The sequence below is a fragment of the Ziziphus jujuba genome, chromosome 11 (assembly GCF_031755915.1).
Source record: "Ziziphus jujuba cultivar Dongzao chromosome 11, ASM3175591v1".
NCBI lineage: Eukaryota > Viridiplantae > Streptophyta > Magnoliopsida > Rosales > Rhamnaceae > Ziziphus > Ziziphus jujuba.
In genome coordinates, this window is record NC_083389.1 from 28,239,547 (window position 1) to 28,375,665 (window position 136,119).

The following is a 136,119-nucleotide window of genomic DNA, read 5'->3' on the forward strand; positions in this document are numbered from 1 at the left end:
GGATACATATATTATCTTTTATGGTCCATGAGCTTCATTTTGGCAAAAAGAAAAATGGGGTGCAAGACACAACTAAAAATAATAATTCTATAGGATAATATAATATTTGTCACCATTTCCATTGAGGGAAAAAAGGAAAATATATTGATGCCTAAGGGATGAAGGCATCAAAATCATGGCTTATTATTATATTAACTTTTAGTTGGGACTACTTTTATGCAGCAGATTCTTTGTTCCAAATATCATTCTGCTATGCATTTTAGCAAATTATTTTCAACTTTTTTTCTGATTAAACAACTTTTACTATTCCAACTTTCTGAGCGAATTTGCTGCCCCCCGATATATATATATATATATATAAATGATAAAAGTTTTTCCAAAATTAGTTATACGGAATATAAGGGTACCAAACATAAAAATCCAAAAATTATCTGGACAGAATGCAAAACACCTTTATCTGTGAATAGATGTTTATTTTAAATGCATAAAAAAAAAGAAGGAAGATGACATGAGTGAAGCCAAAGCTCTTTTGAGTTTGAGTGCTGCACATAATGCAGCATATCATGAATAGTTCATTGATTTTGTACCTAAAAGTAAAAGGGTTAGCTAAGATCTGTTTGTCCTTGATGTTTGTAAAACGAGTCTCTCGAGCTGTGTCAGTGTGGAAGATAAATTGTTTATATATATATATATATATGTACATTAGAAAACTAGGGATTAATTTGACACGTATAAAATCCTGACATTCTTTTTCCATATATAAATTCTGTCAACCATGTAAATTAAGTCATGCTAAATGTCAAATTTGCTTTCTATCCCAAGGTCAAACACTTTGCTTCTTCTTCTACATTTTTCTTTATTTTCTTTTTCAAGTAATTAATCCAATTAGCATTTGCATATGCAATTAATGATCATTTTATAGGAAACATAGGGTCTGTACATATATTGAAAATGTATGGAGTATACTAGCTTATCTGCGTGTCAAGACAAGAGAGTTCGTGTGCACTAACTGCGTGAAGCATATATGACATCCTCGTATTATATAATGCTAATTGCCGATCAACAAGTAATAATAATCATATCTGATGAATGATTATTCTGATACTCATCAGATTATAGGGAAATAATAATAATCATAAATGGGATTTTAGTATTTTTACTTTAAAGGAAGAAGATTTCTATCTGACCAAATTGATGATTCTAATAAATCCATTATTAATGCCAAATAATTTATCTACTAATCTTCTTCTCTGCATGGCAGCCTATGGTAAACATCCCTATCTTATGTTACTTCCAGGTTGAATATGGTGTATCTCAGTTTTCATCATTAAAAAAATAAAAAATTGCCCATATATAGAAGAAGAAAATCGTGAACACAAGTGAGGGACACCTGATCAAGATTAATACGCCAACCAATCTATTGTTTATGTTATTATTAATTAAAACTAAACCAATTAAAATAATGTAGAAAAACTATATATGTACAACAAAAAAAAGCTGGATATTAAAGGCACATTGCAACACCGTGTCATAGTCATAGAAATAGGAATATAACAAGGAGAATGATGAAGAACAATTAGAAAACATATAATTGTGTACGTTTTGATCTCCATTATAATTTTATACATACATAAATACATACGGTCCCCTAGCAATGTGGAAGTACACAATTTAATTACACATCATGCCACACCACATTTATACAGTACCCTTATATATATAAATGTTTTACACCTATACAGTTCCCTTACATTCAAAAAAGAAAATCATAAATCTTTATAACACTTAGATAATTATATAAAAGAGTTATATATATATATATATATATATATAGTTAGACTTACATTAATTCACCGAAAAAAATAGTTAGACTTACATTAATTCACCGAAAAAAATAGTTAGACTTATATTAGGATAAGCTGGAGTTTTTAATATCCGATTTTTTTTTATTAATCATGAATCACATTAAAAATTAAAATTTTAAATTTAAAAATGATAAAATATAAATTTATGAATATACTAAATTTTTATATAAAAAAAATGAATCGTATCTGAACTTAATAATTAATATGTAATTTTAAATTTCAACTATAAATGAATATTAAATCTCCGCTATAAAGATCTAATTTTAATCCTCATATTAGTGTTAATATTAAAAATCTGATCTAATACTGCTTGTATATACTTGCCTTGAAAAACTGCATATCTTACATACGTTTGTCTTCATTATCACAAAACCTGCAACATATATTTTACAATATCACCTGTCTTGTTACTCAACATTACATTTTATTATAGAAGATGTATGTGAAATAAATCTAGAAAAAAGGAGGATATTCCATCCAAAAATGAATTAGAAGACACTGTGAGAATGTCAAAAAACAGGTATACTACTTTGCCAAAGTTATAATTATCTAGATAAAATTAAGTGATAAAACATGATTTATATAAAAATGTTGATTTTGACCTTATATCTCTGTACCTGTTTCTTTCATTCCATCAAAGGAAGTTATTCTATTTAAAAAATAAATTAAAAGATATTTACGATTGAAGAAACGTATTGAGACATTCATTGATGTTGATGATGAAGGTCATTTGATTGAATTAGGTAGATTATGTAAGTGTTATTATATTTTGCATGAGGATGTTATTATATTTTATATTGGATTTGGGAGAAGTTAAGTCTTAAGTGGTGATAATGTGCTTTTGGTGCGACGATTTTTCTATTTGGCATTGGATTTGGAAGAAGTTAAGTCTTAACGGGCAATTATGTACTTTTTGGGTGTTATCAATTTTTGCATTGGGTTTTGAAGAAGTTAGGTCTCATTGTACTTAGAAGAAATTAATAAGTCTCAATGGATTTTTTTTTTAATTTTTTTTTCCAAATATATATATATATATATATATATATATATATATATATATAATATATATATATTTTTTAATGTCATTCTTTTTATTTTGAGTTTTTTTTTTTTTCATTTCATTCTTTTTTTTTTTTTACTTTTTTTATTTCTTACTTTTTATTTCATTTTTTTTTTTTTTGGTTATGTGGTTCTATTTTTCTATTCTGTGAAGGAAAAGTTTATGTTAAAAATTATAAAGAAAAATAAATTAAATATAAAATTTCTTTTTAAGGCAAAATGAAATAATTTCAAAAATAAATACAATATAAATACTCATTAATTACAACTAAAACTAATTAAAATACTCTTCCAGCACACTATATCCATATTTCTTTATAATTAATTAACAAATGCAAATATAAGCTAGAAAATTAAAACCACATCGCAGCTCGGTTTGTTAAGTATGAGACAACCAATTAACAAGCACATAATTGTATTCTTATGATATCTATTCTTATTAGTGGTGAATATGATCTCTATTATTAGTATGTACATATATGCAATATAATGTATATGATATATTATACAAATATTGATTATATATTATATAATGCAGTTTAATAATGCTGCCTAAAAATCTAATAAACATATTAATTCAGGTATGAGTAAATATAATTTAAGAGAACATGTACCATGGAAACGTTTTCTGACCGTTCCTCTATCTTGATAAATAGTGTTGGGCCATTGACACTAATCTTTAATGAGACAAGATATATAGTGTTCAACAGCCAACATTGTTTTTGAAATCTGATAATATTCATTAAGCAGCACGCTGTGCACATATATATATATATATATATATATATATGTATATAGATGTTTTCGTCTTGGAGGAGGCTTTAGGAGTGGGTGTTATTACTCAACTACTCTACAACTCCAATATCCAATGCGTCCAACGTTGATGGCCAGGCCTCACAATTAGCTTAATCTTCATACAACATACAAAATATGAATTGGATTTCTATGCTGGGGCAGTTGCATGTAAAGCTGCCAAAGAAGCATAAATTCCATCTTTTATACTGATCAAACTTTGATGCTTTCCCTTCTCTGCAATTACTCCATTCTTCATCACTGCAATTAAATCTGCACTTTTGATTGTTGACAACCGATGGGCCACCACCACTGTGGTCCGTTCCACCATTACATGGTCCAATGCATCTTGAACCAGTCTTTCCGATTCAGCATCAAGAGCACTTGTTGCTTCATCCAATAGTAGTATTTTTGGTCCCTTCATTAATGCTCTTGCAATTGCCACCCTTTGCTTCTGCCCACCAGACAGTTGAATCCCTCTCTCTCCTACTGCTGTATCATAACCCTGCATGCATATCATTTTCCAAAATTAAAACTTGAATATAAGAAAGCATGAAGAAAATGAGTTTAGACGTTGTTTATTATTGTTGTTGGACCTGTTGTAAACTGCTGACAAACTTGTGGGCATTTGCCAATTCTGCTGCTGCTATGATTTCAGCTTCTGTTGCATCTCCTTCCTTTCCATATGCAATGTTAGCTCGGATGGTGTCATTGAACAACACAGGCTCTTGGCTCACTAGTCCCATCTGCTGCCTCAACCACTTCAGTTGGAGCTTTCTGATTTCTATTCCATCCAGCGTAATGTGGCCTGAATCCGGGTCATAAAATCTTTGCAACAACGATATTACTGTTGATTTTCCACTCCCACTTTCTCCAACAAGTGCAACTGTCTGGTTAACATAATTTTAAATTGTTAGGTTTCTAGGATGTGAAAAAAGTTCAAATGACCATATATAAACCAAAGCGATGATCCAAGGATTCCAAATTACCTCGCCAGCATGAATAGCTAAGCTAAGATCCTTGAATATTTGCACATCGGGTCTAATGGGATACTTGAAACTAACGTGGTGAAACTCAAGCTCTCCCTTTACCCTTTCTAATGTAGTTAAACTTGCAGAGTCATCACTAGAGTCTATTTTTGATTTCCTGTCAAGAATTGCAAATATAGAAGCAACAGCACTCTTTGCTTTACTTGTATCAGGAGCCAATGAGCTTGACTGAGAAATTCCAAATGCTGTCATAGTGAGTGCAAAGAAAACCTGCGAACCAAGAAAGCGGAATTATTTGCAATGGAGAAACCAAGGAAGATTGCTTGAATTCTTCCCCTTTACTAAGAATTTCCAACCAGAATTTGTTCAATCAGAAAACAATATACCAGGTGGACAAGGCTAAAGATGAACTTACTCTGAAAACATCGGCGAAATCTGTTTTTTCATCTTCAACGAGGCGGGCTCCAACATAAAAACTGCATGCATATGCAGAGTAAATCAAAAAGAATGATACTCCAAAACCTATCCCACTAATTAAACCTTGCCTTATCCCTGATTTTATAGGGCCTTCGCATTTCTTCTTGTACAATTCCATCACCTTTTCTTCAGCACAAAAAGAAGCAACTGTTCTAATACTCCCTACCGCATCATTTGCAACTTGACTTGCCTCCTCATACATTTTCTGCAACCAATTATAGTTTCATTAATGATAAAAATAAAAATAAAAAGAAAAAGGATGAGTTCTTTCAATTAAAAGTTTTCATATTGAACACGTTGTTAGACATACATTTTTTCACATTATGTTACTGTCTTATCTTTTCCTTCAATATTGGGTACTTTGAAGGTAGTCAAGTTCTTATCATTTGTTTAGTTTGTAGTTAAGTGAATAAAACCTTTGCATCCGCGCTGAATCCCGCCAAGAACTTGAATTGAACATATCCATTTAATCCTTGTAGAGGCAGCATTACAAGGATTACAAGTGCCAATTGCCAACATGCCTCAAAAGCAACAACCAAGCCAGCAATTGCAGTTGCAATATTCTGAACTACAAAAGCAAGAGTGTCTCCAACTAGACCTCTCACTGAAGCTGCATCAACAGAAAGCCTTGCAGATATTGCTCCACTTGAGTTCTCAGCTTCATCAAACCAACTTACTTCCATGTAAACTACTTTTTCAAAGCACATTGATCGAATTCGTTGTATTAACTTACACCCAGCCACGCCTAAAAGGTATGACTTTGATGATTCTGTCAATAAAGCCGCTACACCAACACCAACAAATACTAATGCCCAAAACTTTGAATCCTTACGGAGTTCATTTTCCGGCTCAAAGAAAGATTTTACCATACCTGATAGCAATACCCCATAAGCAGGTAATACCAACCCATTTGCTGCTGCAGCTATAGAACCCAAGAGTAGCACTGGCATCTCAGGTTTGTTAAGAAGTGCCAGGCGGAGAGGTGAGACTTCTTGTGGCACTTGAGATGGTGCTGAAACTGAAGTGTTGGACAACGTAGTTGATGTTTCAAGCCCATTGATTGCTGTGGGAACAGCAACTGAGACTGAAAATGAGTGACGATTACTGTTTCCAGTTCCAGATGATCCTCGACTTATGGATCGTGATAAGGAAATCCTCTGACTTGAATGCCTTCCGGAATCAATGGTAATTTCTTGTCTGGTTTGATCATTGAATGCACTTTGGTCTGATAATGATTTGATTTCTTGCAACTGTATAAGCTGGCTGTAAGCTCCCTCGGAATCCTTAACAAGTTCTATGTGCGGTCCTGCTTGGTTGAAAAGGAAAAGGAGGCATCAAAGAGGTCTAATTGGCACATAGATGAATTGAGAAATAAAACCGTCTTTTCCACAAACTGAGAAAATGTTTGAAGATGGCAAATATTTTACCTTTTTCAATAATTTTTCCTTCATGTAGGACAGCAATTGTATCAGCATTCCTTACTGTGCTCAAACGGTGGGCGACAATGACAGTAGTTCGGTTGATCATAACTCTATCCAGTGCTTCTTGTACAACTCTCTCAGATTCTGCATCAAGCGCACTTGTGGCTTCATCTAGGAGTAGAACTCTTGGGTCTTTTATAATTGCTCTAGCTAAGGCAACCCTCTGCTTCTGGCCCCCAGATAGTTGAGCTCCATGTTCTCCGACCATTGTGTCTGGTCCCTAAATGCATAAATACCAAACCACTTATGATGAATGTGAAATGAAGGGAGTCACTAAATGCCAAAAAAATTCATGCGCCAAACGCCATTAGTAAAGTATTAACCTGCGGCAGCTTATCTATAAATCTAGCAGCGTTGGCAAGCTCAATAGCAGTCCCTATTTCCTCAGCCGTTGCACCATCCTTCCCATAGGCAATATTGTCTCTAATGCTAGAAGAAAACAGCACAGGTTCTTGACTCACAAGGCTTATTTTCTGTCTGATCCATTTCAGCTGGAACTCTTTGAGATTGATGCCATCTATAAGGACTTCACCAGCCTGAGGGTCATAGAATCTCTCAATCAAACCGATCACTGTAGATTTGCCACTTCCACTCTGTCCAACCAAAGCAGCAGTGGTACCACAAGGAATTGAAAGAGAAAAACCACTAAAAATTTGTTCATCTGGTCTTGAAGGATAACTAAAGTGAATGTCTCTTAGTTCTATGTCTCCACGAATGTCATCCAATTGTTTCCCGTTATTGTCATAAGCATCTATCTCCGGCTTCCTGTTTATAGTCTCAAACATCTTAAATGCTGCAGCCTGTCCAGCAGCAAATGCACTCATACATGGAGATGCTTGCCCAAGAGACCTGAAAAAATTTGTCAAAGTAAGAATCCCGAGAAATCTTCTTTAAATAATCATCATTTACCAATATTTATTTCTCAAAATTTTTGGTTAGTAGGAAATTAAAGTTTTAGCGTTATTTGCAAAATGGATTAGAAGTGAATTAAACTAATATCATAGAATATGAAATGGAAGCGAAACTTACAAGGAGCCCATCACCACAGCTAAAATGACGTTAAGAACATCTCCTCCGGAGTATCCTTTCTCAATTATCATCTTTCCACCATACCATACTGACAAACCATAACTGCAGAATACAATAAAGTGAACAGCACCCATTCCCGACCCAGATGCCAACCCCTCTTTGACAGCAGACTTATAAGCCTTTGTTAGGGACGTGTTGTACTTATCTACTGCTTGCTTCTCCCCAGTGAATGATGCAACCTGTTTGTGGAGGAGAGTAGTCATCATGCATGGTTATAATTAAGACAGTTTCATAAAAATTAAGACAGTGAGAAAAGGGGAAACAAGCATGCATACTGTTCTGATTGAACCAATAATTTGCTCAACCAGTGTTGCAGCCGCTGAATAAGATGCTTGTCCATGGCTTGCCAGCTTGGATATAACAAGACTCATGATTGCACCAGAGATGACCACAGCAGGAATAGAAGATAGCATAACAAGAGTGAGAAGCCATCCTCTGGCAAATGCTATGGCAAAGCTTCCTAGAAATGTTGATACCAATTGAAGGAACTTTCCTACCTGAGATGGTAAAATTACAATTAATGAACAGCAGACATAGAAGTTTCAACTTGCAATGTTAGTGATAAACTGCTACTATTGAAGCTTGTATATTAGCAAAAACAATATATATTTTATATGTGTATATATATATATATATATACCTTCTCACCCATTGCACCTTGAATAAGCACAGTTTCACCTGACATTCGCTCAACAATTTCTCCCGTGTTAGTTTCCCCATCAAAGAAGCCAACTTCTTGCCTCAATATCGTTTTCAAGTAAAGAGTTCTTATTCTGGCAGCCTGTCTTTCTCCAGTGACCATCCAGCAGGCCACCTCTGTCATACAGTAAACAAGAGTTTCTAATTAGTTTCCCATCAGCCAAACTATTTAATTTCTTGGGCCACAGAAAATTTTCATACATAGTAATATATATTTGTTGTAAATTTAATCTTCATGGAGAACCTGATGTACTTACGTATAAATGAAGTGACCGAAGACCCCAGAGCCAAATATACAAACTGCAGAGATACCTGATGATATGGGGAATACCAAATAATTAATCACTAGAACTAATTAAACCCGGTTACTAATAGTACTTAAAAATGGAATATTGTAAAAGAGCACAAGTTAGTTCACTTGTGGGAATTTACTAAAAAGACTACACCTTAGAAACTTCATGAACCAGTTGTTTTGTGTTAGCAAAATGTCCAAAAGAATCAATTATATTTCCCATAATAACCGTCATGAGAGGCAAAGATATCCCGTTTCCAATAGCGCCAACTGTGCCAACAAAAATTAGAAGGCAATCCAAGGAGTCAGCAAAGGAGAAGAGTTTGTAGTAAGGCACTGTATTTATGCTGTCTTCCTTCCTCTTGCTTGTATGTTGCTCATTTTCAGAATCCATGACTGCTGAGTGGCTGGTTGTTGCTCTGTCCTCTTCTGTTTTCACACCTCCATCCAAAGTCTTACCCTCGGCCATGTAAGAAGTAAAGAGAACTTCAACTTGGTGTATTTTCAGAGGGCCGTCTTAGGGGACTAAGGTGAAAAGATAGCATGAAGTGAAGGCTTTTATTAAATATCTTATAAATAAACATATTTTATATAAGATCCAATTTTGTGCCCTTCTTTTTCTTTTTTTTTTTCCCTGACAAAGAAACTTTATAAAGAAGACACAAGAGAACAAACATCATCGTTCAGAAAAGGACTCAACCAAGATGCTCCATTCTCCATCCAGGCTTCATACTCAGATAAAGACAGACAGGCTCAAGCTAGCTACTACATGTGCAGCTCTATTATTATTAACCACTCTAGAAACATGCAAACAACTAAGAAAAAAAAACACATTATGAGATGCTAACAAGAGCTTAGTTTCTTCTAGCTATAAGAAAGAACTTCGATCCTAAAAAAGGTCCAGGATTATAAACTATAGCCGAATAGCCTCTTGGGAATTAGTCTCCACCACACCACTTCACCATTGAAACCAGATTGCAGACAAAAAAGAATGGCTTCTTTCAGAGCTAGCAATTCCGTAGCCAGAGGGGAATGTAAATGTGTAAATGGAAGAAGGGTTTAGCCATACCCTTGATCATTTCGAACCACTATCCCAACTCCCACTACGCCATTTGCATGATCCATCAATTTTGTGCTTTATAAGTTGCCAATTTGCTAATTAAAATTTTGTATTTAAGCTTTGATAACAAATATTTTCAATTACTAAAATTCTAAATTATTTATTCTTTCTTGTGACTTAAGTCTTTAATATTTTACCAAAGTAAAAATGGTTATAAAATACGAGGAATAATAAAATCTGATATATATATATATATATATATTTTTTTTTTCTTTGCAAGTAATAAAACAAAAATATATATATATATATATATATATGTAAATGAAGAATCATACATCAATATAATTGAAATTATAACATTTCTTTATATTTAATCATGAATTAGCATCTAGAAGAAGCGTTGGCCCAAATTAATTAAAAAACCATATGGAAGCCAAGGTCTAATAAATTCAACCAAATATATTTGTAAAAAATTTAAAAAACTCAAAGTAGAGAAATACAAATTGTTTAGTTTTATAATATGGACAGTACATATTATTAAATGACTGTAATCATGAATTCATGGAAAATAAAAAAATAATAATAATAATAATAATACGAGAATGAACAATATTATAGATTTATTAATAAATAGTAACTAGCAAGCTTATCATCTTTTGAGGCCTTTGAATTTGAAATTAAACTGTGTACCAAATGCAACAAATATGAAAGATTATAGAATAAGGAGTTAAGAAAAGTGAGAGAGCAAGCAAAGAAGGGCATTTGACATGTTTGCTCTATCTCTCTCCCGGTTTAAATTGAATCCAATTATAAAATACAAAGACTTGATTAGTGTTCTTTTACAAAAATAAAAAATAATTAAAAATAATTATAGCAATATATGATGAATTAAAGTTGATGTAAAGTCAAAATTCTTATATTTGTTAAAAATAAAAATAATTTGATCTATTTTATTAATTATATATAGGCCTATACGGGATATTTTTATTTTTATTTTTTAAATAATTGTAAGAAAGTCAAGATTGTTGTGTTTCTGAATATATATATATATATATATATATATATTATTTTTATTCAATAAATACATACAAAATATATATACAGACCTCATATATATATCATGGGATTTTTTGGCTGGCCCTAGGCATAAGGGCTTCGTGGTCTATGCCGTAAGCCGTACCTGCAAAAAAGAGAACTTGGTGCACGTATAACTGCATCAGAGAATTCTACAAGTGAAACATTTCTATTTTGAGTGAGAGAACCGCACCTGGAACAGCACAATATTTCCATTTTTTAACAGTTGGCCATACAGTCACAGATCGATAAATAATAGAATTCACCACCAAAAAATAATAATAATAATAATAAAATAATACAAGATTGACATAAATAATCAAGGATTCCATACTTGAATTTGTGGGATTGGGCCCCTTGATGTCATTCATTCTGCAGAAACAAGCAAAAAACAACGAAAATAAAAGGTTTAAACCCATATATATATATATATATATATAAAAGCATATGGAATGATTCTCCCTTGAAAAAAAACAAATGAAAATATTGTGAAAGGAAGAAACAAAGTTGGCATTTCGTACAGACTCAAAGAACACTAGCACACCAACAGAAAACTCGTCACCTAACGTTGTTTGGACTCTAAGAAAAATCAATTTTAATTTGCAGTTGTTTTGGAGATTCCCTTTCAATGGCGGTAAGCTCTTTAAAAAAAAAAAAAAAAGGAAAAAAAAGGTCAAGAGAAAAGTTTCTTTGCTTTTGTCATGGTATATATGTCTTTATGATGGAGCTTGCGAATTTGAATAATATGTGGTGTTAATGATACCGAACTAATAATTAGACAGCAAGTGTAGTACATGAATTTAATTGTTAACATCTTCATAAGCCAAAAATGAAGCCAACAATGATGCGCAAAGCGGCGACGTTCTCAAAATTTGATTATCATAATTAGGTTATTAATACTAATATTATTTGTGGAGGAATATGCTTCTACATAATTTTTTTAAAGATCTGGGAATTTTGTTTTCGTCCTTCACTACCACGTAAGTAAGATACATGCATATTTTAAAATGGATAAACATTATTGCAGACGAAAATTCATTTAGAATTTTCAAATTAAGAAAATAATGTGCTTATATATATATATATATATATATGCAGATCTCATGATCTATATCTTTCTCATATACAAATAATTACATTTAAGTGTGCTTTATTTTTATGTATATAATATGCATTTCATCATTTAGTATTTACACTAGTATATTTGAATAGTGTAAATGAATCCAGAGGACATGAATGAAGCCAAATTAAAGCAGTCCAATATAGTATATGTTATATCATCTTAGTTCGCCTGTTGCATACATACATGTATAGAATATACTATATTCTATATAGTATGATATGTGTACTATACATACATTATTACACCAGTAATATTTTTTTGGCCAAAAGTCTGTCTGCCATATGAAAAGAGTCATATATAATATATGGCTCTCATGACAGTGGAGGGACGTGTTCGCTAACATGCATGAATTACGTGGCAAGAGACTACGTCAGTGTTTATATTTATCACCCCTATATATTATAATATATTGTTGGAAATGGAATCTCAACTGATACTATTCATCAAACAAAATAACAAATTAATACAAGTTTCGTGCTCTCGTGCATTATAAGCAATTATTTAATTATTTCGAGAATATAAAAAAGAAAAAATTAAAGAAAAAGCTGCGCCCACTCCTGGATTACAGGCTTGGCTTCACATTGAGGATGATTTCATGTGATAGATATGGGCTAGGCCTTGCATGGTTCATTGACTTTACCCGATTGGGCCACGATTCCCAGCCCATCTTAGGTTCGTTGACTTGGAAGTCAAGTCCAAGTCAGCTCCATTCTCGTTTATATATATATATATATATATTAGGTCCATCTTATCCTTTTGCACACAAAAAAATATAAATTAACTTTGTTTAGAAAACAAAATTTGCACGAGGGGAAGTAATTATTACTAATTATTACTAATTACTATTTTTTTTTTTTTGAATTTTTCATAGGACATTTTGCTAATTAAAAGATCTCATTAGATTTGTAATTATTTTTTTATTTTATTTTTTTGGGTTGTAGGTAAAGTATTAGTTTTAAAACAACTGAAAAAAAAAAAAGAAAAAGAAAGGTAAAATTCGAAAGGGACTTGCAAGTGGCAAAGAGATGACAGTGAAGAGGGTAAACACCAAACAGGGATTGAATTGAATGGTAGTGTTAGTAAAACACAGGCAGACCCAGCCACCCAGATATTTCTCTTCTTCTTCTTCTTCTTCTTCTTCTTCTTCCAAACTTGGAGAGCTTCCAAGCACACAGAACAGAAAGACATGTATGGAACAGAGGCTTTGGCCAAAGACTACTGGGCAAACACCAACTCTCTCAGAAAACCCACCTCCCATTTTAAAAGTAATGTTTTTGTTCCTAAATTCACGGTTTCCTTTAATGTTAGACCTTCATTTTTAAACTGTGGCTGTACCAAACTCGACGACAAGGCTGTCGGAGTCGGAAACGATGCTTTTTCGGTAACGTCGTCCTCAAAGTATGATGTTGATTATCTGGGAGAGAGCACTAAAGGAGATTTGAACCTCAACCTGGAGCATCTGGAGTCTTTTGGTAATTTTTTTAATTCTTTTATATATATATATATATATATATATATATATTTCCAACTATGCATTGGTTTTCATCTTCCATTTTCGGTTATGCATTAACTTTTCAAAATGCGGTCTTTCTTTCCTTTCAATGTAATGTATTATATATAGAAATTGAGTAGTTACAGTATCAAGTTAAACACTCCAGCCTTCCTGCCCAATAGCTCTCTCTGTTCCTCCCCACATTCCCTTTTGGCGTACCCTGCTTTTTTGGCTCTATAAACTGGAACCAAAATCTCTGCTCTTGCTGGTTTTCTCATTTGTCTTAAAAAAATTATGTGTATTCTGCCCTAAATTTTTTTCTTTTTACCTTCCATTCCAAAAGATGCTCACCTTTTTGTCATTATTAATAAGCTTTTAATCTTCCTTAGGCTGTGCCACTGTACCCATTTGCTTATTTTTAAAAATTAAGGTCTGGCATTTGTTCTCCATATGTGACAGTTGATGGCCAATCAACCTTAGAAGGCCCTATAGAGGAAGTAGCCAGGATGGAGGCCGAAGAAGCTGATGATTTGCTCAGAGACTTGGGTATCTCGGTGCTGTAGACCAACTTTTTCCCTGCACTGTTATATCTATTTGCTTTTTATCTCTTTTGGTTGAGTAGACAAGTCTTTTACTTCCTGCTACAGTGTTTAGTAACCTTGATTGTTGAACTTGGTTATTCCAAGAGTTGGTCCACTTTTTGGGTCTTTCTGTGCTCATCCAAGTTATGTAGCTTAATTTGATGCCATTGGTCTCGCCTTTGTTAAGCGATTGATTCCTATTAGTTTTAGTGCATTTCCCACTGCTTATTTGTTTTAATTTGTGCTCCTTTCATTGTTGAAATGCAGAGTCCTTATTCATCAAGACATTCACCCCGTGGTATATTTTGTAGCCGTACTTTGAATCTCCGGTCAATTAGTGCAATTGGATATGACATGGATTACACCTTAATGCATTACAATGTGATGGTAAACATCAGCACAAATAAGTTCAAATAAAAACCTTTCTTGATTATCATTTCATCTTAGCAAATAGTTTATCATCTGTAAGTGTAATCATTACTGTTTCAGTTACATTTCTTATTGATTTATCATCAAACTTAGCTTCAATGTTGAATGTTGGAGTTCTTTGCATTTCTTTTTTCTTACAGCTGTGCATCATGATCTCTTATCTTTCTATGTATATATCATTAGATGCCAAGCTTTTAGATATTGGCTTTTGGTTTGTTAGCATGACAAAGTCATATGTATGCATACAGTAGTAGCAGTTACCCTTTTAAGTACTGGTGGAGGAGGGGATTTAATTGTATGACATATATTTCTTTTTTCTTCAGGCTTGGGAAGGACGGGCATATGACTACTGTATGGATAACTTAAGAAAAGTGGGTTTCCCTGTTGATGGACTTGCTTTTGACCCTGACTTGGTAGGTTTTTATTTGAGCAAGTTGAAGTGTTTACGAAGCATTCATTTATGCAGACTATTGGGTTGATATTCTTACACATTATATGTCATATTATCTTCTATCTTTTCACATAGGTCATTAGAGGCCTTGTCATAGACAAAGAGAAAGGCAACTTGGTTAAACCTGATCGATTTGGTTACGTAAAGAGGGCTATGCATGGCACAAACATGTTATCCACTCGAGCTGTAAGGTAGACTTTGGCATTTGTCATTTTGATGTGGTAATCATCTAGAGGATCTAGCATATCTCTCTGTTAAACCATAATGATCTAAGAGAACACAGGCAAAATATTATTCCATGATAGAAGTATAGAAACTAGATGTGCAAAATGAATTTTCTGCACATCTAAGGATGCCATGCTTAGGCTTTGTTTCAATGGAGTAGATCTTCTAGGAGCTATTATTCAATGCTATTAGTGCATACTGTCATGCAAACTGTTAGATTTACTGCCTTTGCTGTCTATGATATATGTCCTGTTTCTTCAACATGTATTACTTTGTGATCATTTGTGGAAAAATCTAGAGTAATATTTTTTATGGTGCTGCTTAACTTTCTATGCATGGAAGTGAGATGTATGGGAGGGAACTGGTGGATCTTCGTAATGAGAGTAGATGGGAGTTTCTTAATACACTGTTCTCTGTTTCTGAAGCTGTGGCTTACATGCAGGTAACTTCTGTCATTATTACTGTCTCCTTCTACTAAAATATTCAAATCTGTGTTGAAGTCATTTATGATGATTGAAGTTTTCAGTTTCCACTTCTTTCTAACGTTTCTGCCTTTTCTAATACACAAGGATGTTAAGCTTTGTATTTATATATATCAACAATATATTGACATTAAGTTATGTGATATGGTTTCTTTCAGATGGTTGACAGATTGGATGACGGAACTATAACAGCAGAACTTTGTCCGCTTGATTATAAAGGGCTTTATAAGGCAATATGTTGTTGACTATATACATGGAACACTAGTATTGATTATGTATGCTCCTTTTTTAACTCCTAACATTGTTTCCAGGCCGTTGGAAGAGCCCTATTCAGGGCACATGTAGAGGGTCAGCTTAAGGTAAATGTGTTAGTATATGCTTAATTTTATACTGTGTGGTTATTTTAATTTTGGTTAATGAGCACCGACTGATTATGGCTTCAATACAGAGTGAAATAATGTCTAAGCCTGAACTGTTTGTGGAGCCTGATCCAGAACTACCTTTAGCACTTTTGGATCAAAAGGAGGTATCTCTCATAAATTGTGATCTTTGTTTAGCATGTGAGATTAATTTACTCATGTACTTTTGATATTTTCATGAATCAGGCTGGTAAAAAGCTTCTTCTCATTACCAACTCAGATTATCATTACACGGACAAAATGATGCAGCATTCCTTTAACAGATTTCTTCCAAATGATATGGGTTGGCGGGATCTGTTTGACATTGTGAGTGAATGTCATTTCTCTACTTTGCCTCATGCCACTTTCAATACTTATTATTTAATGATTCTGCCATATTAGAGCATCAAGAGCACTGCGTTTCTTTTCTGTCTGTTCATTTCTAGGTAATAGTCTCAGCAAGGAAGCCAGAGTTCTTCCAAATGTCACACCCAATGTATGAGGTGGTGACAGGTGAGGGTCTTATGCGTCCATGCTTCAAGGCTCAAACAGGTGATAACAGTTTGGCTTTATGCTTGTTTAGTCCTTATTTATAAATGATACTAGAAGAAGTTTTTTCCCCTGTCAAACTTGTTAAATGAAATCTCTGATGCTACTGTATTCTTGATTGATTGAAAACAAGTAGCTCGCCTTATACATAAAAATATTTAGGGTTTATGTAGTAAGTTCCATAAGCAAGCAATTTCATTCAGTTAAATTTGTTAATTTGCTATTTCTGTTTTCACACAAGTCATTAGGATTGCCTGTAAATATTTTAACCCTAGCTTTAGATGTCTTGGTCTTTTTCGTATTATAATCTGCTTTTTTTTGTGGAAATTTTATTCAGCCATTTTTATGTAATTCAACTGTTTTGTTCTGTAGGAGGCTTATACTCGGGAGGAAGTGCTCAAATGGTTGAGAATTCCTTAAACGTCCATGGGGATGAGATACTGTATGTTGGTGACCATATATATACTGACGTAAGTGTATCCAAAGTCCATCAGCGATGGCGAACAGCTTTGATTTGTCGAGAGTTGGAAGAAGAGGTCAGTGTATAAATTTCCATTTTAACAATTACTGGTATGGATTGAGATGTGACCGTCTTCTGGAACCTATCAAGATGCTAATACCGTTGACTTATTAAATGCTGAAAAAGGTCTCACTTGTTTGATCTAAAACTGCAGTATAATGCCCTGATACAAAGCCGGGGTCATAGAGCATCACTGGTAGAGCTTATAAATCAAAAGGAGGATGTAGGAGATCTTTTTAACCAACTTCGGCTTGCTTTGCAAAGGCGAACTAAAGGAAGGCCTGCTCAAGTAAGCTTTTCTTCTGAGATGATGTTAGTGCCAATATTTCTGATTAGCTAATACTCTTGAGTAGTCTTGTTTTCAATTTCATCGAAGAACATTAAACACCTCATCTAAAAGTGGGGGCAAAGAGATAAGAAAATTGAAAAGATTAATGTTGTTGTCCATATATCTAAAGTTATTGTGGATTTTCAGACCCGTGCTGCAACTAATATGAATGATCAAGACTTGACAGAAAGCATGCAGAAGCTACTTATTGTTATGCAAAGACTGGACGAAAAAATTGCTCCAATGTTAGAAGCTGATGGAGAACTCTTCAACAAGAGGTAAGACAAGATTATAGAACTTTTGAGGTTAACTCATAGACTGACTTCATCGAAGCTGTATATCTAGTAAGGGTTATACTAATAGAATCTCTGTATTAGACATAATTAAATGTGTTATGTTACTTCATTGAACAATCTGTTGATCTCCCGCTGTTCCTGTCCTCTAATAGGTGGGGCTTTCTTTCACGGGCCGGTTTATGGGATAAAAGTCATTTGATGAGACAAATTGAAAAGTAAGTTTCTCACTCTTTAAAATACTTCATATTTCTGCAATTGGAATCTTATCTGGTCATGGATGTGAGCCTGTGACAGCAATTAAAAATGGGATAAATTTTGATCACTTTGGTTGGAATTGGCACTTTGGTTTCTTTTTATCCCGCAGATATGCTGATATATACACATCTAGGGTCTCAAACTTCCTAAATTACACACCCTTTATGTATTTCCGGTCACAAGAACAGGTATATTAGAGTGTGATAAATTTCTTAACGGTTCACAACCTGAATAGCATTTGGTTTTTTATTGGCATGGCATTGGAACCTTTGACTGACTATTTGTTCCTGCCTTTTTATTGTGCAGACTCTTGCTCATGATTCGTATTCATATTACCATTCCAATTTTAATGGGTGTGCCATTGACAGCCAGGACAACTTTTCATAATAATTCTTGATGGTGATTTATTGTGTATTATAGGTTTTTGAAATGGTCTGTATATTTCTGATGGACTAAGTTGCAAAAAAGGATGGATAATGAATGTTGGAAAGGATCTGTGACTGTGTTTGGCTGTTTTGCTTCTGACTATTACTGTTAGTAATATCCCAAGTTAATCCTCAGAAGCAACTTTATCAGATATCTATCCACATGTAAACATATGAAAATTCAAAGACCAGCAAATCAGAATTGATCCCATGAGTTTCAAGTGATATGCTCAAACAATAATTAAAAGTTCTGGAAATGTATTTATTGGACATAAGACATAATTGTATAGAATACATTAGGCAAAATGTACACAACCCCTGAAGTTAAAAAACAAGCAGCTCCCAACTTATTTAAACAATTATTCTTATGTTTATATGGAGAGCTAAAATTTCAAAGTTATTTTATTAACCAAATATGAAAAAGTAAAATATGTTTTTTTTTTTTTTTTTAAATTCTTTTCTTGTATAGTTTTCAAGTTCCAAATCTTGGCTTTTAGTTGTTTACACAAGATTGTCTTTTACAATAATAAATTTTAGTATTAACTGAAGAAAGCAATTTTTTATTATTATTTTTAAAAATAAAAAGTAATAAAAAATTGGTCAGGAAAGAAAGCAATGTCGAGTGCATGTTTTAAAAGTTTCCTGTAAATTTATCAATAATAATAATAATAAAATAACAAATTTGGAAACAAAATTTGAAACTTGTAAATTTTATAAATTAGGATATCTATAATGCTTGATTTTATTTTTAATACATGTATAATTAAAGAAAAGGAAAAAGCCAACCCATGGTTGCTTTGAACGCATTGTCGTAAAGCTCAGCTTTTATCAGAATCTGGGAAATAAGAATTGGGAAGCGAGAGAAGAATTTGGTGGGAAGGAAGGATGAGGAAGCTGAGATGGGTAATGGATGGTTCTGGGTTTTGGGAAGTTGACGCGTCGACGCCAAGGACCCTTGAAGCTCAGGCTCGGGCGGTTCCAAGTGACCCACTTCCACTGGGATTGTCGAGAGGCACCAGACTTTCCAGGCCCAAACAGATTGACTTCATGCAGCGTTTCATGGCTGCCCCTTTTGTCCCTTTCTATGCCGGAAACACCTCCAATGGTGGCACTGGCTGGGCTTTGCAACGTGTCCTCACCATCCCATTTTCCAACAACTGGTAACCATCAAAACCCCAATTCTTTCTTTGTATATGATAAAATTCGACACCTACCCGGATGTTTGAACAAAGCAAAATTTAAGCTTTTTGTTAAGTTTATACAATTTGGTATTGACTAATGGTTGGGTTTGAGAAGCTATGCAGGTTTGGGACTGTGCTAGGTCAGTTCAATGTGCAAAAGTTGTTGTCTTTGGTGATGTCCAGTCGGGAGGCAGCTCGATCAGAAACCCCATGGCTGCAAAGCATTACTGGACACCTAAAAGATAAATCTTTATATGCAGTTGGTTTTTTTTCAGAGTTATTATTAACAAATGATGATACACTGCTTGTTAGTTTTGACACTTATGCTGCTGATAACAATAAATCTCGGAAGAAAGCGGTTTTTCATCACAAGGCAAGTCTTATTCAGCTTCTTAGGCTTTACTTTATCAAGGTTCAACTCTTATGAATTCATAGCTTGGAGAAAGGGCTTAGGAAGAAACTGGCCATAAGTGAGTGTAAGAAAAAGAAATTCTCAAAGAGATAAGATACATGATTTAGCTTTAAGTCCTTAAAGAGTTCACATTTGGGTTTAAATTCTCCAAGGTGGTTTTCTAAGTGGTCTGATGTTGGTTGTTAACTAGTTTCAGTTTTTGTTTGTTGACATTGTTGCATCTTAGCTGGTGCTGCGTTGTGTTTATAATATGGTTGGCTATAGCCTGTGGCTTGCTGCTTTATGTTTTTGTCTGGTTCTTGCTTTTGTTTGTTGCGTTCATGTTAAATGATGCTTAGCATCTTTAGAAAGATTGTTAGGGTGACTTCTCTACAAGGTGTTTTTTGGGGAATCACCTAATTGGTGATTCTTCCGCAATCACCAAACAGATAATTTCTCTTAAATAAAATCACTGTTAAAACATTTAGATATTTGTTTCCAAAAACTATATGAAATTGGTTTTTTTTTTTTTTTTTTTTCTTTTTTAATCCTTTTTGCAGTGCTTTTAGGGCTATAGAAATCACTCTTCTTAATGATCTTATTGCGGTTTGATTACCCTGACAATTTTTTTCTTTTTCTTTTTATTTTATTTTATTTTATTTTTTTTGGTTGCATTCAGTGGTATGACCATTTGTTTCTCTTATGTGCTTGCAGTTTCCTCACCACAATTTAACAGTAGAGGCAGCTTGGCCAGGACTTTTTGTCGACAAGCTTGGTAATTACTGGGACGTACCATTCTCAGTGGCAGTTGATCTTGCTTCAGTTGCTTCTGACTCTGGTGAAAGTTATCATCTGTGTATGCACCACAATTCGGGCTTTCCAGAACAGTTTGGTGGCGATCAGAGTAATCAAGTTCCCACTACACTGCTTCCTGGTTTTTCAGTCAAAAGTGCCTTTTCCTTTAAGAAGAATATTGACATTTGGAGAAGTAAAGATCAGAAGTTGAAAATGGTTCAGCCTTTTGATATATTCCTTTCGAATCCTCAAATTTCAGCTTCAGGGATCATTGGTATGATATTTCCTCTTCATTTACTGAATTCATAAAAAAAACTCTTGGTGGAGTTGAAAATAACTTATCGTGTCTTTGCTTAATTGATATGTGCAATTAATATTTGAAATTCGCTTTTCTCGTGCACACAGGTGCTGCTGCGACTGCCTCTTTTGGGAATAATTCAAGCAGGTTGCAGCTGCCAGGTGATTTTCAAGGTTTTAGTCTTCAAGCTCCTGGTGTAAAATCTGCCTTTCTGGCAGATTTATTTGCAACTCTGTCGTTTACAGCCCAGCATGGAAACTTCCAAAGGCTATTTCTAGACCTTTCAAGGTTTCATGCGCGCCTAGATTTTCCTTCTGGTTCTAAGTTACTTTCCGGTGCTACACGTTTAGCACAAGATTTTTTCAACTCTCAACAACCAAGTATGGAAGCTCTTCAGGCCATTTGTCCTAATACAACACTTTCATTTCAGCAGCAGGTATGTGAAATTTCTATCACAATGTTTGATGTTTTGATATACTTTCTTAATAGCTTAGGTTGTTTTTTAGCACGTGTGATTTCCAGAAAGGGTGAATTTGAATTGTGTTGGGAATAGCTTGGACTGAAAACATTCTCCTTTTAAAGATTTAAAATTTGTTTTGCCTTTTATATGTTTTGATCATTGCAATATGTATGTTTCTAACCATCAGTAATGAGTTCCCTATAAATTTGATTGCAGATTGCTGGACCTTTCAGTTTCAGGGTTGATTCAGGAGTGGCAGTTGATTTAAGAAACAAAAGGAAGATACAAGTGGATGAGCCAGTATTTGCCATTGAATATGCGTTACAGGTCCTTGGTTCAGCCAAGGCCGTTGCTTGGTATTCCCCAAAGCACCAAGAAATCATGATAGAGCTTCGCTTTTTTGAGACATGAAGCAGCAGTATGATGTTTGTTTAGGAATTCTATTAATTTCATATTTTTATGTCAGAATTTCTAAGAAAGATTGGTTTGATGTCGTTATGGCTGGTGCAATTGGGAATCAACTTTTACATGCTAGAGCTAAATCACTCATTTTTAACTTTTGAAGGCTATCAAAATGGGTCTTCTAGAAATGACAAGCAAATGACTGCATAATAAGCATTTAAACCAATCCCGATCCCAACCCCAGTCAATGAAGAAGGTGATTTCAAAGCTTCTTACACCATGGAAATGTAAATTTTGTTTTGCATATATGTGCCTCATCTAAAAGTAGTGTGCAAAAGAAATGCTGTGTAACCAAAATGAAGATCAACAAGAGGTCTTTCTGAAAAAGATATATTTGAAAAGCTCAAAAACAAATGAGATATTACTTTAATTTTCCCAAATATATATATCTAGGGATAAGGTAAGGCAAAGCACTCGTACACCAATATTGAGAGGCAAAAGATGGCTCTAAAATAATCATTTGAATATTGTTTTGGTACAATCGAAATTTAGTAGAATGGAAGCTTACATTTTCTCACTGTATGATGCCTACCAAAGCTGGTTAGTGGGCAATCTGACGGAAGGCGTAAATGCTGTTCATTATACTTAATACTCACGAGACATAGCCCATGGGGTGGGGCAGACAAGGCATATTTAGCAAGCTCTTTACGATCTTGTGTTGCCAAAATCATGGGGACAATATCAGGAGGAATTGCTTCCTTTCCAATCTGAAGCAGCAGAGCAACCTGCAAAACTCAATATTAGAAAAATGCTTATTCGGCTGATCTTTTTACCATCATTTTGTTTGCAACCAAAAACAACCACTTGATGAGTTACATAATAGCACACCAGTTACATTCCAAACGAAATTAATAAAGATTAATGACTTTACCATGTTACGAACTTGTCTGTATAAGAAACCTGTGCCTTCAACTTCTAGCTGTAAAAGAGGCCCCTAGGTAATGTTATGACAGATAAGTTAAAAATGCAACATAATTATAGACCAGTCTTCACAGACAAGCTAATATAAGACCCTAAAATTGAAACAAGTTATGACCATTACCATCTCATTGACATCAAAACTAAGTATATTCTTCACTGGATCCCGCACTCTATCATTGTGTGATGCATTAACAAAAGCAGAGAAATTATGCTTTCCAATAAAGTGCTTTGCAGCTTCTCTCATGGCAGTAGCGTTGAGTTTATAAGCACTATGGTAAGCATAGTGGCGCAGAAATGGGTCCATGACAGTGTCATTGTATATCTTGTAATGATAAATCTTGCTTTCTGTTGAAAATCGAGCATGGAATTCTGGCACTGCAGGACTAATCTCTCTAACTCGGATATCAGCAGGCAGAAGACCATTCAAAGCTGCATGAATGCTATCCAAGCTATCATAGTTGAAAGGTGTGACAAAGTGAGCCACCTGAAAGCTTTACTGGTCGTTAGTTTGAGATTGGTCGATGAATGATTTTTGAATCCACATAAGACTCAGAAAGTCAGACCTGACCCAAGGCATGAACCCCAGCATCCGTCCTGCTTGCTCCAACCAAAGAGAGATCCTTCCTCTCTAGCTTTGTTACATGAATTAAAGCTTTTTCCAAAATGCACTGTATGGTTGGCGGTGACTGCTGATATTGCCAACCTGAAAAAACAAGATCAAATCTCTTGTTGAATGGGGTTTAATTTTGACTGAACAACAAGATGGCCAGACTTAATGTATAACATGAAGAAAACAAAAACGACTTGACCTATTAGTAAAATTGTTTCATGAAGGATGATTCAAGATTGCAATATTGAGTGGTGCAGAAATTAACATTACAGATTTATAACTACACAAATAGTCAGAATTGTTGCCATGGCATTCACGATACAAAACAATAAAGAACCAAGAATCATACTTGATAAGCATGGCCTAAGCACTAGTAAAAGCTGAACAAGCAACATATTCAGCCAGAATGCATGCATTTCTCCGTTAGAGAAGTCCAACCCTCAGCTAACATGAGAATATAGCCGAAAGAATGGAAGTATAGCACACAAAATTGACCCATTGATACCCAGAACATAAGCATTATACACTGTATGTCAACAAGTGGGCATTTCCTTCGAGGTCACCCCTCTAAAACATAAACAAGGTTCCAAGTGTGTAATGCGAAATATAAATCTATAAGTAGAAGGTTTTGCACAAAGATGCAACAATGATATCAATTAATTTAATTAAAAGGTGGCAAAGAAGACCAAATGGCGTCTAACAGAAAGGAAAGGAAAGGAAGGAATTCGAGAGAACCTGAATAATGGGTGCCGTCATATGCAATAAGCAAACGCCATTTAAACGCAGCAACTGTGGGATTCATCCCCACACAGTTAGCAGCATCCTCCCCACCACCTTTGTTCTGCTAAATTACACTTTTTTTTTAATTTTTAGTCTCGGAGATTAATTCCCAATAATCCACCATTAAAGATCAGAGAGAGAGAGAGAGAGAGAGAGAGAGAGAGGTCATTACCGAGCCGCTAGTGGTTGAAGAAAGAGACCCATTAAGATTTGGAAGAGCAGGAAGGCGTACCACTGCATAACTCATATCCTCCCCCACTTTCACAGCAATTAGACTTTCTGTTAAAACAGTTGGTTAAAAGTGGCATGACATGATACAAAATCTGAGAGTTTCATGCTTTTAAACACCGAAATGGGCTTTGCGACTTTTGCTTTAGTCTCAGTGCTGCTGCCTAATCTCTTGTCAGCGACACTGCACAGTGCTACGGTCTAAATTACAATAAAGGTCCATCTATTTTTCTTTACCTATTATTAATATTATTTTATCAATTCATCAAAAAATTAATTAATACCTGGGTTTATTCAAAAAAGTCTTAGCCGTATATTTTTCTGAGATCCACGTTGACTTTTTGAGCGGGTCCAATCCAATCGAACGGATGGGATATTCTGCGTAAATAGTTGAGTATGATGATGAGGAGGTGACCCACAAATGAGATGAGAGGGCTGGAGAGACGAGTCAAAGATCGAAAAGATGTGAAAAAATATATCAACGGATAGAAGAGAATAGGTGTAGCGTAAGGAGAATGGAGGATGGGGCAGTGGAGCGGAAGTGGAACGCACGGAACTGTTAACGTCTGAAAGTCCAGCTCTTATGCGGAGGCACCTCTCTCGCTCTTTCCTATTCGTGCGGTCAGACGAATTAACCACCGTTGATATTGCAGAAGTCGAACCCCAATAAACCATAACAAAAACCAAAATAAAATTAACTTAAAAAAAAAAAAAACTGAACTAAAAGGCCTCCCAGAGAAAGATTTTGGAGCTTCTTCGTTTTTATCCCAGTCTGGCTTCAAGGTAAGCGTCTTTTCCCTTTTAATGCAATTTAGGGTTTTCTGTTTGACATTAGGGTTCTTGCTTTTGTTCTATCGTCCTCGTCCCGTATTGGTTGTGGTCCTTCTTTTTTTTTTTTTTTTTTTCTCTCTCTTAATTTCTGATTATTTTCGGCTTGTGTGTTTTTCAAATATATGAAATGTTTATCCGCTCCGCAAAGAAAAGAAAAAGCATGGCAATCTTTATCTTTGCTCTGGGGATTTCGTAACTGGGATTGTGCGGGTTTAGATTCTACGCTATCTAATGTTGGAAAGTCTCCAACTTTATCGTTATATGTAGAATGTGGCTCTAAGCTTTTGTTTTGCTTGTTCCTGTGACTGAGCTTCCCAATTGAATCTGCAAAATTGATTTCTCATATTCAAAGTTTGAATTTCCCGCAAACTTCTAAAGCTCAATCTTTTATTATTTAGGCCATGGCTGCTAAGAAAATTATAGCAATATGTCAGTCCGGTGGGGAGTTCGTGACCAATAAAGATGGATCCCTTTCGTACAGTGGGGGTGATGCCTATGCAGTAGACATTGATCACCAAACCCAACTCGAAGATTTCAAGTCGGAAATTGCTGATATGTTTAGTTGCAGTGCTGATACGATGAGCATCAAGTATTTCCTTCCTGGTAACAAGAAGACTCTCATTACAATCTCCAAAGACAAGGACTTACAGAGAATGCTCAATTTTCTTGGGGATTCTGTCACCGTTGACGTGTTTATCATCTCTGAGGAAGCTGCTGCTAGGAATGTATCCAACATGCCAGCTAGTAGGTAGTTAAATATTCTTGTTTCTGGACTATTGCTCACCCTTTTTGTCAACTGCATGCATTTTGTTTTTGCTATGTGAACGTTTTATGCTTCATTTTGCTCAATACTCTGCTGCATTCACAAGATGATACAAAGGTCAGGTGATTTGCTTCTCAACAAACTTTCCTTGCTTTATTACAGAAATTGACTTGTGACTCTATCTGCCTTGCTTTGAATTGTGAAGACTGTACTTGTGAACCAAAGTTGAGCATTTCATGGAAGTGACATGAATGTATCTTGTGTGTTCCTTGCCAAAAAGACTACTAATGGAATGGTTCAATGTTTCAGGTCAAGCAGGACAACTGTGTCCGAAGCTGTGGTTCCTATTGTTGAGCCTGTTGACGTGGCAGTTGATATGGGCAATGCCAGTGATCGACTTGACATGGAGCTCAATGAACCTCCTTTGCATTGTGTTCCTCTGGGTTCTTATGATGACAAGCATCACAAAGCTGCACAGCAGTGGGAAAACACAATTACTGGGGTGGACCAGAGGTTTAATAGTTTTAGTGAATTCCGAGAAGCATTGCATAAGTACTCGATAGCTCATGGATTTGCTTACAGATATAAGAAAAATGACAGTCATCGTGTTACTGTAAAATGCAAATCCCAAGGGTGCCCATGGCGGATATATGCATCCAGGTTGTCTACCACCCAGTTAGTTTGTATCAAGAAAATGAACACGAATCATACATGTGAAGGAGCTGCAGTGAAAGCTGGGTATCGAGCAACTAGAGGTTGGGTGGGAAGTATCATAAAGGAGAAGTTGAAAGTTTCTCCTAACTACAAGCCAAAGGATATTGCAGATGACATCAAACGAGAGTACGGAATTCAATTGAATTATTCTCAGGCATGGCGTGCAAAAGAAATTGCGAGGGAGCAGCTGCAAGGTTCCTATAAAGAGGCATATAATCTGTTACCCTATTTCTGTGAGAAGATAAAGGAAACCAATCCTGGCAGTATTGCAACATTTACCACTAAGGAGGACTCAAGCTTCCATCGTCTCTTTGTAACTTTCCATGCCTCAATTTTGGGTTTTCAACAAGGTTGCCGTCCTCTCCTTTTCCTTGATAGCACTCCTTTAAATTCAAAATACCAAGGTGTATTGTTGACTGCAACAGCAGCAGATGGTGATGATGGTATCTTTCCTGTAGCCTTTGCGGTTGTGGATGCTGAATCTGAGGATAACTGGCGCTGGTTCTTAACAGAACTGAAATCTGCCCTGGAAATGGAACTGAAACAACTGTCAACATCTCAGCAGTTCACGTTTGTTGCTGATTTTCAGAATGGTCTGAAAGAGTTATTGGCTGAGATATTTGATAAATGTTACCATGGCTATTGTTTACGCCATCTTGCAGAGAAGCTTAACAGGGACTTGAAGGGGCAATTTTCTCACGAGGCAAGGAGATTCATGATCAATGATTTTTATGCTGCCGCTTATGCACCGAAACTCGATGGTTTCCAGCGTAGTGTAGAAAACATTAAAGGCATTTCACCTGAGGCTTACAATTGGGTCATTCAGAGTGAACCAGAGCACTGGGCTAATGCATTCTTTGCAGGAGCAAGGTATAACCACATGACATCAAACTTTGGTCAGCACTTCTACAGTTGGGTATCAGAGGCACATGAGTTGCCGATCACACAGATGATTGATGTGTTACGAGGCAAGATGATGGAATCTATTTATACAAGACGAGTGGATTCCAACCAGTGGATGACAAAACTAATACCATCCAAGGAAGAGAAGCTAGAAAAAGAAACTTCAATAGCTCGATCTCTACAAGTGTTGCTCTCACACGGTAGCACATTTGAGGTTCGTGGGGATTCTGTTGAGAGTGTTGATGTTGATCACTGGGATTGTAGCTGCAAGGGATGGCAACTTAGTGGTTTACCTTGCAGCCATGCCATTGCTGTAATAACATGCCTAGGTAGGAACCCGTATGATTATTGCGCCAGGTACTTCACGGCTGAGAATTACCGTCTAACATATTCAGAGTCAATTCACCCTGTTCCAAATGTGGACAAACCGGTCCAGAGTGAATCAACTCAGGTAGTGGTTACTGTAACCCCTCCCCCTACAAAACGACCGCCAGGTCGGCCAAAGATGAAGCAGTCTGAATCAGTGGACATAATTAAACGGCAGCTCCAGTGTAGCAAGTGCAAGGGCCTTGGCCATAATAAGAAGACATGCAAAGGTTCCTAGTAGACATATATTTTAGGAAGGAAGTTGTAAGTAGGTTGCCTTTCAGCTGTATATGCTTCTGACTATTTTTGGGTTTGCAGTTTAGGGTTGAATTTTTCAAGCTTGAGATAGCTGTTTAGATAGTTTCTTTTATTTGTAAACCATTCTTTGGTTTGCAAGTTATTCTATTATTCTTATTCTCAATTTGCAATGCTGCTTGACCTTCAACTTAAATCTTAAAAGTTTCACAATGCCTTGTTAAGTTACTTTGATATATTTACTATTGTTTTCAAGTTATGTATGCTTCTGTGCGACATGCTTATATGTTAATTTCCATCATCAGGTTTTCTAATTTGGAAATAAAATAAAAATTAAAAAAAAAAAAAAAAAAAAAAAAAAAACTGTTTTGGAAGCTAAATGCCTTTGTATTGTTCAGTTGTTACAAGGTTTGGCGTTGTGCTCCGAAGTAAAAAGGAAGAGATTATGGTGTGGCAAATGGAGGTAGGGGACAAAGTTAGGGCTAACGGGTGGGAAAAGGATGACCATATCATAGAAAACAAATTGTAGATAATGCAATAAATTTTGCCTCGGAGTCTATATGAATTATAGATAGCATTGGTGTGCAAATTTAACATCATAAGTTCTGAAAAGTGGCAGATATTATTTCATAATATACAGAGTCGGCTTCCATGGAGGCGGCCAGTGGATGAGATCCAATGATTTCTGGAGGACTCTCCCAGGCTCTTATCGTAAAGAAATAATGCAAAATTTTCATTAGCAACCGACAAAGGCAGCTTGTTAAACAAAAGATAGATAAAAGAATTAACTTAAGGGATCAAACGGTGAAGCAAAAGGAGTGAGTGCTTAGGAGGTTGACATCTGGGATGTTATATTAGGACACATGGCCTACTCCCAACACTTGCAACATTCCCAATTAGCCACGTTGTATTACACCCGTCAATTTCAGTTTCAGTTTCCAACCATCTTCTTTGCTTTCCTTAAAGCCCCCCACCCCCCGCATCCCTCGGTATCACACGTTCTGATCATATCCATTTCATTCTTTCTTCACTACTCGTTTTCTCAACAACTTCCAAATTCCCCATAAGATCCGCCTCAAACTCCCTGTGCCTGCTACTACTATTTCTCTTCTATTATTATACTTAATACATATACTTGCATTTTATTTAGTAGTGATATTCCAATTAACTTATACATATACTTGCTTTTTATTTAGTAGTGATATTCCAATTCCGTATACTTTGGTAATGCATGGCTTCCATTCGAATTCGACATTCTCGGCTGCTTGTTTATATGGTGGTGATGGCGGTTGCGGTAGAGATGGTGATGGTGTCTGAAATAGGCTGTAAAGCCTCCAGTGTGGGCCATATACCATCTACTAGTGAAGAAAGTCAGGAGTACGACGAGTTTAAGGACAAATCTCAGGAAGCACAGCACAAGGCCAAGGAGACAGCAAAAGACGCCAAAGAAGCTTCGGAGTCATGGAGTGGATGGGCCAAGGACAAAATCTCTGAAGGACTTGGTTTCAAACAAGATGAGGCCAAACATACCGCAAGAAAAGCTTCTGATGCAGCTTATGGCACTGCCAAGAAGACCAAGGACAAGATTCAGGAAGTGGCTTCTGGTTAGTATATTTATGTGTAATACATACGCACACTAGCTCCACAATTTCTATTGTATATATAATCTATATACTCATTGAATGAGCATTATGTATATATATGCTGCAGAAGCTGGTCAATACAGCGCAGAAAAGGCAAGAAACCTGAAGGATGCAGCGGGTGAAACAGTGAATGCAGCAAAGGGGAAGATGCATGATACTACGGATGCAGCAAAGCACCAGGCTTGCGAAACCAAAAACAAGGCTGGCGAAACCATTTCAGCGGCAAAGGAGAATATCTACGAAGCCGCGGATGCTGCCAAGGACAAAGCCTATGACGGTTCACAGACGGCCAAGGACAAAGCCTATGAGGCTTCCCAGGCTGCAAAGGAGAAGGCATATGATTCTTCCCAGGCTGCAAAGGAGAAGGCGTACGAGACCACTAGGGCAGCAAAGGAGAAGGCATACGAGTCCACTACGGAAGCCAAGGAAGCGAGGGACAAAGCATCCCACAAGGCAGAGGAGGCAGCGGAACAGGCTCCTCTGGAGGCAGAGGAAGCAAAAGAGGCAGCAAAGCAAATGGGAAAAGGTGCAGTAGAGGAAGGCAAGAGGCAGCAAGCAGAGGCAGAGGAACAGACAAGTTGGGCTGAAGAGAGAGCGAAGGAAGGTTATGAAGCCGCAAAGAACAAAGCTGATGAGACGGTGGAGGCTGCCAAGCACAAGACTAAGCAGATTAAAGATAAAATTACTGGTGCTGGTGGATCAGGTCGGGATGAGGAGCTCTAAGCTAATGTTTTACTTAATTTGTTTTAATTTTATTGTAGGAAAGATATAATATGCCTTTGTGGTACATAGGCATAGGAGGATCGTCTTTGGTTTCCTGATCGATTTAGTGTATTAGTGTTTGCTTTGCTGCATGCATGTTTTAGCTCTTTTTTTTGTGTTTTTTGTCTTGTCTCGCTCGCAACATATTCTATTTTGATGTATTCAACTGTCGTTTTCTCCATCGTATATCATATGATTAGACATGAAACATGATGCTTTGCACTGGGACACCAGACTGCTGCATGCAATAGCCCAAACCCCACAGGAGTTGTTGAAGGTGAGAACCTTTATAAGCCTATATATATATATATATATATATATATATCCTAGGTTGTTTTAATATTTTGGGCCAAATATATAAGAGATTGAGAGTTTGTTAAATAGAATAGATAGCTAACCAAAAAGTTAAAAGACTGGGCCGTTCCATTATATAGCTCTTGTGGTAATTTAGAAGAGCAGGAACAATGCAGTGTTGTTTGTTAGTGATTGGAGGAGAGAGAGTGGTAGTAATTTGTTAAGCTAATATTAAGAATTATTAATTGAACTAAAAAAAACCAAGCGTTTTTCATATTCTGTATACGCGTAACACTCCTTGCTACTATCCACGTAAAAAAACTTAGGAGAATTATTACCTGGTTTGGTTAATTAATTACAAAAGCAGCATGTCAAGAAAAAAAAACTTAGGAGAATTATTACTTGGTTTGGTTAATTAATGACCACACACTTACATGCATAAAGTGAACATGGCAGTGCTACTGGTTATCAAACAAGAGTGGATCAAGTCGTGTGTGTCTGTCTGTGTAACGAGTTCACAAGGATCAATCAGATATGCTATTTTGCCAGGGCGTTGTTTCTTATCCACAAGAGTAGAGACAGAGATGTGGATAGGATTACGATGTGCGAGTCTGACAAAAAAAAAAAAAAAAACCAATTTAGACCAGACATATTTATATATATGCAAGGAATATAACATATGAATTTTTAAGATTTGTTTTATATTTTAAAAATTACAATTGATTTCGTTACAGAAGTGTGTGAATAATATTATTATACAAGTGTGTAAATAATATTATTTTGAAAGATGTAATTCAAACAATAAAGAAGGAAAGTAATGGTTAATTGAAATTCAAAAAGAAGTTAATAATATTTTTAAAATAAAAGGCATCAAACTTGAAAAGAGGTGTAGCAAATTTGCAAAGGCCGTTTGAATGGCAGGTAGAAGCGGCAGATGGGACGAGAGGGTTTGGTAAATCAATTTGACCCGTAGCTCCAACCAACTACCACCCCAGACCCCAATAGTAGAGTAGTAATGTGAAGGATATTAATTAGCAAAGATTTTGTGGCCTGGACCAGACTCACATTATTGGTGGGGCAAAAGCCAATTGCAATCATCTATGTGTCCTGTTTTGCACATGGTGATGGTTTTCACAAACCAACAAAGTAAATGCATGCCAAAAGCATTTCCATTATTAAATTCAACTAAATAATTAAAAATTAATATAGTCCTGCTGGACCACACGGTTTTTGTGTGGTTTTTGGCACCTCATTCTTGAATTACATTTGTAGAGCCTAAAAGTGTGACAAATTCCTGGTTAGCAGCTAAAGAAAATGGAACGAGTGGCTCAAATTATACCCTCCGTTTTTACTCTTTTGACACCATTTAGTTGATGGTGATTCGGGGCTGTTTTGTTGTTAATATCAACACCGTGAAAAGGAAAAAATAAAAAAAGGCCCCAGTTGGGGCATGTTCATGTGCCTTTTTGTTTTTTTGTGTAGCATGTTCATGTGCTCTCTATGACGAATTATATATATATATATATATATATATATATATATATATGCATGTAGAATACATCTCAACCTGGCCGTGTATTAGTTCCCTTTATTGTGTGGTCAAGGGTCACATGATGTAGTTCAGATATTGCATTCTAAAACATTGTAGTTATCTGTCAAATTAAATATGTCATTATCATTATTAATACCGTTTTAGTTACACATCAAATTAAATTACAAAAAAAGTTAACAATCCCATCCATCTACACACACACACACACACACACATATATATATATATATATATATATGAGACCTGTTTTGATCATCTGTTTTGCTTTTTCAAAAAATTAAGATTAATATGACGTGTTACATGTGTATGGCGATTGGAAAGAGGGTTAACCAACAAAACGTTATATGACGCAAAATATATTATATATTATATATGAAATTTTAACATTATTGCTATCTGCACGTTAAAAAGTATTGATGCACTCTCATGGAAAAATGTTCCCAAACTAACGCTAAAATTTTTGTTTATATGTATATAAACATAAGTATGTGTGTTTTTTATTTTTATTTTTATTTTTTTTTGGGGGGGGGGGGGGGGTAAAAATATGCATATTAAATGGATATTAAAAAGTTTTGTTTGGATGTAAATAATTATTATGGGTGTTATGCTACGGAGCTGAGTCCAAGGATCGATGCTGAAAGTTAAGACTTGAGATGGGCATTTGTCTTATTATCCAAATGTTATATCTATCAAATCATTTTGTTTGGAATTTTCAACCAAACAGACGCCATGGTCAATTACACGGCGTGTACATGGTTAAGTAAAACTGAATAAATATAATTAAGCATGCTGTCGGCCAATAATGGAGATCCATGTGCATATGTTACATTTATCCTATACACATATACACTTGATGTATAGTTTTTATTTTATTTTATTATTTTTTGAAGTGAATAATTACTGACATGAAATTACTTAATTAATTAAAATTGTATAATAATAATAATCATCATCCATTAGGGTGTAAATGAATAGGAATCGAGGTAGATTAATATTGATGATTATGACAAATTGGGTTTGGAAGTTGCTTTGCAGGTGGATATATAAGTAATATATTATATCAAAAATACACGTGGACACCATAATCCAAAACAGAGATTAGTATAATTTTGAATAAACTAATCCCCTTGAAAAGAGAAACGTGTTTAAGGTGATCAATGATCAAAGATAGTACGTGATCAGAAGGTCAAACCCTTAGAAACCGTATCTTCAATATGAGATATCTATTCGAGGGAGAAGCCTTTATAATAATATATATTACATAATTATGGTGATGGAGATGTATCCGCTGTATAATAGTCCGCAGAAGCCGAGATTATTAATTAATTAACAAAATCCTGATGGCCCCCAGGCTTTCCGGTAAAGTTGGGATCATAGGTGGTCGTATGCATAAAGGAAACTTCCGTAGATACTTAGTATATTTTGATTAATTCCTTGTATTCTCTTGATTTTATTTCTTTTTGTAATTTATTACTATATTACATACTCTTATACTTGTATAAATGTTATTTACCTTAATGGAAAATTTGAGTTTTAGCATAAATATTATTATTTACTTTTATATCAGAGCTTCAATTACTCTAATTAATAAGCCATTTTTTTATAAAATAATAAATAAATAAATAAATAAAATTAAGAAAGTGCCAGGAATTTTTCAAAATATACAACCATTACTTAGTATATACAGAAATTTCCTATATAATATACATGCGGTTTACATATTCAAACTTAAGAATCTTCTATTCACCAAAAAAAAAAAAAAAAAAAAAAAAGGGAAAAAAACATCTTAATCTTCTTCTTCCTACGTATGCTTAATTATTATACAGAAGGCAGCAAAGTAGGACTGAAAGGGGCATGTTTTTTTTATTTTTTATTTTTATTTTTCCTTTTCTTTTATAATAAATAATCCATGGGTGGTTAATCTCCAGAGACCGTGGAATCAAATTGTCTGCTGCGCGATTTTCCACGTGATCCTCATCCTCTCTCTTATGATATATCGATACTCGCGTTTACCTTTTTCTTTTTTCTTTTTTTGACTTTTGCTGCGTGAATTGCACAGTATATTAATGTACGGTCTCTCTCTCTTTTTCTTTTTTCTTTTTTTCTTTTTTTTAACTAATATTTTAATTGTTAGTGAAAACCATTAAAAATATTTAAAAGTTTTTCAATAATCAAGATAAAATAATAACTGCATATATATAACTTATCAAGATTTGAAATATTGTAATATATAGAATTGGTTTAAAAACATCCATTATATATATATATATATATATTATCATAATCATCAAAAAATAAATTTATTATTCTTGCACGAATATACCATAAGTATTTTAATGATGGTGAATTGGAATTAATAATATCCAAATGAAGGAAAAGACGTAGTACTGGTAGATTTGGTCAGTGGTAAAATAGTTAAAAATGTACCTTCACATTTGAGATCAACATGCTGCCTTTGCTTTAATTTAGAATGTAAGATAATCTTTTTTTTCTTAGAAAAAGTGGAGTAGAAGTAAAATTAACGTGTAGAACCCACCACTAATTATTAAGTATTATTATTATGGATGAATGGCTAATATGTGCATAATTTTATATATTACATTATTTCTATGATTGATGAAAGGAAGGAATATTCAGAAATTGATTCCACACTGACCGGATCCTTACTCCTTAAGGTTAGAGGGCAGATGGATTCCAACGGAATTATTGCTTAATGGGTTTTGTTTTTATATTGTATATTATACTAAAATTGAGTATTTTTTTAATGAAACGTAATAAACAATTGAGTAGTGAGTAGTAGTTATGGCCTATAATATTTCCAACCCTAATATTTGTAAACCAAATCATCAAACACAGAAGTACCATCCTTTTAATCCCTTGAGGAGCTCATATAAAAGATTGATCATATATCCATGTGTTTGATGTATCCCTTCTTTTTTATTGTCCATTCATATTCATATATAAATTTAACTAAAGAGAGTCAGTCATTGTTAGAGATAAGGTAATCTTTTTTATTAATAAGATTTAAGTATTTAACGGTTATTGGATATTTTTTTACTTTTGATTAATAAGATTTAAGTATTTAATGGTTATTTCATATGACTAATATGAATTTATATTAAATTTGTAACTGAAAGATATAAAAGAACAAATTTTTAAAATTAGTCTAAGAAATTTATATTTTTAATATCTTATAATTTAAAATTTAATACAATGAAATTGGAAGTAGTTTAATAACTATACCAACTTTTTTTTTTAAATAATGGATATTAAAGTACAGAATTTTTAAAATAATTTTAATATTTTATACTTTAATACTTTTAGTTTGAAAGTTGATATAATTTAATACCGATTATGTGAGACAATTGTCAATTCTAGTAGTTAAAAATCAAATAAAACTTAAATTACAACAAATTTAAAAATTGAAAGCCAAAATTATTGAATCGAAAATTTAATAATTTAAATTGTAAACTCTAAAAGTTGAAAATAATAAAATATAGTTAATCCTAAATTATATATATTTGATAAATATTCAAGCTTCCGTTTAAAATGAGGGACAGTTGAATAACTTCAAATCCCCTACCTCAAATATTAAAATAAAAAATTGTTTCAATTTAAATTAAAGATCACGATTATTAATTATCAGTTAAAATATTTCTTTTATATATATATATATAGTCAAATTCAAATAAAATTTTTAATATGAACACTAATATAAAATTTTTAAAATTTTATTAAAAATTAAATTTAAAATTATATTTATTAATCATCAAATTACAAAATTTATTTTTTTCAAATAGAATTTTACCATATTGTTAAATCATATTTAATTATTTTCTAAATTTTAATATTTAATATAATTTAATAATCATCATAAATGAATCTTAATAAAATAAGTTTATCTCATACCAGTATGTATATATTTATATATATATATATAAAATTTTAAATTGAATATAAAATAATTTGTTTATATATATATATATATATATATATAAATATAGAAGAAAGAGTAGTGATTGGATGATGAAATGAATCTAATTGGGATGTATTCCAATGCATAGGAATTGTCATCATCATCCAGAGCAAAAAAAAAAAAAAAAAAGGAATTGTCATCATCATGACTCTTTCACATATCAATCATCCAATTAATTATCGGCCCCTGCTTCTTGTTATTATTCTCTTATAGGGTAAAGTTACACGCGATCATTCCCTCTTTTATTTTGTTTTCTTCTTACTATTATTTTTAAAATTTACATTAAAGGTATCAATTATTCTATTAAAATTTTCACCAAAATAGTAAAATAAGTAATATATTTTTATTTTTATTAGTTGAAAAATTAATATATTTTAAATGTGAATTGGCGCACACTTTAGAATTTAAATAATAATATAACTGATAATTATCACTCACTAAAAACTTTTTGAAAGATTAGTTGTTACTTTAGGATACATGTAGAACCAGCCAGATTATATCTCTGGACAGTTGGACTGCATTATTTTTCAAAATAAATAAATAAGAAAATCAAACTGTTTTCTTATACTTTTCGTTGGTAAACAATTTCATTAATTAAGAGAGACCCATTAATCTGATGTGCCGTATAGCCTCATTTTTGGAATTTGAATTTCCGAAATTCCACATAAAATTTTGAGGTTATTAATTCCACATACAATTTTATCTGTTTATTTGCTTCCGTGAAATCTCTTCAAATTGTAATCAAAATCAAAACACAGTTGGATAAACTTTTAGTCATACCTTCTCTGAGAAATCACAAAATCTATTATAATATAAAAATGAAAAAATAAAATAAAACTCCTGCAGATTTGTCGACTATAATGAATAGACCTTTTTTGTTGTAACAATAATATAATGCTCTTTATTTCACCATAAATAAATAGAAATCTAATCTAGGACAGGTCATGCAGTTATATTTATATATCACGCATAATTACTCTTGCATTATTAGATTTTAGTTTATAAATCAGTAGTTCCCATTACGTTTCATTCTCATCAAGGGATGTATGTATATTTCGACCAAATATACACAAACACACATATATATATATATATATATGTTGGTGGAACATACAATTAAGAAAATGACATTAAACAAAAAAAAAAGCTTAATTAATACTTAAAAGTAAAACCTTATATCAAAAAAAAAAAAGAAAAAAAGAAAAAAAAGAGTAAAACCTCAAAGAAAAATGATAGGTTTTTTTAAGGATAAAAACAATACAGTACAACCGACCCATGAAAAGTGGTTGATGGGGGGTGCAATTAACATCTAACACTAAAAATGGGCGGTGGATTAAGATTGGATATTTAATATAAATAAAGCATTTAAAAGGAAACCGAGGAAGAAGAAGAAATGGGCATGTGAATATGATGCGGTCATTATGTTAACAAATTAGTATGATAGGTAATGCTAATCATGTACCTCAATCCTGAATTATATATTTGTGATTATGGAAACACCCCGCAACTTTCTTTACTGGCCACAAATGTATTTATTTATCTTTCATTATTATTATTTTTTTTTGTGGGGGGGAGGGAGAGGGGGGTAATATATTTTTATATATTGTAAATACTAAAATGTGGGCATAGATATAGAGTGAGGAATAATAATTAGAAATAAAAATGGGCTTTGAATGGGGAGTGAGTGGCGTTGTTTTTATTTTATTTTTTTATTATTTATTATTTATTATTTTTTTGGGTGTTTAAAGCTTTGAATGGGGAGTGAGCGTTAATATATAAGTTGACAGGGTTGAGGTGGGGTTGGAGTGCAAACAAAAGATTGATTGGAAGTTAGGGGGAGAGAGAGAGAGCGATTTATTGGTTGAAATCTGAAAGCGCATACACTGCACGTCTCTCCTTTCCCTCCCAGGAGGCTCCCTCTTGACTATATTTTATTAATTTATTTGTTCGGTGTTTGGGGGGGCTGGCTTGGGGGTCTCTTTGTATATTTTCTTCTTTCAGTTTGCTTGCGTTACGTTTTCTGAACGATTACCGTTTCAAACTGACCCCACCCAATTCAAATCAAATACCCATTTAAGCAGAGGACGAGGAAGTGCCGAATTGGATAATACAAGCAGCATTTGTTTTGTTTCTGAAATTCTTGTTGTTGTTGTTGGGTGAGTGATCTTTCATAGAAAGAAAAAAACCAAAAAAAAAAAAAAAAAAAAGGTATATGCAGATCAGAAGGAAAGAGGAGGAGGAGGAGAAGAATAGGAAGATTGGAGAAGAAAGCAAAAGAAGGAACATAGAGAAGGGAATGCAACTGGGCAAATACGAGCTGGGAAGGACTCTTGGCGAAGGCAACTTTGGGAAGGTCAAGCTCGCTAAAGACGTTGGATCTGGCCAGCTTTTTGCTGTTAAGATCCTTGAGAAGAACAAAATCATCGACCTCAAGATCACCGATCAGGTTTCTTTTCTTCCTTTTTCTCTCTTTCTTCCTCCGTTTCTTTTATTACGGTGGGTTTTGAATGAAATTGGCCACGGCTACTGGGTAATGAATTTTTTTCTCTGCAATATGCTTTATTTTATTTGTTTGATGGGGGGTCTGCGCTTCTGTTGTAAAATAAAAGGGTCCTATTTTTCCTTTTCCTTAACAACAAGTTGTTCCTTTGCTACTTTGGTTTTCTGCCTATCGCATCGGATTCCTTTCTAATTTTTCTGGGTTTTTACTTTGAGCCTCTTCATGGGATATTGCTCATTCCTTTTTCTCCGAAAAGAAGCCGCATCTACATTTTGACAAGTTTTATTTACAAAATTTTCAATCAAAATTTTTGCAGATAAAGAGGGAGATAGCCACTCTGAAGCTCCTCAAACATCCAAACGTGGTCAGGTTGTATGAGGTATCATTTTTTCACCTTTTCCTCCTTTATCCGTTTCCCGTTTCTCTTTCTCCAGGATGCAGATTTCCATGTTTTCTGTTTTTGAACAGTAAATTTTTGAATAATTTCACCAATCATGGATTGGGATGGTCACACTCACACGCTAATGAATTAATTATATTATACCATACCCCTATTTTTTTATTTTTTTTTATGTATTTTGAATAAAATTTACATAATCACATTCCTAATTTACTCATTTTCCCTTGATATATATATATATATATATATATGAAATACTATCCGTGACACATATTTTTGAGTGTGTGTGTGTGTGAGGCAAAAGATTGGAATCCACTCCATCTAGACCTTTTTGTCCTTTTGCCTCTAGTGCCTCCCCCTGTCACGGTTACTGTTTTGGATTGACTGGAATGACTTTGTCATGAATCAAGGCCATTAAAAACATTCAACCATGGCCGTCTGATCCTAACAATTTCGCTCCACATGGAAAATATCGTTCGTCGGAGAAAAAAACACCTGAATCCGCGTAGCCTGCCTTGTTGAATCAACGACTGATCTGAAACTGTTTTTTTCAAACATTTTAGCTGTGCTGGTTAGGGGGACCTCTGATTTAATGCCTCCAACCAAGGCACGTGTAGATCATGTCATAAATTCACACGGAAGACATTGTTTCATTGTCACGTGGTGGCCGTCTTGGTTTGGCAAAGTGGAAACCCATTCGGAACCTGACCCGAACTTGGCCCTGACCCAACCCCAATTAAGATTTCAATCTAATAGTAATGGGCATGGGCCACCCGTATTTTATGTTGGTAACATTTTGTCCCTTGCTTGTTGAACATGCATTAATGTTTACGACTATGACATGACATGACATGCATATGCTTGATATTTAGGCAATCGAAGGTTTGGCCAAGGATTGCATGCGTGCTTGCTGATCATTTATGCTTTATGCTTTTTTTTTATTTTTATTTTTTTTTTATTTTTCATGCTTTTAATTTATTATTTTTGTTAATGGTAACTCTGCAGGTTTTGGCAAGCAAAACTAAGATTTACATGGTCTTAGAGTACGTGACTGGAGGAGAATTGTTTGATAGAATTGTAAGGAAATTCGTACCCATTGTGCATGACTTTTTCAAGGGGAGGGGATGTTTTTACTTACTCTCATATTTCCAATGCAGGCATCTAAGGGGAGACTTACAGAGGCTCAGGGCAGGAAGATCTTCCAACAGTTAATTGATGGTGTGAGCTACTGCCATAATAAAGGCGTTTTTCATAGGGATCTCAAGGTCTTTTCTTTCTTCTTCTTCTTTCAGAAACATTTCAATTACTATACCATTAAAGTCACAACAAAATTTCAGTTGCTCACATTTTGATACCTTTTTCCATTGCAGTTGGAGAACGTTCTTGTTGATTCTAAAGGGAATATAAAGATTTCTGATTTTGGTCTCAGCGCTTTACCCCAACATTTCAGGGTACCCTATCCCCCCAACCCACAATTCAATAGTACTTTTTTTGTTTTCTCTTTTCTAAATGTCTTTGCTCCCTTATTAATCTACTCAATTATTTCAGGATGATGGGTTACTGCATACAACCTGTGGAAGTCCAAACTACGTTGCTCCAGAGGTTCTTGCTAATAGAGGGTATGATGGAGCAACCTCAGATATATGGTCATGTGGCGTTATCTTGTACGTAATTCTTACAGGATATCTTCCCTTTGATGATCGAAACCTCGCAGTTCTCTATCAGAAGGTAATCAAAAGTTTTCTTAAATTTCCTTCTCCTTTAGCCTTGTGAATAAACAATTTTCATTTTTTTTTATTTCTTATCATTTTGATGCGTATTTCTTTTGAGTAATTTCAGATCCTAAAGGGAGATACTCAGATGCCAAAATGGCTATCTCCTGGTGCACAGAATATCCTAAAGAGAATTCTTGATCCAAACCCTGTTACTCGGATAACAATGGCGGGTATCAAATCAGATGAATGGTTTATACAAGGTTATGTTCCTGCAAACCCTGATGATGAAGAAGAAAATATACACATAGACGATGAAGCTTTCTCAATACATGAAGTACCGGTATGTACTTTCAAATAATGTACCTCTTTTTGGTTGCTTTATGTTGTATAATAACAGAAACATTATAACATTATGTTTGCATGTGTGTGTGTTTTTTTCAATTAGTCATCACAAGCGGATAAAAGTCCAGAATCGCCAGCTCATATTAATGCTTTTCAGTTGATTGGAATGTCATCGTTCCTAGACCTCTCTGGCTTCTTTGAGAAAGAGGTGGGAATGGAAGTGAAGAAGCATATTTTCTTTCTGGTTAAAGTTTTAACTTTGCCAATTTGCTGATTATTAACGTTTTCATATCTTGGTTTTGAGTTGTTTAGGATGTCTCGGAGAGGAAGATCAGATTTACATCTAATTATTCGGCAAAAGATTTGCTTGAAAAGATTGAGGGTATTGTAACAGAGATGGGTTTTAGTGTCCAAAAGAAAAACGGAAAGGTTAGAACTGATTTTTAAAGTATATTTATTAGTAGATTAATTTTCTATAAACAATGTTCATTTCGATATTACAATATCAAACTTAATTTTAACTTTTTGTCAATGCTTTTAGTTGAAAGTAACGCAAGAGCACAAAGAAGGCAAGGCACAGAAGGGTAGCCTCTTAGTTGCAGCAGAGGTATAATAATATAATAAATCAATGGTTGCATACATTTATATGTATTGATTTCTATAGATGCATATTAATTTAGACTTAAATAAGATGTTATATATACTTAAAAAAAAAGTTGGAATCGTTGTTTTGTATGTTTTGCAGTTGTTTGAGATCAGTCCGTCCTTGTATGTAGTCGAATTAAGAAAATCATATGGAGATGCTTCAGTGTATAGACAGGTATAGAATTATCCTCTCTTACACTACACTTGGTCATAAATTCCTTTTGTGATATTATTATGATATGGTAACTAACGAATCTGGTAATTAATTTTTGCAGTTGTGTAAAAAGCTATCAAATGATTTGGGTCTTCCCTCGAGTACTCAAGAACTCTTGACTACAGAAGCGTGAAGGATGAATGTAGAAAATGATGATATTTCTGTAAATATATATATTTTTTATTTCCTAGATAAAGATGGAATTAGGTTTAACAGTTAGTATATAAACTTGGGAAATTATTATAAAATCAATTTAAAGTTTTTTTTTTTTTTTGGTTGTTTAATAAAAAAAGCCAGTATTATGCTGCTGTATAATTTATTTATTTATTTTTTGGTAAATGTATTATACTACTATAGTAGAGCAAGAAAAGCAGTAATATTATCCTCTGCCAAGTGAGGAGAGGAGAGAATAAAATGAAAATGTTTCTGTATTCTATTCCACGCAAACTCAAGCCACTTTGAAAGCATGTCCAATAAAAATTTTGCTCTAAAATATGTCCTTAATTATGCAAATCCACGCTAAAAACTGGAAATGAAACTCTTTGAATTCATAAAGTTGATAATGCTGCATTTGTAATTCATAAATAAAAAAAGAAAGCATCTTGCACTTTATAGTACACAATTTTAGCAATATAAGAAAAATCCATTGCTGCTGAAGTTTGTACGACAATGCAAAAGTTCCACAGAGGGAAAGTTAGATCAATTCACATGCATTGTTACTCCTTCAACAGTTCACCTGCTTCAGGGGGTTTAGGATGGCTTTGGTAGGGCCGATCTCATGAGTCAGAAGAAGATATCCCATCACCAATCTCTAATCACTAATCACTATTCACTTGTGAGAGTGACTATGGTTATACAATAAAACATCTTGATGAGAGTTATACAACCAGTGCCAGTTATGATCCTAGAATTTCTTATCCTTCTGAACATTACAATATGCTTTTTACAAATGGTGTGGCTTCCCACTTCAAAAATACAACTACAACTACATAGCTAAATAGAATTTACAATGCTTCATCACCTTCTCTATATGCTAAGAATAAAACCTTTTTTTTTCCTTTTTTCCTTTTTTTTTTTTCCCTTCAAAAAAAGGGAAAAAAAATCCAATTTGAAAACCTTTACTACTTGATGGATCACATAGTAACATGAAAATATGAAAATTTACAACAGAACAATACATATTACATGACAAATTTGGATGGACTATAGTTGTAGACTTGTAGTTACAGGTAAATCTTTCAACCATATATATGCAAACAAGTTCAGTTGGCAAGCTCATAGCCTGGCACTGGATCTTCTTCATATAACTCAACCAAGCCACTCTTGTCTACAGCAGCTTCAAGCTTCTCATTCAACATCATCTTGTACTCATCATCCCTTTCTTCTAAATTACGCATAAATTCAACCTGAGACACACAAAAAATCAGCTTCTTTATGCCTAAATTTAACGTTGGTTGCTTTGTAAATTATTTAGATACCAACTTTCTGACAATATTGAAGTTCTTTAACAAGTAATTTTCAAGCAAAAGAGCTGGATTTGTGGCTCCATATCAAAATCCATAGCTAGGCTACATGATATAAATTATCGTTCAATTTGAAGACCATGTAACGTAATGATCAAAAGGCTTTCAAGCAACCTCTTTCATGCCTACTGCTGTAACATTATTAGGTAACACTATCAAACATGGTGCTTAAACAGTTAATTTTGGGACTTAAAATGAAAATTACTAGATTTGTGAATCATCTCTCCCAATAAGAAGACATTGTTAGCATAGCATCACCTGTTTTTGAAACATGTCAAATTCATCTGAACTGAGAGAACCATCTCTGTTTGAGTCAAGGAGCTGCATCATCTCTCGTGCATCTTCCCCAGGAGCACCAAGCTCCTCCATCACTTCCTTGAGTTCCTCAATGCTGATCCTGCCATCTCCATTCTTGTCGAGAAGGCGGAACACACGATCCCGATGGTCGATTTCCATTCCTTTATGGTTTGGGGATGGGAGATCTTGAAGACGCAATGCAGCAAGTTCAGCAGCAGCCATCATTATGGCCTTGAGCCGCTTTGCCTAACCATTAACAAACAACCAGCCATTATTTATATTATATCAAACTCCAATACCAAGCAAATTAAACAAAATTAATGGTTGAATATAAAGGAACATGTACGCGAGTCCAATTCCAACAACAAAGTCCCTCATTCCAGCTAAAAGAGTTGAATAATAAATGAACCAATTTGAACAACAAAGTGTGAAGAGCAATATTAATTGACTAAATTCAAAAAAGGTTAGTTACCTCTTCGGGATCAGTAAGACCCCCTTTGTACAAAGAATGAGAAGCCGTGCCACCATCTGCCAGGGCGTCCATCTCGGAAGTCCTGACCTGTATCTCCATGAGAGGCCTAGTCCTTCCATCAGCATCGTCGCTCACATCAACTGCCATATGCAAACTCCGATAGCCATTGGGTTTTGGATTTGCAATGTAGTCTTTAGTCCTGTGAGGGATTTCTTTCCACAGAGATTGGATTATCTCACGGGCCCTATAGCATGCTCTCTCACCCAACAACTGATCTTGTTGTTGTTGTTGTTGCAATCCATTTTCAAAGTGTTGAGAGGTGCAGGTCTCCAAAATGACCCGCAAACCCAAAACATCATTGACTTGTTCAGGCTTCCTACCATCTCTGAGGAGCTTCTTCATGGTGCTATAGCGGCTCTTGTAGCGACCCTTAACGGAGATATGAGACACCATGGAAGCCAAGAGGGGGTCAGCTTTTAAGGAGCGAAGAAGCTGATCCTTGTAGAAATCAATGAGAGTGAGAGGAGGGTGGAGCTCACTATTATTATTATTAGTAGTATGAGTTGGTGAGGAGGAGGAATGAGAAGGATGGTAGCGAAGGTGATGACTTCGCAACCAGGTATCGAGATAGAGGTAGGAAAAGGGGAACAAATAGCGGAAGGAGAGATCCTCGAGCTCAAAAGACAAGAAATGGGAGCCAAGGATGGCATGGGCGAGAGGAGCGTGGATGTTGATGACCTGGAGAGCAATCATCTGCTGGTGGTACCTGGGGAGGCAATCCAAGTGCCTCATGGTGTCGAGCTTGAGGGCAAGCTCCAGAACGACAGCCCTGATGTCGTAGTAAGTCAAGCAGAACTTCCTCAAGGCGGAGGCAGTGTCATCGTCCAAGACATCCATGAGAGCATTGGAATGGGAAGCAGCAGCAACAGCAGGGAACTTGGAGGAGACCCGGAAGCTCTCATGCAAGAGATGGGCAATGGGAGTGCCGAGGCGGGTGCTGACATGGGCAATGGAAATGGCACCGGCTTCCACAACGGGGCGGAGGAGGGCGGCGGAGATGACCTCGGCGTCCATGCGGAGGTGGTCGGCGAGGAGGAGGGCGAGGGAGAGGGCCTTGGAAAGAGGGGAGCGGCCGTCGGGAGAGAGAGGGAGAGCGTGGAGAAGAGGAAGAGAGAGCTTGAGTGCCTTGAACAGTATGCGGGAGGAGCTTGTGGAAGGAGGGGAATTGGCGCTCATCCTCTGTGTCAGTTGGTTGAAGGTTCCCACCAGCTCCACCACCATCTTCCCTCCTGCCCCGCTCTGCTCCAACGCTCTCCCACTCCCACTGCTAGTCGTTTTAGAGTTGGACAAGCGGAACCGGAGCTTCCGCTTGCTTTTGCTTTTGGAATCATTCCCAATCCCACCAATTGGGTACTGCTGCTGACGTTGAACATTATGATTAAGATTATGATTAAGATTAAGATTAAGATGAGCAGCAACTCCGGACAAACTGCAGCCGGAACAATTCATTAACTCCACTGATCGCCACATCCACCACCCACCACCGCCCCCCTCGCCTGCCTTTTCTATCTTCTTCTTCTTCTTCTTCTTCATTTGTTAATTGTTGTTCATATCGATGGTAGGATGAATGGATGGTGGGATGCCACGTATGCTCCCATCATATCATATCAAATCATTATGTTTTAAGTACTTGGCTTGGAATCTTACCCACCCACCCACTCACTCGCACAAATTCCTTTTTCTCTGTCCTCCATTTCTCATCCAACGCTACAGTTTTAATTCACAATTCTATTTTCTCCATTATTATTATTATTATTTTTTGGGTGATAATTTTCTCAAATATTATTAACAATAAAACTTATGTATATCAATCCACGTCTATTAATTAAATCCATTTTAGTCGAATGCTCGTTTTCTTCGCATGCAAATTAATACTAAAAATATGGATACTTATTTTATTTATAACTTATATCAATTCAATTCCATACAAATGGACCCAATTTTTTTTTTTTTTTAAACTACTGTTTTTAGTACTGTTAAATAAATAATAATAATAATAAAATCCAATTTAAAATTTGGCTTCACTCAAATAAACTTACTAAAATTTTTCTCAAAAAAAAAATAAAAAAAATCAGCTTTTATTTTTATGAAACACGTGTCAGCATCTTTTGGAAGGCAAGACGTACGACTCGTATGCACGCAATTACATCTTAGCCTGCCCCCTCTCTCTCTCTCTCTCCCTCTCTTCTCCCAAAGAAGTAACAAAGTAAGAAGAGCTAAAACCCTAAATCCCATTTTTCGCTTAGTTTTGGTTCTGAAAAACCCTGTGCCATCTCTGCAACTGCAACAGACCGCCATGTGCTAACAACTATACTTCAAAAACAAAACACCCTCTCTTTCTGCCTCGGCTTCGGCTTCTGCTTCTGCTTCTTTGAATTTGGCATACAATTTCTGAATCCCATCGCCATGTCCGCCTTATCAAGAGGCCTCCTTTCTCGTATTCGCCTCCTCTCTCTCAATCCTCCCGCTACTTGTACTGCCACCACCACCACTTCCTTCTCCTCCTCTACTCCCGCTCTCTATCATTTCTCCAGGCGATTCAGCTCCGAATCTCTTCTCGATGCCACCGAGATTGCTAGCCAACCCACTCGGATTATCGAAGCCAGGCCTGGCGCCATGACCCCCAATTCCAAACGAACCGGCCTCATTGCCGTTAAATGTGGGATGTCGGCGCTTTGGGACAAATGGGGTGCCAGGGTTCCCATCACAGTTCTTTGGGTTGATGATAATATTGTCTCTCAGGTCAAGACCATCGACAAGGATTGCACTACTGCCCTCCAGGTACCATTTTGAGATTGCCTTCATGCCTTCTCTGTGTTTCGATCGGGATTTAACAGAATTTATAGAATAAATCGGTCCAAGTTTGGATTTTTTTTTTATAATTATAATTATAATTTAAATTTTTTTCTTGCCGGTATAACAAAGTCCCTCTCTTTTACCAGTGTTTGTTTTAATGGTCGTGTATGTAAGCAAATGGTGGTTTTTTTGTTGTGTTGTTAGTTAGATTGGTTGTGGACATAAGAAGGCAAAACACTTGACTAAGCCTGAAGTGGGTCATTTCAGAGCTCAAGATGTTCCACTCAAAAGGAAATTGAGGGAGTTCCCTGTCACAGATGATGCACTTCTACCTGTTGGTACATCACTTGGTGTTCGCCATTTTGTTCCTGGGCAATTTGTTGATGTCACTGGGATTACAAGGGGTAAAGGTTTTCAGGTGACATAATTTCCCTTCAATATCCTTCATTTTCCTCGCCTTTTCTGCTTTTTTCTCAATTTAGTTTCTTTTTAATGCTTTAAGGGTGTGATGAAAAGACATGGATTTAAAGGAGGGCCAGCGTCTCATGGTGCTTCATTGTCGCATCGAAGTGGTGGTTCTACAGGTCAGAGGGATGCTCCTGGAAAGGTATGTATAGCTTCCTTAGATTGCTCATTACCAAAAAAAGAAGTAGCCTCCTTGGATTGCTTAGCCTTTGGGCTTCGGCTGTTTAACCCCTTGTTTATCTTTCTCTCTCTGTTATATATCTTACTTAATTTAGTATGCTAGTTGTTCCTTGGTTGTTTCAAATGTAGAATCCTGAATTAGGATGCAATGTTTCTCTTTCTGTATGATGGTTAACTTATTAGGTTTCATGTCCTGAAAAATTTTCATAAGTTATTTTATTGATAAAGAAGGTTCATGTTTCTTACCACCTGCATATTAATAGGCTGGACGCACGAAAGGTCAAGGTCAAACTATTGCTTAGATATTGTGAATTTTACTGGAATCTTTAGGACAACAAGAAAACAAAAGGTTGACTTGTTCTCATATCACTCATTCATAATCTTTAGGTGATTTAATTTTTTAAATTCTGCATCTTGCTTTCATTAAAGTTCATTTTCTACTAAGTACTGTAACTTAAAAAAAAAAAAAAAATAGTATGCTTCTTGGAAAGATAGAGAGAGGAGACTTATCCTATGTAATCCTATTTTCTACTGATAAATATGTATGTAAATTATTGACTGACCTACTGTGTTAGTGGTTCCATCATTCAATTTGATAAGTTTGCTTTATTATACTTTCCTGAGATTATGGTTCCATCTTTCAGTTTTGATAATGCTTGCTGTATTATCCTTTCATGAGAGTGTTGGACTGCATGTGCCATCTTTCCTGAATTTATGGTTTCATTATTCAATGCTGATAGAGTTTGCTTTATTATACTTTCCTGAGATTATGGTTCTGTCATTCAGTTTTGAGAATGTTTGCTGTATTATCATTTCCTGAAATTATTGGACTGCATGTGTCATCTTTCCTGAGTTTATGGCTTCATTGTTCAATGCTGATGGAGTTTACTTTGTTATGCTTTCCTGAGATTATGGTTCCATCATTCAGTTTTGATGATGTTTGCTGCATTATCCTTTCCTGAGATTTTTGGGCTGCATGCGTCACATCTTAACAGGTTTTCAAAGGCAGAAAAATGCCTGGGCGTATGGGTGCGCAGCAAAGAACGGTTAAAAATGTTTGGGTTTACAAAATCGATCCTGCAAGGAATTTGATGTGGGTGAAGGGCCAGGTATGATTCTCTTAGTAGAAATGTTTCAATTGCTTTAAATCTGATTGGACTAGGAGGAAGCTCTTCCTTGTCCATTTGATATGCTTGAATACAGTTGGTTTAGATTGAAGGAATTTTGAATCTTCTCTAAGCCAAGTGGTCAGAAAGATAAACAAAATTTGCATACCTAGTAATTTTATATGATTATTTCAATTTTATGTTGTATTCTTTAGCTGTTTAGCCAATTACATGGTTTAAAGTTCACCCTGTCTATCTATCTTCCTATTTATGTAGTCTCCATTCCTCTGCAGGTACCTGGAGCCAAAGGGAACTTTGTGTTCATAAAAGATTCTGTGTATAAGAAACCCAACATTTCTATGCTTCCATTCCCGACTTACTTTGCTGCAGAAGATGAGGACACAGCGGAGTTGGAACCTATGATTGCTGATCTTGGGGAAGTGGATCCATTTATGGCTGCAGATTAATTAGGAGACTGAAGTATGAAAACTCCAGTTTTGCCAAATTTTCCTATCCTAGAAGAACCCTGAGGCTATTGATGCTTTTGCTTTTAAATTTATTTTTGGTTTTTGAGAGAAAAGGCAGCTGAGGTTTTTGTAATTAACCATTCATAAATTAGAGAAAATGAACATGCATTGCAGAAGAAATGCATTGCATTATTTATGTTATATGTGGGTTCTATTTATTGAATAAGTGTGGACTAGAACTGGGGATTAACATGATTAGTGGATTTGTTGGTTAGGCTAAGAATGAGACATCAAACATCAAATTTTAATCTTTAGTTATTTATTTATTTAAGGATTGGAAAGGCCAAAAAGAGCAGCCAATTAGAATTGCCTTTTTTTTTTTGGTTGGGTTTTATCTTTCCTCAAAAATTAATAGAAATCCTATAGAAACAAAAACACGTTGTAGTACTTTTTGGGGTGTAGGGAAGGGAAGAAAGACTCATCCTAGGAGTTCCAAACCTTTAACGGTCAATTATAATTACTTCCATTGGTGGCTGTATTAAGACTATTATTATTATTATTGCACCAAAAGTCTCCCTTCCGCTCCCAAAATTCTAATTAATACTAATAGTAATAAATGAAAAGAGAAAAAAGGGGAAGGGGTGGTCAAACAAGAGTGAAGATGCGAAATCCCAAGTGAAAGAGCAAAGTGCAAATCTCTCTCTTTCTCCTCGAACTGTTTTCAAGGCTAAGCCGCTCATAGTATTGGTTTTTGATTTGGTGTTGGGTCTTGAGGTTTTGGTAGAGGCTAGGGTTACCGTTAAGTTAAAAAGACAGGCCTTCTTCTTTCTTGGGGCGTTTGGGGAATGCGAAGTATTGGGATGAAGCGTAGGCCTGAGGAATCGTGGCGGTGCAGCTACTGCGGGGATGATGGGAGTGGGAAGGGGAAGGACAAGGCGGAGGAAGAGGGGAGTGGAATGGTGTTGCTTCACAACGTGCAGCATAGGGGTAGGTTGCGACTCCTCTGCACAAACTGCGTGCTCATGAACCACCCGGGTCTCTTCTGCCCTATCTGCCTACAACCCTTCGATCCCTCCTCCTCCTCCGCCTCCACCTCCTCCGCCATACCACCTCCTCCTCCTCCTGTTGGCCACCGCCTCATGTGCCTCAAATGCCCTGCCATTGCCCATCTCTCCTGTTCTTCTTCTTCTTCTTCCTCTTCCTTCCTTTGCCCTCCCTGCACCTCTCACAAATCCCCTCCTTTCCGGTTCTTTAGTTCTAGTAATGGTGAAGGGGATGGATTCTTGGACAGGCGCAATGCTAAAGCCCTAGTGGCAGCCGCTACCATTGCTGCCTTCTCCATGAACAAAGCCGCCATTGCTGCCAGAGCTGATGCCGATAGGCTTCTCAAGGACGCCCTCGCTGCCAAGAAGAGAGCCAAACAAGCCCTGGACATACTTGCTCATCTTGTTGCCATAGACAACCACAACAATGACAATGACGAGGATAAGGACGCCAACGACACTTAACCAGCCAGTATTATCTTAGTACGTATATATATATATATATATATATATATACATATATAAACAGATATATGCTTCCTGAAACTTATTGAGACAAACTAATCCAGCCAATGTGCTTTCTGAAACAGTTTTAGTTTTATCATCCCTGAGTGGTTTTGGATAGTTGCATCTCAGCTTCTTTCCTTTTGCATTTATGGAAATTGTCAAGATTTGGTTTTTGTGTAGAGCTCGATATATATAAATTTATGGGTCCTCCCTCTTGTTCTCTGTCCTTTTGTTTCCTAAATATGTGAATTTTCTTTTTCATTTTTCATCCATTGCCAAATTCTTCTAACTGCGTCCTTTGTTACTTCTATTAGTTTTTACTCATATATGTTTACCTTTCATCATATTCAGTTTTTGGCACATTTTTCTGTTACTGCAGCCAGTACTTATCATCAATTAATTTGTTAAACAACATCCAAATCTAACCGTATTTATTTGTATAAAGCATGTTTTAACTTATTCTCTTATGAAGTATCATTGCCTGGTAATTTAAATTACAAAATTTTAAATTTTCATTTCACTTATAGGTCATTAATAAACATAACAATAATGATACAAGATTTGATAATGTAACATCTTTTTGTTTACGGACAAAAATTAGACTTGAAGCTCTTTTGCAGGCTTACCCCAAAATTGTATTTAGGGATCATATATATCGAGTAAGTCGGTTATTAGGAACTCCCTAATTCAGTTAAATCAAGGAAGTTTATGCAGGAAAATTTTAACTATTACATAAAATGATAATTAATATTTGAATTCAAATATAGCACTCTGTTTAGAATGTGACTAACCTTAACAGTAATTATTATTATGACTAAGAATTTCAGAAATGTAAATAGTGAGACTTGTGACTAACCATCAATTATTAAATTGTTTCTGATGTTCTTGGGATGCTAATCTTACGTTCTGCCTTTTTTTTTGAATGTATTGCAATCTTCAATCTCAGTCTACCATGGTTAAATGAAAGCGATCTTCTTAAGCACTAAATTATTACGAGTTTGCAACAAGTATTATATAGAGAATAATGGAAGAGAGTGGTAAAGGGAAGCACTACGTCTAAATATATTATCATCACAAAGAAACAAAAGGGAAGCACCACGTATAAATATATTATCATCACAAAGGAACAAATTATCATTATTTAATATATCTAGGGAGAAAGTGCAATATTGCTTTTCTTTAGTTGTTAGAAGAGAAAAGTGCAAAAAAAGCTTTTGCCCAACTTGTTTTTTTATTTTATTTTTTATTATTTTTATAATAGACTTTTCAAGTATGAGATGAGCAGTAGAAGTTAAAAGGAGATCCCAAACTTGAAAAGCTTTTTGGTTATTTGCCTTGTGGGCAACATTAACACTCTTGCTCAAAGTGTTTTTTTAACCATTCACTCTTGCTCAAGTTGAAGGACAGGAATGTAGTACCACTTTAGATTGAGAAAACAAGAAGAAACAAAAGAAACACAGTATCTAAAAGCAGTTGCACAAGTGGAACCTACAAGATGAGTAGTAATGTAAAACAAGATATACCAAAGAAGAAACTATATATATTTGAACCAAGGCAGAAACTTTTTTATAAACGAGGTGGGGGTGTTTATCAAAAGTCCATCCTCTCTTCCTCATTTATCTACCTATCTATCTATATATATATATATATATATATCTATGCCTAGATTTGTGTAGATGGGGCTAATTAATTAGCTTTTTGGGACATTCAGCACTAGTTAAGCTAGTTTGGACAAAGTTAAGATCTGAAGCCAAGGAAGTAGTTTGCCCCAGTGTATCTCAACCAAGGTTTCCTTGAATAAAAGGACCAGCAGTAAATTGAAGAGCCTCATTTCTGTTTGTGATCACCTTGTATCCTTTCCAATTCACCCTTCTACTTGTTGCAGCACCTGGTCCCCGGTTTGCATACTCTCTGTAACACAGTGTGTCAAGTGCAAAATTTCTATTCCATTCCATCCACCCTGCCGGTTGAATGAAGTCCCCTAGTGTGCATTCCATAATCACAGTCCTCGTGTACATCTTCCATGGCCGGCCTAAGGATGTTTGGATCTTAAATCTCTCAGGGACAAGTTTTTGTTCCGGTACAATCCTGCAATTTTGGATAACTATACCTGTAGTTTCGCGTCTTTCACTTCTTCCTTGAGCTGTCACTGCATTCTTTTGGCCATCCCCTGGCCTCCTGACAACAATCAAAGAGTTTTGGATGAGGGCTGTTGCATCGCCAAAGATGAAATCCACTGTGCCAGATATGATGCAGTTTCGGTAGAATTGGTGATGTGCTTGGGTGGTATAACGTGTCTTGGTAAGCATCCATTCTGCAGTAGTAGAAGGCTGACATGTCTGATTGTACGCTCAGTGCCACTGCCTGTTCACCCTCTGGTCCAGCCGTGTTTTGAAATTCCATTTACTTGGCTATAAATCCATTCCCAATTGCAGCTGTAGTGCAGAGAGAGACAGAAATGAAAAACATTAATTAAACAAAATTTTGCAGCCATTACGGAAGTGAAAGTTGGAGCAAATTGAACGCACAGAATGAGGCAGTCTGATAGGTGGAGACTCCATTGTGGTTGTTTTTGTTGCCAGTAGTCATTGTCTTCCGGGTCGATCTCCATGCATGAACACATTGACTTGGTCCTTTGTAACAATAATATACACATTGTAAACCCCGGCTTTCACATAGATAACGTACCTCCCTTTGAGGTTCTTTAGATAGGCAGCCAGGGGCTGCATTAATGGTTTTAAACTGTCCACTTCCATCCTTGGCCACTATTGCATTAGGCGTGACACGTCGGTTTCATTGGCTTGCCAAGAGCCTCTGGTCTGCAGCTGAAAACCACGAGGGATATGTACAACCGTCGCTGCCATGTTTGGAGCTGGCATCATTTGATTGCTCAAGAAGTCGCCGAGAGGCTGCAGTACTACTAGTACGCTGTACTCATGTTGAATGGGATGTTGAAGGAAGTCAAGATGTTAGAAATGGCAGAGACAATAGCTAAGGCTTTGCCGGTCAGCTGGGTGGCATTTTGCAAGCCATTGGACATCTCAATCTTGAGGTCAGGGTGAATGATCCCATTGAGGCATGTTTGTGGGTATGATATGACAGCGCTTAGCCAGTTAATCAACTAAGCCTCTTTATCCTTCAGCGTATGCAATTCGCTGTCCCCAACCATTGAAAAGGAAGCTTGAAGTTCAGCGACGGCAAATTGCAGCAAGTCCTGGCAATCCTCCATGGACATCTTCTGAGTGGCATTGCCTGCAGCAGAGTTGCCTAGTTTGGCAGATTTATCAAGTGCCAATTTGACCTGTTCAATGGTGGCACTAAGAGCAGCCTCAATGAGTTGTTTAGGGGTGGCGCTTTCATTGGTGGCAATAGCGCCAAGACTGTGAATACAGGCTTGTTTGTAATCTGTAGGACCACAGATAGCGGCAACAGCCTTAGAGGAGTTAGAAAGTTCATCATTGTCATTGGAGTTGTTTCTCTTGGTTACTATAACACCAATCACAGCTCCTACCACGAGGATGATGGAGATTCCTGCAACAGCAATCCTGGCTTTTATTGTTTGTTTGATGTAAATCTAATTGATTTTGGAAAATGAAAGAGAGAAAATGAAGCAGGAAAGAATGGGGGAGTTTTTATAAGCATGTTATAAATTAAAAGGAAACCAAATATAGGATATCATTTTGCAAACAAACAGAGGCTGAGGAGGGGAGGGATAGTGAGGAGGGAATGATGATTATAGATGATATCTCGATCATATATATATATATGCTCTCCAGCATCAATTCTCCGCAATGTGTTCCTGACTCATCAATCTGCCTGCCTCCCTTCTCTATTTTCGGCCTCTCCTACAACCCTAAAAAACAATAAAAGATTAATGATAATAATAAAAAAAAAACTTCCATCTGTAACTTAATTCTAAACCATCTCTTTCTCTATGTTTATTTATAAGTAGTATTTTGCACTATTTATAGTAGACTTTTTATTTATTTATTATTTTTTTTTAAAAAAGCACAAAATAAAATAAAATAAAATGTTATATCAATATATGGAAAATTGTTGAATTTTTTTTTTTTTTGGATAATTAACAGCTTGGCCAATTTATCAAATACGAATTTCAATTGAAGAACATAAAAAAGTATGATCTTTACCGGCTCAACTAATTGCTTCCTTAGTCGTAGAATTTATTCCTTTACCCTATTGTCTTGCGGCGGCCATGTGCCAGCGGCCCAACAGAGCATGCAAAAACATACTATCCTTTTATTTTCTAGGCTTGGAATTTTGGCTAAAATCTAGCGAAGCTAAATAAAAATTGGATTTGCTTAGAATTTGTATTTATATTATTATTTATACGAAAATTTGAAATATCAAAATGATTTTAAATTTTCACCGTAAACTTTTTTGGAGGTTGTCTTTATTTTTGTATATAGATAGAGATATTCTAAAAGAAAGAAAATATCTTAATCTGTGACGTGGATATGAAGGATATTTTATTTATTTATTATATGGTTTAACAGTTTCTTCTGAGTAGTGTATAAAACCCATCCAACCCAGCAGCGGTAAAACTTGAACAAAATGATGGCATCGCCTCTCGTTCTTCAATCCATTGCAGTCTTTTCGAGTACTCCAAGCTCGAACACCCATACTTCTCCATTGCGTGGCCTCGAATCCTGCTCTACCATGCTGGAGCTCAAGCAGTTCCACTCTCAGGTCATTAAGCTCGGTCTCTCTGCCGACAATGACGCCATGGGTCGAGTCATCAAGTTCTGTGCAGTCTCCGATAATGGCGATCTGAATTATGCCCTCCAAGTGTTCGATGCACTTCCTCATCCGGACGCCTTCATTTATAACACTATAATGAGAGGGCATTTGCAACTGCCATTCCCCAGAAAGTGCATTCTTTTCTACTCCCGGATGTTATGTGATTCTGCTACGCCTAATAGGTTTACTTTCCCTTCGGTTATAAGAGCTTGTTCTGCTGATAATGCAGTTGAAGAAGGGAGACAGGTCCATGCCCATGTTTTCAAATTTGGATTTGGAGCTGATGGGTTTTCTCAGAACAACCTGATTCACATGTATGTGAATTTTCAGTCTATGGAGGGAGCAAGAAAAGTCTTTGATAAAATGCCCATGAAAGATGTAGTCTCTTGGACCACTTTGTTCACTGGCTATTCTCAGTGTGGATTGGTCGATAAGGCTTTTGAAGTTTTTGAGCTGATGCCTGAGAGGAACTCTGTCTCTTGGAATGCCATGATTGCATCTTATGTTCAGAGCAACCGTTTTCATGAGGCCTTTGCTTTGTTCCGTAGGATGCTGGAAGAAAAATGGGCATTGGATAAATATTTGGCTGCTAGTATGTTAGTAGCTTGTACAGGGTTGGGTGCTCTGGAACAAGGCAAGTGGATACATGGATATATCCAAAAAAGTGGGATTGAGTTGGACCCAAAACTTGCAACAACAATTATCGACATGTATTGCAAATGTGGTTGCTTGGAAAGGGCTTTTGAAGTTTTCAATGAGTTGCCCCACAAAGGGATTTCTTCCTGGAATTGCATGATTGGAGGACTAGCCATACATGGCAAAGGAGAGGCTGCCATTCAACTTTTTAAAGAGATGCAGAGGGAAATGGTCGCTCCCGACTATATTACTTTTGTTAGTCTCCTTTCTGCATGTGCTCATTCTGGATTAGTTGATGAGGGGCGCCATTACTTCCGCTGCATGATTGAAGTTCACGGTATTGAGCCTGGAACCGAGCATTTTGGGTGCATGGTTGATCTGCTAGGAAGAGCTGGGATGATGAAGGAAGCGACGAAGCTTATAAACGAGATGCCCATGAGCCCTGATGCAGGTGTATTAGGGGCTCTTCTTGGAGCTTGTAAAATCCATGGAAACATAGAACTGGGAGAGAAAATCGGGAAGAGAATAATTGAACTGGAGCCTAACAATAGCGGACGCTACGTGTTACTCGCAAACTTGTATGCCAAAGCTGGTAGGTGGGAAGATGTTGCAAACACGAGGAAGTTAATGAACGACAGGGGAGTTAAGAAAGCTCCCGGATTCTCCATGATCGAAGTGGAGGGTGTGGTCAATGAATTTCTTGCTGGAGGAAGGGCCCATCCCGAAGCGAAACAGATATATTCGAAAGTTAACGAGATGCTGGAACGTATTAGAAGTAGTGGCTATGTTCCTGACGTTGATGGGGCATCAATGCATGATGTAGATGAGGAGGAAAAGGAGAAGCCATTATACTATCATAGCGAGAAACTTGCAATTGCATTTGGGCTGCTGAAGACAAAAGCAGGGGAAACTATTCGTATCACGAAGAATTTACGAGTGTGTAAAGACTGTCACGAAGCAAGTAAACTCATCTCCAAAGCTTATGGTCGAGAGATAATTGTGAGGGATAGAAATCGGTTTCACCATTTTAGAATGGGGGAGTGTTCCTGTCGAGATTACTGGTAGAGTTTTTTCTTAGTAGTAAAATACAAAAAGTGAGATGATTATGTTATATGTATTTATACCTATCAATATATAGATTCAGAAACTCATTTTGAGATGTGGTTTTGGAGCCTAACACACACACACACACACACACACACACCGACCGTTCTATCTCTCTCTAGGTGAGCTCTACTCAAGGGAGGGGAGAATGTATCATCTGCACAAATAAATAAAATTTGGGTAACATTCGCTGAGTCATAATTTATTACTCACTGAGTCAACTCACGTGGATTTGCTACCTAATGAAAGTGCTCAAAACTCCTAATATAACTACACAAGGCAAATGATAAAGGACCAAGCTAGAAAGAGGAGTTTGTTTGACTATACAAAGCAGATTGTTTGTTTTTATCCTCCACCAGGCTCCTGGCTCAGGCTTAGGCTCCACCAAACTACCTTTTTTTAGTGGTGGTTTATTTATTGATTTTTTTTTTTTTTAAAGTAAATGAAAATGATTTTTTTAATATGTTGTAGTAAATTTGACAAATAAAAAAAATAATAAATTGACAAATAAATAAATAAAGAAATAGAAATAATTATAAAAAAGTATGGTTTGGGTGGGTTTGAAGTAGAGCTAGAAGCCCTAGAAAACGCCGGGTCGAGTAATCGATTCGATTCGAGTCGACCCTTTTCCAACCCAGCCATCCCACTCGCCACTCGCGATTCCAAACGATCCCGCCTCGTTCTTCTCCGATTTACCAAAATTTCAATTTTTTTTTCCCACCAACCTGACCCTGAAATCCCTAAAATTGCCATGAGAATTTCCGTTTTCGAATGCATCGATCATCAAAGATTAGCCTCCCCAGTCCAATTTCCGATGACCCACCGCCTAGATTTCTCGGGCATGCCAAAATTTCATTTGGGCGTTAGGGCTCTCTGATTCAGGTATCATAAACTGCTCAATCATCGACTCTTACAAGCTAACATTTAAATATATAAAACTTCAAATTTGGGCTTTCCATTGACGTATTATACGTATATGTAGATATGTATGTATGTACGTATGTATGTATATTGAATACCTGAGTTTTAATGCAAAGCCAGTAACGGAAAATATTTAGTTCTGCATTAAGCTTCTCATCGAAAGTCAGCAAATTATATGCTTTCTGTAGTTACCTTGTACCATTGGTGAGCTAATTTCAATAGCAGCATGAGGAACAAAGAAAAATTTATTCTGTTTTTTGCAATTTAAACATGAACTTTTGTATTTATTTTTGTTTTGAAAAGCGGATAGATGGGACTAAAAACTGGCTTCCGGGTTTGTTGTATTTTTCAATAATGAAAATCCACGAAAGATATGGTCTTCAAATAGTAAATAAATTCATTTACTGTTCTCTAGATAACTTTGTCCATTTTCTCAAAAAGTGTATTTAAAAGATAAAACATTGCATGTAAAATTATAATGTATTTTTAGTGTCTGCTGAATTGAGGAAACAAATGGGCAGACTCCAATCATATGTATATATCAGGTCTGTAGATTTAGTTTGGATATTTGAATGTGTGATTAATTGAAGAGAAAAATGACCTTCTTTCCTGGTTGCTGAAGTTTATCATTTGGAAATTCATAAATCATGTAAGAACACCTGAAGACACTTAATCAATCTAATTTGAAGAAGCCAGGAACAGATACACTCCCAATGGTCCATTAACATAGACTTTTATGAATGAAAGTTTCAGGCTTCTTTTAACTTAGGAGATATAATGCATGTTAGATCTTGTTCGTTTTTTGCAGTCTATCTAAAAGATATGGATCCCTTTATGATCTCAATTCTCAACCAAAATAGAATTAGTTACATATAGAAAAACATAAAGGCCTTGTGTCTAACGCTTATAAATATTTCAACCACATGTTTTCTGCCATCTGTACTCATTTGTTACATCTTCTTGTGTGCTATTCTCTCTTCTATGAGCACCCTAAACTGGTATTGTTAACTTACATAGTTCTCTTACATTGATATTAATTAATCAATGTATAATCTCTTAATTTTCACATCTTCCTTGGATTTTCAATTCTCAAAATCTTAGTTCTTGGCCTTGTAATAGAATCAAGAAAGCTTGTGACAGCAACAGATGTCATTGCCGTTTGTCCCGTTTGTTTGCATCGACTATGGAGCAAGCCAATGAGATCAGGGCAATCTGTCATTCAAGTTCCTGAATGATTAGAACTGATGGCCCCAACTCGTTCCTCTGGACTTGTTGACCCTGGATGGGAGCATGGAATCGCTCAAGATGAGAAAAAGAAGAAAGTTAAATGCAATTACTGTGGAAAAATAGTGAGTGGTGGAATATACAGATTAAAGCAACATTTAGCACGAGTGTCTGGAGAAGTCACTTACTGTGATAAGGCTCCTGAAGATGTATATCTGAGAATGAAAGAAAATTTGGAAGGATGCCGTTCCAATAAGAAACCAAGGCATTCTGGAGATGATGGACAAGCATATTTGAACTTCCACACCAATGATGATGAAGAGCAGGAGTTGCATGTTGCATATAGGAGCAAAGGAAAACAATTAATGGGTGATAGGAACTTAGGTATGAAGTTGACTCCTCTTCGCTCGTTAGGATATGTTGATCCTGGGTGGGAGCATTGCATTGCTCAGGATGAGAGGAAGAAAAAGGTGAAATGCAATTATTGTGACAAAATAGTTAGTGGGGGTATTAATCGATTTAAGCAACATTTAGCTAGAATTCCAGGCGAAGTAGCACCTTGTAAACATGCTCCAGAAGAAGTGTATCTGAAGATAAAAGACAACATGAAATGGCATCGTACTGGCAGGAAACAAAGAAGACCTGATGCTAAGGAGATCTTAACTTTCTATCCACAGTCAGATAACGAGGATGAAGAAGACGAGCAAGTGGAAGCTGATCTGCATCTTATAAGAAAGGAAAGACTGATTGATGCTGATGGAAGATTGGGCAAAGATCTGAGAAAGACTTTCAAGGGGGTATCTCCAAGCACTGTTTCTGAACCATTATTAAAAAGATCGAGACTGGATTCCATTTTTCTGAACACATTTAAGGGTCAAACCCCAGAATCATTCAAGCAAGTAAAAGTTAAAACAGGGTCCAACAAAAAATCCCGCAAGGAAGTTATTTCTGCCATTTGCAAATTTTTTTACCATGCAGGAGTTCCTTTACAAGCTGCAAACTCTCTGTACTTCCATAAGATGCTGGAATTGGTTGGTCAATATGGTTATGGGTTGGTCGGACCTCCAAGTCAACTAATATCTGGTCGATTTCTGCAGGAGGAAATTGCAACCCTTAAAAGCTACCTGGTTGAGTGTAAGGCTTCTTGGGCAATCACTGGTTGTTCTATACTGGCAGATAGTTGGAGAGATACACGTGGTAGGACATTAATTAATTTTTTGTCTTCTGGACCAAATGGCATGTACTTTGTTTCTTCAGCTGATGCCACTGAAGTAGTAGAAGATGCTTTTAGTTTGTTTAAGCTACTTGACAAAGTGGTGGAAGAGATTGGTGAGGACAATGTGGTGCAGGTAATTTATTTTGTCTTCTCTCAAGTAATTCCTCATCCTAAACTATCATCTTTAGGCTCCTAAAATCAGCTTCAATTTTTTTTTTTTTTTTTTTTGGGGCTTTCTCCAGGTTATCACTCAGAATACTCCCAGTTATAAAACAGCTGGGAAGATGCTTGAAGACAAGAGAAGGAATCTATTCTGGACCCCTTGTGCCACATATTGTATTGATCAGATGCTTGAAGACTTTTTGAAGATCAGATGTGTAGGAGAGTGCATGGAGAGGGGTCAAAAGATTACAAAGCTTGTTTACAACCAGAATTGGTTGTTAAATCTTATGAAGAATGAATTCACTCAGGGACAGGAGCTTTTGAGGCCAACTGTTACCCGATCTGCCTCTAGCTTTACTACCTTACGAAGTTTGCTGGACCACAAAACTGGTCTTAGAAGAATGTTTCAATCAATCAAATGGATTTCATCTCGGTGCTCCAAAACAGGTGAAGGTAAAGAAGTGGAAAAAATTGTATTAAATGCTACGTTTTGGAAGAAGGTACAGTTTGTTATGAAATCAGTGGACCCAGTTATGGAAGTTCTTCAAAAGTTTGATAGTGGTGGCAGCTTATCAATGCCCTCTATATATTATGATATGTACAGGGCAAAGCTTGCTATTAAATCCATTCATGGCGATGATGCACGTAAATATGGACCATTCTGGAATGTCATTGACAATCACTGGAACGTGTTCTACCACCCTCTATATATGGCTGCTCACTTCTTAAATCCATCATGCCGTTACCATTCTGATTTTGTGGCGGTAGGAATAACAATGACTGTTGATTTCCATATTTATGTCGATTTCTTTCCCAACCTAAGTTCAGTTTTATTTAAGTGTAGCATACGGAGGTGGTCCGTGGACTTAATGAATGCATTGTTAGGCTGGAGCCGGACAATGCAAGGAGGATTTCTGCATCTATGCAGGTAGGATTTGCATACTGAACTTACCCTTTTTCTGATTCCTGAATATGTTTATGTGAGTTTTCTCATTGATTTTCCTGGCACATCAGATCTCTGATTACAATTCTGCAAAAGCTGATTTTGGAACTGAATTGGCAATTAGTACAAGAACAGAGCTTGATCCAGGTGATAGCATTAGATAGCTATTATAGTACTTAGTTTAAGAAGCTCATATATAAATGCGCTCATGTGCAATTCCATACTGATCAAAGTCTATTTGTTTGTCTCTTCTTTTCTTATTAGCTGCATGGTGGCAGCAACATGGGATAAGTTGCTTAGAGTTGCAACGAATAGCTGTGCGAATTCTAAGTCAGACTTGCTCGTCGTTTGCTTGTGAGCATGACTGGAGTTTATTTGATCAGATATACAACCAGAGACACAATCGTTTAGCACAGAAAAGAATGAATGACCTTGTTTATGTTCACTACAACTTGCGACTGAGAGAACGCCAATTAAGAAAAAAATCCAACAGTTCTATCTCACTTGACAGTGTACTGTTGGAACGGTTGCTGGATGATTGGATTGTAGAAGAAGAGAAAAAAGCCTTGCTAGAAGATGAGGTAATCAAGCTGAAACTATAACTGCAAGGAGGTTTGGTCAGGCACAAACAATGACATAAGGTTTTAATATGGTTTTGTTTATGGGGAAAATGTACAAAATATAATAAAATAGAACTGTAAGTGAACCGACATAATATTTCTACTGATGAAATAAAAGAAGAAAAATTGTTGGTGACGGAATTTATACTGAATTTCCTGATTGGTTTTTCGTTTTCTTTTTTTTTTCGGGGCAGGAAATCCATTGTAACGAAATGGAGCAGGTGGAAACATATGAGAATGCTATGATATATTATGAAGATGGAAGCATAGAAACAAGGAAGGTAAGTGTTGAGGAAGTAACTTTGGGTGATGTAAACGTCAATGCTGCAAATGCTGGTGTGGACTCTGATGATGATGCTGATATTAACTTTTTTGAAGATGAAATGAGTGATTAAATCAGGGTGTCGAACTCAGCTGAAAACACCAAGTATAATCACATGTGGATAGCTGCTGTAATTGATGTAACTTTTTATGTCCAAATTACCATTTTGCAAAGCTTGCCATTATAAATACCGGAAGAGTATATTAAAATTTCTTCATGTTTTGCCATATTGAGACTTAACTGCATGCCTAATTCTTTTGACATCCTATTAATCTAAGTCTGGAATACAATCATTTGAAGCATGCCTAATTCTTTTGACATCCTATTAATCTGAGTCTGCAATACAATCATTTGAATTAGTTGTTTCTTCCTTTGATAACGTGGGACAAATAGCTTAATTGTCCAAGAGCATCTCTGGTATGTGAAACCACGCTCGTTGTGCTACATATATATATATATATATATATATTTTTCTTTGACTTCGTCAACTCTCTAAAAAAGCCACCTGGCAAAGATGAATGGTAAACACCTATTTTACTCTTTACATTTATTAAAATATCTCCTTTTTCTTTCTTATTTTTGTTAATAGCTAGTCTTCTTATTTTAATCTGTCACAATGCATGTGCGTCAGAATCTAGGTGTCTAATATTGTGGATGAAATTCAAGGAAAAAATGTACTTAATAAATTGTTTAATTAAAAGGAGAATGATTGCTGACAAAGTGAGATATTTCCAAAGGCCAGCCAATTCCAGCACAGGAAACGACCATCGTACGTAAATAAGTTATAATTTACGATACCTAAAAATTCAAAAAACAAGCACTTTTAACCATCATCATGTCCATGCAATCACTTTATTTTGTTTTATTTTCTATTTTTCATACAGCCCATGATTAGATTGTTCAACGTGCCAAACTCAACTCACCATCGCTACCCAAAACTTTTTACTTTTTAAAAAGAAATTCTATGAATTTGAACATAAAGATTAACAACTAGATAATTATTATCTGTCCCAGTTTTTTATTTTTTTATTTTGAGAAAAAAAAAAACAGAAAAGAAAAAAACTCTTCCTGTATGACAAGTAGAAAAGGCTCATGGGGCAATGCAAACTGCAAAGATAGGTCATTTTTTAAAGAAATATAGAAATATTTTATAGTTTTTTTTTTTTTCAATATATATATATATATATATGTGTGTATATATTGTCAGCGCTGGATGGAATTGGGTTGGGGATATTTTCCGAAATGGTTGTTAAATGCAAAATAGACATTGACTGAAGACGTAAAACCAGTAGAGTGTGTACAACGGAGCACAAGTACGAGTGTGTGTGCTAGCCACTAGGCGAATACCATACCACTCTTCCCTCTTTAAACAAGCACACAGGTCAAAAAGACGAAACACACAGAGACAGAGACAGCCTAACTTCAACGCCGCCTTCCATATTTTGATATTTGCATGTGTATTTTTTGCTACCATGCGCCCTCCTTGGCCTGGCGCAACCTAGCCTCCTGCTTCAGATTCTTCCCTATTATAATTTTTATAATTAATTAAACTAGTTACAAAAACAGTTTAAACAAGCATAATTCAATTCAAGGCACCTATTTCCATTTCCATTTGCATCAACAAACAACCACCACCACCACCACCACCACCACCACCATCCCATCTCAACTGAGAGTTTCAAAGGTCAGATCTTTTTCGCCTTCTAAATCTTTGGGTTCTCTTTCTTTTTGCATCAAAACCTCTTTCTCTGTGTTCCTTACTCATTTTCTGTTCAGGTTCTGCCTTTATTATTATTTTTTTCCCCTTTTTAATTTTTAATATTTATTTCAGGACTGTGTCTCTGCATGTTCATATACTTGCTCCTTGATCTTTCAGACAGTGGAGATGAAAGATTTGAGTTTGTGTTGTATGAAATTTTTTGGGTAAATAGGTTGCCCCATTAGACTAAGCCTAATTGTCAACGGAGAGGAGCCCTGTAAATATCTGACTTTGATATATATATATATATATATATATACACACAAACATATATATTTAAATCTAAATGAAATTTTCGGCTCTTGTAACTTTTTTTTTCTTCTTTTTTTATTTTTCTATCTTTTGGTATGGATATGAGTTTCTGTTCGCTTTAAATTTTGCATCTCTTTTATGCCTGTTTATGTTTTTATGGTTACTATAAATAGTCATTTAAAAAAAAAAATAGTCATTTTGGGATTATCTTGGACTGATCAGATAATATGCAAATTTTTTTTTTTTTTATAAATAATTTTGGGAAGGCCATTATGCGCGCGCACACACACACACACACACATGAAACAAGAGTGACAGTCAAGGCTACTTCGTCTGTATGACTTAAATAAACTCATTCGTAGCTGGAATATGAATTATGGGAAGCATATGCCAAATCGCTGATATAATCATCTTTCAAAGGAGTGTCTTGTGGAGAGTATGATAAAATTGGGACCATCATTGCATATAAAATTGGTAATGCTACTTGGAAAAAGATGACTTTGCTTGCAGGACTGCTTTCAATTAATTTGAGATGTCACTGAATGAGGTCCCCTTTTGAATTCTTAGTTGCTTTGGGAGTTTAAACATATTATAAAACAATCTTTTAAATCAATTTGTAAATCACTCTTAACACATTTGCTAGAAGTGGTTGTGATTGTCTTCTAGGTACACATAAAATGCTAGCCTTTCTATCAGTGGCCTTGAAACTGTTCAACTTTCAGATAGCTACTTTTCACTTGGCTGCATAGAGACTGAATCAAGCATTTATGACTATTCAAAAAAAAAAAAAAAAAAAAAGAAAAAAAGAAAAAGAAAAACATTTCTAATGTATTTGGTTTTATTTTGAAATATGTTATTCTAAATCAGACTTACCTTTTCTAATGCCAACTAAATATTTCTCCTCAAAGTGTTAACAATTTTGTGTACACCTCTGTTTTGACCTGCTTATCCTTGTACAGCTTACTTTCTCATGTTGTGTTTATTTAACCTTGTAATTGTTCCTACAGGAGAAAGGATCATGAGCTGCTTCAGCTGCTGTGAAGAAGATGATATCCATAAAACTGCTGACCATGGACCATTCATGCCAAATAATTCAGCGGGTAATTTTGTTTCTTTTCCATTATCTTCGATGGAATATAAAGCCTTTCTTTCATGATCAAATTGGTTAAGAATTTTTTTCCCTGAAAACAAAAGTTCTAAGCTGAAAGGTTGAAAGATAATGATATAAATGTATATGAGTTGGCCTGATGTACAAAATTGGGTTCATTTCTAGTAAGTATACTTCATTTTAGACTGTTAGTTGTGCCTTTTCCATATTTTAGAGGTTCTGATTTTTATATTAGAAACTAAATTGATGTAGATCATTTAGGCAGTAGTGCAGGCCATTATGCCAGAGAAGCTGCACCGAAGGAAACCCAGACTATAGCTATCCAACCCATTGCTGTGTCTGACATTTCAGTGGATGAGTTGAAGGACATTACAGATAATTTTGGCACAAAGGCCTTGATTGGTGAGGGCTCATATGGAAGAGTATACCATGGTGTTCTAAGAAGTGGACCTGCTGCAGCTATCAAGAAGTTAGATTCCAGTAAACAACCCAAACAAGAATTCTTGGCACAGGTTGGGCCTTTTATGTTTGATATTCATACTAGACATGGTATCCAAATTTGTGCTCAGGTTTCTTTAACGATGCATAACTTAAACAGATCTCCATGGTATCAAGACTAAAACATGAAAATGTCATTGAGCTTCTTGGTTATTGTGTTGACGGCTCTCTCCGAGTCCTTGCTTATGAATATGCACCTAATGGATCTCTTCATGATATACTCCATGGTAAGAATTATCACAGTATTTCTGTGATAATAGATGACAATTACGAATTCCTATATGTTACCTGGTGTCTGATACAAATTTGAGAGATAATGTAAATGGCTAAATTTTTTCTTTAATCTCTTGTCTAGACGTATAAGGTTTTAAAATATGCTCAAGCAGTAGTTTTGGCCCCTTTTATCGGAAATTAGCACTTCATGTGGTACGTTTCTCAATATGTATGTATAGGACGGAAGGGTGTCAAAGGAGCACAGCCAGGTCTAGTTTTGTCGTGGGTTCAAAGAGTTAAAATTGCTGTTGGAGCAGCAAGAGGACTTGAATATTTACATGAAAAGGCTCAGCCACATATCATCCATCGTGATATTAAGTCCAGCAGCATACTGCTTTTTGATAATGACGTGGCAAAGATTGCTGATTTCGATCTGTCAAATCAAGCCCCTGATGCAGCAGCACGCCTTCATTCTACACGTGTTCTTGGGACTTTTGGTTATCATGCTCCAGAGTAAGTCATTCCTCGATGTGTTCCACATAGGTTGTTATTATTTCTATAGGAGAAAATAAGAATAACACCAAGGAAATCAATGGAGAGAGGATAGTTAAAAAATGTACTAGACGAGCCAGAGATGAAAGATGGAATTTCAATTTAGCATTGATCTAGGCTGAAAAATCTTTATACAGTACCCAACATTGGATCTAAGTCTTGTTATTTTTCAATGGCAGGTATGCTATGACTGGACAAATCAGTTCAAAGAGTGATGTCTACAGTTTCGGTGTCATCTTGCTGGAACTTTTAACTGGTCGTAAACCTGTCGATCATACGTTGCCACGTGGACAGCAGAGCCTCGTCACATGGGTATTAATTTCATCTCATCTTAGTTCCTGTCCGCTATGGCTCATAAATGGTTCTTACATTTATTTATTTAATTTTTTCAATCTTGAACAAGACTAATAGGGTGGCATTTCTTTTTGTTTATGGACATATTTGAAGTCTTTCATTAACACTTTGAGCTGATTTTTATAAAATGGTGTATTCAATTAGGCTACACCAAAACTCAGTGAAGATAAGGTGAAGCAATGTATTGATGCTAGACTGAATGGAGAATATCCTCCCAAGGCAGTTGCAAAGGTAAATGTTGTAAGAGTTTGTAGAATGAGCGAATTTGAGTTTTTATTTTTCCTCACATTTTTTATGGATACGTATGTGCTGAAAACAGTTGGCTGCTGTTGCTGCCTTGTGTGTGCAATATGAAGCTGATTTCCGCCCGAATATGAGCATTGTAGTCAAAGCTTTACAGCCTCTATTGAATGCTCGGTCTGGTCCCCACAATTGAAACACTAAAAATTTGTGAATTCCTTGACCCCCACAATCATTCCTACGTTGGACATATTATTGAGATTTGTTCTGTATACAGATGACGCACCATCATTGTTCATTTTGGTCATTGAAAACTTGGTTGTATCCTACTTTGTAATATGCGTCTTTTACAAGGATTTTTTTGTGTTGCTTATTGAAGCCTTCAAATGTGTGATGGCTCCAGTGTTTACATTCTGAAGTATGCCCGCTCAGCGGTACCAGTAAAATGTTGTCAAAGTTGTCTTCTAAATTAGCAAATATAAGTTAGAAAAGAATATTCTGTGAAAGCTTTAGCCTTTGAGAAAACAACGAAGTAATAACAATCCGATCATATATTCTTACAGATTTCAATTTTGAATTTTGAAAATTTGGTTAGAATTGTGCCAAATTATTTTCTTTAGAAGGAAACAAACTTGAAAGAACTCTAAAAACATATTTTACTTCCTTTTATGTTTAAACACACACACAGACCAATATATATATATATATCAATGTAAGAAAACCAATATAAACTAAAAGAAAATATGTAAAATCGCCAGCATGGTTACTTAATTTGAGAACATAACATTAATCATTTTATTAACCTTGACTCCAATTTCCATCTTATAACTAATATACCCATTTTTACACATAAAGTGGGGGAGTGTTAAAAATTGTAGAAAGAGTGTATGATGTGTGCCTTTTTTTTAGAAAACTGAAAGATGCTTTAATTTGTCGATAGAATGAAAAGATAGATGCCTGGCTTGTGTTGTGTGAGCATATATAAATAGAAGCATGTTCATGGACAGTGGACAAAGACAACTGTAAACTAGTACCTTTACACAGAAAGCTTATACTAGTAAGCAGCTAAGAATGGATACCTTTTTTCTTGGCTCAAGGCAATCCATCATCATCTGGAAGCAAGGAATTGCACTTTTTTCCTTGATTTCTTTAAAAGCAGAACATGCTTTTGGATTATTGCATCAAACAATCTAGGCAATTGACATTTGGTGGTTAATTTCATTGCTATGCTATGAGCAGTCTTTGCTTTGACGTCCAAGATGGTAACTAAGTGGTTCTTTTTCCAACCGATATGAGAAGAAAACAAAAATATTATATAACCAACTCTATCCTGTTTATGCTAAGTCACAACTCATTGATTTATAACTTAAAAACCTTTTTCTCATATTAGCTCATCATCTTTTATCTTGTTAAACTGCAGGTGTTTCAAGATCAATCTCTGAGGCACCACCAACTCATTACACTCTCAAAATACACTACTTTTCCTTACTAGCAAAGAATTCAATAGAAAGATATGAATCAGGGGAATTCCAAGCAGGAGGCTACAAATGGTAGGTACACATTAATTTTCTCATTGGATTGATAGGGGAGGCTACAAACAAACCTATCTCCAATATAATTTATATTTTTCAGTCTTTATACAATTACAGGAAGTTGGTTGTGTACCCAAGTGGAAACAAGAATAAGAATGAGAAAGAACACGTTTCTGTTTACTTGGCAATGGTAAGAGAAAATTGGCTCCAGACTGGTTGGCAGGTGTATGCTGATTTCAGCTTGTTTCTGCTTGATCAGAACAAGGACAACTACATGGTTCTTCACGGTATGTCTTTTTATCTTCTTCCAACTTCCATGTCTTCTTTTTTAGTCTGCCACAGACGGAATGTCCATAGATTATAAATTTCTTGCATATACATAGATGCAGAGGGAAGGGAAAGGCGGTTTCACGGATTGAAACTTGAATGGGGATTTGATCAATTCATCCCTCTTAAAGCTTTTAATGATGCAAGTAATGGGTTTCTGGTGGATGATACTTGTGTATTTGGGGCTGAAGTCTTTGTCTGTAAAGAAAGGAGCACAGGGAAAGGAGAGTGTCTATCAATGATTAAGGATGCTGTTATGAACAAGCATGTGTGGAGGGTTGAGAATTTTTCTAAGTTGGATGCAGAATGCAATGACTCCAAAACTTTCAACGCTGGAGATCACAAATGGTATCTTATTTCTCTCTCTTCCTCTCTTTAAAACCAATGTCATCTGGAAATTGATAGAATAAATATGCATGTGGAAATACGTTCTTACTTTTTCCTGTACTGGGGTTGTTTCAGGAAGATAAAGCTATATCCCAAAGGATATGGCAATGGAGTGGCCACTCAGCTCTCTCTTTATTTGGCTCTCTCTGATCCAACAGCTCTGCCTCCTGGCACTAAAATATATGCAGACTTCACCCTGCGTGTTCTCGACCAAATGAATGCCAAGCACTACTTTGGCAAAGGTAACCAAAAAAAAAAAAAAAAAAAGAAAAAGAAAAAAAGAAAAGAAAAAAGAAACACTCTTATCATGATTACAATGGTGGGTGATTTATCTGAATTGTTTTGCAGCTAGTCAGTGGTTCAGTGCCTTAGATTTTGAGCGTGGTTGGTCTAGATTCATGTCACTGATCCACTTCACCAACTCGGGTTATTTGATCAGAGATACTTGCATTATTGAGGCAGAGGTTACCGTCCACGGAGTTGCCAATGCACTGTAACCATAAGCTACTTTTTATGAAACTTGCAATACAATCTGCCCCGTAATGTGTAATCGGCTTGTCGATTTATACAAACTGTTTCACTGAATGTATATTTTCATACTTGCTTTGCTAACGAAAACATCATCCAATGTGATTGAGATACAAAGCTACTTCTTTTGAAACTTGCAATATAATCTGCCTCATAATATGAAATTGACTTGCCAATCTATATCAACTGTTTCACTGAATGTATATTTTCGTACTTGCTCTGCTAACCAAAACATCTACCAATGTGATTGAGATACAGTTGACATAGAACCTCAAACCTCACTACATGCTTATGTTAACAGTCTTGATACTATTGAGGTGTAATCTATAGCAAAATTAGATCTTGCTTCACATCCAACACTAATTACTTTAAAAAGTGTTTATATCTGAAAGAATCCTTCCAAGGTCCAATTCCACCAAACCGTTTATACTTGTTTACCATGGAGTAGTTTCATCCATAACAGCACAAATGGGTTTTCTTTTTTTCAGATGGATAATATTGAACCAAATGTGGTGAGTATGTCATAAATCTTATTTTCAGTTGCAGACAAAGGATTACACCATTTAAGGTCATAACTTTACAGAAAATACAAAGTAAATACATTTCGAGTATGAGCATACTTTGCCATATGCCATGCAATGTCATGCCGTACAGGCACATTTATACTGAGAATATCTTAATTACAAATACTTACACGAAAGCACAACCAGAAGGCTGGTGGAAAAGAAAAAATGAAATTAGATTAGCCAAAGGTTTTCTCACAACTGTAGCACATATAAAGAAATCCATCGTCATCCTTGTAAGTTTCATACACAGCGTCCATACAGCTTGCTGCAAGATAAAGATCATAACCAAAATGCTTTAGTTTGCAAATGCAGAAGTCAGATCACATTAATAAGATAAAATTAAAGCTATTCTACCTGTTTGGGGTAATGTGTTCTTCACAAATACAAATAGAGCTTTGCCAGGAGTCAAATGCAACCTGCTGCTTAATACATGGATAAATTGTCCAACTGACATGTCTCTAGGAATCAGGTATCTAGAAGAAATAAGGAAACAGAAGATTAATGCAATTATCTTACAAGTGAGAATGTAGAAAGAAGATGGCTAAATAGATGAGTTATCTAAGCAGGTTCAATGTGGGGCACTAGCTTTTGCAACATGTTCTGCATACCAATTTCCACAAAAAAATAGACGTAAAATATACACATAAAGGAGGTTGTATAAACACTAGCACGACTAACAGAACTAGAACACTTTGGTTTTCTAGATAAAAAACAATCTACATTAGAACTTTGAATTTACCCTGGAACCCCACCAGACAGAGGCCCAAATTCAAATGTGTCTCCCACGTAGCACATAGGTAATATAAACAACTGCATTTGAGCTATGTGAATACATAATTTTCATTAGAACAAAAGTGGTATAAGCCTGGGACTACAATTGAAAGAGACAAAAATTCAAATTATATCCCAAGTAGCATATATATATATATATATATGTATGTATTGGTAAATAAATTCCCAGGGAAGCATATAACATATATGCATTTGAGCTTAAAGTATGCGAACAGAACATGGACAACCAATACCTACTTCTTTTTTTCCATTTCAGGCAGGTCTGTCCTTGAATACCTTTCAATGATCACCTGCAAAAGGCATAGAAAGCAAACCCTTGAAGTCTCAACACCTTTAGCTAACAAACATGTGAACATATAATTCCATGTGGAGAAAGTATCCGCAAGAAAAAAAAGTTATCTTGGCATTTCAAGTTCATATAAAAATCGAGAGTAATTTTTACGTATAGAAACAGAAAAATAACCAGAAAAACAGATTAAGAAGGCTTGCAATTAATGAAATCCTGATTAGAGGGTTATATCATGAAAATGATATTGTTTGATGGACCTAGCTAAAATCTAAATGGATATTTAAGGATATAGATGCGTGTCGAATCATAAAAACATTCACCAAGTAGCGTAAACAAATAAGCCTTCTACACAAATTCATACTCAAGAAATCAAAACAAGATGGAAAGGAAGTTCTGAAAAAATAAATAAATAAATAAATAAATAAAAAATAAATGGAAATGGAAATTGAAAAACACACAGGAACTCTGTCTGGGTATTTTGCAATGATATTCTTCGATTCTTCGACTCGTTCATCTGCATCCACAAAACCCAAATACATATATTTATATTATGTATATATTTTCAAATAGATTTCCCCCAAAAAAAAAAAAAAAAAAAAACCATAATCAAATTTGTAAATTGATTTGAGTGAAAGTAAAAGATAAATAAATACCCAATGAATATTGCTGCTTGAAAGATTTGATCTTCCCCATAGAAATTAACGTGGAGAAAATTGGAACTGGCGTTTCTTTTGTGTTGTAAATTAAAATTGCTTATTTTCTGGACAGAGAATACAACACCCGCGGTCAAACTCAGAGGCTGTCTTAGAGTCAGAAGTCGTTTTCTTCTGCTTTTATAATATAACTTACTCGAGTTTTGAGGCTCTCAGCTTCTCTACCGCCGATGATCCTGGAGCTTTAATGGCCTACAATACTTTTGGGCTTTTGAAGGCCCATTTTGTTTTATTTATTTATTTACTTCAAGATCCAGTTACCAAGCGAATATATATAGATAATAAGATGACTCGTTGTTTGAAAATTGGACAGTTTATTTGGTTATCTAGTTATCGGACATTTTATTTTTTACTTAAAAAAAGAAAAAAAGAAAACACACAGTGACCCTTAGGGTCTACAATCCTTTCATCCTAAATTACTTACTTTTAATTGAAAATAAAAAATAAAAAAATGTAAACGTAAAACGCCCATTTTATGGGCTAATAAAAAAATAAATAAAATCCTTATTAATAATTCATATCCTAATCCTTCCTAATGATGGAGGTTGACTTGAAGAGTTGTTGTGATAGCAGCATTATTTCCAATCTCAATTCCATGGATACCAGATGGTAACACGTTATAAGCAGTATCTTGAACGATGTTAAAGCACTTGCAAGGATCAAGTTCAAATTTGACATTTTGAGTTCCACCAGCGGCTACAAATACTCTCTCAAATGCAATCAGTTGCTTAATGTAAGTTCCAGCAATACCTTGTGGAGCCTTTGCATATACCAACACAACCTCATTGCCATCCTTGGGACCCACATTTTGCACAGCTACTTCAACTGTCACCGTATTAGCATCACAGTCCAGTTGATCCACTCCTGCAGCCGGACAGTCTTGTTTAAATTTGGGATCCAAATAGTTTACCACACGGCAATGCTGATGATTTGCCAATTTGATGTCCAATTTTTGAGTAGATGATACAAGTTTGTATGCAAACTTGGTGTAGCTCAATCCATAACCAAATGGGTAAACAGTTGACCCATTAAAGAACCTGTAAGTCCTTCCCGGGTAGTTTAAACTCTCAACCGGCCTCAATTGCATGGATGTCATAGGTAGCTGGTTAACATAATCTGCTTCATACCATGTCACAGGTAATCTACCACCTAATATAGTTATCAAAATAAAAAAACTCATCAAATAGTGAATATTGAGTACTAAATTGGTAAAACATAAAAATAAAAAAACTCATCAAATTTCTAGAACAATTAAAAAAAAAGAAAAAAAAGAATCACCTGGATTGTAATTGCCAAACACAACATCTACAATGGCCTGGCCTCCTTGTTCACCGGGATACCCAACCCATAAAATGGATTTGATGTTTGGATTGTTCTTAGCAAAGGTAATATCAACCCCTCCAGCAGACATGATTACAAGAATAACTGGACCCTTGGCAGTTGCAGCAACTTGGTTGATGAGGTCAGTTTGGTCCCCTGGAAGTAGGAGATCAGTTCTATCCAAAGACTCTGCCTCCACTGACAGATCCAAACCCACAAACAATAATGTAACATCTGCATCCTTGGTAGATTGCATAGCAGTAAAAATTAAGCCACCATTATTATTATCAGCACATAGAACATTGGAACATCCCATTTCGAACGTCACCTTTTTGTTGTTGAGTGCTGTAAATGCATCCAACGGAGAAACTATCTTACAAGGAACACCGGCATAGTTTCCAATCATGGCAGAGGTGGCGTTGCCATGAGGTCCAACTATTGCAATGCTATTAACTTTGTTAATATTGAGAGGTAAAGTATCCCCATCATTCTTCAAAAGTACAATCCCTTCTCTTGCTGCTTCGAGAGCCAACTCTACATGTTCAACTGAGCATACATCATCCTTACCAAGGGATCGAAAAGTAGGGTTTCCATCGAAGAAACCAAGCCTCATCAACACAATATAAAGATACTTAAGTGATCTATCAATATCTTTTTCTTTGATTAATCCATCAAGAACTGCGCCTTGAAGGCTGTCACCGTAGTAACTTCCACAATCCAGATCCAAACCTATTTAATAATTAATAAAATTATTGTATAAGCCTCATCAATATTAATGACATAACAATATATAATTAGTTATATTAAAAACTACTACACCTGCTGTAAGGGCTTGTGAAGAAGCTTGCTCTTTATTGTCCCCTAACCATTTGTGACCATCCACCATCACCTCGATAGAATCACAGTCAGAAACAATATATCTGCCATATTGACAATGAAATAAAATAATGATATTAATTATCAACAAGCAATTGTTCAATTTAAATATATATTAAATAAAACGAGCATATTCATAATTTGATAATTAATACATACCCATGAAGGTTCCATTTGCCTCTAATGATGCCCTTCAAAAGATTAGGATCCGCACAGGTTGGAATACCATTGACACTATTGTAAGAGCACATAACACTAGAAACATCACCATCCTTAACACACATTTCGAAAGGACGAAGAAAAGTTTCTGTCATATCTTGTTCTGTCACCTAATAACGACAAATTAACAATAAATTAAACATATATATATATATATATATATATGTATAGTTATTTTATAAATTGTAATTAATTTAATTACATATGTATACCTTAGCATTGAAATGGTATCGATCAACTCCACGCCATGCATCAAGATCATAGGCGGTATAGTGCTTACAGCAAGAAGCAACCTTAAGAGGTCTAGAGCTCAAATCTGTAGTATTCTCTGTCCCCTTAACATCCTGAAGCCCCCTCACGTAATTGGTAGCATACAAACCAACTACATATGGATCTTCACCGGGCGTCTCAAGAATTCTTCCCCATCTTGGATCTCTCACTACATTTATGTTCGGACTCCAATATGTCAATCCAGCTCTTCCTAGATTGTACATTGCCCTTGCTTCAGTCGACACGAACTGCATATATAATATTACGCATACAATAATAAGAAATTAATTAACTAATGTCACAACTATACAAAATGTATGTAATGTGTATATATATATATATATATTATAAAATAAAATAGTCAATAATTAATCAGAAAATTAGATTAATAATACCTCGCCTATGTTTCTCCAGAGTGACTTATTGAAAGATGCAGCAGTGAGAATAACAGTGGGAAAACTGGTAGCACCGGGAACAACATCATCGAAGTAAGTTCCAGGACCAACATTTGAGACTCCATGGAGTGCTTCTGACCACCACTCGTACTTAGGAAGTCCAATCCTCGCCACTCCTTGAGCATTGTTTCCCATTTGTTGCACCTTCTCTGCCAGTGTCATTCGGTCCACCAAGTCCTTTGCCCTCACTTCGTATGGCAGAGACGAGTCACAGTACACAAACTTGCTCATCTCCAATCCAAGTTTCATAAATCTGGAAGGGTTGCAAACGTGACTCACATCATCATCAGACAGAGTCAGAACCTTCGGGTTCTCTCTTCCATGACTCATGGCTAACAACGTCAACAACAAACAGCAAACAAACATCATCTTACAACCTGCCATCTTGACTACTGCTGCACTTAATTGTGCTAATTAAAAGCTGAGTACTGATAGATGAAAACTTAAATGGAAGCTTTCTATTTATAGTGCTATTAGTGTAACCAACTAGTAATTATCAAATAAATAAAATGAAAGTAATCGTTTTTATTATCCTATACATTTGTCGGTTAGGATTAAGATTATACCCACATAACTAATGTTGTTTATCAAGTATTAAGTTGAAAAAAAAAAAAAAAACTCTTTATTTAATATGTCTCTTAATTAACCTCTATATATCTATCTATCTATTAATTTTGAGAGTGAATAACCATATATCTATTATCTAATATAATTAATTAATAATAAAATTATGAAGTAATAGGAGCTGATATTATTTTGTTTAAATTTTACCTGGTAGGGGGAAATAAAAACAAGGGTTAGGTTTATTGCTTATCAATTTGTTATATATATAATATAATATAATCTATTATATTATTATAATTTCTGTCTAAAATATATCCAACAACAGATATTAATGGAATAAATTAAGTATTTGATCGATGTTTTTAACTATGTAAATCGATCAATACCTAACTAGTATATGATTCACCTCAAATAGTCGTTAATTTTTGAAATGTAAAATATATATATATATATATTTACTTATTCCAAACTTAGGCAGATTAATATGCTCACTTTTAAATATATCTATATATATTTTGTATATGGAAATTGGAATGGAATTTTTGTCAAATTGCTCCTTTATGAAAATAAAAGCTTTTAAGTATGTATGTATAATGTATACCAAGTAAATGGAAATGTGTCAAAGTGCTACTCCGTCTTCTTCTTCTTCGTAGTTTTTAATATTATTCATATCAAATTATTCACATCAAATTACTCCTTCATCCAACTTTATCTTTCTTCCATTGCTTCACAGTCAACTTATATGGGAAATTATAAAAGAGGTTATAATTATAAATCTCCAATTTCAATGCGAGTTTCCTAGTCATTTTCCTGTTTGGGTTGGGTTACCGAAACCAATGGGTACGAGGGTGGGCTGGCTAGAAGACTGGGCCAATGGTTTGCTAATTGGATTGGACTAACAATACAAGGACCTTCTTTGGATCATATGAATGTGAATCCAACTCAGTGACTACAGTTGTTGGTCCTTTTACTTTGCCAACTTTAAAGTAATAAATGTTTTTTTAGCTTCTCAATTGCTCCATAGCGTGTACTATAAGAAAATGCACTGTGTAATGCAAGATACACCCTTTGGTTACTTAGCTTCTTAACCAATTATATCGAAATATACATATATATGTATATATGTAACATCATATTCCATGAACATTTATGCTGTGCTATTAAATCAAAATAAAAGTTTTTAAATCATATATATATATATATATATATATATGTAACAACCTCATCTCAACCTGGTGAAGAAGTGAATATATGTGGAACACACGAATCACGGTTGATAATACGGACAAAGAGCTAGCGGACACAATGGTGATGAACAAATGAAGCTTTAAGTGGGTGTGCTGGGGGCCCGATATAAAGTAATTTTGCGGAAAAAGGAAGATTAAAAAGTAATAGCAGTCCCAACCTTTTTCTTTTTTTCTTTTTTCTTTTTTTCTATAAAATATTTTTAATTTATTTAAAGAATAGCATTCCCACTTAAAAGGAGAAAATCGCAAAGACTTAAAGGGGCAGGTGAGGTTGTGCCATTGTGTGATAGGTGGTACATATTGGTAACTTAAGGGACTTATTTTTCTCATTCTGTCTTTTAATAAACCCACCACAACATGATTTTACCTGAATATTGCTCAATGAATTGGAGTACGTGAATTGAGGATTATCACTTTCCCAAGGAACAATATAATATTTAGTATATCAGTAGCATAATTAACCACTTTCTTCTTTTCATAACAAGACAGTAATAATTCATATGCTTTACCTTGGCTTGGAAGGCCCAACTCTTAGTTTCTCATTTAAGCTTTTATATATTTTGTTTCTTTGTTACATGGTTTGCTTTTCATGGGAAATAGTAAGGATTTCATATAGATTGCACAATCACACTTTGCATCAAATTCTCTCTTTCACATTACACCTGAAAGAGACTTATTTTTGCTCATTAAATATCCCTACCAACACATGTTTTTCTTTAACCTCTAGGATTAAGTTTCCAACCATCAGAGTTGTTTATTTAGACAAGCTTTTACTGAGAGGCGTACCAAGTCAGGCCCAAAGATTACATACTAATATAATTTCCAAATGGAGCTGATTCCAACTGAGAGAATTAGCATGGATATCCATGGTGATGATGATGCTGATCCTGGGGTCGAGAAAGTTGATCAATTGCAGTGGGCTGAAATTCAAAGACTGCCCTCTTTGAAACGCCTAAGAACCTCACTTTTTGAAGGAAAGAGGGTGGTTGATGTTGCAAAGCTTGGAGCACTTGAAAGGCATCTTTTCATTGACAAGCTCATCAAACACATTGAGAACGACAACCTCCGGCTGCTTCGCAAACTTAGAAACAGAATAGACAGGTTTTTATTTATCTATATTTGTATTATGCAACCAACATTCACATACTATAATTTCTGCCAAAAATTCAAGGCCAAGTACTAAATTCAATGAAATCATGTTTACTGTTTAACTAACATTAACAGATAGCTAATCTCTTAATTTTAGAGTGAATGTTACTTTACCCTCTGTGGAAGTGAGGTACAAGAATCTGTTTGTGGAGGCAGAGTATGAGGTAGTCCAAGGAAAGCCCCTACCAACCTTATGGAATTCTCTTATGAGCATGTTGTCAGTAAGTAACAGTTTGACACCTTGCCAGTCTGATAATGGACATTTTCAGCTTTTCTTCTGCTTTTAACCACATAAATAATGGATAATAGACAAATTCAACTACTCTCCAACTAGACTTCCATCTTTCAAAATTCTCTGTCGGTGAAATCAGTACATTTATAACCCTGAAACAGGTTTTTAAAAAGGCAATCTGGTGCGGCTCTCGAGAAACCAGGATGAGCATTCTTAAAGATGTCAGTGGCATCATCAAACCATCAAGGTAACCTGGACATTTGTCAGTTGAATAGCAGAAAATCCAGTGTTGAATTTCCTGAAGAAATTAAGTGATGAGAAATTATAAAATCAAAACTGGTGCTCTAATTCACCATGTCAACAGAATCCAATTTAGTGCGACTGTGTTTGGCTGATTTACATTCTTTGTATTAAAATATTGTATTTTTAACTAGTGACAATAAAAAGAGAAAGTTTAAAACAAAAAGAAAAAGAAAAAGAAAAAAGAAAAAAACTCGGTGAGGTTGATTGAACCAAGCAGCCACTTATTTAAGAATGCAGGCATTTTCAGTGAACATATTTGTGAAAGGAAGGCAAAATTTCCTCACATACATACATTCATAGATGGCTTTGGATGCAGGTTTACTCTTCTTCTTGGTCCCCCAGGGAGTGGTAAAACCACCTTCTTATTGGCCCTAGCAGAAGAGCTAGACAAATCCCTCAAGGTTAGCGTTATTATTATTATTTTCTTTCTTTTTTGGTTTTTGAGAAGTAGTTCACCACAAGTATCTTGGCTCAGTAGCCACATACGAGTTCCCCTTTGACAAATCAGTAGGAGCAAAATGGGGGGGTGTCCATAAAAAGTAGTCTAAAGCATTAGATTTCATTCTTAAATACTTAGTAGTACCTTATAAGATCCTTCTCGAATTTGAGGTAAAAACTATGAAAAATACGTAGTTAGAAAAAATGTGGACGAGGACGACCTTTTCCATATATATATATATATATATATATAAATATATATATATATATATATTACACGTTATTAATGAACAAATCCGCACTGAACCTTTTATTTCTTCAGGCTTCAGGTGAAATTTCTTATAATGGTTACAAGCTAGACGAGTTTGTTCCTCAGAAAACTTCAGCATACATTAGCCAATATGACATGCACATAGCGGAGATGACAGTAAGGGAGACAATTGACTTTTCAGCCCGCTGCCAAGGTGTTGGGAGCAGAACTGGTGATTTCTTTGTTCCCCCTGTATGAATTTGCCATTGGGATTGCTGTTCACTTGTCTCAATGTAAGTAGAACCTCAATTTCATTTGTGTATATATGCAGATATAATGATGGAAGTCAGCAGAAAAGAGAAAGAACAAGGAATCATCCCTGATCCAGATATCGACACCTACATGAAGGTAATCATAAGAAACATATATATATATATATATATATATATATGTGTGTGTGTGTGTGTGTGTGTACATGTATATATATAGACGTTTATTTTTATAGGCCTAAAAATTTTCAAATGACAATGGAGAGAGTAACATATGCTTACAGGCAATTTCAGTTGAAGGGCAGAGTAGAAATCTCCAAACAGACTATATTTTAAAGGTAATTTCTTTTTCAAGAAGCATGAACTAATGTTAAGGAATGGAGTTCAAACAAAATGTTGTGATCCAATTTGACATGTAAGCTACAAAACTTGGCCTCTTAGATCCTCGGACTGGATATCTGCGGGGACATAATGGTTGGTGATGCATTGAGAAGGGGCATTTCAGGTGGTCAGAAGAAAAGGCTTACTACAGGTAAGAAAGAAAATATAAAAGCTTCACCACTTTCTCATCTATAGCAGTAAGAATGTGCACAGGTAATCCTAAAATTTCTTGGAACTGTTTTCATCTTCCAGGAGAGATGATTGTTGGTCCAATGAAAGCTCTATTTATGGATGAAATATCAAACGGATTGGACAGCTCCACAACATTTCAGATAGTTACATGCCTTCAGCAATTGGTGCACATTACTGATGCTACTGTATTGGTTTCACTTCTTCAGCCGGCGCCAGAAACCTTTAATCTATTTGATGATGTAATATTGATGGCAGAGGGGAAAATAGTATATCATGGTCCTCGTAGTAATGTACTTCAATTCTTTGAAGATTGTGGTTTTAAGTGCCCAACAAGAAAGAGTGTTGCAGATTTCCTTCAGGAGGTGCCGAAATTTGTATTCTTTCTATTTTTTTTGTACTTATTCAATATGCCTAACCAAATTTGGTTTCAAATAATTTCAGGTTATATCCAAGAAGGATCAAGCTCAATACTGGTATAACACTGACCTTCCCTACAACTATATTTCAGTGGATCAATTCTCTCAAATATTCAAACAGAGTCACATGGGCAAGACATTAAACAATGAGCTATCAAAACCATATGATAAGTCTCAGGGAAGTAGTAATGCCTTGTCGTTTAGTGCATATTCGATGAGTAAATGGAAATTGTTTAAAGCTTGCATGGCTAGAGAGCTACTTCTCGTGAAACGAAATTCCTTTGTCTATGTTTTCAAAACAGCACAGGTTAGTATAGTTGCTCAAACTTCAATTCCTTAATGTGGTAGTGTTTCTCCAACATTTCATAAGCAAATTAAACTTGTCCACTCAGCATTTTTTCCACAGCTTTTCATCATTGCAGTTATGACAATGACAGTATTCATAAGAACTGAGTTGGATGTGGATTTGGAGAGTGCAAATTATTTCATGGGATCGTTGTATTATGCACTTGTGAGACTCATGACCAATGGAGTTGCAGAGCTATCCTTGACAATTGCTAGACTTCCTGTGGTTGACAAGCAGAGAACATTTTATCTGTACCCTGCATGGGCTTATTCCATTCCAGCCTCTATCCTAAAGATTCCATTTTCGGTGGTTGATGCCCTGCTATGGACAGCTCTAACTTACTATGTTATTGGGTATAGCCCTGAGGTGAAAAGGTAGCAGCTTCAATTTATAATCAGGATATGGTTACTTATAAGAAACAAGAGTATATTATGTTCATGATTTCCTGCCAATGCTTTTAATTAGGTTCTTCTGCCACTTCCTTGTGCTATTTGCTCTACATCAAACATCAACATCCATGTGCCGTTTCATCGCCTCAATCTTTAGAAATATAATTGTTGCTACGAGTTGTGGCACTTTGGTTCTGTCATTGATGTACGTGTTTGGAGGCTTCATTCTTCCACGATGTAAAGTCACTATTTCATGGTTAACTTCTTTGCTTTTAAATATAAGGGATGGTAAATTGGACTGCTACTGACAGAATTTGTTGTTTTTGCAGCCTCTCTACCTCCTTGGTTGAGGTGGGCATTCTGGGTTTCTCCCATGTCCTATGGGGAAATAGCTATCACCCTTAACGAATTCCGAGCTCCACGCTGGCAAAAGGTTAATATACTACTTTAGCAAAATCAGATAATCAGTTAGCCCCTTGCTCAATATGTTCATAAAGCTTCATTTTCATTCTCGTTTGTAGGTCTCAAAATGGAACACTACCCTTGGTGAGCTTATTCTAACCAGTCATGGTTTGAACTTTGATGACTATTTCTTTTGGATATCACTTGGAGCACTATTTGGGATGTCAATACTATGTGATCTTGGATTTGTCTTATCCTTGACCTATTTGAAACGTGAGTCAATTTTAATTGTCAAAAAACGCATATATGTTAAGCATCAGATTGTGTTCACTTACCTATTTTATGCCTACATGAACACAGCTAAGAAGATGTCTCGGCCTATTATTTCCAAGAAAAAGTTATCTGAACTGCAAGGAAAAGATAATGGCAGTAGTACCAGTACTGCACAGTCAGACAACAAATCAATTCCAGCTGCTTCTTCCCAAACTACAGCAGAATCAATAAAAGAGGGTGAGATATAACTTTACTAAACTCAATAAAAGAAATCTGATATTATTAATATGATGAACATGAAATAATCGATTCAAGAGCAATTCAATTTGTGATCAAGCTTACAGGGAAGGGAAGTCTGGTCCTGCCATTTGAGCCTCTAACAATCTCGTTTAAGGACGTGCAGTATTACGTTGATACTCCTGCGGTAATTATCATCAAAGTTGAACTAAATGTATCGTATGAGGTATCATTAGTATTCACATTAGAAGAAACAAGGTAATAAGTTGGTTAATCCGTTTGAACAGGAAATGAGAGAACATGGCTTCAATCAGAAAACTCTTCAACTGCTTCGAGATATAACTGGAGCATTCAGGCCAGGAATTCTTACAGCCCTAATGGGTGTGAGTGGGGCTGGGAAAACCACTCTCTTGGATGTGCTTTCAGGAAGAAAAACTGGAGGTAAAATTGAAGGAGATATAAGAATATCAGGGTATCCCAAAGTCCAGAAGACATTTGCGAGAATTTCAGGTTACTGTGAGCAGACTGATATACATTCTCCACATATTACTGTAGAAGAATCAGTGATGTACTCAGCTTGGCTGCGGTTGCCACCCGAAACAGATCCGCAAATAAAAGCTGTATGAGATTTGATTGATACATGTTCTTGTGTGAGTTTGAACATATATATATATATATATATATATATATTTTATCTTCAATTCAACTCATCTTATCCTGCAGAGATTTGTGGAAGAAGTGATTGCAACAATTGAACTGGATGGTATAAAAGATTGTTTGGTTGGGATTCCTGGCCAAAGTGGGCTATCAACAGAACAGCAAAAGAGGCTTACAATTGCAGTGGAACTTGTTTCCAATCCGTCAATAATATTTATGGATGAGCCTACTTCAGGTTTGGATGCTAGAGCAGCTTCAATTGTCATGCGTGTAGTGAAGAATATAGTAGCCACTGGAAGGACAACTGTTTGTACCATCCATCAACCAAGTATTGACGTATTTGAGTCTTTTGATGAGGTAATTATACGTAAGAACAGAATCTTCTATGAAATTTGCTATATTTCAGAATCTTAGCTTGTCACGAGCATGACAAATAAGTTAGTTGGTGAGGGATATTTTGGTGATGTTATGCAGTTAATTTTGATGAAAATGGGAGGCCAGATCATCTATTCGGGAATGCTAGGTCATCATTCAAGTAAACTCATTGAATATTTTGAGGTATGTTTCGCTGCATCCTAAGAAGCAAGTAACTAAGCATCCGCATTGGTTGAAATTATTAAGTTATACTGGTACCTCAATTATAACTCATTTGAAATACTTAAATTCAAGAAAATCTAGTACACATGTAACTATATTTTGAATCACGTGTTATGAAATTGTGGTTTACATTCATAAACATTGTTGACATAATTAAACAACAGCTCTGTAAATCAATAAACTGCAACCACTGAGTCCTGTATGCACTATGGAGAAACACAAAAGGAAAAAGTTAAAGTTGTCGGTCTTCCATAAATTTGCTGATTTCGATTCATATTCAACATCATCAACAGGGTATTCCTGGTGTTCCAAGGATCAAAGATAACTATAACCCTGCAACTTGGATGTTAGAAATCAGTTCAGCTTCAGCAGAAGCAGAACTTGGTATAGATTTTGCCAACATTTATAAGGAGTCCGCTCAGTACAGGTGGGTTGCAGTTGTAGGTACTTCTTAAAGGCAGATTTCATTCCATAACATTTTTCATAAGTATATTTATATTCCTTCACAGAGACACTATGGCAATGGTAAGGGAATTGAGTGAACCAAAGGCAGGTTCAAGAGACTTGCACTTTCCCACTCATTTTCCACAAAATGGCCTGGTGCAGTTCATGGCTTGCCTGTGGAAACAGCACCTTTCCTATTGGAGATGCCCTGAATACAACTTGGCACGTTTTATGTATTTGATTGTCTCATCTCTCTTGTTTGGTGCAATTTTTTGGCAAAAAGGAAAGGACATGTAAGATCTTTTTCCCATTTTATCATCCATAATTCATACATATTCCATATAAAGAACTTCATTGGGTGGTTTAGCTTTTGGGTTATAAACAAATGTTTTTACCAGTTCTGATGCTCATATTAACAGACTTGGCAGGGGATAAATAGCTCCACTGATGTTTGTTCAAGTAGAAATGATTGCCATATAGATAAATAGTACTCAAATGAATACTTACTTTTTATTAAATTGCAAACATACTCTATTTTTCTGATAGTTTAATTAGTCAAAACTTATTCTTTTCTTTCCTTTTAATTAAAAGAAAAACTGAGCAGGATTTGTTCAACATTTTTGGATCCATGTATATCGCTGTAATATTCTTGGGCATAAACAATTGTTCGACGGTTCTTCCTTACGTGGCAACTGAACGCACTGTTTTGTACCGGGAAAGATTTGCAGGAATGTACTCCTCAAAGGCTTATTCATTTGCACAGGTTCCACATTACTACCAACTAAAACTATTCAGTATTATTGATAGGAAAAAATATTAAGATGGTGGGTTTATATTTCACATATAATAACAGAAGTCAACTCTGCTGAATGTCATACAATATAGGTCTCCATCGAAATACCTTATATACTGATGCAAACAATTTTGTACGTGGCCATTACATATCCAATAATAGGCTACAGCTGGTCTGCTTACAAGGTTTTCTGGTACTTCTATGCATCGTTTTGTACGTTTCTATATTTTGTGTATCTTGGGATGCTGATAGTTTCTTTGAGCACAAACCTTGAAGTAGCTTCGGTCTTGGCCGTGGCACTCTACACAGTGTTAAATCTTTTCTCAGGCTATCTCATGCCAGGGCCGGTAAACTAATGATTCCCAACTCTTCATTTGATTGTGAAATCCAAAAATTGGATGCTATAGGATAGAATTCTAACTACATAATCCAACATATATGCAGAAAATTCCTAAGTGGTGGATTTGGTTGTATTGGATTTGTCCCACATCCTGGTCCCTGAATGGTCTGCTGACTTCACAGTATGGAGACATGGACAAAGAGCTCTTGGTATTTGGGGAGATGAAGACGATTGGTGCATTTCTAGAACAATATTTTGGCTTTCATCATCATCATTTAGTCGTTGTGGCTATGGTGCTCATTGCTTTTCCAATTATTTTTGCATCTCTGTTTGTCTATTGTATGGGGAAATTAGATTTTCAAAGAAGGTAATAATAGATCTAGATCGAGGTAGAAGTTGTTGTATGACGTGGTGGACACAGTAATTTGTAATCATTTATTTAAGGATTATCAAACCGAAAGCTTATGTATTGCAAATTGCAGAAATATAGCAAGAGAGTATTATTTCAATGGATGCCCAAGATAAGCTTTACTATTACACAGTTGATATTATCCACTTCTAGACCCTTGAACCGAATAATGAATTTTTAATGGCCTTTTTATTCAGCTTTAGCATTTTCTTAAAACTAACAAGTGCATTATATCAGTGAAACGTAGGGAGGCGGCTAAAAGTAAAACGCACCTCGGAGAGGAGCAGTGAAACAATACTGTTACTGTATTGCAAAATCTGTATGGTATTTTTATTTTACGGTAGTCTAGTAAAAAAGAATACTCTTTGAGTTTTGCACGAAAAATATAAAAATCTATTATATTAATAAGCACATCAACTATGTTCATCAGTATCTCAAAAATAGAGATTTCTATAACTCTGCATCACCACCAGAAAACGAAAAGGTAGAGTCCAGTACTGTTATGATATTAACCCGACCTATAGGCTGAGACATAAAAAGGCTTAATGCTAGCAAAACCTATACATTTGACTATCAAAAAGTATAGATCCAGAGAACAAAGCCAGAACTTAGTGGTTTTAAAAATTAAAACCCCAGTTGATGATCATTATTATTTTTCTCGGACAGCAATTAATAAAGAGGAAATTAAATTAACCACAAGACAGACGCACCTTCTGTCCTTGTTTTTTTTTTTTTTTTTTTTTCTTTTTGGCATGGGACGTACACAATTCAAAGCTTGTTCATAAACTGCTTATTAAAGTATCCAAGGCTTTTCATGGAGTTCATACAAATAATATTTGTTGCTTTCTTATAATTTTTCTTTCTTCAGCTATCGTTTCAGTAGAAAATCTATTTTGTAGCTATTGACTAATTGGATTGGCACAACATACAATTTCATACGTATTGAAAAACAGTGACAAAATTCTAGAGTTTCATATATAGCTCATGACAGTCTATGACAAACCTGTACATTGAATTTTTGTCTAGAAAACTGTATATGGAAACTTTTTTTATTTTTTTTGGTAATACACTGTATATGGGACCTTGTTACGCAAGATTTATATAGTATATATATATATACGGATCCTACTAGGTACACCACAGATCTATACATATATATATATATATATATCATAATTATAATCCTAGGAACTATATTCCATTTTAAAAAAAATTATAATTATTATAAAATGGAGTTTCTGAACGGAGGTGGTTGGCAATCTCGCAGTCAACAACTCTTTCTTACTCTTCAAAGGGCTTCTCTTTTGATGAAATATTATTTTTTGTTTGCTTTCTAGTAATTTTTCTTTCTTCAGTTGTCGTTCTAGTATATATTCTCTGCGTTGCTAAACTATGATGACTATTATGTAACCATCTGCCATATGTTTTTCAACAAAGCTCTAGTGACAAAGGCTAATAGAAAGCTAGAGTTTCTCGAGCTTAGGTATCAATAACATTAAGAAATTACTTAGATACCTAACACTAGATTTCTAGATTACATAAAGTTGCTAAGCTAAAAGGAACGAAAAGAATAAGCCTAAATTTATAGTCCTCTAACTAGTTAAAAGAAAGAAGCTCTGTATTATCCGTAACCAGGCAAATCCAGAACATACCAACTTTTGTTCCCTAGATTAATAAGCTGCGTGCGCCCTGCACAAAATTACACACAAATTAGCAAATTAGAAACACCTATTTCTCCATTGATAAACCCAAAAGCAATAGAAATGAGAACCTGTTTCTGTGATGTAAGAGCAACTTCCTTTTTGCAAACTCAAAGCTATAGGATAGTAGTAAACGCTTAATAGTTTTGTACTGAATATTGAATTTTGCTGGTCATTTTCTTCTACTTTAGCATTTTCCCAAACAAGTGGATTATATAAATGCAATATATTGGGTGGCTAAAAGTTAAAACACATCTCAGAGAATCTTATTCAGTTAGACAATACCATTACTGTATTGCATTCTTACAAATCTCTGGAAAGTATTATGGTAGTCAACAAGATTACACAAAGTTGCACGAATAAACTCTATCACCACATCAACTATGTATATCAGTATCTCAAAAAATAGCTTTCCAGAACTCTTACAACACATGACCAGAAATCAAAAGGCTGAGGAGTCCAGTACCATCAAGGATTGGTAGCTTCAATAATACAGCCCACTGCTGCATAGAAAGAACGTCAAGCTACGCCATAAAGAAGTAGGAAATTCATGAAACATTCACAGTTCTATTCAAAGTTGTCAATCACAGAAACACAACTCCATTCCTAAGCCCTAATCATTTTAAGGACCATTGAACTGCAATCTCCTGCTTTTCTTGCTCCAAATAGTATATCTTGTCATTCATACCTTCCTTTCTATATGCCTCCACCATGATAGAGTACGTTGTGGAATTCGGAAGACATTGTTTGTCTTTCATCCGCTTAAAAACTCTCTCCATTTCCATCAAATCCTCTGCCTTTGCACATGCAGATATCACTGCATTATAAAATGAGGTATTCTCAGGTATCTCAAACTTTCCAGCCAACTGAATGCTGCTAACCACCTTGTGGAAGAGGCCTGCATTGGCATACCCATTAATAAGGCAGCAGAATGTCTTGGTGTCTGCTTTCATACCCTCAGCACGCATCTGATCAAATGTGCATTCCATGTGTTTTGCATCTCCCACGTCTGCAAAGGCTTCTATGACATTGTTATAAGTCGAAGTCGTCCATGGAAATTGAAGCTTACGCATGTATTCCATGACAGATGACATCTTATCATACATCCTTTTTTTCCCATAAGCACCAATCAAGATATTAAAAGTGCGGGTTTCTGGCTCAATGCCAAAGTTACGGAACTTCTCATACCATCTTTCCATTGTATCAATCTGACCCATATTACCAAACACACTAAGGATAATGTTCATTGTCCATACATCAGGCTTGCAAGTTGTGCTCTCCAGCATCCCTGATAACACTTTCTCCATCTGGTCAAATTTTTCAGCCCTACCATATCCGCTTAACACTATGTTTTGGGTGACTGTATTTGGAGATATTAGCCGTGCATCCATTTCTTCATACAAGGACTCAACTAATTCAAACCGTGAAGCATCAACACAAGCTTTTATTAAGGTACTGTAAGTAAAAACATCAGGTTGGCAATTAGGGAGGGTCTTCATGTGGTTGAAAGTAGAGAATGCCTCGTCTATGAGATTGTTGCGACAATAAGCTGCAAGTAAGGCCGTATAAAGTTCAGGAGTGGGTTCCAATCCTTCTTCAAGCATAGTGTCAAAAAGCTGACATGCGCGGTTGGGTTGGCCGGATCTTCCAAGCAGAAGAAGGAGTTTCATGTATGTCCCTTGTTTAGGTTGATAGAAAGGTTGTTGTCTGAGCATTTCAAAAACCTGATAAGTTATAACAGATACTACTATTATCATTATTATTCATGAATGATTCATGCAATGATTATATGATAGAAGAAAACCATTTCTTCATAGCTACTTTTTAATATTTTTAATGGTATTTCCAAACAGCAGCTTCCACTGGTGAAGTAGAGAAAAGGGAAAAATTTTACCCACCAATTCGGTATCTATCACATAATAAAAAATAATAATAAATAAATTAAAAAGAGAAAAAAAAGGCTCAACGCCAAAGTAGATTGGATTGAAGAAATAAATAAAGTTTAACATTTTTAATTATTAGCAATTCACAAACTGAATACACTACCCGAAAAGCGAAAAAAGAAGAAAATTTCTTGATTATGGGTGGAGCAAGGCTAGGCGGAGAACAACCTCAAAGAAAGAAAGAAAGAAAGAAAGAAACTTTGAACAACCAGGCAGCAGAAGAAAAAAAGGAGCAAAATTAAAGAGAAAGGGAGACGGAGACCAACCTCAAGGGCTTGGAGCCACTGCTTATTCTGAATGCGTTCGGACAAGGTTTCAGTAACTGTGTTAACCCAGGCTTTGGCATTGTTCTTACGGTCCAACTTCTTCTTGACATTCTTGATGGGGGACTTCCTTGAGATCCCAGGAATGGATGACTCTGAAACTCCAGGGTATTCGCCCTGCTTCCAGTGTCTCTTTCTAGCCGCCTCGGGGGAAGAAGAAGAAGAAGACGATGACGACGATGACGATGATGGATTGGTGGTTCTAGGTGCTGCTGCAAATGCACAGCGAACAACCATGAAATTGGGGTCTTTGGCTCCATGGGTGATAGAGCTGTTGCTGCTTTTGTTGTTGTTGCTGTTGTTATTGTTGTTGTGGGAGAGAGTAGTAGGAAGCAGAGAATAAGCGAATGAGAGAGATATTGAAGCCATGGCTTTGGTTTTGGGGTTCTTGCTGGTGAGTACTGAATCAATCGCCACTACTCAGAAATAGCAGAACTTATACCTGACCTGATAATAAAAACAATACTCCGAAAAAAAAAAATAAAAAAAAAAATACCAGTCCCACTAGAAAGTTGCCAGGTCGATACAAATTTGCAATTATTATTATTATTATTTTTTACTGTTTTAGTGGCAATTGCACTTGCAAACCTTCATTTTGCACCTCCAACAACAAATACACGATTATGAACAGCAGCTCCTTTTGGCATTTCAACAAAACGCGCTTGTTAACGAATTTAAAAAATAAATAATCAGAAAGAAAATTAAAAAATATTGATCTTAAATAATTTTTTTCTCATAAAACTTTTTATTTCACCTATATTCACAAAGTGATGGATAATGTATTTTATAGGAGTTTAATATTTTCATAAGAATTATATCACTAAAGCCCCAAACTTTTTCTTTCTTCTTCCTTATTATTTTTTTTTATTTTTAATCTTCATAGATTTAATTATAACCATTGCTTACTACCTTTGATATTTTCGAAAATAATAAAAAATAATAATAATTTCTGATATTTAAAAGAATCAGAGTTTAAAATTTCATATCTCTATTTTTATCTCCAGTAATCTCTAAAATATGACATGGTTACTATGAAAATCAGATAATTTGTTTATTATTGAAACAAAAACTAACTATTTTCGATAGGGATAGATTATTCAATTATTTAGAAGATAATTTGGTTATTGATTATTTTTCCTATCAACTACTTTGCTAACAATTTAAAGAGAGAGAGAGAAATAAAAAGATTTGTTCAATAATCAATCAATAATAGTATTTATTCCCAGTGAGCTCTAATCTATTTATGTTAGAACATTTAACTAATATTAAGAAGCTATACACAATAATAGAAAAAGTAACATAACTTGAAAACTAAAATCAAAACCTTAAAATCTCGTGATATTAAAACCTTAATCAATCATAATCATAGTGACCCTTAAAAATTTACCATTACTAATATATTATGTGTACGCGTGCGTGTGTGTTTTTTTTTAAATTTTTTTAAAATTTGTTTTTTTTTGCAATAATCAATTTAAATCGTTTAAAAAAAATAACAACAATAAAATAATATTTACTCGGTGTATACCATATACTTGGTGTCTTCTATAACAAATTTTAAACAGAAGAAAAAATAAATAGGTTTTTCCATCTCTCTAATTTTTTGTTTGGGCAACTTTAATATGATTTTCGTAAAAGCTCAAAACTTTACGCACAAATCCTTCCTCAATTCTGACTTTTTTTTTTTTCTTTTTTTTTTTTTAAATCAATTTCTTGTTCAGAAGACTTTCCATCTATCCCTTCCTATTTTGGGGAACAGCCTCCAAATCTCTCATAACAAAGACATCCTTGTATCAACTATTGAGATCGCTCAACTCACTTGAAGCAGATCAGCTATTGAAGACTCATATCATATCAGAGAATCCACCGACCAACAACATAGCAGTACCAAAAACTGAAACCGCAGCAAGCGTACAAGCATAGGTTACCAGCTCCACAGATCGCTCACTACATTTGAATAAAAAAGGTGAGCTTTTTCTCTATGTTGTTGAGGAACACTGCTTTTACCTGTTAATCTCATTTATTTTGTAAATTGCTTTATCATGGATGGATGATCATTAGATTTAGCAGCTAATGGTTTCTGGTTAAAGAGAAAATAAATAAATAAGACAGTAAGGTTTACTGGTTACATTTTATTTGTTGGAAGTCATTCAATCACAATTCAATGAGAAACTCAAAAAGATCGAAACTTTCTTGTGTATTTGATTTGGGTTCTGATGTTGGATTACAAGGTCTGCTTTAAAATCTTCTGAAAAATGAAAAGAATGATAGCTTTGGGGTTTGAGGGTTCAGCCAATAAGATTGGTGTTGGAGTTGTAACCTTAGATGGCGCTATTCTGTCTAACCCACGCCATACCTATATTACCCTCCTGGCCAAGGTTTCCTTCCCCGAGAAACTGCTCAACACCATCTCCAACAGATACTCCCACTTGTCAAATCGGCTCTGATTGTCTCTGTTACACCAACGGTCCTGGCCTGGGAGCTCCGCTTCAAGTTGCAGCTATCGTTGTCAGGGTTCTTTCGCATCTGTGGAAGAAACCCATTGTTGCAGTTAACCACTGTGTTGCACATGTTGAGATGGGAAGGGTTGTGACGCGCGCAGATGATCCTGTCGTATTATATGTAAGTGGTGGCAATACACAACTAATTGCATATAGTGAAGGACGGTATAGAATCTTTGGAGAGACCATGGATATTGCTGTTGGGAATTGTTTGGATCGGTTTGGCTATGGTTTTAACTCTCTCTAATGATTCTAGCCCTGGATATAATATTGAGCAGGTATGCACATACTGGTTTCTAATGTCTCTTTATGTTACTTTAAGTTTAGTTATCAATGCATAGAGCCTTATTTTGTCTTTCTCTATTATTATTTTATTATTTAAAATTGTTTTTGATAAAGGTTTCCTTCCGGTGGTTTATTCCTTGAATCATGATGCACAGAAAATTCACATGTGTAAGACCTATTAAGATTACGAGTCTTGGTTTTAAGTTTTATTGTCTAAGGCCTTTCATTCTTTACATAAGCATACTCTAATAATATAGAGAATCACGTTCTGTTTTACCATTTTCTCAAACCACTTTTGAGATTTTTACTTAACTAAGCACATTCTTATGAATGTATAGTTTTTGATTAAGTTTTTCAGGTTAGAGTTATAATAGGATTTTCAACTGCTTAAATAGTTCATATTGGACTAAAGTTGTATTTCTTGTGTTGCATAGTTTTAGAAAACGGAGAAGCTATTAGATTTGAGGTTGCAGAACTGCCAATAGTTCTGTTATTCTATTAATATAATTATTATTCATTCTAGTTTTAGCCATTCACTGGTACTGTGTGTTTTAGATTAGGTACCTGACATGCTCTACTGGGGCTCATGATGAATTGCTGATGCATTATATATCATTGTAAATCAACGACATGTTTTGATGGTTTTGATTCTCTTTGTAACTATTAGATTTATTTCTGTTGCTTTTTGGGAATATGTTTTTGGTTGCATAAATAGCTTTGATTTGTCAAATATATATGGAGTTGTATACTCTTTGATGGAAAAGTTTACCATAACAAGATTAGGAAAATGGAGTTAATATAATCTTGTATTTTTCGATTGTACATTGGTGTTAAAAGATTGATTTTTTATGTTAATACAAGCACATTTTGGAAATTTAAGTGACCCCGGGAGTGTTAATTTTTTTTTTTATCTGTTTTCTTATTTTCCTTATTTATTTTGTTTTTGTATTCTATATTTTTATTAAGGATAAATAGGTTTTTAGTGGTTTAATAGTGCCTTTTTTTTACCATACATTCTCTCCAGCATGTAATGATGTCACTGATTTAATTATTAGTTTATCCTAATTGGACAATGGAAAGTGGGTATCATTAGGAAGTTCCTCACCTGTCTTTTATCATTAAGAGTAGCAATGATGTTTTATTTCTGATCAGCTCTGTATCTTTGTCATGGGATTTATTTTTTACTTGGAAAATTTGGTAGATATTGACAATCGACTAATCCCTCATGGCACATGCAGTCTTCTTGTACCACATGCATCTGGCTATTTTGGGCCACCTTGGATTCTAGGATAGCTCCCAAACTTTGAACCCATGCATCATGAGGTAAATATCTAAATTCAATCAGTAAGCCCAGAATATGCTCCTTAAGTTGGTTTAGAGGGGAAATTCATTGATGTTGGAATGTTATAAGGGTGCTTTAGAGCAATATGTTAAGTTATATGGCAACCCTCCTTGCAAGCTTCAGAACCTGCAACTCAAGTTAAGTTTCTGCTGAACTTGTACCAGGGCAAGCTCTTTTTAGCTTGTTATTATAGGCTGGATGATAATGAACTGTTTTTTGTGCTAGTGTTCTTTGTTGACCATATTTTGAAGATAATGACTTCATGTTGTAAACTTTTGATGCCCCAAACTCTACTTACTAGCACTAGATGAACAAAACAGTTCCATGAGTGATTCTCTCACTCTCTCTCTAAATGAAATTGTTATTGTTATATTAATTTAGGGAAAAATACATAAAACCTTCCTAAACTATTAAGTGGTTGCTGATAACCGACTCAAACTTTGTCAGTAAATTGTCCCCAAAAAAAAAAAAAAAAAAAAAAAAAAGGAAAACTGGGTAAATAACAAACTCTTATAATATAGTACGATGTTATATATTAAACACTGCTGTCAATTTTGTGATTAACAGGTCACGGAGTTAATTGGAACAAACCAACGGTTTAAGTACGGAGTTAATTGGAACAAACCAACGGTTTAAGGGGTTTCATGCAATTTACCCTTCACTTATTGTAGTTTTAAATTTCCATTAATGCGTGGTACTTGAGTTGAATAAAAAGGTGGAATTGCTTCATCTTGACATGTGATATGTGTTATTTTTGTTCTTTAGCCTGCAAAGAAAGGAACAATTTATTGACCTCCCTTATGTTGTCAAAGGCATGGATGTTTCTTTTAGTGGAATATTAAGCTATATTGAAGCCACTGCCAAGGAGAAGCTAAAAAATAATGAATGCACTCCAGCAGATTTGTGCTATTGCTTGCAGGTAAATTATCTTTTTGATTGTCTATCTGAATGATAATATAAGTTTTATTGGTAATGAACTCTTATAGCTAGAATTTTTTAAACAGTTTTTTGCATATCGAAGTGTTAGAATAGAAATTATGACGAAATATCCAATATACTTCATCCATGATGTTGTTGTATATTGCAGGAAATGTTGTTTGCAATGCTTGTAGAGATTACAGCATGAGCAATGGCACACTGTGACAAGGAAGACGTTTTTATTGTTGGTGGTGTTGGTTGCAATGAACATTTGCAAGAGCTGATGAAAGTAATGTGCTCTGAGCGCGGGGGGGGAGGGGAAGCTGTTTGCAACTGGTGATAGGAATTGCATTGACAACGGAGCCATGATTGCTTATACTGGTCTGCTTGCTTTTGCTCATGGCACATTAACCCCGCTGGAAGAATCCACATTTACCCAGCAATTCCGGACTGATGAAGTGGAAGCAGTATGGAGAGTGAAAAAGGAGTCAGCAAAAGTGCATACATAAAATATTTTCAACTGAAGCTAGGGTTTTATAGATTTTTTAAAACCAAATTCAGTGTTGAATTCCCTTTTAGAGTTAGCATAGGGAATGGTCATAATTTTAGTTGGAAGGAAAATTGGCTAGTTATGTTTGAGAACTTGTCTGCAGATTATATGCATTTCTAATGATGAAATGTACCATATTAGGGTGATGGCTATGATTGATTTTAGAAGAAAGAAATTATTGTGCCAAACAAATCAATTTAAGAGCCCTGATTACTAATTCTGTGTGCATTGCATTAGTAAAGGATTTGCAATTGATGTTTTCTCAGGAAAGCACTGCAACCCAAGGAGCGTTTTTTATGGATTTCAAGACAACCTAAAGGAAACATCTGGTTGTCTTGTTGTACAATATAGCCGCTGCTGGCAATTAAAGAACATTCTGACTGGTAGTCAGCATCTGCTGGTCTTATTCAACTTTTAGCTTTTTTCCCGAAACTAACAAGTGGATTATATATGTGGAATGCACAGGGGTGGGTAAAAGTTAAACCACATCCCGGAGAATCTTATTCAGTGAGGTAATACTATTGCTGTATTGCATTCTTACAAATCTCTGGAAAGTATTTTACAGTAGTTAAAAAGATTACACTCAGTTTTGCATGAATAACCTCCCATCAATTAGCACATCAACTACGTACGTACGTCGTTATCTCAAAAATATTAGAGATTTCCTGCTAGAACTTTTACAATACATCAGCCGAACCATATATGTATATATATAGTGTGGCATGCCTTCTGGCAAGGGAAGAAAGTAAAAGGAAAAGAAAAGAAAAGAAAGGATATTAGCAAGATCCCTTGGTTGAGACATAAGAAAAGAGACCAAATTAAACCAGAATATAGGGGTATAAAAATTGAAACCCCTAACTGATCATTATTTTTCTTGGACAACAAGAAAGAGGAAAACCAACCACAGACGTATGCAAACCAAGGTGTTTGCATGCATGGGACGGATGCTATATCCAATTTTCACTTGAGTGAGACACTGTCCAACCCTAATTCCTTAACCCCTAGATATCAAAAGGGTGGAGAAGGAAGGAAAACAATCCTCCCTAGCTAGCTACTAATAAACCAACTCTAATTCCTACTTATAAAAACTCATTTATCATTTTCTCTTATTCTCTCTCTCTCTCTCTCTCTCTCTCTCTCTCTCTCTGTGATTCAATTTCCGATGATGATGGTGTTGGGAGAATCCAAATCCAAATTTATATGTGATGATGTGACAGAAGACTTGGTGATTGAGATATTGTTGAGGTTGTCAGTGAGAGCTCTGAAGCGATTCAAGTGCTTGTGCCAGTCATGGTATCCCTTGATCAACAGCTCTTCCTTCAAGGCTGCCAAACACTATTCATTCAGAATCGAAGGAGTTATCGAGGAGGACATCCAAAATTTCGATCTTTCCTACGAATCAGGAGTTATCAACAGGAGCAAGGACATCCGAAATTTATCACCACCAAGCTTGTTGCGTTGTTGTTGATGATAATGCAGCATGTGCATGTTTTAAAAACATTGGCTGCCTTTGTTCATGCAATGGTCTTCTATTTCTACAGCGTTTTGAAGGTCCTTTTCGTGGTTGTTTAGCTCTTTGGAACCCTGCATCTGGATATACAAAGGCTATCCCAAAACATAAATACGATCCATATGGTGAGTATACTGATCCACAAGATTATGGAATTGGGTTTGATTCCATAAACAATGAGGACAAGCCCTTCTTCATTTGCAGCCTCATGCCCTATGATAGGGCCTCCTCTTCGGATGATGAGGAGGATTTTACAATGACTCTTTGGATCTACACCATCAAAACCAACCTGTGGAAAACCATTGAATTTTCTGGCCTTGCTGCACATTCATATGGTGACGTTTTCTACACCCATGGAATGTCACACTGGAGAGGATACAGCAGCCGCGATGATGGAGGGGATGTAATTGTTTCCTTTGACATTACCGAGAATGACGAGTTCATTCTCACTACCCCCTTTCCTAATGATATTATTAATACACACATGCCTATCCTTATTGTTATCATGACTGTAACAATGATTGTCCTTACCTTTCTTTTCTCAATGAATCCCTTGTTCTGGTTTGTCCTCATCAGTAAAACGACAATGATGATGATGATTCTTTAGATATTTTGATATGTTGAAAAATATCTAGTGCGTATACCTTAATATGTTGAAGTTGGAGAAGTACAAAAATAAAATAAACTTGAATCTTCTAATGTAACTTTCCTTAAGACGTTATGTGCCTCCACCAATTGAGTGATGCAGTAGAGTTGCAAATACGCCTCCAAGATACAATGAAGCTTTGAATGTATGCTTGGGTCGTGCACTTAGCGAAAGCAACCCCAGATACCTTTGATGTGGCAAGTCCTCCAAGGTTCTATATATTGTTTCTGCAATATAACAATGTATAGGAATTTTGTATGCAATAAAATAATGATAATATGTATTTTGTTTAGGTGTGAGAAAACAAGAGGAAAAGAGATTTCTTAGTTGGTTAAAGATGTCTTTAAATGAGCACCTTTTAGTCCTATTTATAGACGTCTTGACAATCTTTCATTTTGGTTGCATCTTTAGAATATTAACAAAGTTGTATCTCTTGACAACACCTTTTCATTTAAAAGTTGTGTCATTTAGTTAATATACCCATCAAATTGGTTACAACAAATATTATAGGCCATTCATTTGGGTTATATATTTTGCCAAAGCACCCAATCAAAGTTGGGTTGCATCTTTTAATAAATACACCCATTCATAATAGGTTGCATCCTTACAATGCATACCCATATCAAATAGATGCATTTTTTGGGTAGACAAGTCTACAATTTCTGTAAACATTTTCATTGTTTTGAAAATATTCTAGCATGATACATGGATAATTTGGGAATAAGGATTTTTGGTCTAAGCTATTCACTGTTGCACCCCTGCCGGGCATTCAACGTTTGTGGGATTTTGGGACCAAACCAAGGAATTTCTGAGTGATTGTAAAAAGCAGTATATTGATCATCGGGTGAATGTTGTTGATGGCCACCTGTTTCTTTATGACACCGTTACCAAACAAGCATTGAAACTTCAATCCTTTGAAAGATGTACACAGCTGCATATCTGCCGACAGAGCTTAGATCCCATTGTCATTTAATGATCTCTTACCTTCCCCACCTTTTGTTTTTTTTTTTTTTTTCCCTCCTTTTTATGTGTTATCTTTAAGTGACTGTGACTTAGATGTCGTCACATCACATGCTGTTTTAATTTATAATTTTGTTATAGGTGCCTGCTACGTCATGTTGTCCACACTAGTTTGGTAATTGGAAGCAATCCCTTACTAAAAGGATTGTTGTGTTTAGGCAGTTTTAAGTGTTTGGAAGTGTATCCCTATTAATCCCTATTAAAAAGAAAAAATACAAATTGATTTACTCAAGAAAAATATTATTGCTTTAGATTTGATCATAAATAATAGTGATCTAGACTATGACTTATTAGGCACATTCTCAAATCAATTTTAGAATAATGAAATCCAGTACCAGGCAGAAACTTGAGTTACTTGCCTAAGTACTCCACTTTCCTCCAATCTCTCTCTCTCTCTCTCTCTCTCCATCCCAAAAACTAAATGATCACCAAAGAAGGGGGAACGAAAGCTGGTATTTGGATTCAATTTCCAAACTGTTCTACAGCTTACACCATTAATCGGACTACTTACTCAGAAAAAGAACAAAGCTTCCATGACTAGGTAATATGATAACAGCTCAAACATGTAAATTATTATACTTTTACAGAGAATTTTACATCCCTCGGAAAAATTAAATGACAAATCTTGCATGTATTCAGTCACAATGTTTTCCGAGGGAAATCCACAGCAAACAGTTGAAATGCTAATGGGCATTTGCTTTCTGGTCCCTTGTTCCCTAAGAATCGTTCTTAAATTGACATTAGATGTAAGACAATAATCTGACATGGTTGCTAATGTGCTATTGGTCCCATTAATTTCTTTCTTAACTGTGACATATGAAGGAGGAGCTCAGCTCTCCTGAACCTGTGATACTTCTAGTTATTATCCATCCAGGATGATGTTCCCGGTAGTTTTGTCTGATCAGCTCTTGAAAACCCCTGACACTTTCTTCCAGCATTTTTCCTTTGCCCCCCTTTGTTTTGTCACACTACGTGAAAACAAAAGTGATTGGTATCTGATAAGAGAGGAAAAGAAGAAAACCATTAAGAAGCATTAGAATTAATATTGCTGGTAAACTAGTTAATGAGTAAATATAGTGATAGAGTACGCTTTTTTTTGGTAAATGGTGATAGAGTATGCTAGTTGAGAAGAGCATACATTGTTGCATCCAAGCAAAACCAGTACAGTCTAAATCAATATTTTGAGGTGGAACATTTGCATTAACAGCAACTATTGTGATTCTGTTCAAAAAGTACCCTTTAGTGAATGAGGACCAATCCATTCGTGCAGCTTTTGAAGCTTCCTGAAGACTACGTGACCCATAATAAAAAACAATCAGCTCCAAGTTATTATCCTGCCCCAGAGGAATTGATGCATGTGAAGGAACTTGGAAGTTTGAACTATATTATGGACAATGGATATAGTTTGGTGAAGCTGAAAGAACTCCAAAAGGATAGTTGTGCACCATAAAGCAACAGTATAATTATATGGTGCAATTTTTTTTTTTTTTATTGCCCGGTATAGCTTCATATTTTCTCAGAAAATTAAAAGCAACAGGATGACTGGGAGACCAGGACATCTTTCTGTTAGTCGTTTTATGTCCTCTACCAGATAGTTTATGTCAGGTCTTAATAATTAACAATATAATGATGCTATTGTTGTATATATGAAAAAACAAACATTAGCTTATTCTATGCCATCTTTCTTGGTCATAAAGGTGCATATGATACTGGTTTTAGACAAGAGAACAATTAAAAGATGTTTGAATTTGAGATGTGGAGAGGAAAGGCGAGAAGAGTGCCAAACTGAACTGTTTAACCCTGGGAACCATCAGAACCGCCTGATTGGCTATCAAGACAGATAATGCCCGTGCACTGATCTCTTCTCTACCAGGACTTAATCTCCAGTGTTTGATGGACCAAATATTCTAATAGTTCATGTTGATGAAATTTGAAATATTATAAGTAACAGAGAAGGAAACAGCCGAGCTATCGAGGGAATAACTCCAAACGAAGAATTCAAGTATGTAATTGAAATCAATGGTTTGGCAAATAATACAAATCATCTAAGCAGCAAATAATCTTAGCGTTCAAATATTAGTTTCATCTAACAGGCAATCTCCAGCCCATAAGACTAAATCATAATAAAAATATGCATATATATCGCCAGAGTTCTAATACATTTCTATTGAAGGTTTCAGTAACTGTGTTAACCCAGACTTTCGCATTGTTCTTACTGTCCAACTTCTTATTGACATTCTTGACAGGGCACTTCCTTGGGGTCTCTGGAATTGATGACTCTGAGACTCCCCGGTATGTGCCTTGCTTCCGGTGTCTCTTTCTAGCCGAAGATGATGATAGTCAATTGGTGGTTCTAGGTGATGCTGCAAATGTGCACCGCACAACCATGAAATTGGGGTCTGGGCTCCAAGAGAGATATAGCTGGAGGGTTTCTTGTAGTTGTTGCTGCTAGCTGAGTTAATATCGCAAATCATTTCATAAACGTACAAGTAGTAGTAATTTGCATTAACAAGCAAATTAAGCAAACTAGCTGAGTTAGTAGCTATTGATGAAATAAGTAGAGGGAATATGGCTTCTGTTTATGTTTGTTTACATTATGGATTAAATAAGCGCTTCTATTCTCTGTGTATGCATTGGATTGCATTGCAGTTAAAAATTTCCTTATATACTTGATAAAAATATCAACTATCATTACTGCATACATTGTTTCCCCCTTCAAATTCTCAAAACCCTCTATCCCAATCCCAATCCCATAAACAACCAACCCATTTTTTCTTTCGAGGGGAAAAACATAGAAAATGAAAATTACAACACATTATTATAACTTTCTCTACCTCTCAACTATTTCCTTTTCTTTTTCTTTCTTTTCTTCCCTTTTAAAAGGTGTGTACTGCTGCCTTTAACTAGACCCATACTTCAATCGTTCCCATCTGAAGGGCTGGAACACGTAAACAACTTCTGGTGAGCTTTTGAAGAGCAAAGCCACGCACACACACAAAGCAGCAATAGCCACCATTGACAGCATTGCTGGCCTGTATACTAGCGACCTCCTGCTTCCATACACTAGCTTCCTTTCACAAACCCTGCACTTCTCCTTTATTGTGGCTTTCATGTCAAACCTCTCTGTCTCCAAGCTCGCTACTTTAGACAACCTATGCCCATCCAGCTGCTTCTGCTTGCTGTTGCAATCTAAGATGGTGCCAGGGATATCAACTGCCACATGCCCACTTTCTGATCTCCCGCTGATTTTCTTCTGGACAAGATGAATGTAGGAGTAGTAACCCCGTAAGCACGCATAATCATTTGGTGTCAATCCTGTATTATCCTTAGCATTTTTCCATGCTTCAATTCCCACCTGAAGAAGAAAAACCAATATCAGCATCATCACCAGAGATATTAATAGGAAATTATAGGCAAGAAAGGTAACAAGGACCAGGCATGGAATTGCAAAAGTAGACTTAAAAATAGGTAAGTACCTTTCCAGGATCATTTGTTAAAGCATCCAATACATCCTCACAGCCATCCCTGCTGGCTGCATCATGAAGAGGAGTCAACCCCATGGGCCCAACAACATTAGGTTTAAATAGGAAGCTCTTGAAGCCCCTCTCAACCCGTTCACTCTCCTTGGGTCCCATGTTATCTAAAACTTTATCTGGGACAAATTTCAACAAGAGTTCCACCATGGGTCTGCAATTTCTCTGCACAGCTTTATGGAGAAGTCCCAAATCTAATACAGCAACCTCAATGGAAGGATGCTCTCCAGCATCAACAGTACCCTCAAACAGGATGCCCAAGAGTTTCTTCACCACAGAACACCAATCATGTTCCATGGAGAATTCCATGAGCCACCTGAACCGTCTGAATGGGAATAGATCCAGGTTGGGATCCATGTGACCTAGTCTTAACTTGGCACGACTTCTATGGAGCAACCAACCCATTTCATGTATAAAGTCCAGGGCTTGTTTCTTGGCTTCCATGTTACCAGGTTCTCTTCGGACATCATCAGTAGTCTCTGTGTCATCTATTTCACCTTCCAGCATACAGATCTCAGAACATACTTCTTGCTCTGCGACTATAAATGGAAAGAAGCTGCTGCTAAGACCATGATTTTCAACCTGCTTGGATCACAGAAACTTAAGATTAATAGAAATGCAGATACCTGGAAGTAATTAATGGAAGCAATACAGCAACTTATAAAGAAAGATATAATCAGGAAAATGACAGCACCTCAATAAATCCTCGGCCAATAATACTTGGTACATTACAGGAAAACCTGAGGCAGTCGATCTCATCACACTCATTGGCTGTATCAGTACTATCCATCAACTCATGACAAGATCCCTGCACCAGATACTTCCCTTCCAGTGCACATAGCAACCTGTCAAAAATGTGAAAGATTTAGCATCCACACAGTTCTACTCTTCACTAAGGGGTATACATATGAAATAAAAAGCATCCAGAAAAGCTGGACACCTTGTGGTGGAACGAGACAAGTTAAAGCCTTTCACTATAAACTGAGCTCTCTTGGATGTTGAAACTGCAATTGGTTTAATGCTTGATACCCTACAGTTTTTATGGCTTTTCAGAGGTAAGGGTGTGTCTAAGACAACATGACCTGCAAAACAGACATTGATTAATCCGAATGTTTTACCTTCCTCATAGAATGCTTTTCGCTGACACTTGCATATATGGTAGTAAAGTGAACATTAAACGTAAGCGTGAGCAGAATGAAATATAAGAGAGAGAGAGAGAGAGAGAGAGAACCATTATACATAAATGCCACAAAATGCTGCAACCTAGCATATGCCCATCCTGTTCTCCAGAAGGGATCATTTGATGCTTCTAATAGCCTTTTCAAACTGGATCCCAGATTGCAACATAACTGAATGCAAAAATTAAATAATAAAATTAAAGGACATTTCCTATTGCTAGTAAGAGCAATCTACATTCCTGGAATCAGCATACCTCCTCCCACGCAGATTTTTCTAGATGGAGGTATATTGTTAAAATGATACAGCCTGGCCTTATATAGCTCTCAATATCAGTAGGACTATGGGATAACCAGTCTAGGATCTGGATAGTTAACAAGAAATTAACAAATCAAAATCTGTCTATAGAATAATACATTCAAAATGTTTGCAGAGCAGCAAAACCAAGGCACATATGAATACCTGTTTTCGCAAAATAAAAGGAAGATCATTTGGGTCCTTTCCAAAGAGTTTAAAAACAATTCGGTCAGTGCGACTCTGAAAATTAGCAGAAAAAGAGTGATTAACAGACATTATAATCTAATGCATCCATAAAACTTTTACAGTTCCATATTTTCACATAGAAGTATCATCCATTCACTATTTTCCATAACTACCTGTACCAATCAATCAATTATTTTTACAAAGCGAGAAACAAGATGGACAAATATACATTGATTGAATGCTACGCTACATGTTATAACAATGTCGATGAAAGTTACTTTGGGCTCCTGAAGCCAATTACAAGATTACATTTTGCAATCACTTGTTAGCAAACAATAACAATGCATTGTAACAAACCCACCCCCACAAATTCAAAGGACATAGGTCTGCCACTAAATATGTAAACAAAGACAACAAGTCAATTTACCCAAAAAATATCATATATATGGGTGTCATAATTATAATTGATCACTTTCTCCTAATTTCACTGAAACTAATATCTGAGTAGTAAAGAAATTCCTAGAATGGAAGTCTAGGTTGTTCATTATAATCAAACAATTGCCATAACAAAGATTCAGACAAGTTTAAGCAGCGATCTGATCACCTCCATAATAAAGGCATTCCTAATTAGACCAAGCAGTTATAAGGGGAATGTGATACAACTAGAAGAAGATACCTGGGCCTCTCCACTGGAACTAGATGGTGACTGAGTAGAAATAGAGTCTGAATTCCCACTTGGATGAGGTGGACTTGACTTGTTTGAGCCATGTTGTATCCATAGAGGTTTATTAAGAGGCATAGTCCCTGAATTTAAGGGTAAGTGAGAATTCCCAAGGTTCTCAATACAATCCTGTGAATCATCATATACACTATTCAAGTCAATGTTATTGAAATTCATCCTCCCATTAGTTGTCTCGGGTATGATGGATTGGGTAGGTAATCCCTCCCTCAAGTATGATGGATATGTGGACCCTGGACCTATAATGGATTTTACATTTCCACCGTCATTATCATCACAAGGGGTTCTCCTCTGTGCCATATCTGATGCAGGTACTGTTTGGCATTGTCTCATAGACCTCAGATGGTCCTCCAAATTAACAGAATTATCTACCTTAGAGCCTGAAGCAGAAGGCCTACTAGGCTCAGGGCCATTTGAGATCATATCTACCCTCTTTTGAGAAGTGTCAACTGATTTCTCGGCATTCAGTAAACCTTGCGATCCCTGCAGCAATGCAGATATATTCCTTCCATCAACTGTACCAGTAAAATTGGCCAGACTCCTCAATAGATGAGATAGAAGATCTTGATCTTTTGTTTGATCAGAGCTGTTTGCTACAATTTATAGAATGCATAATCCAAGGAGTCACATAACTATTCAATGATGATCATCCAAAAAAGATAAAACAAACAAAATACAATCATTAAAAAATATGAAAATAAAATCAATCATAGACAATAGCTTCTAAACATGTAACCATGATTCGAAAACTCAGAAGACTAGGCTCTGATACCTATATCCTTGCCTAAAAAACAGCGCTAGCTTCCCTGCTGTATAATTTTTTTTTTTTTTTTAAGTTTAAGCTCATAATTGCAGCTAGCAACATGCATCTTCAGAATTATTGTATACTTATCCAATTGAATAAGAACGTTGCAAAGTATTATCTCCTACCTAGAACCCTATCCAACACATTATCGAATAAAGTAAACATTTGCCATTTCTGAAGCAACTACAGCACCTTTAAGCAGCAAATTAACTGGTAACATCAAGGAAAGGAGTTTGTAGAGTTATACAAGAAAACATCAAGAAATGAACTGCATAACAAAGCTCATACAAGACTAAAAGCGAACATCAAAACACAACTCCATGTATGGAAACCAACTGCTGCAATTTCAACGTCCCAGTGACACACCCAATAAATAATATGCAATGAGACAAACACTTACTGTGCATATTGGAGAGTATCCGCAACAAGCTTATCAATAGGTAACTGCTACCCCTTTCATCATTCAAGGAGCTTCCATTAACAACAGTTTCAGGAAGTGTTTTTCTCCTCCTCCTATTGTGGCCAGCCAAACGCCGACGACAACTCCTTTTCCCCTCATCAAACTCTTTGAGAACATGAAACCTGTGCATAAGTATGAGCATGACCAAGTTGCATCTACTAATCAAATCAAAGAAAAAAGAAAAATATTCAAATTTCAACCAAATCTAACACAATTTTTAAGATCTTTGGATCCAAACAGTAGAACATATAACTGATGTTAAGAAATTAACAGAACCAAAGTCTTTAGTTTTTCATCATTCCATAGAAATAATGTAGTTTAGAAAGCGAAAAAAAAAAAAAATGCATTAACTAGGACCATTGTCATGATTCATGACAATCAAAATGTGCCCTGCCCTCTATAAATAATAATAATAATACCATACAACCCAACTAACCTGCTACACTGTTGACAAAATCGCTGCATAACATTTCCCACCAGTGCTTTACTGGCTTTAGAATGCATATCACAGACCTTGTGCCTCCGGTGATAATCCTTCGCATTGCTGAGATCAGCCCTACAATCCTCCACCTGACAGACAGAACGGTTTGAAGCAGTCCCAACTATCTTTGTCTTCTTGCCACTCTTTAGCTCTCCTTCCAATATGGGGTAAGCTTCCCCACCAAGCTTTAAGTTGAGGGAACCATCTTCAAGACTCAATTCTGCATCATCAACAAACGCAGGCCTCCTCCGCTTCTCCAATTCCCGTTTTCCTTTCTCAATTCCCGGCTCAATATCGTCTGTTTCCGGACCAGAAAAAGAAGAACTATTGGGCAAACCAGCACAAGCTGGGGCTGCTGCTGGAGTTTCCGGCCCAACAGGGAACAACTGCCTACTCCTACAGTCTGATGGAATAGAATTCAAAGGACTAGCTCTAAAAAGATCGCCATCCCAACTCCAATCATTCAAATCCCATTCCAAACTCTTCTTCCCAATGGCCTTCAAATCCGACACCACTGGCACTGGGGCACAAAGATGGTGAGCCTTGCCTCCAAATTGAGCCTCCATCTATCTATCCCAGATTCCCAATTCCACCAGATACATACAATAACAGAAACTTTTTTTTTTTTTTTTCAACAAACCAAGAGATCAAGCTTCTTCCGTCTGTCTGAGTTCACCTAAAAATTAGAAATTTAAACACCCACCAACCAAGATCAATTTCTCAAGTACGGCCGCCTCTACTTATCCAAAAACCAAGCATGGAGATCCAAATAAGCGCCAGCCACAAGCCAAGACAGGCCAATTACCCGCTTGCTTCACCAAAACCATGAACAACTAACAAAAGAATCACAACCACCCTTCAGCTTCAAGTCCATTCTCTTTTAAAAGTTGTGAGTCGATTGAAAAAGGAAAGAGCTTTCAAACCAAAAACTCATGCCAAAACTTGCCCACAGCCCATGAGCAGGTGAACTCAAAATCTGAAATCAAGGAAACAGTGCGGAGATCGCCGAAAAGACCAAAGAAGACCAGAGAGAGAGAATATAGGTGGTCGGCCTTAAAAAGCGAAAACGAAATGCAGAGCAGAGCAGCAGAGGAAAATTAGAAGAAGGTTAGGAAAAGAGTGTGACATAAATGCGGTTTCAGTGGTGGAGGAAAGGAGGAAAGAAAGAGAAAGAGTAAAGTTTTTTTTTTTTTTTTTTCTTTTTTTTTTTTTTTTTTTGGTTTAATGAATACTTATTTTTGTTAACGATAATAATAACACTACTTTTAATTACTTACGCTATTGTAATTGTATTTGTGTAGGGATTCTTATTGGCAAGAAAAATAAGGAATCTTTTTGCAGCATTATTTAGAGAAATGTAATGTCTTTTGTTTTATTGGGTTTTCAGGTGCGTGCAGACACAGCTCAGTTGATGGATGATTGGTTGATAGATAAGGAACTTACCAATCATATCGCAAAAACTCTGATGAAGATTGAGAGGTCAGCTGAGCTGGTAAATTCCTCTTCCACTTCACAGGCACAGCCGCACAGCCACAGGGGATGAATGATGAAAATGTGGGTTAAAAAAAGTATATGCATGTGCATGGTAAATGTAGCTTCACCCTCCTCAACTACAACTACTTACTTCACGGGTTGCTATCTGGGGGGTATTTGCTGCTCTGGAATCTGGACAATTTGATTGTGACCATTCCCCTGGTGGAGTATGGACCCAAAGACTTTGTCCCTCTTTTTTTCTTTTTTCTTTTTTTTTTCTTTTTTCTCTTTTGACTTTTCTAGTAATTCCATTTGACTAATCCCTTCAAAGGCTACTGCTACAATTTTTCTATCAATAAAGTTTGAGGTGCGTTGATGTTGATGGATTTTTATTTTTTATTTTTTTATCATCCACAGAAAAAGATTAGTTATTTCAAGTTTTCTGCAATTCCCCAATCAAATGCATAACATGAAATCCACATGCAAATTTGTTACCGTTTCATCCAATGCAATTATATAGTCTCTCTTTTATTTTTAAATTTCATTAAGGCAGCTTAATTTCTTCCAGTTATGATAAAGCTTGTGACAAGTTTCCATCCTTAAAGACAATCCATATGATATCACTATCTATTGATGGTATCATATATCTAGCTTATACATATACAATCCCTTTCATTTCTCCATGCTGTTATTTGTGTTGTTAGAAGCACTAGATCTAAGCTATTTATTTATATCCTTCTAGCTACTACTTTGCATTGGGAGCTACGAGCATTTCATTTGTATACGTATATAATATATAATGTGATTGAGTTTCGTCTTGACTGTTAAAATCAAAATAAACTATGCATTAACAGATACAAACAAATTTATGAATCTGAGCTCAATCTCAAGTTGCTCGATTTACCATATTTCCATCTGTCACTTGAAATTCTACAGGAGTTCTATATATGTATATAGTACCAAACCCACCAATATGTGGACCATCTTATTAATGGATCTTAACCTACTTTCTTTTAGCCTGCTAAATTCGACTTTCTTCTTGTCGCTTACGATTTGTAAGGGTATGTTAATGGATCTAAACCATGCCCTTCTCCAACCATCACTAATTCTTCCACAACATCTCCCTAGCTGAAAACAAATTCTGGTTATGTTTTCTGTGAGGCAGGACAAATTTTTGCTCAATGCACTTCTTGAGTCCGTTACTCTTGAGGTCGCACACTTGATTGTAGCAGCTGAAACCTTGTATGAAATCTGGACTAAACTTGCGAATCACTTTGCCAAGCCATCTAGGTCTCATATCCTCCGTTTGCGTCAACAACTCATCAAACCGCAGGGGGCACAACCTATTGCTACCTATCTTCTTGATATTCGCACAGCAACTAATGAACTCTCTCTTCTCAATCTCCCAATTCGTGATGATGATCTTACTCTTTACATCATTTCATCAATGGCCCTGCTCCGAAATTGAACGATATAGCTGCAGCTTTTCAAACAAGAGATTCATCTATATCATATGATGATCTCCATGAGCAACTTATTGAATATGACTCCTACCTCAGACGGAATGGAAACTCCACCATACAACATGGTCATCACTGCTATGTGGCCAGTCGCTCAAATGTAGGTTCCTCGTCGTTCAAAAAACCATCAAGGTCTTCCTCTTCATCTCCAATTGCTGCCTTTCAAGGTTCCTCAAAACATAGCAACACTGGTCATCCAAGCAACAAGAAAGGGATGTGCCAACTGTGTGATCAACAAGGCCAAATATCTTGACCAAGCCACCGTCTCGGTCCTTACATCTTGCCAACCGATCCAAAATTCATTTTCTCCCTTGACCACAAATTTTGAGGGGGCATAATGGATCATAACGTCTAATACTATTGTATCTATTTGTATCAGACTTCTATTTAGATTCAGCTGTGTTGTTTTTAACACTTATCTTTTGTACTGGTTTTATGTATTTATATGATGAGTTATACATTAATAAATTGCAGTTTTAAATTACAGTTTTTCCCATATCTACTACTTGTTCCATAGTTATGCTTTTTCTTTCTTTTTTTTTTTTCTTTTTTTTTGGGGGGGGGGGGGGGGGGGGGGGGAGTGTTCTTCGCCATGATATTTTAGTCATGTGAAGAGGATTGGGTGCAAAGTAAACCGGTAGGAGCTAGGGGTTATACATGAGTAAAATGGCTCACCTCAAATCCTTTTCTGATCAAGTGAATTTCAAAAAAGAAATATACAGTGCCGTTTTAATGGGGCTCCATTGCCAAATAAAATGTGTTCAATATTTGCCTAAACATACTGTATACATATGGAAGTCATAATAAATATATATAACCAGACCAGATCAGCTAAGCTCAGCTCAGCTCAGCCTAATTAAGGTCCACTATTCTGTATCAGAGACAAATTAAATACAGCACCGCTACATTACTATTTACTAGTGGTATTCCATCTTATTTGTTGTAAAGAAAAATTGAGGGGAACCCACTTTAAAAATAGAGACCTTTAAGTGAAGATAAGGGTGATGGACAAGCGAATCCAGCAATAGGGGCTAGTTGTTTTTTCAAGGACGGTAAAAGGACCCAGCCTAAAATTGTCCTTGGCTAATGGTACCCTTCTTTTCTCATCAGTACTACGCAACTACATTTAATATTTTTTGTACAACATTGTCACATTATATTTGGGATAAGATAGTATCTATATGTACATTAAATCAATTACCAGTACGACATGATTTATATTATACTAAAAATCAGCTTAGAGAAGCATGTAGCAGCATGAACTAGGCGCTTCAATGCCATTGGTTTGGAGTTCGGTGGTCTCTGAATGGTTGGGTTTTGAAAAATACAATGCATATGTATATAGGAGATGGAATCGATCCAAGAAGTAAGTGTGCATATGATTCGGTCCCAGACCAAGTGGTTGGCAGCTCATGTGCATGTTATGGAGGACGATGGACCTTCTTCTGGACTGTGGACCAACTTAACTTTGTATATTTGTCCTACAAAAACTGATCCATATATCTTCAATTTCTTCTTGATCTTCTTCGTTTCAATCTAACTGATTTTCTATTTCCCAAAATTAGGAAACATATATAGCATCATTCCAATATCCCTGCACATGGTTGATATATATCATGTGGTCAACCTAAGAATCCAAGTAGAGAAAATCTAAAGACTTGAAAGTTAATTAAATTTACATAGCAAGTTTACTGTCACATGTATAATTTCCAGCAATTGATTTCCATTTTCATTTGTTGGTAATAAACTATTGGTTTTTATTATATATATATATATATATATATATATTATTTATTTATATATACACATAGTTTCTTGTTCAAGAATCCGAATAAATTTTTATTTGAAAAACCTTCAATAATGGATGGTTTCTCCGGCATATATCATGTACAATCAGTCTCTTAATTAGCATATTTTTTACTATTTTTTCTTGCCCTATTACATGTAATTGAAGGTTTATGAACATAAATTTATCCATAATTCTTGGATAAGAGACTAATTATATATAAAAAGCATGTAAGGCTCCTTCTAGCTGCTTAGTTTCTTCAAGTGTATACATGATCAACCTTGAATTGAGATTTACAATTAAACATGAGAAAGGCTTTGTTTATATAGAAATGAATCATTTCTATCTTGAATGTGACAGCATCTTTTTATTTTAAGAATCATAGTTTTATAATTCATGATATGCACAAGAAATGGACAAAAATTAAGAGCACTAGAGACTAGGTCATGAGTCAAAAGAAATTTTGCTTGGTCTAAGGAACCATTTAAAATTTATGCCCCATATGAGAAGGAAACCATTATCTTATAATCGTACATATTAATAATGCCTTTCTTTCTTCTTCTTCTTCTTCTTCTTCTTCTTCTTTTTTTGTTTTTTGGTGAATATATGACTGATAACGGCTGTTGTTGTTTCTTCAAGGATTTGCTTCAAAAATTTCTTATATGTTTAGCATGAATGAAACGGTCCTATTAATTAAAAAGATAAAAAATGCCCTTGAAAATAAACTAGTAAATAAGAAAAAATCATGAGTTTTTCGGCAAAGAGGGTAGGATATTCTTGCCAAGATATTTCAGAGACATGTTTAAAGTGGTTTTTGTATAAAAGAGAAGATGTTGCGATGCTTTTTTTTGGTAAATATGTTGCGATGTTATAAATCAGAGAGTTTTCAATATAATTATACCTTGTATGCATAGGCTTAGTCCAATGGTTGAATACACCTCCACATTCTATATTCGATCAGGTCTACATAAAATCCTCCTTCCCTTTAGTTGTTTAGAATATATATTACAATCCCTAACAAACGCGCACACACACACACACACAGAGACAGATATATATATTACATAGTCTATATATTGTTTCTAGAAAAATGTTTGATTGAACCCAATCTCATGACTATGCTTGAGAAAGTAAATCATGAATTTGAAAACTAAATATTACATTTATGAGATTCAGATTTGGCAGAACTATTTCGTGCTCGGCTTGAACAGAAAGCAATATCTCAACAACATATATTATCTGCATTGAAATCCTCTGGAGAGAATCACAAAGAAACAAATGCATGTTGGAGAATTTTGCTGGTTATTTTTATGCCTCTCATTCTTGTTGCATATGTCTACGATCCAGGAAGTTGAAGGTTGAAAAGAAAAAAAAAAATCAAACAGTTGCCAAATAGAAATGAAAGATAAAAGGCAAGCATTCACAAAAGCGAGCCAGGCATAGAAGACACATAGTTTTCAATCTTATCTACTTAGTCAACACTTCTGTTTTAAAATTCAAAATATAGTTGCTGTGTTTTCTGCTATAAAATAGATAGGAGTTGTTTATACAGGAAAATGTTTGCACCAGTAATTACTAATTATCGAAAATATTCAGTTGATGGCCAGTAGAAAGAGATGTGTAGGCTTTGAATGTCCATCCAGTGGCATTGTTTGAACGTTATGTCGTGAGATGCATACGATCCCTGAGTTCCAGTCACGTGTCCCCCCTACTATAACAAATTAGAATATTATAATTATCTTGACACCAAAAAAATATATTAAAAATAAATAAATAAACAAAAAAAAAAAATTCACACTGCATCCCTTCGTATGATGATTGTGATCTTTCTAGTGATGGCAGTCGAAAGTGGAGAAAAGTCGCATGATTTCAACCTTAATTTAGCGCAGCAAGAAAGCAAACTTGTACCAGTTCGCTTTGGTTGTCAAATTCTCAACTCCTATTTGATAAAAGTATACATAGACCTGCCAAAGAGTTGCATTGCATTCACCAAAATCCACCATCTTCTTCTTAAGATTTCAGAAAGAATAATAATTCCAATAAAGACAGACGATCATGAAGCATGGAAAATGAAATGGCACTTTTGCAAAAGAAAAACAAAGCCGTTATAGAATAATCATTGCACTTGCACCTAGTGGTGCATAATGCATATAAGGATATACAAAGCTGACAATTTCTAAAGCATGAAAAATTGACAGAAATTTATCCCTTTGGTAATACAATGCATGGAATTTTCAATCGTCCTATATTCCCATTAATCGAAGAGAGCTCCACTGTATGAAACAGTCCTCTAGATTCACGGCAAGGGCTCCTGTGAATCTCCCAAGCGGGACAAATGGAGATATGCGTCAGTCCCTGAAATACAAGTCAACATTTTCAGTGGATGAACTAAAATAACCCAAAACAAATATAAAAGAAAAGGTTGTGAATCACCACTATAGTAAACGTACCATATCCTTCCATAGAGATTATCTGCAAATCCCCGCCAAAATAGCGAGCATATAAGCGGCTTATGGGGAGCCCATATCCATATCCAGCCATTGTTACAGTATCGGCTATTCCAAGATCTGCATGCTCATCCAGAGGGTTTCTAGCAGTACTGTACAGATATGTAAAAATTTTTGGCAGACCACTTCTTGGTATGCCACCCCCCTCATCCGAGACCTGTGAAGGAACCCAGCCAGACCAACTTGATAAATCATTATTCAATTAAAAATAATAAAGCATAAAACTGAACCAACATGATTTCTACAGAGCAATTAAAACAACACCTTAATAGTCACATCCTCAATTCCATCTGCAACAATTATTCTAATGGGAGGTGCTATCTTATCTGAGTCCATGGAACGCTCTTGTACGGCACGCAAAGAGTTCTTGACCAACTCAAAGACCATAAGATGCAAGTGTGTTGGGACATATCTGTCACAAGTATAAGGACTTTTATAGAACAGGAAATAAGGTAATTGCTCTACTTTCTACTATAGGAGAATATTAAAAGACTAACTACGAAATACAAAAAGGAATATGAAGTTGAAGTTGAGCAGTAGAACAGACCAAGTGCCAACAGAATAACTTACGGGAAAGTAAAGTCAGGATCCCCATAGATATTAACATCAGGTGCGCTGCCATACTCACGTAAGCAAATTGCTCGGGCATCTTCACTTGCATTTCGGGCTACCTCCACAGGAGACATTTTTGTATGTATATAACCAACACAATGAAGAGGAGGATTGGGGTTATGTAACTCAACATGCTGACCTGAGTACCACATAATTTTGAAGCATATACCATTTGTTTAGACCTCAAAGAAGAAAGATTATAAAACTTGCAAAAGCAGTCAACTTTAACACCAGTAAGTACAGTGAGACAGGAGAAATAAACTAACTAACCAATTAGCATTCGAATGCCAATTCTTGACATGTAAAAGCGATCCAGAAACTGATGAATCTCATCAAGATCCTCATAAACAATCTTTGGATCCATGCCTTTCTTCAGCTGTTGAACACCTAACGCCATCATAGGGACAACGTTGTTGTGCCTCACCTTGATTGCCTTGATCATTTTTGTAAATTCTCTTTCTTCATTTGTATCCTTGATGTCAGGAAATGATCTAAGGTCACGGAAGGAATCCAAATACCAATCTCGAACCTGAGATTAGAAAAGAAAAACAATGAATAACATCCATAAACACTTGAAGTACAAAGCTCAGTCCCGTTGAACCAAATCATCTGAAACAATCTCATAAGAGGAAAACAAAAAGTGTTAAAGAAGAATAATTTCCACCACAAGAACAAGAGAGTCTGCCTGATGGATCTTCGTTAAGAATTTGACATTTTCGTATCTCAAAGCACAAAAGTAAAGTAGGAGCGACAAATGTTAAAAAGCAGTGCCTTCTGATACTTGCAAGTCCAAAAATATAAAATTTGTCTGCAACTTTGGCAGCTAATAAGGTGAGACTTAAATTCGTACTGCAAAAGCACAGATAAACAAACCATCCTCCCCGTTGAAAGGCACAAGAATATGTCATGGAAGCCAAAAGTATCCAATCCTTACTAACTCGGATCCAAGCTCCAAAGGAAGCCGCGCAAGAAAGTAAATTAAAAAAAAAAAAAAAAATATATATATATATATATATATGGAAAAGCAATGGATCGACCTATTTATCGTACAAATGTATTTTATATACAAATATATTATACAACAAATTAGATCCCAACAAGTAGAATCACATTTGCTATTAAAAAAAAGGGAAAACGAATTAAAAAAAGAAAAAAAGAAAAAGCAAAAGCAGTTAACTTGCAACCTTAATTGTGATGTTTCACTAAAATATAGAAATTAGAAAAATCTAATAATTGGAAACCACAGCAGGAGTTGGCAGATAAGGTTCCGAGAAGCACACGGAGAAACCCCAAAATTGAGTTGTGAAATGTAAGCAGCCAAAAGCAAAAGAAGAAGAAGAAAAAGGAAAGAAAGAAAGACAGGACCTTTAAAACAGCAGGTTTCAGAGACAAGCCATAAGGGAGGGACTCAAGCTCAATCGCTCTTCTGGCAATCCTAATGGGAAGCTCCTTGTGAAGGAACTGAGCAGAGATAAGCAAATTCCTGTTGGTGGGTCTGGAGCCAAACTCCATCATGTACCTCAAGCTGACCCCAGTCTGCTTCAAACAACCCCATTTATGGACCTCGTCGATCAAGCTCTTGGAGAAGGACTCGTAAGCCTTCTTAACGGCCATGGACGAAAACCACCCAAGCAGACTTCTGCGGAATACCCAACATGCAATCCCAGGGTGCTAATAGGGTCTCTGTGTGTCTGGCAATGAGATACTATTACTGACATAGAGATCGCAGCCTCAAAACCAAAGCGGCTTCGTAATTAACAGGAATGGAATTTTAATAAACACACTTTCCCAATTTTATAAATTATTAAAATAAATTTTAGTTTCACAAAACAAAATTTACCAGGACGAAAAGGACAAAGTGGGAGTGGGCGAGGGTTAGATTGATTTTTGATATTTGATTTTTGATTTTAACCAGAGATAGAGCTGAGCAATGACAGGGACAAATGCGTTTTTCTTTTACATTAGCCAGATTATAGATTTAGAGATAAACACACACAATAACAGACTCTTCTCTGGGCCTTTTATTTTTTTTTTTTTAATATTCGGGTCTTTCTTTGCTGCTAATTGCTCTATTTGCAAATATTTGCTAACAGAACAGAACACAAGAGGTGGTGATTGATTGTGGTTCACATTTCACATGATAGCATGCCTCGTGCGGTATTTAGGGATTGCCATGCCTGGCTGTGGACGCGCCGATACTCGCACCCATAAAGTATAATTCAATTGCCCCCCGCCAGCAGCAGCCTGAATTGGGCCTCTCTGTACAATTGGCCCATTCTCTTTTTAATAAAAAAGTAAATATTAACAAATCTTCAAATAAAGTATAAATAAATTAGTCTATCTCCTACTACACAGAAAATTTTCAAGCACTCCTCCTGCCGTATGGAGTGCGAGTGCCCCGTACTACTGCCTCTCAACTTTTGACACGTGTTTCTTCCTCAAAACATAATTTCATACTTCCTAAAATTATAAAAAAAATAATAATAAATCCAGAAAAATCTCTTTCCCCAATTAAAGGAAAAAAAAAAAAAAAAAAAGGAAAAACCTTTACAAAAGACCATATGTGTTCCAAACAAGCAATATGAAAAAATAAAACTTAATTGTGCTTGATTTCTTTAAAATAAGATTTAAGATAGTTGGTTTGGTTTCTTTTCTAGTACGTTTCACCATATTTGATTTCATAAAAAAATTTATAGCTTATAAGGAAGAAAACTAAAATTTATAGTTTAGCCTTTGTTTGGTTGGGGGGTCAATGAGGAGGAAAAGGGTTGTCACAAATAGTTGAGGAATTGAGTATCCTTAAAACGGAAGGAAAACGAAAAAAATAACGTTGTTTTGTGCCGTTTCAAGCAGTTTATAATAAAGTGGAGAACTTTACACACGTACGAGTCAAAAGTTGAGAGGCAGTAGTGCTAACTGACCACTCCATATGGCCGGAATATTTGAAATTTTTCCCCCCTACACCTCTATGCCTACCTTCCATTTGGATTATGGAGTTGGATATACATACATATACTACAAAACAGAGAAGGAGTCATTTTCTAATGTTATATTTTAAGTGGTGATTACAGAATAAAATGTCGCCGGTAACGGCAATATATCGAAAAAGGTAAACTCCTTTACATCCAGAGGAAGGGTGACGGAATTTCCTTCCTTTACATCGGCATGTTCAATTCTTTTCGTAAATTATTTTTTCTTGAAAAATACTATATGAATAGTTATTAATGGGTCCTAACAAATAGTGAAGGGATGCGTAGAAAACTCGATCCATCTATTTTCGCAGGAAATAAAAAAAAAATAAATAAAAACTTGATCCATGTATATTTGAGGCAAATCCATTAGTATTTATTAATGGGTTATAATTACCGATGATATGATTAATACATAAATATATATAGTTTCTAAATTCATAATCAACCATTAAGTGACATATTATTCACCAAAAAAACAAAGATATAAGTGATGTCTTATTTATTATTTACCCAAAAAATAAAAAAATAAAAAAGAGTAATGTCTTATTTAATGATTTAAATATCTAATTAAAGATGCGGTCTACTCTTTCTAATTAAAGATTGGGTCTTCAGGAAATAGTACCACATCTTTAATGAAAAGTCAAAGTTAATGGAAAGATTACATCCATTCCATTCTGTCTCTGCGGTCTACTCTTTCTTTCATTGCTCTTCTCCAGGGCAGCCAGCTCCATGCATGCATGGTTGCCGTTTTCACTCTTTCGTTTTATTTTATTTTTTTGTTTCATCATTTTATTGCTTTCTCTTGGATTCATATTTAGGAAAACTGCTAAAACGATTCATGATTTACAAGATTGCCATTTTTCATCTGCTTGCTTTACAAATTCAACATTTCAATTAATTGGAAGAGGAAAGGAATTACATCTATTAGAGATTACGACAAAGTTAAAAGATCCACAATAACATAAAATCCAGCAATACCTTTGTCGATGAAGATTAGAGATTTCAAGGCAATATTTTCTTTCCTGTATATTTTATTTCTTGGGTAGCTAAAGAGAAATTATTATGGTATATTCGCCTCCAATACAAGCTTTGCATTTTAAACAAATGCAACGTGATTTTCTATAATGTTTTTATCATTTTCTCAACGTTTTTAGCCTTTGATTTTTAGTCTTTTAGGGTATCTTTGACACGCTTAAAATCTAAACTGTAATGACAAGCTTCAATCGTTTGTTTTGGGTTGATGTTTCCTTGGTGTGTTGCACTCCTACGCTTGGATACATGTCCCCAAATTGTCAACAATTTGTGTAGGAACACTTAAGAAGACATGATACGAATGCTTCTTGAAACTAGGATCAAGGTTTACAAAATCAGTTACGGGAAAAATTACTGAATAAAGATAAACGAACCCCTACGAAAATAAAATTGGTGTCCGATTCGAGAGAGATGAAAGACAAGGGAAAAACAGAGGTTTGAGAGGGAGAGTATTGGCCCCATTTGATGCTCACGTACATTCCATAGAAAAATAAACCAAAAATGAGGGAAGGATGGACATTGCACGTTAAAGGCCTAAAAATTAAAATTAAAAATTTGGAGATTCAAGTGCAAAATGGCGTCAATATCTCATAAAGATATCGAGGAGTGTATAGTGTGTTGCAAATCGTGCATCCATTTTAAAAATCCGAAGGCAAAATAAATTTAGACCGTAGAATACAAACAATATTTATTTATATTTTATATTAACACTTGATATTATTAATTTTTTTCCTTGTCCCATTTTGTAATAAAAAAAAACTAATTAATTTACACATGTTAACCAATTAACACAATTCCCAACCTACTTGATGAACCTTGTTTCTTCTCACAAAGAAATTAAATTTATATAATACAAATTAATACACATTGATCCACATAGGCTTGTATGAATCCAAAAGGCTAAACTATCCTAATAAACAAGACAAAAATAAATAATAATAACCTGTTTATCTGATTAAAAAGCTTTTCCACAACAATTTTTTAATTATTTTCAAATAATACCCTTTCACTTTTTTCTATTTATTTTTGGTAAATTAAATATTACCCTTCTGCAACCGAAACCATATGATAAACATCATTCATATATATATATATATATATATATATATATATATATATAATTTTGATACGGTGGAAGGACTATACAATCTCTGCTAATAACCACAAAGAGGAAAGAAACTATAAATACAAATTCATACAGGGACTTTCCATCCAAAAAATTATAACTAGTAAAAACTAAGAAGTTAATCCAACAATGAATAAACATCATATATATATATATATATAATAATAATAACTAGTAAAAACCATTTGATAAACATCATATATATAATAATAATAATAATTTTGATACGGTGGAAGGACTATATAATCTCTGCTAATAACCACAAAGAGGAAAGAAACTATAAATACAAATTCATAAAGGGACTCTCAATCCAAAAAATTATAACTAGTAAAAACTAAGAAGTTAATCCAACAATGAATACCAAATGTATTATGAATGAGGTCACACTTATAAACTTACGAATCAAAAGCCACTTTTACTACAATAATTTGTTATCTCTTGACATGGGTTTCTACTGCAAAATATATAAATATCAAATACACATACACAAGAAGAAGATGATAGAAAAACCTGTTAAACGAGGCAAGAATTTGATTCTTTGGCCTTAAGACAATTTTTGCCCCGCACTGGTGCTTCACTGATTGATAGATGATGAATGTCTCCCAGGATACAACGATTACTTTCTGAGAATAGTAGCACTCCAAATTCTCAGAAACAATGAACAATTTTATGTTTCACTCTCTCTCTATTTTATGAATGAATGATGCAAAAACTAAAAATCATGACTATTTCTTTCTGTTATTGTCTTTTAATCATATAAAGATAATTTTATTATAGGAAGGATTGCATCTATATGAAGAAACCCAATGCTTCAGAATGTACGAAGCGTTAAAAGCTGCTTCATTTCTAATAACAGGCACATTTCCACTCTAGAGACATGTTTTTTTCACTAGAACACTGTTTTTTATTATTTTATTTATTATTTATTTATTTTAAAATAAAACTCTAGTATTTTAAGTATTATGGCAACCAAATAAATAAAAAATATTTATAATTTCTATTCACAAATTCCTACAATCCCCACATGAATAGAAATTAATGCAAGATGACTATGCAGACACTAGAGAGAGTTTAATGAAAAGAAATTGCATCAGGATAGATAGCTTTTGGCCTTGAATCTTCCTTAGTGAATAGTTATCGAGTTTACTAATCGATCAATATGCATAATGCCCTAAATTGTCAACGTTTGATGTAAACTGAGATAATAACTATCACACAATTCCTTTTTTGCAAAAAATTTGTTTTCATTGTTGTGTTCATTTTGGCCTTGAATAACCTAGTTTTCATAAGCGCTTTAGAGAATTATACTTTTTATAATTCTCATAGAAGCGGCCCTACTTCTACACTTATATAGGTGACTATCTATAAGAAATATCCTGCTATACATTTACTTGGATTTCCAAGATATAGACATCATTAAAAACATAGCTTATCTTAATAACACTTTGCAGGCAATACTGTTTCGCCTTAGAAATAGGAAGAAGTATTTTCTCTTTTAATACTTCACAGTATTTCTTGTGAATCATACATACTTACACTGTTCCATTGAACCTAGACCCTGTGATCTCCATTCAGCTAGATTGGGTTTCCATTTACGATGATTCATTAGATTTAGGCTTTAATCCCATTCCCCTCAATGACTTATAAATTTGCTCTCTAGACAAACCTTTAGTAAGTGGATCACCTAGGTTGTCTTTTGATTTTACATATTCAATATTTATAATTACATTAGAGAGAAGTTGTCGAACGGTATTATGTCTTCGACGTATATTTTGAGATTTACCATTATACATATTATTTTGTGCCATACCAATTGCTAATTGACTATCACAATGAATACATATAGCAGGCACAGGCTTTGACCAATTTGGAATGTCTTCTAAAAAATTTCTAAGCCATTCAGCTTCTTCTCCAGCTTTATCTAAAGCTACAAATTCAGATTCCATAGTTGATCTCGCAATACAAGTCTGTTTTGATACAAGTCTGTTTTGAAGACTTCCATGTCACAGCAGCACCTCCAAGTATAAACACATATCCACTTGTAGACTTTGAGCCTTTTGTGTCTGATATCCAGTTAGCATCACATTATCTTTCTAACATAGCAGGATATCTTGTATAGTGTAACCCATATGTCATTGTATATCTTAGGTATTTTAAAACTCTAATTAATGCTTTCCAATGATCTTTATTTAGGTTACTAGTAAATCTGCTTAACTTATTAACAACATAAGCTATAACTGGTCATGTGCAATTTGAGATATACATTAGGCTTCCTATAATTCTAGAGTATTCCAATTGATATACACTTTGACCATGATTTTTAGCTAGGTATAAAGTTATGTTAACAGGAGTCTTTGCTGGACCTCCATCATACTTATCAAATTTCTCAAGCACAATTTTAATGTAATGAGATTGTGACAGAACTATTCCATATGATGTCTTAGTAATTTTAATACCTAAAATCACATCAGCTTCACCTAGATCTTTCATATCAAACTTATTAATCAACAACTTTTTAGTAGCTTTAATAATTTCCATATTACTACCCATTATTAGCATGTCATCTACATATAATCAAATCATGACATACCCTTTTTGAGTGCTTTTATAATATAACATTTATCACACTCATTAATTTTAAAGCCATTTGTCATCATTACATTATCAAATTTCTCATGCTATTGTTTTGGTGTTTGTTTTAATCCATAAAATGACTTAACCAGTTTACACATTTTCTTTTCTTGTCCTAGAACTATAAACCCCTCTAGTTGTTTCATATAGATCTCTTCTTTTAGATCTCCATTTAAAAATGCATCCATTTAATGTATTTGAAGATTATACAAGGCTGCTATTGCAATCAAAATTCGAATTGATGTAATTCTAGTCACTGGTGAATAAGTATCAAAATATTCTAAGCCTTCCTTTTGCTTGCAACCTTTAGCCACCAGTCTAGTTTTGTATGTATCAATGGTACCATCTGGTTTTAATTTCCTTTTAAAAATCCACTTATAACCCAATGGTTTAGTACCAGGTGGAAGATCTACCAACTTCCATGTATGATTTTGCAGTATAGAATTAATTTCACTATCAATTGCTTCCTTCCAAAATGGAGCTTCAGGAGCTGACATTGCTTCTTTGAAGGTTTGAGGTTCATTTTCTAACAAATAAGTCATAAAATCAGGACCAAATGACTTGAATGTTTTAGTTCTCTTACTGCGTCTTGGTTCATCCTCTTTTCCTTCATTTGTGTCTCTTTGAGTTTGATTACTAGTAATCATATCCTCATGAGACCTTTTTAGTGAACTATTTGATTACTAGTAATCATATCCTTATGAGACCTTTTTAGTGAACTATCTATTTTTCCTATTTTGTAAGGAAAAATATCTTCAAGGAAAGATGCAGTTTCTCAATTCTATAATGGTATTGACATGTATGTCAGGAATATCATATTTATACACTAAAAATCGATATGCACTACTATTTTGTGCAAATCCAATAAAAATACAGTCAATAGTTTTAGGTTCTATTTTAACCATTTTAGGAAAATATACTGCAGCTTTAGCATGACATTCCCACATTTTCATGTACTTATATGTAGGTTTTCAATCTTTCCATAACTCATATGGTGTTTTATCTAATTTCTTATGAGGTAATTTTATTTAGAATTGAATTAGAAGTTAATAAAGCTTCTCCCCACATATTTTGTGGTAAACAAGACATATGCAATAAGGAATTCATTATTTCTTTTAAAGTACGATTTTTGCGTTCAGCTACACCATTTTGTTGTGGTGAATCAGGAGCGGTCGATTGGTGTATAATACCATGCTCTAAACAGAATTCCTCAAAAGGTGATTCATACTCACCTCCTCTATCCCTCCTCAAAGTTTTTATTTTCTTGCTTAGTTGGTTTTCTACCTCATTTTTATAATGTTTAAACATTTCAATTGCGTCATTTTTGCTCCGCAATAAATAAACAGAACAATATCTTGTACAATCATCTATAAAAGTAATAAAATACTTTTTTCCACCTCTAGTTTGTATATATTTTAAATCACATGTATCGGTATGGATTAATTCTAGAGGTTCTATACTCCTTTGCACATTTTGAAATGGGGTTCTAGTTAATTTAGCTTCTACACATGTTTATATATATATATATATATAGATCTCCATGTATAGTTTGTTTTTAAATTGTTAATTTATTCATACATTTAGTCATACAATTTAGTCAATACTTTCTTACTGTTCGGCTTTACAATTGATTAATAAAGTGTGCTCTATTTTCGTTACTTCGCCATTTAAAACGGGTAGTCTTCCCTGTTTTCTTTCAATTGCCAATTGCAACGTGTTCTAATTGCCAATTGAAATCATAAACAATTATATATATTAATATATATAAACACATTCACGTGGACTGAGTTATTTTCGTGTCTGCTTTCATACTGCCAACATAAACATATCTATTATTCGTACCTTCTGGTTTATTTGCCTTTATATATATAGTTTTAAATTGATTAATTTTTCGGGTTTTATGCTTTTTTTCTTTAAATAAAGTCTTATTTGTATTATGCTTTCCTTTTAATTGCCAATTGAAACATATTATTCTCTGTTTCTTTTTTAATTACTGTTTTCCTTTAGTTGGCACATATATATACATTCTTAAATATCTTCTTTCTCTTTCATCCGATTCATTTATGCACATATATATACATTGTTATATATCTTCTTTCTGTTTCATCTTATTCATTTATTAATATATATATATATATATATATATATAGTGTTTTTTCAATTAATTGGCAATTGGTGTTATATATATATATATATATATATATATATCTTCTTTACTTGCTTTGATTTCGGTTGTATATTGTTTGGTAACAATCATTTTGGTCGAGTGGTCAATTCTTCTGTTTATATGTATATATAGAGAGAATTGGTCTCTTTTGGTCTCTGTTCGGTGCTTATATATAATAGTTTCTGTCTAATCAATTGTATACGTGGACCGAGGTTTTCATATTATCTTCACATATTTAAATTGTTAGAATAATTCTTTTATTTACTCTGGTTTTAATATTTTTATACATGTATATGCTATTTATACTATATTATATATATATATATATATATGTATATGTCTATTTATGCAATGATCAATATTAGTTTATATATATATATAAAGTTGTGTAGTTTGTTTTATATATATAAATTTTGATTATTGAATTTTACTTTTGCTTAATATATTTTGGATATATTATTTTGTGCAAAATTTTGAAGTATGCTCTTAAAGTAACTTGGTCTATAACTTTTATTAACAGACAAATGACAAATACAAGCCAAAATTTTATTCCTGCTCATGTGAATCATGGAGAGAAGCCCGAAAAGTTCAATGGTGCAGATTTTAAAAGATAGCAACAAAAAATGCTCTTTTATCTCACAACCTTGAATTTGGCAAAGTTTTTGAATGAGAAGGCCCCTATCCTTAATGAGAATGAAATAGATAGGACAGCTGTAACAGCCATGGATGCATGGAACATGGAGATTTTCTATGCAAGAATTACATCCTCAATGGTTTGGACAACATACTATATAATGTGTATAATCCAATTGAGACTTCCAAAGAACTTTGGGAATGCTTGGATAAGAAATATAAAACTGAGGATGCTAGCATGAAGAAATTTGTGGTTGGAAGGTTTTTAGATTTCAAAATGGTCGATTCTAAAACTGTTATGAACCAAGTAGAAGAACTACAATTGATTCTTCATGAAATACATGCTAAAATATGACTTTGAGTGAATCTTTTCAAGTTGCTGCTGTTATAAAAAAGTTGCCACCTTCCTGGAAAGATTTCAAGAACTATTTGAAGCATAAACATAAGGAAATGGGTCTTGAAGATCTAATTGTTCATCTTAGAATTGAAGAAGACAATCGAAACTCTGAAAAGACGATCAAAACTCATTACCTGGAAGCCAAAGCCAATGTGATTGAGAATGGACAGAAAAATGGGAAAAAAATAAAGTATTCTGGGCAAAATAATAGCCAAGGGAATGCAAAGAAATTTAAAGGGAAATGTTTTGTGTGCAACAAGCAAGGTCATCATGCAAATGAATGTGGAAATTGAAAAGCACAAAGTAACTACAAGAAGAACAAATCTCCAGCACACATGACAAAGGAAGTTAAATTTTCAATTGACATAGAAGAAATGAACCTTGCTGCTATGATTTCTAAAGTGAATTTGGTTTGTAATAATAAAGAATGGTGGGTAGACATAGGTGCTACTAGACACATATGTTCCAATAGGAACATGTTTACTACTTATCATAGTGTGGACACAGGAGAACATCTTTATATGGGAAATTTCTCAACATCTAATGTTGAAGGTTAAGGAAAAATAGTTTTGAAGATGACATCTAGCAAAGAACTTACTCTAAACAATGTTCTTCATGTACCTGAAATAAGAAAGAATCTAATTTCTGGATCTTTGCTTAGCAAAAATGGATTTAAGTTAGTCTTTGTAGCTGACAAATTTGTACTCATTAAAAATGGAATGTATGTGAGAAAGGGGTATTTGACTGATGGCCTATTTAAAATGAATGTAATAACTATTGTACCTCCTATTAATAATAATAAAGTTAAATCTTCTACTTAAACTGTGGAGTCATTCAATTTATGGCATGGTAGGTTGGGACATGTAAATTATGATGCACTACGCAAATTAATGAACATGGACTTATTACCTAAATTTGAGATTAACTCTAATCATAAATGTGAAACATGTGTAGACGTTAAATTAACTAGAAGCCCATTTCAAAATGTGCAAAGGAGTACAGAATCTCTAGAATTAATCCATACTTACACATGTGATTTAAAATATATACAAACTAGAGGTGGAAAAAAATATTTTATTACTTTTATAGATGATTGTACAAGATATTGTTATGTATATTTATTGCGAAACAAAGATGAAACAATTGAAATGTTTAAACATTATAAAAATGAGGTAGAACACCAACTAAGCAAGAAAATAAAAACTTTGAGGAGTGATAGAGGAGGTGAGTATGAATCACCTTTTGAGGAATTCTATTTAGAGCATGGATTTATACACCAAATGACTGCTCCTTATTCACCACAACAAAATCGTATAGCTGAATGCAAAAATTGTACTTTGAAAGAAATGATGAATTCCTTATTGCTTATGTCTTGTTTACCACAAAATATGTGGGGAGAAGCTTTATTAACTTCTAATTCAATTCTAAAGAAATTACCTCATAAGAAATTAGATAAAACACTATGTGAGTTATGGAAAGGTCAAAAACCTACAGATAAGTACATAAAAATGTGGGGATATCTTGCTAAAGTTGCAGTACATTTTCCTAAAAAGGTTAAAATAGGATCTAAAACTATTGACTATATTTTCATTGGATATGTACAAAATAGTAGTGCATATCGATTTTTGGTGTATAAATCTAATATTCCTGACATACATGTCAACACCATTATAGAATCGAGAACTGCATATTTCTTTGAAGATATTTTTCCTTATAAAATAGGAAAAATATATAGTTCACCATAAAGGTCTCATGAGGATATGATTACTAGTAATCAAACTCAAAGAGACACAAATGAAGGAAAAGAGGATGAACCAAGACGTAGTAAGAGAACTAAAACATTTAACTCATTTGGTCCTGATTTTATGTCTTATTTGTTAGAAAATGAACCTCAAACCTTCAAAGAAGCATTGTCAGCTCCTGAAGCTCCATTTTGGAAGGAAGCAATTGATAGTGAAATTAATTCTATAATGCAAAATCATACATGGGAGTTGGTAAATCTTCCACCTGGTACTAAACCATTGGGTTATAAGTGGATTTTTAAAAGGAAATTAAAACCAGATGGTACCATTAATACATACAAAGCTAGACTGGTGGTTAATTGTTACAAGAAAAAGGAAGGCTTAGAATATTTTGATACTTATTCACCAGTAACTAAAATTACATCAATTCAAATTTTGATTGCAATAGCAGATTTGTATAATCTTCAAATACATCAAATGGATGTAAAAATTACATTTTTAAATGGAGATTTAGAAGAAGAGATCTATACAAAACAGCCAAAGTGGTTTATAGTCCCAGGATAAGAAAAGAAAGTGTGCAAACTGGTTAAGTAATTGTATGGATTAAAACAAGCACCAAAACAATAGCATGAGAAATTTGATAATGTAATGATGACAAATGGCTTCAAAATTAATGAGTGTGATAAATGTGTATATTATAAAAGCACTTAAAAAGGGTATGTTATGATTTGCTTATATGTAGATGACATGCTAATAATGGGTAGCAATATGGAAATTATTAAAGCTACTAAAAAGTTGTTGATTAATAAGTTTGATATGAAAGATCTAGGTGAAGCTGATGTGATTTTAGGTATTGAAATTACTAAGACATCAGATGGAATAGTTCTTTCACAATCTCATTACATTAAAAATGTACTTGAGAAATTTGATAAGTATGATGGAGGTCCAGCAAAGACTCCTGTTAACATAACTTTATACCTAGCTAAAAATCATGGTCAAAGTGTATATCAATTGGAATACTCTAGAATTATAGGAAGCCTAATGTATATCTCAAATTGCACACGACCAGTTATAGCTTATGTTGTTAATAAGTTAAGCAGATTTACTAGTAACCTAAATAAAGATCATTGGAAAGCATTAATTAGAGTTTTAAAATACCTAAGATATACAATGACATATGGGTTACACTATACAAGATATCCTGCTATGTTAGAAAGATAATGTGATGCTAACTGGATATCAGACACAAAAGGCTCAAAGTCTACAAGTGGATATGTGTTTATACTTGGAGGTGCTGCTGTGACATGGAAGTCTTCAAAACAGACTTGTATTGCGAGATCAACTATGGAATCTGAATTTGTAGCTTTAGATAAAGCTGGAGAAGAAGCTGAATGGCTTAGAAATTTTTTAGAAGACATTCCAAATTGGTCAAAGCCTGTGCCTGCTATATGTATTCATTGTGATAGTCAATCAGCAATTGGTAGGGCACAAAATAATATGAATAATGGTAAACCTCAACATATATGTCGAAGACATAATACTGTTTGATAACTTCTCTCTAATGGAATTATAAATATTGAATATGTAAAATCAAAAGACAACCTAGCGAAGCCAGTTAATAAAGGTTTGTCTAGAGAGCAAGTTTATAAGTCATCGAGAGGAATGGAATTAAAGCCTAAATCTAATGAATCATCATAAACGGAAATCCAACCTAGCTGAATGGAGATCCCAGGGTCTAGGTTCAATGGGACAACGTAAGTATGTATGATTCACAAGAAATACTATGAAGTATTAAAAGAGAAAGTACTTCTTCCCGTTTCTAAAGCGAAACAGTATTGCCTGCAACGTGTTATTAGGATAAGCTGTGTTTTTAATGATGTCTATATCTTGGAAATCCAAGTAAAATATAACAAGATATTTTTTATAGATAGTCACCTATATACGTATAGAAGTAGGGCCGCTTCTATGAGAATTATAAAAAGTGTAATTCTCTAAAGCACTTATGAAAACCAGGTTGTTTAAGGTCAAAATAAATACAACAATGAGAACAAATTTTGTGCAGAAAATGAATTGTGTGATAGTTATTGTCTTTGTTTACATCAAAAATTAACAATTCAAACCATTATGCATATTAATTGATTAGTAAACTCGATAACTATTGACTAAGGAATATTCAAGGCCAAAAGCTATCTATCCTGATGCAATTTCTTTTCATTAAACTCTCTCTAGTATCTGCATAGTCATCTTGCATTAATTTCTATTCACATGGGGATTGTAGGAATTTGTGAATAGAAATTATAAATATTGTTTATTTATTTGGTTACCATAATACTTAAAATACTAGAGTTTTATTTTAAAATAAATAAATAATAAGAAACAGTGTTCTAGTGAAAGAACACGTCTTCAGAGTGGAAATGTGGCTGTTATTGGAAATGAAGCAACTTTTAACGCTTCGTATATTCTGAAGCATTGGGTTTCTTCATATAGATGCAATCCTTCCTATAATAAAATTATCTTTATATGATTAAAAGACAATAACAGAAAGAAATAGTCGTGATTTTTAGTTTTTGCATTATTCATTCATAAAACAAAAAGAGAGTGAAACACAAAAGTGTTCGTTGTTTCTGAGAATTTGGAGTACTACTATTCTCAGAAAGTAGTCGTTGTATACTGAGAAACATTCGTCATCTATCAATCCATGAAGTACCAATGCAGGGCGAAAATTTGTCATCATTGTAGAGAAATCGGATGGTGCATTTTTGGACAATCAAATAGTGGGTAGTATTTGGCTAAATGGATAAATTCGGATTGGATTGGATGAAAATTTTCCAAACTTGCAAATCGAACCCATATTGATATTTATAAAATAAATTCAAACCAAACCGATATGCATATAAAATATTGAACAAAAACCAATTCGAATGATTTAGTTTGGTTTGATTTGTTGGGTTGATTCAAATTTTGTCCACATTTAATGCAAGATTAGTTCAAATTAAAATAAAAAAAATTAAAAAAAGAAGAAAAGAAGAGTCTTGTAATTTGATTCGGAAAACAAAACTTTGTGAATAAATAAGAAGTTGGCCAAGAAGGGAGAAGTAGAGCAAAATCAAGTAAAAACACCAAGACTAAAATGTAAAAACACGAAAATATTGGTGCCATTGGACTTCTATTTTGGTTTTAATGCATAACTAATAAGGTTGTAAACAGAGGATGGCAGTTAGTTATCGGTATAATATTCCTTGTGTAAATATAGTAGTTGCTGTTGTTGTTGTTGTTGTTGTTGTTGTTGTAAATTAGCAAACCACCTGACAGCCAGGCACACCACCAACGCATTCCACCTCTTAAAACATTTTTATAATCATTTCAATCTCTCACAACCCACGCCGCAACTGTCAAGTTCTCACCAATTCCCCCATATCATATCGTATTTCATATAATATCATTTATATCTCTAGCCTCGCCTACCAACATAACATGACCATCAACTTCTCTCGCGATATGTCCATAAACTCACGCCTCAATGGATCAATATTCTTCACGGCTCAGTTTTGACATCATCAGCTGCCTCCGGCCTTTATCTTTTTCGATTTTTATTTATTGATAATTATTAATGATAATATTTTTTTAAATTAAAAACCTTAATCCCTCCTTTCTGTCTGTCTCTGTTGTCTCTTCGTTCCACGCTTTATTATTATTATTATTATTATTATTGTCTCAATTTTTAACCCTAAAAAATTCTTCAAAAAATTCTCTCTGCAAATTTCCTCTTTTGAAAAGGAGGATTTTATTTTATTTTTTATCTTCCGAGGAATAAATTTTGGATAGAAGCAGAAGAATTACCGTTGTTAGGGTTTCTTCATCGAATCCTCCAAGAGCTTCCAAGTTGGTAAAATTTGAAGGTGAATCGAAATCTTATTAGATGCTGTAAAGTTTACTACCCAACCGAAGCGAAACGAAAGGTTACGGGTTTCCTGTGGAATCGATTTCCTCAGGATTGGTTAGTCTTCGGCGACAATGGCCACCAACCTGCCGATGAGCCCTCAGTTGGAGCAGATCCATGGTGAAATTCTTGATAATTTTCGAGCTCTTTCGTATGTTTCTTTCATTCTTCTCTCTTTTCCATTTTTATTTTTTTATTTTTTATTCCTTTGTTTTGCCCTTCAATTTTTTCTTTTTTTATCGTGGTGATCTGGGATGAGCTGTTTCTGTCAATGCCTATATTTCTGTAACATATGTAGTAGGATGGGATTAGTAAGATTCTAGAGATTCTAGATTTCAACATACAGATTCATGGTAATCTGATGCTGACACCCATCGAAAGGGATTGTACTTGTCGCAAGTCGCGTGAGCTATTTTTTAGGTTAGGGAATCGGAATGGACAACGGACTCATACTAGCTTTTGTAGTTGTGGATAGAAAAGTTCTTCTTTTATTGCCTTTTTTTTTTTTTTTTTTTTTTGGTCTTTTGCAGTTTAATGCAATATTTTGTTTTACTCCTCGGAAACCTGTGATTCAAAAAGCTTATTAAAAATGGGGAACAGAAAACTTAGGATGGCACAGCTCTTAACTGCAGCTTCTGTGCAGCTGTGCTAGCATGCTTGTACCTAAATTATGTGGTTGAAATCAAATGGTGAATCATTTTGTTACACGTCCATATTTGTTAAAGAAATTTGTTGCCAAAGTTGTATCAGGGCTCAACCATTCAGTCAAAGCAGTTGCCTTGATATATCTCTTGATAGCCTGTGGAAGCAACTAGACAAAGTAAGATAGACGGTAGCTTATTATTGTTATTTTCCATACAGAAATGGCTTCCAGAGGCTGGATAAGATCAAAGACTCCAATAGACAAAGTAAACAGCTGGAGGAACTTACAGGAAAAATGAGAGAATGTAAAAGGTATGTTGCATGTGGCTTCTCTTAACTTCTGCATCTGGTTATTTTCTGTGAATAGAGGCTTTTATACACTTGTTTTCATATTTATAATCCAAGGATGCTAGAAAATTCTGAGCAACAGAATAATGGTACCATCTGATATGAATTAAAAAGAGTTTAACTTAGTTATCTACAGATAATCTTCAATTCCCTTATTTTATATATTTACTTAGGATACAAAATACAAGCGTCTATCAACTATGCTGAATGTACAAAACTTCCTTTCTTGGTCCCCCATAGCATGTATGTAAGTACACATTGGTGACTTTGATCTTTTGTTTTATAATTGTTTTAGACTAATCAAAGAGTTTGATCGTGAGCTGAAAGATGAGGAGGGTCGAAATTCTTCTGAAGTGAATAAGCAACTCAATGATGAGAAGCAATCCATGGTCAGTTTCTAGAGAACCTTTCACTTGTTTTTTTTTTTTTTTTTTTTTTTCCCTCTCATCACATGAACAATTGAGTATGCTTGCCTCTAGATCTGTCACAATGAACCTTTCACTTTTTTTATAAACTATATGCATGTCCGTTGACTCACATAGGTAGTCACTGTATTAGGAGTTAACAATGTGTGAACAGTTAATGTTATACAAATTATCTTTCCAGAATTTCCTGACACTTGTGTGATTCTTTTATGCATTAGCTGATGTGGTATCTGTGCTTTTTTGTTATACCTGGCAGATCAAAGAGCTGAATTCATATGTGGCACTAAGGAAAACGTAACTTCATCTATCCATTTGGTCCATCGTATGGTTATTAATTGGAAGATATGTTTTATGGAGTCAAATTGTTGTTTTGGGACATTGAAACTAACTTTATGAATTATGACACACTACACAGTGTAGTTTTTATACTCAATTTGGCTGAACTGCAGGTATATGAATAGCCTTGGGAACAAGAAAGTTGAACTGTTTGATATGGGAGCAGGAGTTAGTGAACCTACGGCTGATGAAAATGTTCAAGTGGCATCATGTGAGATCTTGATTATAAATTTGTTTTTATATTCTTTTTGAGTTTTCACTGCATGCGCACTGTTGTGTCAGCCATAGCTATGCCCATTTATTGTTCAAATCCGAAGCTTATTTATAAATTTCCAATGTTTTATATCATACACATATGTATCACTTGAACTCCTATTAAGATCTTTTTGTTTATCCTATGTTTTATCCTCTTCAAAGTCATACCAATTTGAAATTAAACTAATTAGCTCTGACAGGAAATGAGTATGATGTTCATGCATGATTTGATTCAACTGCATCAAGCAAAGTAAAGATACTGAATGTAGTAAAAACAACATGTCAAAGTTACATAGCTCTATGCAGGAAGAACTTGTATTTTGCTAACACAGTCATGGGGACAAGGGAAACGAATTTAACGACAAGAACTGTATTTCTTTCTTTTTTTTTTTTTTTTTTTTTAATGGTAATTATTGTAGCATGTTTTCTGGTTATGAAAGTGCAAACAAGTGTTTTTGTGACTGATATGCTAACTGTGTTAGACCAGCTGTGTTGTTTGTTTATAGCATGGCTAAATTTAAGTTGACTGTTGCCAAAGATATTTGATTTGAAACATTGACAATAAGCAGCTCAATCTTAACGAGTAAATAATATAAGTAATGCATTCAGAAGATTTGATTTTCCTGGGATGTGTCTTTGTGTATGTTTATTATTATTATTATTATTATTATTATTTTGCATTAAGAACAGATTTGTCTGACCATGTTTGGTTCACATGTTGCCTTTAGCCATGTCTAATCAAGAACTAATCAATGCTGGGATGAAGACAATGGATGAGACTGATCAGACAATTGAACGCACTAAAAAGGTTAATACAAAATAGCAATTTGTAACTTTTGTTTGCTCGCTATTGTTTCATGCATTAACTCTTGCTCTTTTTTCCTGTAGGTTGTTGAACAAACAATTGAAGTGGGAACTCAAACCGCTACTACCTTAAAGGGCCAAGTATGTGTGCTTACTTTTCATCTCGATCTATATTTCCTGTTATGTGTTTAGCCTTGAAATCTGCAATTAAAAATTTTGCAGACTGAACAAATGGGTCGCATTGTTAATGAGCTGGACACAATCCAGTTCTCAATTAAGAAAGCATCCCAGCTTGTGAAGGAGATTGGCAGGCAGGTTAGTCTTTTGCCCCTTAAAATGTATCATTTTTAGTGTTTGGAAACTAAAACCCTTTTCTGATTATTTTTATTATTTTGCAGGTGGCAACTGATAAATGCATCATGCTTTTTCTATTCCTCATTGTCTGTGGTGTAATAGCAATTATTATTGTGAAGGTATGACCTTTAATTTGTTTATCTAATGGCCTTAATTTCTGTATGGCAAGCTTATCATTGTTTCAAAATTTAGGGATCAGCCTGTGAACGCCTCTGCTTAAAGGTGTTATCTTTGTAAAGAAATTATTTTTATGATATTCTAATTAGTTCTTGTGATTGATAGAACTTTTAGAGGAGAGAAAGGATGAATTGCCCTTTCTCTCTCCACCCTTCTTCCTGCCTCTTCTACAATTTTTATTTTTATTTTTATTTTTTATTTTTTATATGCTCCAAATATTTTAATATGTCTCACTATGATTGTAGACCTATTTTCAGAAATATTTTTAGCAACATGGACATGAAGATTGGCAACCTTTTGCAATAGTAGCGGACTTGTTTGATTGTTTTAGGAATGCAGCTTTTTTATCTTTTCTAAATTGTACGTTGTCATTTGAATTTTCAGATAGTGAACCCTAATAACAAAGACGTCAGAGATATCCCTGGATTGGCACCTCCTGCTCCTACACGGAGGCTTTTGTATCTGAGGACAGCAGAAGATTTGGAATAATCAATTTTACAAGATTTAATTTTTCCACTCCTCTTGCTATGATTCATATTCTAAGGGACGGAAAGGAAGCTTGGGGTGCTGTATGTGGGCATTGATTGTATTTTTTCTTATTTTATTTCTATTGTCATACTTAAATATTTTCTTGCCTGAGATGTGCATATCCTGTTGTGATTCTGTGTAAATCTTGTGGAGCCCTTTTTACTGTGTTGAATGCCATGGTTTTTTGTGTAATCCTTTGCAACCGTTTAGAGCTAGAGAGATGTACCTTTGCTGTGAATCCATGCGGTGCATTTCCCATTTCTTTTAACAAGGCGACGTTTCTCATTTTAAAATGTGTATTCTCCCTTATATTTTTCTAATTTGTTGAATACGAGATGAAAGGCTTGCTGTGTAAATTACCTTCCAGACTTCCATGCTGCTGAATTTTCCTTTTCTTCTACTTTGCAGTATACTTGAGAGATGTTGAATTGAACCCCATGTGTTCATTTCTGCAATATACATATGGTA

The 136,119-nt window shown here is 35.1% G+C and overlaps 22 protein-coding genes, 1 long non-coding RNA gene and 1 pseudogene across 41 annotated transcripts; 15 read left to right on the plus strand and 9 right to left on the minus strand.

Moving 5' to 3' along the window:
* Nucleotides 1-3,785: 3,785 nt before the first annotated feature.
* LOC107433292 (ABC transporter B family member 11) lies at nt 3,786-9,212 on the minus strand. The gene is made up of 12 exons (XM_016044568.4): nt 8,898-9,212; nt 8,709-8,763; nt 8,393-8,568; nt 8,028-8,249; nt 7,693-7,931; nt 6,987-7,512; nt 6,610-6,883; nt 5,599-6,488; nt 5,121-5,387; nt 4,706-4,975; nt 4,313-4,606; nt 3,786-4,221 (listed from the first exon to the last, which is right to left on the minus strand). Exons 1-12 carry the CDS (start codon nt 9,210-9,212, stop codon nt 3,868-3,870), a joined length of 3,882 nt encoding a protein of 1,293 aa, XP_015900054.3. The 3' UTR covers nt 3,786-3,867.
* Nucleotides 9,213-12,998: 3,786 nt separating this feature from the next.
* Nucleotides 12,999-18,583, plus strand: LOC107433298 (uncharacterized). Its single transcript, XM_016044574.4, has 17 exons — nt 12,999-13,472; nt 13,952-14,046; nt 14,341-14,460; nt 14,826-14,915; nt 15,029-15,144; nt 15,521-15,620; nt 15,819-15,890; nt 15,972-16,019; nt 16,109-16,186; nt 16,266-16,385; nt 16,505-16,610; nt 16,980-17,143; nt 17,282-17,416; nt 17,603-17,733; nt 17,904-17,966; nt 18,116-18,194; nt 18,313-18,583. The coding sequence occupies exons 1-17, from the start codon at nt 13,187-13,189 to the stop codon at nt 18,391-18,393; spliced, it is 1,884 nt and encodes a 627-aa protein (XP_015900060.1). The 5' UTR covers nt 12,999-13,186; the 3' UTR covers nt 18,394-18,583.
* Nucleotides 18,584-19,173: 590 nt separating this feature from the next.
* LOC107433300 (protein TRIGALACTOSYLDIACYLGLYCEROL 4, chloroplastic) lies at nt 19,174-22,131 on the plus strand. Its single transcript, XM_016044575.4, has 5 exons — nt 19,174-19,591; nt 19,736-19,985; nt 20,718-21,072; nt 21,204-21,532; nt 21,773-22,131. Exons 1-5 carry the CDS (start codon nt 19,317-19,319, stop codon nt 21,965-21,967), a joined length of 1,404 nt encoding a protein of 467 aa, XP_015900061.1. The 5' UTR covers nt 19,174-19,316; the 3' UTR covers nt 21,968-22,131.
* A 314-nt stretch (nt 22,132-22,445) lies between these two features.
* On the minus strand, nt 22,446-24,781 carry LOC107433367 (uncharacterized). 4 transcript variants are annotated; one of them, XM_025066789.3, is made up of 6 exons: nt 24,502-24,781; nt 24,285-24,393; nt 23,503-23,642; nt 23,061-23,423; nt 22,890-22,937; nt 22,446-22,743 (listed from the first exon to the last, which is right to left on the minus strand). In XM_025066789.3, the coding sequence occupies exons 1-6, from the start codon at nt 24,574-24,576 to the stop codon at nt 22,507-22,509; spliced, it is 972 nt and encodes a 323-aa protein (XP_024922557.1). In that variant the 5' UTR covers nt 24,577-24,781; the 3' UTR covers nt 22,446-22,506. The 4 variants fall into 4 exon arrangements, with proteins under 4 accessions (XP_024922557.1, XP_024922556.1, XP_015900143.1 ...); XM_025066788.3 differs by having other exon boundaries at nt 22,890-22,952; nt 24,502-24,780; XM_016044657.4 differs by having other exon boundaries at nt 22,890-22,952; nt 24,285-24,403; nt 24,502-24,779.
* Nucleotides 24,782-25,063: 282 nt separating this feature from the next.
* On the plus strand, nt 25,064-28,627 carry LOC107433317 (uncharacterized). Of its 2 annotated transcripts, XM_025066494.3 has the most exons (4): nt 25,064-25,340; nt 25,787-26,136; nt 26,461-27,215; nt 27,324-28,627. In XM_025066494.3, exons 2-4 carry the CDS (start codon nt 25,790-25,792, stop codon nt 28,370-28,372), a joined length of 2,151 nt encoding a protein of 716 aa, XP_024922262.1. In that variant the 5' UTR covers nt 25,064-25,340; nt 25,787-25,789; the 3' UTR covers nt 28,373-28,627. The 2 variants fall into 2 exon arrangements, with proteins under 2 accessions (XP_024922262.1, XP_015900079.1); XM_016044593.4 differs by having other exon boundaries at nt 25,067-25,340; nt 26,461-28,627.
* A 747-nt stretch (nt 28,628-29,374) lies between these two features.
* Nucleotides 29,375-30,980, plus strand: LOC107433369 (late embryogenesis abundant protein, group 3). Of its 2 annotated transcripts, none has more exons than XM_025079673.3 (2): nt 29,375-29,993; nt 30,100-30,980. In XM_025079673.3, the coding sequence occupies exons 1-2, from the start codon at nt 29,621-29,623 to the stop codon at nt 30,753-30,755; spliced, it is 1,029 nt and encodes a 342-aa protein (XP_024935441.2). In that variant the 5' UTR covers nt 29,375-29,620; the 3' UTR covers nt 30,756-30,980. The 2 variants fall into 2 exon arrangements, with proteins under 2 accessions (XP_024935441.2, XP_048321861.1); XM_048465904.2 differs by having other exon boundaries at nt 30,103-30,980.
* A 7,434-nt stretch (nt 30,981-38,414) lies between these two features.
* On the plus strand, nt 38,415-42,703 carry LOC107433319 (CBL-interacting serine/threonine-protein kinase 1). Of its 2 annotated transcripts, XM_016044595.4 has the most exons (12): nt 38,416-39,062; nt 39,433-39,495; nt 40,522-40,593; nt 40,674-40,781; nt 40,887-40,967; nt 41,065-41,244; nt 41,356-41,571; nt 41,677-41,781; nt 41,886-42,002; nt 42,115-42,180; nt 42,319-42,393; nt 42,494-42,703. In XM_016044595.4, exons 1-12 carry the CDS (start codon nt 38,829-38,831, stop codon nt 42,563-42,565), a joined length of 1,389 nt encoding a protein of 462 aa, XP_015900081.1. In that variant the 5' UTR covers nt 38,416-38,828; the 3' UTR covers nt 42,566-42,703. The 2 variants fall into 2 exon arrangements, with proteins under 2 accessions (XP_024922263.1, XP_015900081.1); XM_025066495.3 differs by lacking the exon at nt 39,433-39,495 and having other exon boundaries at nt 38,415-39,062.
* Nucleotides 42,704-43,304: 601 nt separating this feature from the next.
* Nucleotides 43,305-46,379, minus strand: LOC107433318 (probable GTP diphosphokinase CRSH, chloroplastic). The gene is made up of 3 exons (XM_016044594.4): nt 44,725-46,379; nt 44,214-44,498; nt 43,305-43,838 (listed from the first exon to the last, which is right to left on the minus strand). The coding sequence occupies exons 1-3, from the start codon at nt 46,315-46,317 to the stop codon at nt 43,695-43,697; spliced, it is 2,022 nt and encodes a 673-aa protein (XP_015900080.3). The 5' UTR covers nt 46,318-46,379; the 3' UTR covers nt 43,305-43,694.
* Nucleotides 46,380-46,952: 573 nt separating this feature from the next.
* On the plus strand, nt 46,953-49,999 carry LOC107433297 (large ribosomal subunit protein uL3m). The gene is made up of 5 exons (XM_016044573.4): nt 46,953-47,565; nt 47,789-47,998; nt 48,083-48,187; nt 49,221-49,334; nt 49,625-49,999. The coding sequence occupies exons 1-5, from the start codon at nt 47,191-47,193 to the stop codon at nt 49,796-49,798; spliced, it is 978 nt and encodes a 325-aa protein (XP_015900059.1). The 5' UTR covers nt 46,953-47,190; the 3' UTR covers nt 49,799-49,999.
* A 138-nt stretch (nt 50,000-50,137) lies between these two features.
* Nucleotides 50,138-51,630, plus strand: LOC112488959 (uncharacterized). Its single transcript, XM_025066803.3, has one exon. The coding sequence runs from the start codon at nt 50,644-50,646 to the stop codon at nt 51,304-51,306; it is 663 nt and encodes a 220-aa protein (XP_024922571.1). The 5' UTR covers nt 50,138-50,643; the 3' UTR covers nt 51,307-51,630.
* A 1,218-nt stretch (nt 51,631-52,848) lies between these two features.
* Nucleotides 52,849-55,250, minus strand: LOC107433353 (pectinesterase-like; annotated as a pseudogene).
* Nucleotides 55,251-55,501: 251 nt separating this feature from the next.
* LOC107433302 (pentatricopeptide repeat-containing protein At5g66520-like) lies at nt 55,502-57,899 on the plus strand. The gene has a single exon (XM_016044577.4). The coding sequence runs from the start codon at nt 55,921-55,923 to the stop codon at nt 57,805-57,807; it is 1,887 nt and encodes a 628-aa protein (XP_015900063.3). The 5' UTR covers nt 55,502-55,920; the 3' UTR covers nt 57,808-57,899.
* Nucleotides 57,900-58,370: 471 nt separating this feature from the next.
* LOC107433329 (uncharacterized) lies at nt 58,371-63,481 on the plus strand. Of its 2 annotated transcripts, none has more exons than XM_025066692.3 (7): nt 58,371-58,728; nt 59,869-61,340; nt 61,450-62,133; nt 62,214-62,297; nt 62,384-62,459; nt 62,577-62,893; nt 63,127-63,481. In XM_025066692.3, the coding sequence occupies exons 2-7, from the start codon at nt 60,012-60,014 to the stop codon at nt 63,325-63,327; spliced, it is 2,691 nt and encodes an 896-aa protein (XP_024922460.2). In that variant the 5' UTR covers nt 58,371-58,728; nt 59,869-60,011; the 3' UTR covers nt 63,328-63,481. The 2 variants fall into 2 exon arrangements, with proteins under 2 accessions (XP_024922460.2, XP_015900101.2); XM_016044615.4 differs by having other exon boundaries at nt 59,887-61,340.
* A 996-nt stretch (nt 63,482-64,477) lies between these two features.
* LOC107433323 (pto-interacting protein 1) lies at nt 64,478-68,601 on the plus strand. 7 transcript variants are annotated; one of them, XM_016044600.4, is made up of 9 exons: nt 64,478-64,938; nt 65,086-65,230; nt 66,273-66,365; nt 66,626-66,885; nt 66,972-67,098; nt 67,324-67,597; nt 67,816-67,948; nt 68,135-68,221; nt 68,310-68,601. In XM_016044600.4, the coding sequence occupies exons 3-9, from the start codon at nt 66,284-66,286 to the stop codon at nt 68,424-68,426; spliced, it is 1,080 nt and encodes a 359-aa protein (XP_015900086.3). In that variant the 5' UTR covers nt 64,478-64,938; nt 65,086-65,230; nt 66,273-66,283; the 3' UTR covers nt 68,427-68,601. The 7 variants fall into 7 exon arrangements, with proteins under 7 accessions (XP_015900086.3, XP_015900089.3, XP_015900087.3 ...); XM_016044603.4 differs by having other exon boundaries at nt 65,086-65,177; XM_016044604.4 differs by having other exon boundaries at nt 64,480-64,938; nt 66,635-66,885.
* Nucleotides 68,602-68,919: 318 nt separating this feature from the next.
* Nucleotides 68,920-71,094, plus strand: LOC107433325 (uncharacterized). 2 transcript variants are annotated; one of them, XM_016044605.4, is made up of 6 exons: nt 68,920-69,492; nt 69,651-69,780; nt 69,880-70,049; nt 70,146-70,437; nt 70,552-70,718; nt 70,825-71,094. In XM_016044605.4, the coding sequence occupies exons 1-6, from the start codon at nt 69,462-69,464 to the stop codon at nt 70,971-70,973; spliced, it is 939 nt and encodes a 312-aa protein (XP_015900091.1). In that variant the 5' UTR covers nt 68,920-69,461; the 3' UTR covers nt 70,974-71,094. The 2 variants fall into 2 exon arrangements, with proteins under 2 accessions (XP_015900091.1, XP_015900092.1); XM_016044606.4 differs by having other exon boundaries at nt 70,152-70,437.
* Nucleotides 71,095-71,502: 408 nt separating this feature from the next.
* Nucleotides 71,503-73,498, minus strand: LOC107433378 (autophagy-related protein 8i). The gene is made up of 5 exons (XM_016044667.4): nt 73,305-73,498; nt 73,110-73,165; nt 72,600-72,652; nt 71,925-72,043; nt 71,503-71,835 (listed from the first exon to the last, which is right to left on the minus strand). The coding sequence occupies exons 1-5, from the start codon at nt 73,342-73,344 to the stop codon at nt 71,747-71,749; spliced, it is 357 nt and encodes a 118-aa protein (XP_015900153.1). The 5' UTR covers nt 73,345-73,498; the 3' UTR covers nt 71,503-71,746.
* A 172-nt stretch (nt 73,499-73,670) lies between these two features.
* LOC107433355 (probable beta-D-xylosidase 5) lies at nt 73,671-76,899 on the minus strand. The gene is made up of 6 exons (XM_016044641.4): nt 76,445-76,899; nt 75,992-76,297; nt 75,720-75,889; nt 75,504-75,604; nt 74,643-75,413; nt 73,671-74,513 (listed from the first exon to the last, which is right to left on the minus strand). The coding sequence occupies exons 1-6, from the start codon at nt 76,886-76,888 to the stop codon at nt 73,897-73,899; spliced, it is 2,409 nt and encodes an 802-aa protein (XP_015900127.2). The 5' UTR covers nt 76,889-76,899; the 3' UTR covers nt 73,671-73,896.
* Nucleotides 76,900-78,844: 1,945 nt separating this feature from the next.
* On the plus strand, nt 78,845-86,932 carry LOC107433379 (pleiotropic drug resistance protein 3). 2 transcript variants are annotated; one of them, XM_025066713.3, is made up of 24 exons: nt 78,876-79,416; nt 79,562-79,685; nt 79,858-79,943; nt 80,316-80,400; nt 80,760-80,919; nt 81,019-81,095; nt 81,241-81,294; nt 81,398-81,488; nt 81,590-81,891; nt 81,971-82,252; nt 82,352-82,665; nt 82,757-82,917; nt 83,010-83,113; nt 83,202-83,355; nt 83,443-83,592; nt 83,700-83,779; nt 83,880-84,212; nt 84,316-84,606; nt 84,724-84,807; nt 85,140-85,273; nt 85,356-85,583; nt 85,882-86,053; nt 86,176-86,430; nt 86,528-86,932. In XM_025066713.3, exons 1-24 carry the CDS (start codon nt 79,142-79,144, stop codon nt 86,792-86,794), a joined length of 4,263 nt encoding a protein of 1,420 aa, XP_024922481.2. In that variant the 5' UTR covers nt 78,876-79,141; the 3' UTR covers nt 86,795-86,932. The 2 variants fall into 2 exon arrangements, 1 of the variants encoding a protein (XP_024922481.2); XR_007238490.2 differs by lacking the exon at nt 86,528-86,932 and having other exon boundaries at nt 78,845-79,416; nt 85,895-86,053; nt 86,176-86,314.
* Nucleotides 86,933-88,766: 1,834 nt separating this feature from the next.
* LOC107433296 (pentatricopeptide repeat-containing protein At3g06430, chloroplastic) lies at nt 88,767-91,264 on the minus strand. Its single transcript, XM_016044572.4, has 2 exons — nt 90,742-91,264; nt 88,767-90,256 (listed from the first exon to the last, which is right to left on the minus strand). The coding sequence occupies exons 1-2, from the start codon at nt 91,165-91,167 to the stop codon at nt 89,150-89,152; spliced, it is 1,533 nt and encodes a 510-aa protein (XP_015900058.1). The 5' UTR covers nt 91,168-91,264; the 3' UTR covers nt 88,767-89,149.
* Nucleotides 91,265-92,352: 1,088 nt separating this feature from the next.
* LOC107433330 (uncharacterized) lies at nt 92,353-96,608 on the plus strand. Of its 3 annotated transcripts, none has more exons than XR_007238493.2 (4): nt 92,353-92,761; nt 93,027-94,904; nt 95,491-95,842; nt 96,011-96,608. It is a non-coding gene; the product is annotated as an uncharacterized LOC107433330 (long non-coding RNA). The 3 variants fall into 3 exon arrangements; XR_007238492.2 differs by having other exon boundaries at nt 92,355-92,761; nt 93,027-93,574; nt 94,820-95,842; XR_003053238.3 differs by having other exon boundaries at nt 93,027-95,842.
* A 951-nt stretch (nt 96,609-97,559) lies between these two features.
* On the plus strand, nt 97,560-98,508 carry LOC107433295 (uncharacterized). Its single transcript, XM_016044571.1, has 2 exons — nt 97,560-97,796; nt 97,933-98,508. The coding sequence occupies exons 1-2, from the start codon at nt 97,560-97,562 to the stop codon at nt 98,506-98,508; spliced, it is 813 nt and encodes a 270-aa protein (XP_015900057.1).
* Nucleotides 98,509-102,210: 3,702 nt separating this feature from the next.
* Nucleotides 102,211-108,464, minus strand: LOC107433357 (squamosa promoter-binding-like protein 12). Its single transcript, XM_048464955.2, has 10 exons — nt 107,200-108,464; nt 106,704-106,885; nt 105,436-106,091; nt 104,739-104,813; nt 104,533-104,640; nt 104,332-104,449; nt 104,041-104,182; nt 103,795-103,945; nt 103,044-103,682; nt 102,211-102,922 (listed from the first exon to the last, which is right to left on the minus strand). The coding sequence occupies exons 1-10, from the start codon at nt 107,808-107,810 to the stop codon at nt 102,467-102,469; spliced, it is 3,138 nt and encodes a 1,045-aa protein (XP_048320912.2). The 5' UTR covers nt 107,811-108,464; the 3' UTR covers nt 102,211-102,466.
* Nucleotides 108,465-114,079: 5,615 nt separating this feature from the next.
* Nucleotides 114,080-117,267, minus strand: LOC107433361 (pyruvate dehydrogenase (acetyl-transferring) kinase, mitochondrial). Its single transcript, XM_016044646.4, has 6 exons — nt 116,508-117,267; nt 115,413-115,671; nt 115,101-115,281; nt 114,795-114,942; nt 114,474-114,687; nt 114,080-114,378 (listed from the first exon to the last, which is right to left on the minus strand). Exons 1-6 carry the CDS (start codon nt 116,754-116,756, stop codon nt 114,320-114,322), a joined length of 1,110 nt encoding a protein of 369 aa, XP_015900132.1. The 5' UTR covers nt 116,757-117,267; the 3' UTR covers nt 114,080-114,319.
* A 13,944-nt stretch (nt 117,268-131,211) lies between these two features.
* On the plus strand, nt 131,212-135,843 carry LOC107433381 (novel plant SNARE 13). Of its 2 annotated transcripts, none has more exons than XM_016044670.4 (10): nt 131,212-131,933; nt 132,644-132,736; nt 133,068-133,161; nt 133,454-133,491; nt 133,647-133,744; nt 134,517-134,596; nt 134,677-134,733; nt 134,815-134,903; nt 134,991-135,065; nt 135,508-135,843. In XM_016044670.4, the coding sequence occupies exons 1-9, from the start codon at nt 131,857-131,859 to the stop codon at nt 135,043-135,045; spliced, it is 681 nt and encodes a 226-aa protein (XP_015900156.1). In that variant the 5' UTR covers nt 131,212-131,856; the 3' UTR covers nt 135,046-135,065; nt 135,508-135,843. The 2 variants fall into 2 exon arrangements, with proteins under 2 accessions (XP_015900156.1, XP_015900155.1); XM_016044669.4 differs by having other exon boundaries at nt 131,221-131,933; nt 134,815-134,907.
* Nucleotides 135,844-136,119: the final 276 nt, after the last annotated feature.

Bases quoted from the DNA above. Each gene is read 5' to 3' on its own strand.
- LOC107433292 (XM_016044568.4), bottom strand. From the start codon at position 9,212: ATGGCCGAGGGTAAGACTTTGGATGGAGGTGTGAAAACAGAAGAGGAC. The intron at 6,884-6,986 runs GTTAATACTTTA...TTATGCATTTAG, and splicing joins TTATAGATAAGCTGCCGCAG to GGACCAGACACAATGGTCGG. The intron at 4,976-5,120 runs GTAAGTTCATCT...CTTGGTTCGCAG, and splicing joins ATTTCGCCGATGTTTTCAGA to GTTTTCTTTGCACTCACTAT.
- LOC107433298 (XM_016044574.4), top strand. From the start codon at position 13,187: ATGTATGGAACAGAGGCTTTGGCCAAAGACTACTGGGCAAACACCAAC. The intron at 14,916-15,028 runs GTAGGTTTTTAT...CTTTTCACATAG, and splicing joins TTGCTTTTGACCCTGACTTG to GTCATTAGAGGCCTTGTCAT. The intron at 15,145-15,520 runs GTAGACTTTGGC...TATGCATGGAAG, and splicing joins TTATCCACTCGAGCTGTAAG to TGAGATGTATGGGAGGGAAC.
- LOC107433300 (XM_016044575.4), top strand. From the start codon at position 19,317: ATGAGGAAGCTGAGATGGGTAATGGATGGTTCTGGGTTTTGGGAAGTT. The intron at 19,592-19,735 runs GTAACCATCAAA...GAAGCTATGCAG, and splicing joins ATCCCATTTTCCAACAACTG to GTTTGGGACTGTGCTAGGTC. The intron at 21,073-21,203 runs GTATGATATTTC...TCGTGCACACAG, and splicing joins TTCAGCTTCAGGGATCATTG to GTGCTGCTGCGACTGCCTCT.
- LOC107433367 (XM_025066788.3), bottom strand. From the start codon at position 24,576: ATGAGTTATGCAGTGGTACGCCTTCCTGCTCTTCCAAATCTTAATGGG. The intron at 23,424-23,502 runs GTCTGACTTTCT...TAAAGCTTTCAG, and splicing joins GGGTTCATGCCTTGGGTCAG to GTGGCTCACTTTGTCACACC. The intron at 22,744-22,889 runs GTAAAGTCATTA...TGAGTTTTGCAG, and splicing joins ACAGACAAGTTCGTAACATG to GTTGCTCTGCTGCTTCAGAT.
- LOC107433317 (XM_016044593.4), top strand. From the start codon at position 25,790: ATGGCTGCTAAGAAAATTATAGCAATATGTCAGTCCGGTGGGGAGTTC. The intron at 26,137-26,460 runs GTAGTTAAATAT...TCAATGTTTCAG, and splicing joins TCCAACATGCCAGCTAGTAG to GTCAAGCAGGACAACTGTGT.
- LOC107433369 (XM_025079673.3), top strand. From the start codon at position 29,621: ATGGCTTCCATTCGAATTCGACATTCTCGGCTGCTTGTTTATATGGTG. The intron at 29,994-30,099 runs GTTAGTATATTT...TATATGCTGCAG, and splicing joins GATTCAGGAAGTGGCTTCTG to AAGCTGGTCAATACAGCGCA.
- LOC107433319 (XM_016044595.4), top strand. From the start codon at position 38,829: ATGCAGATCAGAAGGAAAGAGGAGGAGGAGGAGAAGAATAGGAAGATT. The intron at 39,063-39,432 runs GTTTCTTTTCTT...AAATTTTTGCAG, and splicing joins ACCTCAAGATCACCGATCAG to ATAAAGAGGGAGATAGCCAC. The intron at 41,782-41,885 runs GTGGGAATGGAA...TGAGTTGTTTAG, and splicing joins CTGGCTTCTTTGAGAAAGAG to GATGTCTCGGAGAGGAAGAT.
- LOC107433318 (XM_016044594.4), bottom strand. From the start codon at position 46,317: ATGAAGAAGAAGAAGAAGAAGAAGATAGAAAAGGCAGGCGAGGGGGGC. The intron at 44,499-44,724 runs GTAACTAACCTT...GTTAATGGTTAG, and splicing joins GTCTTACTGATCCCGAAGAG to GCAAAGCGGCTCAAGGCCAT. The intron at 43,839-44,213 runs GTGATGCTATGC...TGTGTGTCTCAG, and splicing joins TTGACATGTTTCAAAAACAG to GTTGAATTTATGCGTAATTT.
- LOC107433297 (XM_016044573.4), top strand. From the start codon at position 47,191: ATGTCCGCCTTATCAAGAGGCCTCCTTTCTCGTATTCGCCTCCTCTCT. The intron at 47,566-47,788 runs GTACCATTTTGA...GTTGTTAGTTAG, and splicing joins ATTGCACTACTGCCCTCCAG to ATTGGTTGTGGACATAAGAA. The intron at 49,335-49,624 runs GTATGATTCTCT...ATTCCTCTGCAG, and splicing joins TGATGTGGGTGAAGGGCCAG to GTACCTGGAGCCAAAGGGAA.
- LOC112488959 (XM_025066803.3), top strand. From the start codon at position 50,644: ATGCGAAGTATTGGGATGAAGCGTAGGCCTGAGGAATCGTGGCGGTGC.
- LOC107433302 (XM_016044577.4), top strand. From the start codon at position 55,921: ATGATGGCATCGCCTCTCGTTCTTCAATCCATTGCAGTCTTTTCGAGT.
- LOC107433329 (XM_025066692.3), top strand. From the start codon at position 60,012: ATGGCCCCAACTCGTTCCTCTGGACTTGTTGACCCTGGATGGGAGCAT. The intron at 61,341-61,449 runs GTAATTTATTTT...GGCTTTCTCCAG, and splicing joins GTGAGGACAATGTGGTGCAG to GTTATCACTCAGAATACTCC. The intron at 62,298-62,383 runs GTAGGATTTGCA...CTGGCACATCAG, and splicing joins GGATTTCTGCATCTATGCAG to ATCTCTGATTACAATTCTGC.
- LOC107433323 (XM_016044600.4), top strand. From the start codon at position 66,284: ATGAGCTGCTTCAGCTGCTGTGAAGAAGATGATATCCATAAAACTGCT. The intron at 67,099-67,323 runs GTAAGAATTATC...ATGTATGTATAG, and splicing joins TCTTCATGATATACTCCATG to GACGGAAGGGTGTCAAAGGA. The intron at 67,949-68,134 runs GTATTAATTTCA...GTATTCAATTAG, and splicing joins AGCAGAGCCTCGTCACATGG to GCTACACCAAAACTCAGTGA.
- LOC107433325 (XM_016044605.4), top strand. From the start codon at position 69,462: ATGAGCAGTCTTTGCTTTGACGTCCAAGATG. The intron at 69,493-69,650 runs GTAACTAAGTGG...GTTAAACTGCAG, and splicing joins TTGCTTTGACGTCCAAGATG to GTGTTTCAAGATCAATCTCT. The intron at 70,719-70,824 runs GTAACCAAAAAA...ATTGTTTTGCAG, and splicing joins CAAGCACTACTTTGGCAAAG to CTAGTCAGTGGTTCAGTGCC.
- LOC107433378 (XM_016044667.4), bottom strand. From the start codon at position 73,344: ATGGGGAAGATCAAATCTTTCAAGCAGCAATATTCATTGG. The intron at 72,044-72,599 runs GTAGGTATTGGT...TATTTCTTCTAG, and splicing joins CCTGAAATGGAAAAAAAGAA to ATACCTGATTCCTAGAGACA. The intron at 71,836-71,924 runs GTAGAATAGCTT...TTTATCTTGCAG, and splicing joins GAACACATTACCCCAAACAG to CAAGCTGTATGGACGCTGTG.
- LOC107433355 (XM_016044641.4), bottom strand. From the start codon at position 76,888: ATGGCAGGTTGTAAGATGATGTTTGTTTGCTGTTTGTTGTTGACGTTG. The intron at 76,298-76,444 runs GTATTATTAATC...TTATATATGCAG, and splicing joins TCTGGAGAAACATAGGCGAG to TTCGTGTCGACTGAAGCAAG. The intron at 74,514-74,642 runs GTGATTCTTTTT...TAACTATATTAG, and splicing joins GTTTGGCAATTACAATCCAG to GTGGTAGATTACCTGTGACA.
- LOC107433379 (XM_025066713.3), top strand. From the start codon at position 79,142: ATGGAGCTGATTCCAACTGAGAGAATTAGCATGGATATCCATGGTGAT. The intron at 83,593-83,699 runs GTGAGATATAAC...TCAAGCTTACAG, and splicing joins AGCAGAATCAATAAAAGAGG to GGAAGGGAAGTCTGGTCCTG. The intron at 86,054-86,175 runs GTTCCACATTAC...CATACAATATAG, and splicing joins AGGCTTATTCATTTGCACAG to GTCTCCATCGAAATACCTTA.
- LOC107433296 (XM_016044572.4), bottom strand. From the start codon at position 91,167: ATGGCTTCAATATCTCTCTCATTCGCTTATTCTCTGCTTCCTACTACT. The intron at 90,257-90,741 runs GTTGGTCTCCGT...ATAACTTATCAG, and splicing joins AGTGGCTCCAAGCCCTTGAG to GTTTTTGAAATGCTCAGACA.
- LOC107433295 (XM_016044571.1), top strand. From the start codon at position 97,560: ATGGTGTTGGGAGAATCCAAATCCAAATTTATATGTGATGATGTGACA. The intron at 97,797-97,932 runs GTTATCAACAGG...CTATTTCTACAG, and splicing joins ATCTTTCCTACGAATCAGGA to CGTTTTGAAGGTCCTTTTCG.
- LOC107433357 (XM_048464955.2), bottom strand. From the start codon at position 107,810: ATGGAGGCTCAATTTGGAGGCAAGGCTCACCATCTTTGTGCCCCAGTG. The intron at 103,946-104,040 runs GTGTCCAGCTTT...CATTTTTGACAG, and splicing joins TTGTCTCGTTCCACCACAAG to GTTGCTATGTGCACTGGAAG. The intron at 102,923-103,043 runs GTACTTACCTAT...TTTCTTCTTCAG, and splicing joins TAACAAATGATCCTGGAAAG to GTGGGAATTGAAGCATGGAA.
- LOC107433361 (XM_016044646.4), bottom strand. From the start codon at position 116,756: ATGGCCGTTAAGAAGGCTTACGAGTCCTTCTCCAAGAGCTTGATCGAC. The intron at 115,282-115,412 runs GTTAGTTAGTTT...TGTGGTACTCAG, and splicing joins TGGCATTCGAATGCTAATTG to GTCAGCATGTTGAGTTACAT. The intron at 114,688-114,794 runs GTGTTGTTTTAA...GTTCCTTCACAG, and splicing joins TTGAGGATGTGACTATTAAG to GTCTCGGATGAGGGGGGTGG.
- LOC107433381 (XM_016044669.4), top strand. From the start codon at position 131,857: ATGGCCACCAACCTGCCGATGAGCCCTCAGTTGGAGCAGATCCATGGT. The intron at 131,934-132,643 runs GTATGTTTCTTT...TTTTCCATACAG, and splicing joins GATAATTTTCGAGCTCTTTC to AAATGGCTTCCAGAGGCTGG. The intron at 135,066-135,507 runs GTATGACCTTTA...TTGAATTTTCAG, and splicing joins TAGCAATTATTATTGTGAAG to ATAGTGAACCCTAATAACAA.